At 45.5% G+C, this 121,896-nt stretch overlaps 2 protein-coding genes across 3 annotated transcripts; one reads left to right on the top strand and one right to left on the bottom strand.

The window, feature by feature from the left end:
- Positions 1-361: 361 nt before the first annotated feature.
- Positions 362-14,119, top strand: NIPAL4 (NIPA like domain containing 4). The gene is made up of 6 exons (XM_079145450.1): positions 362-692; positions 4,112-4,351; positions 7,594-7,650; positions 8,852-8,942; positions 11,214-11,374; positions 11,832-14,119. Exons 1-6 carry the CDS (start codon positions 656-658, stop codon positions 12,458-12,460), a joined length of 1,215 nt encoding a protein of 404 aa, XP_079001576.1. The 5' UTR covers positions 362-655; the 3' UTR covers positions 12,461-14,119.
- Positions 14,120-16,832: 2,713 nt separating this feature from the next.
- ADAM19 (ADAM metallopeptidase domain 19) lies at positions 16,833-100,324 on the bottom strand. 2 transcript variants are annotated; one of them, XM_079144730.1, is made up of 23 exons: positions 100,094-100,324; positions 96,005-96,090; positions 91,279-91,349; positions 65,999-66,077; positions 60,237-60,313; positions 50,757-50,949; positions 50,026-50,091; positions 45,203-45,274; positions 41,081-41,247; positions 39,128-39,212; positions 37,665-37,804; positions 35,515-35,692; positions 34,209-34,298; positions 32,431-32,626; positions 30,421-30,529; positions 28,913-29,117; positions 27,832-27,909; positions 27,628-27,736; positions 26,449-26,593; positions 25,542-25,626; positions 25,008-25,232; positions 20,443-20,595; positions 16,833-19,775 (listed from the first exon to the last, which is right to left on the bottom strand). In XM_079144730.1, exons 1-23 carry the CDS (start codon positions 100,188-100,190, stop codon positions 19,722-19,724), a joined length of 2,760 nt encoding a protein of 919 aa, XP_079000856.1. In that variant the 5' UTR covers positions 100,191-100,324; the 3' UTR covers positions 16,833-19,721. The 2 variants fall into 2 exon arrangements, with proteins under 2 accessions (XP_079000856.1, XP_079000857.1); XM_079144731.1 differs by lacking the exons at positions 91,279-91,349; positions 96,005-96,090; positions 100,094-100,324 and adding an exon at positions 82,805-84,375.
- Positions 100,325-121,896: the final 21,572 nt, after the last annotated feature.

Genomic DNA, 121,896 nt, shown 5'->3' with positions numbered 1-121,896 from the left:
TTTCCGCCTTTGTTTCCATTTACCAATCTCCTCTCATTCATTCACTCAACATACATATTTGAACATTTAGTGGGCACTTACTGTGTTCCTGCTACCTACTAGTGCCCAACATAGATCAGATCTCTTTGTTGAATGAATGAATAAGTCAGGGGAGGAAGAAAGAAGAGGAGGAGGAAAGGAACCAGGTTCTCGGACTCCTTTGGCCCTTCCAACTCTCACGTTGTCAATTCCCGTCTGCAAAACGGTGCCACCTCTCCCGCCATCCTGGAGCGCATCTACTCTGTCACTGGGGGAGGTAGATGCCCGCGTAGTCGTCCCAGAGGGGCGGGCCCCGCGGACACGCCCCCTCGCCTCCTGCCGCCGGCACTGGGCGGTGACTGAGCCGGGCGCCCGGCACCGTCCGCACCCCAGGAGGGCATGCGCCCCTCTTCGGGCGGCGGGAGTGCTGGGCCCCCAGCACCCGGAGTTGCCCAAGGCTCTGAGTGACTCCTCCTCGGGGACCCTCCCTTCTGGGGCACGTCATTCTCTCCACCCCTGGGTCCCGACCCCGGCGGCTTCTCCGGAGCTACGCCGGGACCAGTCGCGGCCACCTGCTCCGGAGCCGGGAAGCCTGGGGCGCCGTCGCCCACGCGTGGGTCCGTGAGCCCAGGGCCCCATGGAGCTGCGGGTCGGCAACGCCAGCTGCGAGAACGGTGCGTGCTGCAGGGCTGGGGACTGGGCGGGCTCCGCGCTTTGCATCCTAGCTCTTGCCACCCCTGCCCTCATCTCCTGCCGCTGGAACCAAAGGAGGGAAAGGGGAGGGTCTGTACCAGCTCATCCCCACCCAGTTCTCGGACTCGCCTTGATGATCAGGGCCGGCTGACTGAGACTCGACGTCCACCGTTGCAGTTGGGGTAGCCAGAACAAGAAACGGAGGAGACTGATCTCCTCGGGGTGTGAGTGTGTGTGAGAGGTGGGTGCATTATTGACAGGATCAGGCAGCCTGTGGGGAGCCAGGGTCGGGGCGATGCGGCTCAGGGTTAGTGTGTGGTTATTGCAGACTTCAGTATTTGCCAAGATCTGGTTGTCAATCTCCCAAGACAGGGGAGAGGAACACAAAGACTCTCCAGCCCCAAACCCACAGACACCTTTCAGAAAAGATAGGAGAAGAACCTCTGGCAAGGCTAAGGAAAGATGCTTGGCTTCATGTCAAGTTCTTACCACGAATCAGGTAGTGGACGAGGCCCTTCCCTGAACTATCTCATTTAATCCCTGAAACAACTCCAGCAGGTAGGTAGTGTTACTCTTTTTACTCTCCCTATTCTAGAGATGTAGAAATTGAGGCCCTAAAAAGGTGTTTGCTCAAGGTACTACAGTTGGAAAATGGAATATAAGATAGGGACTCTTGGATTCCAAAGTTTATACCTGTACTACTAGTCTCAGCTCCTTTCTTGTTCAGTCTCCACTGTCCCACCTTATCTTGGAACATCAGGTGGTGGGGTGCCTCCATTTCTCTAACTTCTGCCCTTCTCCATTGAAGCTTTCAAAGCCAGCCTGTTGAGTTTTGGCTGACTTTGGTTTCTTGAGCCACCAGGCAGCTATTTTCAACCTTACCCCTTATCCTAGGGAATAATGTGTTCCCCAGTCCTAGCACATTCTGGAAGAAGAGACCAGAATCATCTATCCCAACACCCATTTTTCAGATGAGCACTTGTCCAGAATTGGATTTCCTTTGGCTGTCAGCCTTCTCTTTATTTTCACCGAAATGGGAAAATTTGACTCAACAGAGGGAACTGAGCCCATGGGTGCTTCAGGCCTGGTAGTGACAGCCAGGTCCACAGAGTCCTTTGGCTCCACCACTAGAGATGCACCTTCAGGGAGCAGGGGAAGGAGGGAAATGGACTTGGCCTTGCTCGCAGGAGTTGCCTTCCTTGGCCCACCTCCTCTCAAGCTCTGGCTCATTTCCGGGACTCAGGAACTCCCCAGATTTGGCTGTTGGGCAAGGAGGACTGAGCTGGAGGAACAGGAGTGAGCAATGCAGAACCAGTCTGATCAGGGACTGCGATGATGGCTTTCTGCCTCATCTTCCCTCAGTTGTGACACAGGTGTTGGAAAGATAGGTCTCCTATTACAAAAGACATGTGGATATCTTCTCGTGGGTTCCAAACCCAACTCTACCACCAGGTGTTTGTGTGACTCAAGTAAATCCCTGACCTGGGTGGGCCTCAGTTTCCCCAGCTGAAAGTAACAGGGTGGGACTGGCTGTATTTGAAAGATTCTTCTAGCTCGGTTGTCAGTGCTTCTGTGTCATGGAAGAAAGGTCAACACTGCTCTCATTTTGTTCCAAAAGGTGCCACTCTGCTTCAGATGTGCCAAAGCAGGAGATTCCTGGCCTTGGACTTTGGGGCTCTTCTAGAGAGTGGCTGGGTATTCTAGTTTGGTCTGAAAAGTGCCTTGTCCAGTCTTACATCCTTGGCATTGGGACCTGGGCTTCTGTGACACATCTTGAGAAGGCCCTTCTGCCTCTAGAGGTCACCAACTCAAATGCCTAAGAGGTTATAACAAAAGTGACTGAAGGGAGACAGGTAGACTATGAGGAACTGCAGGCAGCATGTCCTAAGGTCAACTGCTGCCAAGGGGCAGCCATATGGGATGTTATGCCCAGTGAGGTAAGCAGATCTTTTGATTTTCAAGTGTAGCACCAAATATGATCATCTTCGTGGGAGAGTTCCTTTTTTTTTTTTTTTTTCTTATACTGCATATTGAACTCAGGATTGCTTTATCCCTGAGCTAAATCACCATCACTAACTCTTTTTTTTTTTTTTTTTTTTTTTTTTGAGGCAGGGTCTCACTAAGTTGCTGAGGTCTTCCTAAGTTGCCCAGGCTGGCCTAGAACTTGCATCCTCCTGCCTCAGCCTCCAGAGTAGCTGGGATTACAGCCATGTGCCACATGCCAGTTTACAGATTCATATTTTAAAATAACTCTTAGGAAAGCAGATGGGGTCTACTGCCCCGCTTGCACCCTGCTTTACTGGGGTGACATGGGATGTGGTTGTGATCATGGGCTTTGGCATCAGATGCACTTGTATTTTAATTTTGGCTTCACCATTTACTACCTGTGTAGCTTTAGAAAGAATACCAAAATTAGTTTCTTCAACTAAAAACCTAGAAATGATCATCATGCCTGTTTACTGGTTGTAAGGAATCCTTTTGGAAAACTCAACAGAGGACCTTCTAGATGGTGCCCCCGAGGAATGTTGAATGTTTCTCATTCTGCTTTACTGAACTTCTGTAGCTCAGTTTTCACTAAGCGTCTGGCCCTTGTTCCCTGGCCTGTCCTTGCTGTCGTTGGTGTCTGAGTCAGATGGGAGGCCAGGTTGGGCTGGCTCTAGGCCATGAGGGCAAATTCAGACACTCAGGGACTCTGGGATTTGGAGAGCAAACTAAAGACAGCATCTTCATGGGGTGGCAGGGACATCAATCCTTTGGTGGACCAAAGGAGGCCCCAGCCACAGAGGTGTCACAAGCAAGATCCAAGAATGGTCAGTTCCCACAGACAGGAAGTTTGTCATCGTAGGCTGGAAGGGGCTCATGGACTGTCTAGCCTCACTCCCCCGTGCTGTCTATGACCAGTCCCTCATTGCAGCTAGAGCTTAGGGGCATGAAAATAGAGAGGCTCCTGTGTGGGATCACAGGCCATTGGAGACCCACATGTGCAAAGGCTGAGAGGGGATTCTGGTGGAGGGCAGGGGGTTGAACTTAATGATGCCTGAGAGCTTGGGGGACGCTGCCTGGTGTTTGTGACATCAGCACTACATGTTGGAGTTCTGTAGTCTCGGTGTGTCCTTAAGCAAGTGATCTGATCTCTCATTACCTCCATTTCTATGTCTATGAAAAGGGAACTAAAGGCATCATTCATTTGACAGATAGCTGTAAAATTGATATGTTCATGCAAATAAAGCCCTTAGCCAGGGTGACCTTTTAATGCACAATCATTATTATTTTTAGCTGGGGCCCAGTTTGTGGGTGGAACCCTGGAGCGAAGCATGAGCTCGGAAGCAGTGACCAGTTCCAAGAATTTTCAGGTGTGCACATGTCCCCAGCATGACTGTCACCACGGTCTTCTATCTAGGTTCCGTGATCAGTCTCTACTGCTCCTCCCAAGAAGTTCTGTGTCAGATCGTCGGTGGCCTCAGCCATGAGGTGCCCAACAGTACCACCTTTGACAGCTGGCAGGAGAGGATCAGGAAGAACTATGGCTTCTACATCGGCCTGGGCCTGGCCTTGGTGTCCAGCTTCCTCATCGGCAGCAGCGTCATCCTCAAGAAGAAAGGCCTCCTGCGACTTGTGGCCACAGGGGCCACTCGGGCTGGTAGGATCATTGGGGTGGAGAGGGTGGGTGGGGCACAGGGCAACTGAGCCCACAGCTGACTTCCCCTCACAGAGATCAGGGCTTAAGTCGGAGAATATGGCTGAAGATGGGCACTAAATTCTCAACCCTATTGAGAATCTCAGCCACCAACAGGAGATCTTCCTTTACAATCCAGCAATTCCCAAGAAACTTGTGACATGTGCATTGATGTAAAAATAGAGAAAGCCTCAGTATCAAGATTCAGATACTCCAGGCTTAGTTAGTCCTGCTTTTGCTTCTTACCAGCCATGTCATCCCAGACGAGCCACATCTTCTCCCATCAAATGGCAGTACCAATGTCCTGGCCCACCACAACATCAGACCCTGGTGTGCCTTCACTTACTGTCCAGTTGAGCTCCCTCTGGTCCATAACACAATTACTGAGTCTCTTTTCACAAGGGACTTGAATTTTTTGGAAAATGGACTGTGTATCCATGAAATGATTATTGAGAAAATATCTACTGCTCCTCCCAAGAAGTCTTGTGTCAGATCATCAGTGAAGCCCAGATCTGGGGGGTGGGCATAGGGAAGGTTTTCTAGAAAAGTCAGTCTTCAAGCTGAGACCCAGATGATAAGGAGACAGCAAGGAAAAAGAGGAGGAAGACTTGATGTTCCAGGTAGAAGGAACAGCATGTGCAAAAGCTCAGAGGTCAGAGAATTAGAGTGATTCTAGAAACTGAAAGTAGTTCAGGTTGGCTGGAGCTTTCAAGGGTGAAAGCCAGCTCGTGGATGCTCCTGCAAGGTGGGCTGCAGAGTATGAATGCTATTGTTAAGTGGATGAGAGGTTTTAGGCAGAGGAGTGATGCGGTCTGATTTATGTTGGAAGGTCCCTGGCAGCTGGGTAGAGAATGGATTAGGGCACAAGACTGGAGGTGGGAAGACCAGTTAGGTGAGCAAGAGGATTGCACTGGGGCCTGGAAAATGGCACGGGGGATGGAGACAAGTGGTGGATCCTGGAGATGGTTTTGGGAGGCAGAACTCACTAGCTTTGCTGTTGACTGGTTGCAGGAGTGGGTAAAAAGAAGTCAGATGACTCAGTCTTCTGACTTGAGCAGGGGGGAGCTGATGGTGCTATTTTCTAACGTGAAAAGTGCAGGTGGAGGAATGAGTTTGGGGGAAGATGATGTGTTCAAGTTTGGACGTGGTCAATGAATGTTTCTGCAGGACATCGTACTGTGGAAGTAGACCATTAGGGTTCCGGTTCTGGCTCCTGCATCCCTGGTGATGGACTCCTGGGCAAGGAACATATTTCTTTCTGCATCTCAATGGCATTATCTAGACAATGGGTATAAGAATAATGGCAGCCTAAAGGGCTACTCAGAAGACGTGTATGGGTTTATTATCTCTTATCTGAAATGCTTGGGACCAGAAGTACTAGGAACTCCAGGCCTTTTTTTTTTTTTTAGATTTGGAATATTTGCATTTGCATAATAAAATATCTTAGGGATGAGATCCAAGTATGAACACAAAATCCATTATGTTTCATGCACACCTTGTATGCAGAGCTGGAAGGCAAGTTTATACATTGTGTTTAATAATTTCATGCATCAAAAAGTTTTATTGTGTTGTATTTCTCACTTGTGGCATCATGTCAGCACCCAAAATGTTTTGGATTTGGGGAGCATTTGGGATTTTGGATTTTAGGATTAGGGATGCTCCACATGTTAAGAAAGATGCTTGACACAGAGTAGGCAGTGGTATTGACCTTGCTGTTGTCTAAGGGGGGCTAACAGATCCCCTGTGTCCTCCAAGGTGAAGAGCTGTGACTTGCAGGGTGGACATTGGAAGCAGTGGCCATGACTACTCTATTTTTCACTTCTGAGCAAGTGTTTTGAAGACCAGCGACCTCCCAAAGCACTAGGGAAATGTCTGCTTCTGCTCAGGGCAGAGCAGGGGAAATACGACTGACCACTCAGAAAGACACCTTTCCTGGAATCCCTTGTTCCCTCCAATCTGTTACTCCAGTATCTTCTGAAATTTCAACATTTAGAGGTAAAATGTTCTCAGAGTTTTTAACATTTGGAGGAGGTCCTGACCACTTCTGGAAATGGATGGAAGCAAAGGATGTCCTCTTATTTAAAAAGTATGGGCATTCAAAAAAAGCAGCTTATGATTTTTAGGTTTTCACAGAAAACTGGCTCAGGCCCATCCATTATCATCAATCATCATCGTCATCGTCACTGATATTTTTGAGCATTGGCCATGTGCCAGGCCCTTAACCAAGCAGACACAATTCCTGACTTTGTAGAGCTTCCATTTTAGGGGAGGGGGAATCCACAGAAAATACACAGATCAATGAATTTATACATGGTATGTACTGTGAGGGAGAAGAACTGGTGTTATGAAAGAGAATCCTAAGGGGAATTTATAAGGGGATTCGGGACATCCACACTCACAGATCTGCAGCGTGAGTGTAGATTTAGGCAAACACCGGCAGCAAGTGCATTCTGGATACAGGGAAAAATATGTGCAAAGATCTTGAGACAGGAAAGAGCTAATGGTTTTTGAAAAACTGAAAGAAAGGAGAAGAGTGACAGGAGGCATGTTTGGTAGGGTGAGCAGGGCCACCTATGCATGGTCTTTTAAGGATTCTGGACTTCATCCTAAAAGTAATTGGAAACCATTGGCCAGCTATAAATAGACATTTACATTTTTTCAAAGACCACTGGCTGCTGTTATTAAAAGGACAAATGTAGAACCAGAGCTATCACTTGCCATTGCCTCAGCCTGGACCAGAGATGGTGGTGCCTTTGAATAGGGGGAAGGGAGTAGAGTAGTCATGTGTGAGACAGAGTCAAAAGGATGGAGTGGATGCAGAAGGAGGGGGAGAGAGAAGGGTCAGGACCAATTCCCTGGCTTCTGGCTTAAGCCACTAAGTACATGGAGGTGCCATTTATCCCATGGATTTCATTTGACAGGTGGGTGGGAAGCATTTAAAATCAACCATTTAGGACAGAGATTGAGATGCCTGTGAGATGTCAGGGAAAGAGTTGGATATGCATCTGGGCCAGGAAGAAAGGTCCAGGCCACAAATAGGAAGTGGGCACCATGTATAGATGGTATTTAAAGCTTTGGGATTGGATGAACCCACCCAAGAGAGGTCCTAGAACCAAACCCCAGGGGCCACAGAGCAAAGGCAGCATTAGGTAAAGAGCCTGAGAAAGTGTGGCCAAGTTTAACTTGGTGTCTGTTTCCTTCTACAGTGGACGGAGGCTACGGCTACCTGAAGGACTCAATGTGGTGGGCTGGATTTCTCACCAGTAAGTGGGTTCTTTTGCTACTAATGATAGTGGTCGATTGATACCAGGGATGGAGATGAAGGGAGGGGTGTATGCGGGCATTGCTGTTTCTATTATAGAAAGTATGAACCCAAGGCCAGATTCCTAGAGGGAAATCATGAAAACTTTGATATCTTACTCTCATCTCAGATGGTTTTCTCTACTCAACATCAGTTTCCATCCATGAAGCATCAACCCCCAGAGAGGTCTGTACAGAGCTGATAAGGATAAAGGTTTATTTCCTCAACTTTCCTTGAAATACAAGGTGATAGGTTCACTGCTTCTTAACAGCGGACTCTTAGATTTCTACATGGTAGAAGCCAGGATCCCAAGGCCACTTCCCCACTCTGGACAATTCATCTGTTGGCCCACTTAGACCATGCGTGTCTGACACTTCCGGTGTGCACACTCTCACATTCCCCTCTTTTCCATCACCCTCTTTCCTATTAAACCCTAATTCTTTTGAGTTTCCACTAATACCTTTTATTTACTATCCCCTAAGTCAGTTTTGATCTTTGCCCTAGTCAGAGCTATTGCAGTGACCATCTGCTTTCAAAGGGGAGACCCAGGTAGCAAAGAGTTGGAAAAAAAATTACTTACGGGCATTTGCAATTTGGGAACTTAGATGGGGAGAATTTAAGTTCTTTGGGATCTCAAGCTTTTCTAAAAACCTGCCTGTTGGTTTAGACTGTCCCATGGATCTCCTAGGAAAGAGGGCTCTATGGACTACTGGTACCCAGAGAATCAATAAATGTAGCTGTTGCTTTGTTTAATAATTAATGCTGTCTAGATGTTACCTTAAAGATATAGACCAAAACGTGGGCAGTCCCTGAGACAGGCTTAACCATGTGAACTAGAAACCGAGACGTTGAGGAGGAGGAGGAGGAGGAGCAGCAGCAGCAGCAGCAGCAACTACAACAGCAGAAGGGGAAGAAGAAGGAGGAGGAGGAGACTTCTATTCACAAGTCCTGCAGGTGGCTGGACCTCAGCCTTGCATCTTTAAAATGGAAAGATTTGGTCAGGATAGTCAGGGAGAAGGCAGAAGGATCAGGATTTTAAGGAATGCTGATCTGGGATTCTAGAGATGATTGGACACCGAAAGAAGCAGCCTCCACCCAGATTCATCTGGAATGGAGACGAGTCCTTGAAGTCACCCTGTGTCTTTTCTCCCTTAATTTCCTAGTGGCTGCTGGAGAAGTTGCCAACTTTGGGGCCTATGCTTTTGCACCTGCAACCGTTGTCACACCGCTGGGAGCGCTGAGCGTCCTCATCAGGTTATTGTCACCTCTCTGACCATCTCCAGCTCTTTTCTGTTTTCAGTTTCTTGAGGCCTGGAATTACCAAGTGGGACTAGTTTCATTCAGGGGTCTGGGTTGGCCCCGGCCCCTAGAAAGAGGCAGTGTGCTGTTCAGAGCTCCGAGCTTTTGAATTGTTGGCTGCCACTGGCCTCAGCATCTCCTCAGCTGATGGGTAAAAAAAAGGCAGGTCAAGCCCAAACCAGTTGTTGGGGCTCCCATGCCAGTAGGCTGAACGTCTCCTGTGAATATCTGGTGCCCTGATAGAAGAAGCACGTGAAGTAAGAGCATGAGCCCCAGATGAACACCATCTGAGTTCTAATCCTCACTGGAACGCTCAGTAGTTCTGTTACCATGGGCAAATCACTCCATCCCTCTCAGCCTGTTTCCCATTTTCAAAACCACGATGCTGGCAGTACCTACCTGGAGGCTCTGTTCTGAGGACTGCTCATGATGCTGCCCAGGAGACGTTTAGGACAGAACTGGTGCCAGAGAACCACCACAGCCATCTGTACTGAGGACATCTGTGCTAAATGTTCTACGTGTGTTCCTTATCCTAACTCATTTAACCCTCACAGCATCCCCACCTGAGGTCAACAGAGGTGAAGCAACATAGGCAAGGTAACCAGGTTCCAAGTGGCCAGCCAGGCTTCCACCCAGGCTGCCTCCAGAGTTGGGGTGCTTAGGTGCTATGCCACGTTGCCTCTCAATAAACCCTCAAAGAATGATTGATGGCTTCTGAAATAACTGAGGCTAAGTCTGGGGATGTGGCTCAGAGACAGAGCACTTGCCTAGCATGCCCAGGGCCCTAGGTTTGATCCCCAACCCCACAAAAATGAGCTAATTACTAAAATAAAATAGTTGATACTAAATGGTGTGTTTCTCACTACCCCCTCTCCTCCTGAGCTATACACAGAGCCAGTCCCTCTGTGAGGAAGGCGGCTTTGATTTGGGGGCTAACCTTGGAAACCTGGTAAATCCCAGCCTACCACACCCAGTGCCCATAGTTTCCTCTGTTTAGTTTTGTCATCTTGATGACAATTTTGCAACATCTACACAGTCAGAAAACAAATAGGACCATGACTCAGACTGTAGGACTGGCCCCGCTGATTTCAGCTGACGAAGCAGGGGTACCTCCCTATTGCATATCTGATAAGTTTACAAATCCCCACTCCCAGGAAGTTGGAAGAGGCATGAAATCCTGCATCGTGTGACCTGCCTGTGCCATCAGGCTGTTTTGAACAAAACGTTGTAGGTAAATGTTTGAGGCATTTTTAGAGGAGAGATAGGAGACAGACAAGGGAATTTAGACATCAGTGTCCTCTCTCCTGACACTTAGAACCAAAATTTTTTGAGGCTAACAGGATCCAAGTACAGCCAACAGATTTCATCCTACAGTAATACCACCTTCATTTTAAAAAAAAAAAAAAAAAAGAAGCATGCTCCAGTCATCAGACCCAGCTTGACTGATTTCCCTATTCCTTCACCTCTGCTGTCTCATCTAGAGGATGAGAGAGAATAGAAATCATGTCACCAAGGAAGAGCAAGGAACTGGAAGTGTTTTATTCAGGAAAGTGAAGACTCAGGGAATTCACAAGGATCTTCTTCACTGAGGTGTAGAGGTAATGAGATAGTTGAGCTCAAATCCTGGCTCCATTGACTTACCAATTTTACTTCTATGAGGTTCACTTTTTTCTCCTCTATAATGTGGGGACAGTATATTTTACTTCACAAAGAATGGTGAGATGTTAGTGAGATAATAAATGGAAAGTTCCTGAAACAGTACAGTAGGGAAAATATGATCAAGACACAGTGTCTAGTACTGTCATTGTGGTTGTTCATATTGACATATACACATGATTTTTTCTGTCTGACCCGAGGAACAGAAATGATACAAGGAGTAGAAATTTCTGGAACATCTGTTTGTGGTGGTTAACTAGGATGGACCTACACATAGCCATACTACAAGGGATATGACCACTGGGTAGAAATACAAAATCTTTCCTAACCCTTCAGTTTGCAAATGATTTCTGTCTCAAAAATAAAGAAATCCACTTTCCCTTCTTTTCCTCCAACATGCACTATAACCCTCCCAGAAATGAGTTTCTGTTCTGAACATTTGGGGGAAGTCTAGCAAAGCTTCCACATCAGAGAATGGTGAGCTCTGATCTGCTGCACTCTGAGAGTGCTGGCTCAGCCCCACTGTCTCTTCGGGCTGTCCTGACCCCTCTCTCCCACTTTCACGTGCAGTGCCATCCTCTCCTCGTATTTCCTGGGAGAGCGTCTGAATCTGCTGGGGAAGCTGGGCTGTGTGATCTGCGTGGCTGGCAGCACGGTGATGGTGATACACGCCCCTGAGGAAGAGAAGATCAATACCGTGGTGGAGATGGCTTCCAAGTTGAAAGACACAGGTAGGCTTCCAGCACGGGGGAGCAGAAGGCACCAGGGGCTGAGCCCTGGGGAAGGTCTCATCGACTTCCGACCATCTCCGGTCCACCCATGCAGGAGAAGGCGAACTAAAGGAGGCAGGTGGCGGGTTCCTGTTAGCAAGGCGAGCTTGTGGGCTTCCTAGACCCATGTGTGCGGATACCACTTACTGTTTATTATTTAGCAGACACTGTCCTAAATTCTTTATATGCATTCTCACACTGAATCTCACAAAACCCTACGAGGAAGATCCTATTGTTGGTCCATTCTACAAATGAGGAAACTGGGGTCTTCAGGGTTTAATAACTAACCCAAATTATTGAAAGGTTTGAAGCTGGGACTGGAGCTCATGTTTGTCTGACTCAGGAGCCACCTCCCTGGGGCCCTAGATGCTGTGTGCATCCTTCACAGCTGGGGTGACCTAATACCTCCTTCCTGCAGGCTTCATCGTGTTTGCTGTGCTTCTGCTGGTGTCCTGCCTTATCCTCATCTTCATCGTCGCCCCACGTTACGGGCAAAGGAACATCCTCATCTACATCACCATCTGCTCCGTGATCGGGGCCTTCTCGGTGACTGCAGTCAAGGGTCTGGGCATCACCATTAAGAACTTCTTCCAGGGGTTGCCAGTGGTGCGGCACCCTCTGCCCTACATCCTGTCCCTCATCCTGGCACTGTCCCTCAGCACTCAGGTCAACTTCCTCAACAGGGCGCTGGACATTTTCAACACCTCCCTCGTGTTCCCCATCTACTACGTGTTCTTCACCATGGTGGTCGTGACCTCCTCCGCCATCCTCTTCAAGGAGTGGTATAGCATGTCTGCCGTGGACATCGTGGGCACCCTCTCCGGCTTTGCCACCATCATCTTGGGCGTGTTCATGCTCCATGCTTTCAAAGACTTGGAAGTCAGCTGGGCCAACTTGCCCCACACGCACAGAAACCCAACGCCATCTCCCGCCCCAGAGCCCACTGTTATTAGACTGGAAGATAAGAATGTCCTTGTGGACAATATAGAGCTTTCTAGCACTCCATCACCAGTGGAGAAGCCCAGAGTATTTATAATCCGTTCTTAAAGCTCGGAATACGTGCAGGTACAACCTGACCTCTTGATTTTCAAAAGAGGGTTACTTTCAGCACAACTGTTGCCCATGGACTGATTTTTCTTGAGATGTTAACTTATACCTCATCACTGTTTCTAGGAGAAAAATAGCCACCCAAGGAGGGGTGGTGGCAGAAATTCCTGGAAACAGCCTCAGTGACCAAATATCCTAGTTTACGTTGGAGCCAGCAGGTCCCTTGGGCCTCCCTTCCCACTGGCTCCCTTGGCGCCATCTCTGTGTTGGGAAGAAGACGGAATGTGACCTGTTGAATGTAGCACAGTCTAAGAACTTTCCTGAGATATTAGTCATCAGGAAATCCTTTGCCCCAATTCCCCTTCTGAGACTGAATCGCCATTCCTTAGCCCAAGAATGAAATAGAGCTGGCTCCTGGAGGCTCTGAGACCAATGTGTCAGCCTCCCATCCAGAGGCTGACAACCAGTGTTGCTTTTGCCATTTCCTCTTGGAGACAGAAGCAGGACTTCAGTTGACCTTACTGTGAAAGCCACCTGATGTCTCAGGAAAAAATTTCAACTAGCCAGTTCTCTAAGCACTCTAGCCTGGTGGTCAGCATGTTGGTGTCCATCTAGTCCCCTCCACTGCCACCCTTTCCCTCTCTGTGACTGTCCCAAGGAGTCAGTCACTAAGACAGACAGGCAGTAATTTTAGAACTCCAAACAACAACCAAAGATGCGCCACAGACAAACTCTGCTGACCAAATCTGATGTCCTGTTTGGCTCTACTCTGGACAGAGACAGCAATTGCACTGCTCTTACAAGTGATCTGGCTGGAATTGTGCTGGAATTCAGCAGAATTCCTTTTGTTCTTTCTTTCAAGGAGTCAACCCACAATATGATTTGGAGAGGTGGGAAGAGGCATGAAGAGAAAAGTTGAGGGTTGGCAGAAGGCTCTGGAAAGCTCTCTGGAAACCAGGGGCTCATTTTGGGGTTTACTCGTGTGCCCAACCAGGTAAAAAGGGTTCTGGGTCATTTCTGGGCTGCAGCCTTAAAGGCTTGACCAGTGGAATCAGCTTTGAATCTCAGTGACCGTGTTGGGGTACAGGCTTGGCCTGGTGTGCTTTCTGGAGATGCCTAGTTTGCCACAGAGTCCCTGGTTTCACTGATAAGTTAGCTGCCCACCCCAGGAAGCAGCATGCTGTGGCTGCTCCAGCACCACCAGCTAAGGGGGCTGTCTTCAGTCCCCCTACATTTAGCCAGAAGCATCGATATTCCTCCCTGTCTCCTCTTCCTCTTGCTTCAAGAATATGGGAGTTAGTGCAAGAACCATTAGAAAGGGAAGTTAGGAGCCAGTTTTCTAGAAGATTTAAACCTCAGCCCCCAGGTGGGTGCAGAGCCTCCCTTATGAACCCCCTACTTGTGTGCTGTGTTTACATCTTACGCCTTATGTGAAGCTAAGCCCAGGCCGAACTCTTGCTGGCCTTGGCACTCCAAAGGCTCAGTGGACGGACAGACTGGCTCTCTGCATCTGCAGCCCTGCACCTCCAGGTTTTAATGAATGTGTTCTGTCTGTAGCTAAAATCAAGACAACACATTGGATCTTGAAAATGGGAGTGAGCTGAGGGCCCTGGGGGTGGGGACGACAAAGTCAAGAATAAAGTCTTTAAAGTGTGTCTACTTGATACTTGCATCTTGACCTTCCTGGATTGTGGAGGAGTTCAGTCAGTTCCTTTAGTCTCCATCTCTAAAAGAACATGGCTGCCAGGAAAAGCCCTCCAGAGTCTGCCATGGATGCCCTCCCTGGGGCGGGAAAGGTCGTTTTGGGCAGAGTTCATGCCTGGGCCCTCAGCAGGCACCAGGCAAAGCAGACATTCCATATGAATTCTCTCTTCAACTCCTCACAAAGCCCCAGGGTAGATATATTTTTCATCCACAATGTATATGTGAGGAAAGGGACTTAGAGAAGATAATTGCCCAAGTTCACACAGCCAGAGAGATTTGAAGTTAACATCTGGTTCTAAGCCCATGGTCTTAACCACCAGGCAGTGTGTCTCCCCAAAAGACTAACCTTACACTTTCCTGCATAGTCTGATACTACTTTATTTTCTTGAGATCTGTGATATCTCTCCATCTGATATAAGACTAGCTCCTTAACTGTTTATCCTTTGTACCTAGCATACAGTTGGAATTTTTTTCTTAAAAATCAACTGAGGGCTGGGGATATAGCTCACAAGGCCCTAGGTTCAATCCCCAGCACTGAAAAAAAAAAAAAAAAAAAAATCAACTGAATTTGACTAGGGACCAGTTTCCAATCCTTGGCACATCCTGTTATAATACTAGCTTGGTAAGCAGAAGGACTCTAAAAGTGACATAGTGAGCACCTTCTGAGCACACAGCTAGCTGACTGTGGACACTGTTGTGTGCTTTCATACAAAGCAATTTTCAGGCAGGTGTTTAGACAATCAACTTATAAGGAGAAACTCAGAAGGCTCACAGTTTGGGAGGTTCCAATCCGTGACTGGAAGGGCCTGTGGCTTTGGACCTGTGTCGAGGCAGCGCAATGGTAAGAGTGCGTAAAGCAGACCACTCATAACTGGGAAGCCAAAGAGAGAACAAGGAAGAGGCTGGAGTCCCATTTCCCTTTGGGACACCCTTGATGGCCTTCCCAATAGGCCCCATCTCATAAAAGTTTTACCACTGCCCAACAGCATCTCCCTGGGGAATAAACCTCCAACACAGAGGGCTTTCGGGGACATTTGAGATCCAAACTACAGCCATAGTCTTCCTATTTCCAAAAGGAGACTCAGAATTCTGACATTTATCTTGGCTCACACATCTTGTAAGTGGCAGAGCCAGGATTTGAACCCAGATGAGTCCATCCAAGTATTATTGTTAACCAACAGATGACTATCAACCCAGAGGGCTGGGTCGATAGGGCTGGCCAAAAGAATGGACAGTGTCCTGTAAAACAGGCAGAGGTGTTTGGGTGGGGACTCATTTCATGAGCCTGAATGTTAGTCATGAGAGCATTTGTGTTTAGATGCCTTTAATGTCCTTAGGTGACCTCACAACCAGGAGAGCTTAGAGAAGTATCATCAGATATCAAAGATCCTCTCCCATGATTTCTGAGAGATGTGAAGATTAAATGAGATAAAGAATGTGTTTAGTGTCTTGCGGGTGTTAAGTCCTCACTGAACACTGCCCCACTTACTGCCATCATTAATCCACCTGTTAGAGAGCGTCAAGATTGAGTTAGGGATCAAGCGAGAGCAGGAGGGCAGATCCCTTTGTGAACTGGGAAGAATTGATTGCGAGCTGGTTTATTCTGCAGGGCTCTGGAATGAGCACATGCAACCTGGCCCTGGCTGCACCTATCTACCCAACCAGGAGACCTTGGGCAAGTGTCTCTCTAAAGTATCATCCCTAGCAGTGAGATGAGGGTCTCAGGCATCTTCTAAAGTGTAGGAGGAGAAGAAGTGTAACAGAAAATCCAAGGTCCTTCAGGCCTTTAATGACCCAAGACCCAGTTAAACTAGACCAGTTTCTATCTGGGTGCAAAGAAAAACAGTCCCCTCTCCTGGTCGTGGAAACCCCCACTTTGCTGTGACTTGAGGTCAACCATAATGGCCTTGTAGGCTGGACTGATGGTCTTTGTGGGAACTCTTTCTGAGGAGAGCGCATGTCATGGATCCTACCTGGTCCAAGGAGTGAGACATTAAAACAATCACACAAAAGAGTTGCCAAACCAGATAACATTCCAAATGACAGTTTGTTTTAATTAAATACAAAGGAAAAAAAAAAAAAAGGCACATGGCCCATTCAAGTATTTTGCATAGATGTACAAATATTGTAAACAATTAATAGGTGGATAAGAGAGAAGAGGATCTGTTTCCCATTAAGCATCTCCCAAATAAAAAGAGAATTCACATTGCCCTGGATCCCTAATGCATACGTACACACAGTGGGTGGTGCGAGGGGACGTTCAGAGGGTGGCTTTGGGGGAGGTGGGCTTGGATTCTGCAGAACTTCTCCTTAGCAGGCTTCCTTAGGGATGGGGGCCCCTTTCCAGTTGGCATTCCCGTGGCTGGCCTGGGTGCCCAGCAGAGCTGTTATACACATATTTAACACACGTACTGGCTTTAGAACTGGTCCCCAATTTTTATGAAATGCAAGTCTTCCATACCCTCTGTCAACTAAGAAGAAATTAGGCCATACCTAAGGGGAGGCTTTATTGCAAAGGATTATTGAAGGGTGACGAGGGGTTATTGCGATGGGGGGGGGGGGGTGCAATGCAGAGAACACTCAGACCTTGAGATCTGTGAGAATCTTAGAGTTGAGGCAGGAAAGAGCTTTGCTCTTCCCCCCCCCCCCCCCACCGCGGTGCTGGGGATCGAACCGGGCTTCACTCTTATAGACAGACGTCAACATGGAGGAAAGGAACCGACGGCAAGCAGGTAGTGCCACTTGAGTACACTCCCACAGAGGTGGAATGGGGGCGTCTTCCTGAGGTTTACATTCAGAGATGGCTCCAAGGCCCACAAGAAAAACATCCCAGGGTCGTAAACCTGGCAGGAGACTCGTTTAACTTCTAAGAAGACTTACATCCTTCTCTGTCTGAACAACCAGCATGTTGACCGATAGAACAAACTGGAGTGAAGCCTCCCCACTCCCCATCAGACCCTGAACCGCACCTACTCTCAGCCCGAGCCAGAACACAGCCTATCACAGTCCTTCCCCAAAAAGACGGGGACAGAGACTCCCTTGAACACAGTTCTTCCCACGTAGCCATGTCCACTCCTCCTAATAAAAGAAAAGGCCTGTTCTGTCTGGGCCATGGGATGCTTGTGGATTTGGGGTCCGTCGGTCTGAGCATGCTCCCTGCGGCAATGGTACCCCCTTCCGTATGGCAATATTCTCATCTCTTGTGATAATCCTTTGGATAAAGCCCTCCTTTCCTAAATCCAGATGTATTTGTACTGGAAACCTCCCGGCAGTGCTTTGGGCAGAGGAGTGACCCAGGGATGCTGACCGGCCCTCTTCTCCCTGGCAGCCTCTCTGGCCTGCTGAAAAATGACTCCCAGCTCCCTGGCCAGAGCCAGGAGTGACATGGTAAGTAGAACTGGCTGCCAAAGTTTCTATCAAATTAAAACAATTCCACCATCTTCCAGTTCACAGTATAATTTTATGGGATGGAGATGGTATTAAAAAAAAAAAAAAAGAAAGAAAACAAAAGGGAAGGGAACAAGAACCAGGGCCTTTCCACTATGGTTCCAAAGACAGTGGATTTGGGGTTCAAAAGGCTCATGCCATTACCACGGCCGTGGCATGGTCACTTCAGAGCGGCCTACCCCCCGATGTGGGGGAGAAGGGCTGCACCAGCCACTGGAGCATCCAGGCGACGTGGGTTTGGTTGTTGATTTGCGAGGGATGGGGGTCCCTTTCCTGGGACCCAGCCTGGAGGCACGGGCATTGGGTATAGCATGCTTAAATGGAGGGCTGTGTCCTGCCTGAATCTGGCAGTAAGAAGGCGGGGAATGGACATGGGGGACGGAGGGCCCAAATACTGTAGCCACCCTGAGGGAAGAGAAATGCTTTTTCCTGAGATCTTTCTAAGCCCACCCCATGTGTGTCCCCGGGTGTGCATTCCACACGCCTACCTGTCTGCAAACCCAAGAACATCAGCTCAGCACCTACTACCTGCAGAGAACTGTAAGGAGGCCCTCAGATGGTGGGTGGGGAGTCCAAAGCTTAGCCCCCTACTTTCGTTGTGGTTTTCAAGAGCAAGAAGGTGGGAGGTCCCTGGAAAACCCTCTAAGGAGGGAACAGTAGGCCAGCTCCTCTCTGGAGAGCCGCCCAGCACCTTTCTTGGGGTGGGAGACAATCTCTCAGAGACCACTCCAGCTATGCTGTAAAAATTGGCTTACTAGCAGAGCACCCCCCAGCCCTCCTCCTGGGCTCCAGACAGGATGAGGTCCTTGGAGCTCAGTCCCCCATCTGCTCAGAGCTCTTTCTGTGAGGGTCAGGTATGGGCAGTGACCAAAGGAGAGCACAAAGGAAGTAGACCCCAAAAGCCTGGCTGGAGGAAGGGGAGGCTGCCCCTGCTCAGACTGTTCCACGGCAGTGATTGACAGCGGCCTTCTCCAAGGGTCTCTGATGCCCCTCCCTTCACTACTACCGCTGCCACCCCGGGGGGACCTCACCTAGATGTAGGTGAGGGAGGATGGAGGAAGACCCTCACCCTGTTGAGGTCACAAACACAAGGAAAAACGAAGCTAGGCCCCCGTAGCCAGGCCCCAAGTCCACTTGGGTCAACACTCTTGAGATCCAGTGCAGGAAATCCAGTGGCCACCCCATGAGGCAGGACCCTGACTCATAAGTCACAAGCACCTGGTCGCTAGAAAGTCAGGACTTCTGGGGTTCCACTCACCAAAGCACCATGTGAGAGAGTGGGTCTGAGGCGGGAAGGAGAAGGTAGAAGCGTGGAGTGCAGAACAGGACATGAGGGCAACCAAGAATCACCAAGAGTCCAGTGGCAACCTTTGGCATCACGGCTCAGAGGAGGCCCAGGTCTGGTGCTCCCCCTGCTGTCTACATTGCCTACAAATAGTACCTGTCGGAGTCAGTGTGACCCGTGTGAATCAGGGGACTCAGGCTTGGGAGATAGGGGGCAGAGGACTTGGCTTGTCACATGCAGCCATATAGCCAGGAGCTGTCACTGACTAAGCCCTGGGTAGGGCCACAGCAATGGCTGGTTGGACCCTTCCTCAATCCCTAAAAGCTAAAAGGGATGGGTAAGGGCCCAGCCTCTGTCCAGCCTAGGATCACCCAGGAGGCAGAAGCAGTGAAAAGCTCTCACACGTACCCTCGTCTTGGGCCTGGATGGACAGCTTCTTCAAGCTAAGCCCTGGCCAGAGGGGCTGAGCAGGACTTTTCCCAGTTGGCTCACCAGCTCAGATGGTGGCGTCCTTCTCCATGGGCACCTCTGAACTGGGAGAACGGAGGGCGAAGCTGCCACTCGCCCTCCGCCATGCTCTCCCCTCCCTACCCAGGGTTGTATATTGCACAAAACAACATTTAGAAGCCATTGGATAGTAGTCCTCTGGGCCTCCGAGGAAGCCGAGGAGGCGGAAGTCAAGAAGGAGAATTTCAGAGATGTGGTGGTTCCAGGAGGAGGCCAGGAGCTGCTGAGAGGCGGCTAGACATGCTTCTTCCAGATCCCGTGGTCCTGGATCCTGTGGTGTCCAGAGTCCCCAGGAAAGCAAGAACCCTCTAGGTGGGTCTAGATTTTGGAGCTGGTCACCCCAAAAGCTCTCTGTGATCGGTATTCAGGAAACTGTGGAAAGAAGAGAGAGGCAGGGAGAAAGAAATCGACTCAATGCCTCTGTGGGGGATTCATGGGGAGCTGTGCTCTTGCTTTTAACAGATGGGAAGGGCAGATACATCATCCGCTAAGAAGAAAGTCTTCTGGCAGAAGTCCCAGACCACCAGCCTGTGCAGGAGGTGTGCTGGGGCTTCCCTGGCAAGAGGAGGGGCCCACTTCCTCAGCTCGTGCCTTTCACATTCCCAGGACTCGCAAGCTGAGAACATCAGCCCCAGAGAAGAGGTAAGGGGAGAGGCCAGTGGCACCAGCCCACCACAGACCTGGTGGTTTATACACACTAGCTGCCCGATCTTCACAGTCTCCTTGGGGGCCGGTCGCTGCTGCTTGTTTCTGCCCTTTTATAGATGAGCGAAGGGAGACTTGGGAAAGGGCCATGCAACAGGTCTGGTGCAGACACAGGTAGAAGTCACCATAGCTCAGGCTCCTAACCACCCCCTTTTACGTGAACCTCAAGCCCCATCACTAACTTCAGGAACAGTCAAGCAGGTGCCAAGAAATTCTAAGCTTTTGTCCCTGGCTTTCACTGTGGAAGTTCCATCCCGACAAGAAGGAGGCACTGATTTGTTTCCTTGACCACACACTTGTCCCCCAGTGGCCTCTGGGACTTGTGTGGACTCACCTTCGAGGCAGGTACTGCCAGAGGCCGGGACTGCTGAGGGCCAGCAGCAGAGGGCCTAAGCTCTGAGGCACCTCCTGGTCTGGGGAGGGTCCTGCGGCCAGGCACAGGGTTCGCAGGGAGCGCCTTCTGGGGTGGCCGAGGCCTAGAGAAATCCTGGAAAGAAAGAAGTAAGCCTCACTTGAAAGGCAGAGGGAGCCATTTGAAAGAAAATGTCCCTGATATCTTACAGATCAAAATCAGATTTAAAAAAGGCATAAACTGTATGGTCCCATTTTAAAAGTGATCACGAGTATGTGTATGCATAACGCGTTTATATGCTCAGGAAAAAGCCTTTTGGAGAGCAAGTTGGCAGTAGCTATCAAAATTAGAAATGATCCTTCTTTGATCTGATGATTCCATTTCCTAGTATCCATGTCAGAGAACTATGTGGGCACAGGGCATAAAAAAGAAATTGTAACCAGCTGGACACGGTGGTCCATGACTGTAATCCCAGCGGCTAGGGAGGCTGAGGCAGGAGGATCACAAGTTCAAGGCCAGCTTCAGCCACTTAGCAAGTCCTTAAGCAACTTAGTAAAACCCTGTCTCAAAATAAAAAATAAAAAAGGCTGGGGATGTAGCTCATCAATTAAGCGCCACTGGGTTCATCCCCCAATACCGAAAAAGGAAAAAGAAAGAAAAAAATTATAAAGATGCTTCTTGTTGTGCAGCAAAGGAACCATAAATAACCAGCACTCCCACCAACTGAGAAATCACTAAAATTATGAAGTAAATTATATGATGCAGCACCCAAAAGTAGGTTGAGCTGAGCGCAGTGGCACATGCCTGTAATCCCAGTAGCTCAGGAGGCCGAGGCAGGAGGATCACAAGTTCAAGGCCAGCCTCAGGAACTTAGCGAGGCCCTAAGCAACTTAGTGAGAACTTGTCTCTAAATAAAAAATAAAATGGACTGGACTTAGTGGCTGAGCACCCCTGGGTTCAATCCCTGGTACACAAAAATTTTGAAAGGTTGATATGGGCTGATGTGGAGAGATTATTTAAGAATCACTGTTAAGTAGAAGAGTCTCAAGTACAAGCTGCAGTGGATCTTTTATATAAAACAGATCACCATGACCCCCACCTAATAGAGAAACAAATAGGGCACAGACCACACTGATAACAGGTTACACCAGGATGGGGTATCGGTGGGGGCAGGGGTCAAGGAGGACATTCAATTGTTTTACCAAGATCAGAGGTATACTGCTAGGAAACTAAAAATAAAAATTTTAAAAAGAAGAAACAAGATTTTTTTTTTCACATGGGCTGTTTATAGGTGGCAGAATGAATGAGGATTCTTTCTTTTATGTGTTAACATCACCTTTACCCTTTGCCACCTTCTCAAGACTTTTTCCCCTGATTACCTTATTTAAATTCAAAACATATCCTAATCTACTTATTTCTTTCTTTTCATGCCATTTACCCCCTCCAACATATATACAATTTATTTATTAAGTAGTTCTATTTTCTGTCTCTCCACCCTCTGCTAGAATGGAATCAGGGCCAGGGGTCCTTGTCCATTAGGTTCACTGATACATCTCAGGCTTTTGGACAGTGCCTGGTATACAGGAAGAACTCAACATAAATTAGATGAATAAGTGCACTAAATTTCTTGCAAGTAATATGTATTTCTGCACTAGTTAAGTTTTTTGAAATAGATATGTATTTCTTATGTAGCTGGAAAAAAAAATGTAAAGGGACAAAGAATGGACCACCCCAAAGCTGGCAGCGTTTAAGAGAAGCCAGTTCCTTGATTTGCTTCCTTCGCTGAGAAGGTCACTAACGGGCATAAAAATGGGCTGAAGTCAAGCATGCAGAGAGGCCAGGAACAATGCAGAGGACCAGGATGTTCTGCATGAAGCTGGAAGAGAACTGAGAGCAGAAATAAGCTCAGAGAACAGGAAAAACCATGTTCTCCTGCCCTGGGGACAGGAACCCTCCCTTCCCAAACTGCAGTAGCTGCTGGAGGCCAGGAGAGACCTTCTAGGGAGAGTGACAGTGGTTCAGATGTTGACTGAGGTTGGGAAAATGCAAAATGAGCCACTAAGGGGTTGCTCTCTGGGCAAGGAGCCTTACCAGAATGTCTGCACCAGGCCTCCGAGGCAGTGACCTGCCACAGGCCACAGCTGACAGGACCCAGCTTGGCTCTGCCAGGGTCTCACAGCACTGCTTCCTGAAGCAGCCCCAGACTCAGGGTCCCCCTCCTTACAGCAGTCAGGCTGCACAAGCAGACACCAGGTGTCATCCCAGGCCAACCCCCCCTCTGCAGTGGGTCCTCAAGTTCTGCTTCCCTTTTCTTCTCTCAATCTCTCATCCTTTCCACTCTTCCACTCCCACCTCAGTGCAGGCTACCACCATCTTTATGAGGACAGCCTTGAACCCTTCTGAATAGTGTGCTCATCTGCCATCAGAATGGCCCTCTCAGTTCCTGCAACTCTTTTTTTTAACTGAAGTGCAATACACACCTTAGGGCCATCTGCCATCACAGTCCCCCTACAAGGATCCTGGACCAGGAAACCCTTTTCCTCCCGGCCTCACAGTCTAGCTACCCTCTGCTCTTCCTTCATGCCCAAGCTCAAGTGCTACCTCCCCATGGAGGCCTTTCTTTTTTGGGGTACCAGGAATTGAACCCAGGGGAGACCTGACCACTGAGCCACATCCCTAGCCCATTTTTGTATTTTATTTAGAGACAGGTTCTCACTGAGTCACTTAGTGCCTCACTTTTGCTGAGGCTAATTCTGAACATGTGATCCTCCTGTCACAGCCTCCCAAGCCGTTGGGGTTAGAGGCATGTGCCACTCTGCCTGGCCCAGGGAGGCCTTTTGGAGCACCCTGCACCCCTCCTTCACAGCACTCACCACTGTCACAGCTACTTGCACCCCAGAGCCTCCTCCCCAGCGGAAGGGCAACTGCTGGCTCACGATGGCCCATACCTGGGCAGAAGCACAAGAGTGGGAAGCACAGAAGAGGTCCTGAGTGTTCAGCCCCTCCCTGCCTCTCCAGGGGGCCCACGCAGCCCAGAGAGGAGGGTGCAGCTCATGTCTGGCCTGAGACTAGACAGGGTAAGTGCCCCCAGGATGGGGAGTGGGAGACCTGGTTCAAGTCCTGGCTCCTGCACTCACAGGCCCTGTGAGGCTTAGCAACCGGGTGAGAAAGGAGGGTAGAAATAACTCACTTCTTGGAATGGCTCTGAAGCGGGAGACAGCTGGCCACATTTTATCCCCATAGCTTCCCCTCAGAGCATCTGCCCCCACTGCTTCCCTTGGAGAAACCCCCAGCTGGGCCTCACATCCAGGAGAGGCCAAGCTTGGGATCTGAGTGTTGGGACACCTGTCACTGGCTGGGTCACTTCCTTCTGGCTACAGCAAGGGGGCCAGAGCAGGGCACCCACCCAGCTGGAGTCCTGCTGTCCCTGACACCTCCTGACCTAGACACCTCCTGACCCTCAGTGCCTTGGGGTGGCACAGGGTGACGCAGGCCTGCATTCCTGGAACAAGCCTCCAGTGCGGGTTTGTAGGAACAACGTTCTAAACAGCCTACTGCTCCCTCTTTCTCTTCCCCCTTAATCTCTACCGGGTTGCTTCCTCTCCCTCACGCCTTTCTCTTTCCACTGCATGTTGAATTGTTCATTACTCCCTTCAAAAAAAAAAAAAAAAAATTCAAATGTTGAATTCCTAACCCCCAGTACCTCAGAATGTGACCAAATTTGGAGCTGAGGTCTTTAAAGAGGTGATTAAATTAAAACAAGGCCATTAGGATGGGCTCTCATCCAATCTGGTGTCCTTGTAAGAGGAAATAAAGATACAAAGATACCAGGGATACAGAGGAAAGGCCCGGTGTAGACACCGTGGGAGGGTGGCTGTCTGCAAGTCAAGGAGAGAGGTCTCAAGAGAAGACAACCCTGCCACAATCTTCATCTTGGACTTCAGTCTCTGGAACTTTGAGAAAATAAATGTCCATCCTTCCAGCCACCCATTCTGTGGTGTTTTGTTATAGCAGTCCTAGTAACCTAATACTCTCCCATCTCTTGTGACATGAGCAAGGCACTGGGGGTACGCAGACTCTCCAACAAGGGGGTGATAGTGACAGATACAATTTGGGGTGTCAGGTACTATGAAGTAAGTACAAAAGCACCAAGCTCAGATCTAGGGGTCAGGGGAAAACTGGGCAGAGTGGCATCTAAAAGAACACCCAAGGGCCAAAGGGAGCTGGCCGGACAGAGGACAGAAGGAGTGGATCAGGCAGAGAGGAGAAGTGCACCAGGGACCAACAGGAGTTAATTCTGGGTGGAAGGTAGGTAGTGGCTTGTCATAAAATAGGCCAAGCAAGGAGGAAATGCCCTGGTTGAGGGGCTGTCTAGGGAGTATATTTCTCTGTGCTCACTGTTCTAACCCTCTCCGAGCCCCCTGGATTCACCAGATTGCTGGAAGGGCAATTAATTCCAAGTCCATCTTCCCAGATCCAACACTGCATATCTCCAGTGGCCTTCTATGGGCCATGCCCTAGACCAGAGCTACTAAGAATCCACTTACCTGGGAGAGAATGCAATTTGGTGCAGGGGGCACAGGCCGGCTTGGGGGAGGCCTCCTGGTTGATTCTTTTCTCTCTACTTGAAACCCAGTCCCTGGGGAGTTTCTGGTAGCCCTGTTCAGGTGTACTGGCAATGGTGCAGGTGGGGACCCGCCATGCAGATAGTCTGGAGGGGGCCGGGGAGGAGGCTGGGAGGGCTTTCTCAAGGTTTCAGGGGTGTTGGTCACCTGTAGGCACAAGACGAGGATCCTCAATGCATTTAAAAACTCAGGGGTACCCTGTGTGGGCATCTCATTGAGACGATCAGAGCCCAGAGATAGACAGATATGCTGACTTGTTACAACCCTAGGTTTCTAGGGGTCAGGCACAAACTTGAAAGCCATTAGTGGACATCAAAACCAATTGCTTTGTCTCTCAAGTCTTTAAGATGGCTTTTATTACCAGTCCCATGGGCCTACAGAGACACTTAGGAAAATCCAACAGGGTCCCCACGGATAAAGGAGAAGTAGCAAAACTCAACAGCTCCAAGCTCTTACCTTTCGCTTGCCCTGGGGTGTCTGCAACTTGAAAGTTGGGTTGGCATGACCAGTTCCACTGTTCTGAGACACCCTGAAGGGACAGCTAGAAACAAGGAATAGAGGAGGAGAAGAGGGGATGTTCAGTAAGGGCCAGAGACAGAGTCCCTCTCACCCAAGCATGGCCAGCCCACTGCTAAATCTTCCCAAGTCTGCTGTGAGGAAGTGGGACTGGTCCACTCTCAAATTCTGTCTCCCTAGGTAAGGACATTTGGCATGGCCAATGGAGAACTCCTAAGCAAAGAAAGTTGGCCTTTCACAAAACAGAGCTTTCTAAGCGCCTTATCTTCACCTTCTGAAGATCTTTCCTCCCTAAGGAGACACAGGAATGTCAATCAATTCCCCTCTGGCATGGGTGTAGAAAGATCTGGGATTAAAAATTCCCTCCAGGACAAGTGTGATTTAATAGGGGACTCAGAATGTACATTACAGTATTCCAAGGAAGGCGTCACTTAAAAAAAAAATTCTTCCTAGGGTCGATGTCTAGCCACCCCTTTAATGACTTGGGCTTGGGCTAGTCATTTCTCCTCTGACACCTCAGTTTCCCGCTCTTTAGAATGGGGGACAAATCAATTAGATACAGGATGGCAAATGATTTTATTTCATCTTCCAACTTCAATTTCTGGAGGCATTCCACAGAGGATTTGGATGTGATGACCAGGCTCAGTGGGGACTATTACAGTGAGAGCATCTAGTAATGTCTGGCATGGTCACAGCGCATGACACAAGGGAGACGGCAGCACAAGCTCTACATTCATCTTCCCTGAATCAGACCCACCAGTACCACCACCCTTCCAACGCACATTGCTTACAGAGAACTTTGTGATCCAGAAGGGAACCCCAAGTCACTGGTGGCACCCTGCCCTACCTGAACTGCTGCCTCAGCTTGAAGGGGAGGGTGGAGGGCTTGAGCTGGCCCAGCTTGTTGTTCTGTTTGCAGCAGTAGTACATTAGCATGAGGACCGCCAGCAGGAAGAGGGCGGAAAACACTCCCGCTATCACAGGACCAGCACCTTCCAGAAAGAGAGCCCGCGAGAGAGTGAGAAGCTGCTTGAGCTACTGCAAAACAATGTCTTCCTGATTCTTCTTCAGATATGATTGGCATTTCATTGGCATTGCTCATTTTAGCTTATAAATCTCCTGGGACACCATTAATATTAGCTTAAATAGCCAATCAACTTGCTTCATGCAGACCTTATAATATAAATCTATATATATAATAGATTTATATTATATATTTATAATATAAATACATTATATTTTTATAATTATTTTTATTTTTTTATAATAATATAAAGTGCCAGGGGCACTTTGGTTTAATTGAAGAGATTCTCTTTTGAGGCAAGCAGATCAAGACCTATTTGCCACTAGTTTCCAGCCTGAACCATGATTTTCCTGGACAACCAGCATAAAACACTGACAGACTGATTTAAGACTAGAATGCCTACCCTTCATTCTCAATTTCACCTTAGGTTTCATCAAAACTGTCTCAACTTTCTCACGAATTAGAAATTTTAAATGTACAAAGTATATTTCCACCAATGAAACACTACTTTGGAATCAGATTATATACTGGAGTTTCTTCCTTGAAAGATTTTATTCTTGAAAACAGCACCTTGCTACTATGAAAGGAAAATATTTGTAAGCCACAGGGTATAGTCCCTGAGATTTTCTACTGAAGAAACTATGAGTTCTGAGTGTCCAGTTTCCCACTTTAACCTTTGTTTATCCAAAGAAGTCTAAACCACCAGAATGTACCCCACGGTAATGTTTATTTTAAGTACCCAAAATAGGATTAGTCACCACCCCATCCCACCAAAAAAGGGTGTGACTATTCAATGACCTATCGTCTCTCTTTATCTCATTCTACTAAACAGGATTAACGCCTCAGTAAAAGAGAGTGACAGCCCAGTCCTCAAAACAGTTGCTGGCCTCAGTCTCCCCTGCTGCACCTCTCAGGAGTATGAATCAGACTCAATGCAGACACTGCAACATGCTGCCCGTCCCCAGGGTGCCCACCCCTGTCACGAGCATTCAGGGGACTCACTCTCGGGGGGCATGGGCCCACTGTCGATGCTGCCCCCTTGGCCTGGAGTGTTGCAGAAGGGCGGTGCCCAGCCCCGGAAGCAGTGGCAGTTCTGGTTGTTGTTGCAGACCTGGGGTGAGGGGCGGGCAGAGGTGTCAGCTCCCCAGGGAACCCCAACCTCCCACAAGGCTGATCCCCACAAATCCAGCCCCGAAAAGGACGCACCCCATGACCATTGCACTTCTTCCCACAGCCCTCGGTCTCAAAGAAGGAGGTGTTCCTGCACTGCCCCTCGAAGCAGATCTGCAGGGAGAGGAAGCACAGTCGTCAGCACAGCAGAGGGGACACTTATCCAGGATTAGGAGATGGGACGTGGGTCTTGCACTTAGAACATACGGGAACCCAAAAAGGCAGCCCGCTTCAGGTTACTACTGTAAGAAATCAACAGAGCCTAAAAAGCCCAGGGTAGAACAGGAGTTAACTAAATTCTGCCACTACCTTTGTGATTAGGGAGGAGAACGCACATATTATGCTGTTAAAAAACTACATTTGACAATTATATTATTCCACATTAGTACTTTTTTTAATATTTTTTTTTAGCTGTAGATGGACACAAAGGCTTTATTTTATTTATTTATTTTTATGTGGTGCTGAGGATCCAACCCAGTGCCTCACGTGTGCTAGGCAAGCACTCTACCACTGAGCCACAAACCCAGCCCCTTCTTCCATATTACTATTATATTGATATATGTATATTATATTAATTATTTGTCTATTAATAGGTACTAGTTTTAATATTATGTGTAACAATTCTGACAGCAGCCTAGGAACTCTGCCCTGTGCTTCAAAGTGTTTTATGGGGCTGGGGATATAGCTCAGTTGGTAGAGTGCCTGCCTCGCAAGCACAAGGCCCTGGGTTCAATCCCCAGCACCGCAAGAAAAAAGAAAAAAAAAGTGTTTTATGAATTCCTTATCATAATTAATTCTGTGAGACCCCCAGGCTTCCCTGACTTAGTCCATTTTTAATTCACATAAGAACAATGATAAGGATAAAAATGATAATAGCTGGTCCACCTCAGTGTGTTCGAGACACTCTCACTTAATCCTTAGACTACGAGAGACAGTCTAGTGCTATTGCTGTGCAGGACTTATCACTATACCAGGCCCGTGACAGTCTGGTGTTATTGCCACATGAACTTTTATAAGCCACTGAGACTGAGGAGCTGGGAGGCTCTCCCTTCAGAGCCCGCACTTCTCAACCTCTCTGCAGCCTGGGTCCTGGGTGAGACTGGGGAGAGGGACTCACATGATTGTAGCCGCACTTGGTCCCAGTCATCACCAGGCCTGGGTCCAGCATGTCACCCTCTTCCTCAGGACCTCTGTAGACGTGGGTGCCCCGACATCGGATGTGCCTTCCGTTCATGATGATGGTGGTGTCGATAGGCACTGCGTTGGACTCCAGGGGCCGGGCCTCAGAGCTCTGACACTGGATCTTCCCACACTTGGCATCCCTGGGCCCCAGAGAGAGGGAGGGAGGAAAGGAGATGGAATCAGGCTGGGAAAGAGCCAGGGTATCGCAGCGCTTCAGTCTTCCTTGGCCAGGATAGCAGGCTTGGGTGAGGTGGGGCAAAGACTCGGGCAGTGAGGTGCTCTAAGTCCCCACCAGCGGACAGCCACCAGGGCAAGGGAGCAGGCTCTTCATCCCTGAGCAGATCTAGGCCAGGGAAGATGCCTAGGAAATCCTAACTCCAAGGACAACTGCCTGACCTGAGCAATCTGCTCCCTCCTGCTCTTTAGGCCACCATCCACCTAGTGCTCCAGTCAGAAGCCTGGGGACATTTCTGACTCCCCACTCTTCCCTGCTCCTGGGCTCAAGCAGTTTCCGAGCCCTGCCAACCCCCGCTCTTACCCACCCACCCTGCACACAGCACCTCCCTTCCTCCCCGTCCTGCAGTCTCGCCTCGTAGGAGCTTACCTTCTCTCTGCTTTCAGGCCAAAGCCTGAGCTTTTCACGATCTAGTTCCTGCTTAACTGTATAAGCTCGCTTCTCCTCTCATTCACACCTCTAAATTATACCTCAGTGTACCAAACTGCTGTCCATTCTAGAGTGCTCTTCTACACACCAGCACACCCCTCACCCTGTTGGTTTAGATAATCACTCTGTAACTCTGCCTGGGTATGATTTCTTTGGAAAACCACTCAGGGACACTGAGGCGGGTGGGTGTCTGTCTCCATATTCTCATCATCAGGCTGTATTGCTAATTAAAAGCTCCACACACTCAGCACAGTATCTTGTGCATGGTAAACTTCCAGTAGATAATGGCTGGGTATGTGGGTGGGTGGATGGATGGATGGATGGATGGATGGATGGATGGATCCAGGTGGCTGGATGGATGAATGGATGGGTGGATGAATGGATGGATGGATGGGTATATGGGTGGATGGGTAGATGGGTTGGTAGATGGGTGAGTGAGTGAATGTTCAGTTGGAATAAATGAATGATGATGAGTCACTCAAATAAGGATAGAATTGCACTCAGCAAAAATGATCTAAGAAAGCCACTTCCCTCCTATGATAAGACAGGCTCAAGAGGAAGCCTGATCAGCTTTCCACCAAGCTTTGCCACCCAGCCCTCCCTCTGACTTCCATAGGGCTGACTGGCACATTGTCAAACAGCAAGCCAAGAATAGAGATGCGAGTGGCATAGAGAGAGGCCCAGCTCTGGGGTCAGGGCTCTGCTGAGCTGGGTGGAGCAAGTCGACAGGGCAGGCGTGACTGCGGCTCTTCACATCAGGGGTCTGCGCTGCTCATCACCTCATGTTGCACTTCTTATGTTCACCGTTCATGTCCTTCCCGCAGTTTCCAAAGGTATCTCCTGCCACATTCACCTTCTCAAAGCACAGGTCAGGGGCAGGCCGGGCTCCTGGGTGTGCAGGAAACAACATCTGTCAATACGCTAGCTGCCGGAAGCCTCCGGGGCACGGCTAGCCTTTGGCGAAATCATGAGGTTAAGGATGTTTTGGGGAAGGGAATCTCAGCCTCTTCCTGTGCTCTCCATTCCCATTTCACATCAAGACCGATTCATAGAAAATGTCTGATAGCCACTTTCATGCTCCACTGAGGATTTACATCTGTGGGGGTCTGTGTGCTAGGACTGTCTCTAATGAAGAAGTACTGCTATATTTTAGGATCAAAAAAAAATAATATATGCACAAATGTATAAAGATACAGCATGGCTTTGGAATTTTCCCATCCACCCAGTATCCTGGAAAAGCAATAATTATTAACAGTTTATTTTCAGAGGTCATTTTATCTCTGTCTTACGTGTCTCCTAGGTACAATTCCACATAGATCTTCTAGAGAAAATCCATCCAATAAAGAATGGAAGTTTGTTGTACCCAGTGTTCTGTATCTAGCATTTTTAGTTCATTTATTGTGGAAGATGATTTTATTCACCAGGCAGAGCGGTATAGCTTTCCATTGTATGAACTTATCAGAATTAGTTTAATATAATCCTCTTAAAGGACATCAAAGTTGTTAATGCTGTAACTAACAGCAGTGCCATAAACATCTTTGTAAATTTATCTTCATATAGATAAGCAAGTACAAGGGTAGGCCCTAGGCTGTTTCCCAGCAGTGGAACTGATGGATCCAATAAGTGCATTTAAAATGTTGAATGTGGGGAAAAAGGCACACTCAACACATTGCTGGTGGAGGTGCAAATTGGTGCAGCCACTCTGGAAAGCAGTGAGGAGAATCCTCAGAAAACTTGGAATGGACCCACCTTTTGACCCACTTATCCCACTCCTCGGTTTATACTCAAAGGACTTAAAATTAAAATTAGCCACATCAATGTTCATAGCAGCTCAATTCAAAATAACTAGATTGTGGAACTAACCCAGATGCCCTTCAACAGATGAATGGATAAAGAAACTGTGGTATGAATACACAATGGAATATTATTCAGCCATAAAGAAGAACAATATTATTGCATTTGCATATAAATGGACGGAATTGGAGAATATCATGCTAAGTGAAATAAGCCAATCCCCCAAAACCAAAGGCCGAATGTTTTCTCTGATATGTGGATGATGATATATAATGGGGGTGAGAGAAGAATGGAGAAACTTTAGATTACGTAGAGGGAAATGAAAGGGAGTAGGTACGAAAGATGGTGGAATGAGACAGACATCATTATCCTATATACATGTTGATTTCATGAATGGTATGAATCTAAATGGTGCACAACCATAGAAACAAAAAGATGTATCCCATTTGTGTGCAATGAATCAAAATGCAGTCTGTAAAAATAAAAAATAATAAAAAATTGCATCTGTACTGAAAAAAAAAATGTTGATATCTCCAAATTGCTTTCCATGGGGATTTACCTATCTGCTTCCTTCACATCCTCCGTAACACTCTATTGCAACCACTGTTGTTATATTATCATTGTCATCATTCTATTACACTAACTCCGTCTTCACAATCTGATACATGAGCAATTCCATCTGGTAACAGTTCTAATTTGTTTTCCTTTAATGTGACTGGGGTTAAAAACTTTCCATAGATTAGGGGCTGTTTTGCTTTTCTATCTCCATCATCTGTTCCTTTTTTCTTTTGGATTATGGACACCCACTTGCCCCCTCTGAGAACTAGAAGCAAGGAGGGTCTGGGAAGAAGGCTGTCCACTCATTCTTCCTGAACTCCACCCAGAGACCAGGCCATGAGACAGGGAGCATCCAGAAGCCACCCGAGTGACGGGCGGGGGAGCTGGTTCTGAGGTTCTGCTGGAGAGGAGGGCCGAGCCCTCCGGAGAGCCCTTACCAGGCCCCCAGAGCTGCTGGCACTGCTCCTGGTAGGTGAGGCACATGCCGTTGTAGCAGTAAGCCTGGCCGTCCTCGCAGGGGGTGCCGTCCATCTGGTAGAAGTTGGTGGGGCAGTGGGGGGACTTGCCCGTGCAGTACTCCGGGAGGTCGCACTGTTGCTCCTGCTCCCGGCACAGGGTGCCAGGCGCCAGGAGCTGAATGTGAACGAGAGGGGAGAAACGGTCATTGTCTTGCTTGCCGTCCGCCCGACAGCCAGGGCTTGTGAGCATCGCTCTTGCGGAACAGTCTGTTCCCGCCCTGCCATCCTATCGCAGGCTTTTTCCAGGACCCTGTGAACTCCAGCCCTCCCCAGCCTTCTGACGTGAACAGTGACTTCAGAGTTTCAAGGTGCTCACTCACTTCCTCTCTGCAGCCTTCTTAAGGAGAAAGAGGTACCATTTTACAGCTTACTATGTGATTCATTAACAACAGCAAACTTCATGCGGCTCCCACCCAAGTGCCCACTGCCAGTATTAGCTCACTTTGTTTCCCTGATAGTCCTATAAGACACTTTATCCCTGTTTTACAGATGATGAAACCTGAGGTTTAAAGAGATGAAACTATTTATCCAGTATCTCACAGTTAGTCAAGGTAGAGACGCCAGGCCCCCTAATACACAGACACACACAAACATACACACATATACGCACACGCGTACACAGCATTCACATAACATCTTTGAATTTATGAAACATTCCAGCAATAATACCTTCCCAGAATGGAGCCAGGAACTGGGCTACGTATGTTACATACACTTAGCTCATCTGATCTGTGTGCTAATCCATAAGCTAGGTTCTGCTATTTACCCCACGCTGCAGATCAAATAACTTGGTAGTAATAGCACATGTCATGAAGACAGTAAAACCTGAGCTTCCACTTGAGTTGTTTTTTTTATTTTTATTTTTGGCACTGGGTATTAAATTCAGGGGTGCTTAACCACTGAGCAACATTCCCAGCCCTTTTTATTTTCTATTTTGAGACAGGGTTTCACTAAGTTGCTTAAGGTCTTGCTAAGTTGTTGAGGCTAGCCTCAAACTTGTGATCCTCCTGCCTCAGCCTCCTGACTTACTGGGATCACAGGCATGCACCACCATGCCTGGTTCAACTTGAGTCTAACAGCCTCCTGGGTGATCAGTGTTATTAATACTGATGAAGAACCAAGACTCGGTTAATAAGTTTCCCCAAATCACACATCCAGGGCTTGAAGTCAAGACCTCAGACACCAGGAATGCTTTGTGAGTTTCAGACTGAAATCCTGGGACTGAATGAAATGGTCACACTTCATGCTTATTCTTAGGCCTAGATCCAAGGCTGGAATGACAAGATCCAGCACAGCCTCCCTGGGGGACACCAGGTCACACCAGAAGGCTGGCAAATTACTCCTAAGACAGGCAAGAAAACTTAAGACTGAGGATAAAGCCCTCCCTTGCTCCAGAGTGACACCACACCACCCACGAGGTCCTCCCAGGAGAGAAGGCAGTCAGGCTCCTTTGCAGGCCACTCTCAGGCCTCGCTACTCGCTGGAAGACAGCGGCCCCACACTGCGGGGGGCGGTGTGTGGAGGGGAAGCCGCAGGGCACACACACCTCTACCAACCAGGAGCAGGGTGGATGCAAAGAGGAGCCTCCCAGAAGCCAGTTTGCCTGGTTCAAATCCCAGTTCCTGAACAATGATACCACACTCCCCCGGGTCACCTGCCCCAGCAGAGCTGCCACCTGTCGGGTCAGGTGTGCTTACCTTGCACTGGTGGCAGCAGGAGCCATGGGCGCACTCGGCGCCTTCCCTCAGGGTGCAGTTGGAGGCGTTGCAGCAGGGGTTGTTACATTCCTAGGGAGGCCATGAGCGCAGGGGCGTGAGTCTCTGGGTGGCAGGGGACCCTTTGCCACCTGCCCCAGCCCCAGCCCTGCCCCGTGAGCCCCGGAGCCCCTGCTCCCTAGAATTCCTTACCAAAACATCACTCGACTGCTTTATCATCCAGATAATGTGCACCTATCACAGAATGTACACCTACCCACAATCCTCAGCGACACCACTGAGACGCCCAATATTTTGAGTGCGAATATTTTCCCAGGCATTTCCCTACACATGTATGTGTGCGGTTACAGTTTATTTTACAAAATCGTAGTATTTGCACTGCTTTTAATACAACTCCCTCCTTTCTGAAGTGTCTGGGCTCATCTCTCTGAGCTCATGGTAGTGAGGGGTGACCCCCATCTTTAATTTCCGAGAGTTACACGCTCATATTTTAAAAAGAATAGCCCACCGCCGAGGAGGTTATAGAATCAGATTCTTCCACATACACAGACCCTCACCCTGACCTCTATCATGTACTGTTACTCGTGTGTTCTTCTCTAGTGATTGAATGTTAGCTGACATATTTCTATCTTTCTAAAAAATAGAAATGAAACAACCCAGTTCTGCTTTTTTGCAGAACAACATGCTTCTGTTAAAAATGACAGGGCTGGGCTGTGTGCCTTCCACCCTCACTTTGAAGATGAGAAGGAAGGAAGGAGCTTATACACAAAGCCTGCTGCCCCTTCTTCCTCTTCGCGGCCCTTCCCAGCCTGGCCGGCACTTCCTACATCCCCTTTCAATCATCTCTTCTCCAGGCTAAACAGCACGAGCCTGTTATTTTAAGCATCCTCCTAAAGCTCATGTTCAAGTTCATGTACCCAGCTGTGCAGCCTCCAGAATAAATTCAGTGCAGCTGGAGGGCCACAGAGGCCTCTGGGGAAGAGAAAGACCACATACCACAGGATCGTGGTTTCTGGTTTGACCAGATGCTCACAAAGGCAGCGCCACCCTGATCTTGGACCCAAATAGTTCAACGGCCAACAGAGAGGCTGCAGAAGCAGTCCACCTGGGAAGCTTCTGTCCACGCCTTACATGTCTTTGATAGTCATGTGCAGGAAGTGCCCATGCAGCAGAAATTCTTCACTGCATTCTCTTCTGACCTTGAGCTTTGAAGCCAAGGTGAATTCTGACCTTGAGCTTTGAAGCCAAGGTGAATGCTTCCCTCCCCCTTGCACCATTGGACGTGTACCTCTTCCTCTCCACAGTCGCACTCTTCTCCGTCTTCCAGGTACCCGTTCCCACACCTCCGGCCTCCGTACAGTGTCTTCGTGTCCGGCATGTTGGAAAGACACATTCCACCGCCTGATTGCAGATACCTGTCCAGCTCCCTCCTGTTGCATCCATTGAACACTCGGGGGAAGGGGTGTCTGGTGGAGGACAAAGCTGGAATTGGCTGGGAGTCTGCTCCCCAAGAGGCTGATTCCACCAGGACCCAGACCCGCACACATGCATTTTGCCCCCTTAGAACGTTCAGACACATTGACTGAGAATTCTTTCATCCTTAATCATGAAATACTAACCACACCGTAATGTTTTATTTTTCTTATTCTGTATGAAAAAGGTATTTGAGAATCAGAACAGATATTTCTGCCCTCGTATGAGAGAGCTGCAATAAGTAAAGGGTAATGCCCACCTTACACAGGCTTTAAAGCTGACAAAATATCACCCAACCCGAAATTTTACTGAAGCTGATATCAGATGGGTATTCTCTGTGACAGAGGAACAGGCCAAAAAAGGTCAAGATCCCAGGTTAATTGTTTTCATGGGCTAGTAATATGGATGCAAAGCAAACTTCATATTAAACTAGCCAACTCACAAATGTGCTCTTTATCTTACAAGAGCATGGAAGTTCCTGGGTTCCCTGCTTGTAGGGAAAAAAAATCAAAATATAGCAGTTCTCCCTCCTCTGAAATTTTGCTTTTCATGATTTCAGTTACCTGAAACTAATTGTGGTCTGGAAATATTAAATGGAAAATTCCAGAAATAAATACTTTATAAGTTTTAAATGAATTTTATTAGATAACATTGTTATCATTGTTCTACTTTATTATTAGTTATTGTTTTTGACCTTTCTGTACCTACTTTATAAATTAAACTTTATCATAGGGATGTATATGCAGGAAAAAACACAAGATATATAATGTTTGGTATGATATGTGATTTCAGGCATCTGGAAAGTCTTGGATGTGTCCCTGCAGACAAGGGAAAGCTACTGTGCCACAATTTAGGTCCACAAAGGGATGGTTACCTGCTCCCAATTCTCTTAGCCAATTAAAGGTGAAGCACAGAAGGGTTTCCTTCAGTAGTAAGGAATGTTACTAATTGTTAAACTATCAAAACTTGCACAAATGGGGTAAAACCAAATTGGAGTAGTAATGAATATCAACAAATTGGATAAAAAGAATTGGAGTAGTAATGAATATAACTCTCAACCATCTGTCTACAGATACTACTTTGAGATTGGAAGAGAAAGGGGTGAATTTCCCTTTGAGTTCATGGGAGCTGAGCATGATCTGTGGTGTCATAGCCTCTATTCATTATCATCCCTCTGTGACACGGCTGAGAAGGGACAAACAAACATCAGACACCAGAGCGCCAAGAAAACAGCATTTCCTCTCGGAGACACTGAACATTTTAGACATTCTCTAAAAAGCATAGTAGACTAACAGTTTATGGGGAGGAACATAAGATCCACCATGATGCCTTCCAATGAGTGACTTTGGTCCTGGAAGAACCCAAACATATAACTCCATGTCTAGACGCTTGAACAGAAGTCCTCTTTCAAAGGTTCTGGTTTAGAAAATCCCTCCCAACTTCAGGGAGATACAGCTGCTTTGTCTTTATTCCTCATGGGTCACAACTTGTGAATTCCCTGAAGAATCACTGTGGGGTATGTAGATGATCCCCTTCCTTCTATTTGTTCTGGAAGCTACCTCAGAGCTTTGAAGCAAAGTCTGGAATGTAATACACTGAATTCCTTTGGGATGGAAGGACCAGAGGCTAAGGCTGTGATCACAATGGGTCCTCATCAAAACTTCAGAAGGGATAAATGACATGTGTGGTCAGGTCAATTTTGTAGTTGAAGACCCTAAAACAGAAATTAAGTGTATCTAGGGTTCCACCAACACTGGACCTCCTACTAGGAACCTAGTGCTCCTTCTAAACACTGGCCTTTTTGGTCCTCTTCCAAATTCTTTGTGGTAAAAACCACATTCTCTGCTAAGGCCCCACCAGAGGTTTAACAGAGGTTCTCTGGGACCAGCTGGGAGGGAAACTTGGGTCGCCCTGGCTGTGCACACATGGCCCTCCTCACCACCCTCACCCTTCCTGTTGACTCACCCAGTGGCGGCTGCCATGATGCACCCACCATCAGCTGCGCTGGCTGAGCAGCAATCTGCAGAATCATGGCTCATACCAAAGTTGTGGCCCATCTCATGGGCCATGGTGGCAGCCACACCAATGGCATTTTCAGAGTGGTCCTGTTCAGGGAGAGTGTTCAGGTCAAGGCCAAGGTCAAGGGGACAGCTCCTACTGGCCCCATCTCTGTCTTTCCCTTGCCAAAGCCTTGCGACTCCCTATGGATTCCCCAACAACTGAGCATAAGGCTCTCCATACCTGCTTTCATCAGCAAATCTAGAGCCACTGTCATTATTAGGAAATCAAATGCTTAAAAGTCCCTGTTTCCTGAGTTCTTAAAAGTTGCAGACCATGTCTGACCCATTAATGAATTCTCAGACCAAAATCCCCAGTGTTTTCTGAATAAATGGAAGGGAAGGATTTCCTCCCATTCTTCCTCTTAACCTATGTACCTCTTCAGGATGTAGGGCAATTGACCTGGAAACCCTGCCTTGGGCCAATCGTAGGGTGCACTTGGCTCAGTGTCTTCTGAGAGCACCCCATGAGAGAGACACATCCCAGACACAGCTCCTGGTGCAGCATGTGCCACTTAATCCTCAAAAGCAAAAGCTAAAGAAATAGGAGGAAAACAAACAGCTGGCACAGTTGTGGGCACCTGAAGCCCCAGCTACTCAGAAGGCTGAGGCGGGAGGATGGCTTGAGCCCAGGAGTTGGAGGCCAGACTAGGCGACAGAGTGAACCCTATCTCAAAACAAACAAAACAGAAGCAGCAAAAAGATTTATTAAACACATATGTGTTTGTTACATCTAATTTCCATTCTTATCCAAATATTATAAACCATAGTTATCTTTATTTTTACAACTGAGGACACCTATTAACTCATCCCAAGTCACATGGCTGCTGTTTGAAACTAATCACTTCTGACTCTAGATCAAGGATTTTTAACTTTTATGTCAATAAATAAATACAGGATGGGTGGAGGGATGGATAAACAGATGGACAGCAGGCTTCCTGATATCCACTCGCAGGTTAGAAATGAGTAGTCAGAACTCTCTCCCAATGTCAGAGAGAATTTCAACAGAATTTTCCTAATCATGACTTTGAGACAGGCTCTTGTTTCATAATGACAAACCTAACAATGCAAGATGTGAGATAAAAACACTTTAATATCTATCTTCCTACTGTCCCCCCGGCCCCTGAGGATGGACTCATGCAATCTCTCCAGGCCTCTCCTGAGCTTGAAAATCAAAAATAAACTAACAGGAAATGCAAATTCACCCCTGAGAATTAAACGACTTCATTTAAAAAACAATCGCCCTTCTTGGTGTCAAAGCTTTCCACTTTTGCAACAGAAAATATAAGATTGTTTCTTAAAAGATGACCTCCTGTCTTTGGAGGAAGTTTTATTAATGTCTGTGGCATCAGTGTATTGGCTGAGACTCACCATGTTGACCCCACCAGACTGGTACACGGAGCACATGGCCATGAGCGGGGCCAGGCCAATGGTGGTGCCGTGGAAGGACATGCCTCTGTAGGAAGGAAAGAGAGGAGACTCAGGTGGGGGCTGGCAGGGCAGTTCCTATGTGCGCAGGGGCAGGTGGCCTCGCTGACATTCCCAGCTCATTCCCAAGGGGAGGGGCCCTGGTATCCTGGCCATCTGGACAACTTCAGGTCACCACACCTCTCGCTTCCTCTCACCTACTCACTCAATGCTTCAGAGAAACAGATTGAGCGAAAGGTCACTTTCCCCACAATGTGCCCACGGTCAATTCCCAGGAAGGAAACAGGCAGGGCTTAGAACTCCATTCCATTCCCGCTGCACAGGAAAAGGTCAGAGGAGGAGCGGATGGGAAGGTGGTGCAGGGCCTGATGCTGAAGTGAATCATGCCCACTTCCCCCAGCTGCCTGGGTCCCAGGCCCTGCCCCTGCTCTGTGGCACACGCATTGGGGGGCCTAGGGGAGGGAAGATTGGGCAGCAGCTGTGGGCTGCTGCTTTATTCTATAGGGCTCTGGGGCCAAGGAAACAGCTGTGTCCCATCAGGAACCCAGAAAGCACAGCTGGGTGCAAAGATGAGCTGTTTCCGCCTTTGTTTTGCAATTATGATCCTAATCTGCCCACAGCCAGCTCTGTGCCCAGTTTTAATATCTTCCTCTCTTAGCTGTATACATCTGGGTAGGCAGGAAGGAATACAAGAAACACCAGTGTTTTTGTGCAAGCCACAAAAATGTAATCTACTTGTAATCTCTATGGAAATGCATTATGGTACTTATCTCTATGTTTGTCTTCTTATCTAGACGTTGGAATCTTTGAGAGTGAGACTATCTGGTTTATTTTGGAACCACTAGAACTGAGCGCAGAATCTCGCACATGGTGGGTGCTTAACAAACGTTTGTTGAATTCAAGGCAGACTTACATTCAGGGAGACAATCTGCAAAGGAATATGCTAAATATATGCAATCTATATGAAGGAAGCCCTACTTGGTATTTTAAAAACTTGGACATGGTTCTGAGGAAGTCCAACTGGAGACCTAGATTTTAAGTCTTCCCCAAAATAGGACTGTGCTTCCAAAGCTCAGGCAAAAGTTTTGGTAACCAAAGACTCTTCCCAGATGTATGTTCTGTTGTGAAGTCACCTCTCATAGCCCAGGTCTTTGGGACCATTACTTTCTGGTTTCTTCTAAAAGGAAAATCAAGGTTTAAATGATTATTGATTCAGAGTTACATTTCGGGAACTGAAGAAAAAGGGCTTTATTATCTACGTATCCTTTGTTGTAACTGCCTCAAAATATCTTTGGAAGCCAACACTAATAAATGATCACCCTCAGGGGACAGTCACATACCACCACAACTCCAGCAGTGTCTGCCCTTCTTTCTGTAGGACTGATGAAACCCAACACAGTCCCTCCCCAGTGTCTTGCTCCCACCAAAGCACAAGGTGTTCACACCCTCTGCCACCTTGACCATCTCAGGCACTCTGAGCCCCTCGGGAAAGCCAGAGAAGGATGACCCAGAAAGCCCCTCTCCTACACCTGTGGTGAGAGAAGAGCTCATATCCTAGACCAAAGTGTGTCTCAAGGTGGCCATGACCAACTGTCTGTCTCTCCCAACAGCCAGTAGGTTCAGCCGCCCAACTGGTTGTGCACAAGGCTAATTTTCTCAGGTAGGCAGTAACCACTTCACAGAACCATTATGGCTCTTAGGTTTTTTAATATATTCTGAGGTGTGATAAGTACAACAGAGTGTAGAAATGCCCGATGATCTGGACCTGGGAGCCAGCAGGATCCCTGTCCAACCAACACTCACCGCTGGGGAGAGAAAGGGAGGATCTGAACACGCACTGTGGGCAGAGGCGTCACAGCCAAAGCCCAGGCCGCACACGGGGGAAAAGCTACCTACGTGATCAGCTGAGCATTGTCATGCTTCTTCTGGGTGAGCAGCTTGCGCCTCCAACTAAGAAAGGACCAGAGGGTCGAGTACGGATTCTCTGAGACTTCACACAAGTTCCCGTGAGTCCACACCTCCAAGCCCACGAGAGCAATCCGAATGTTCAAGGATCGGTAAAACTGAAAAGACCCAGGAAAGACACTGTCAGTGCCACGCGGGATTCATCAGCCTCTGTATGGCCTCAGAGTTTAGAACACAGATCTCTTGTCTGCCCAGGGCTCCAGGGGAGCAGGGACAGGTATTCTCTCCACAGTCCAAAAGGGGAAAGAGATTCTGAGAGAGATGCATAATATTCTGGTGGCAGAACTGGGGAGTCTTTGCATAGGGAAGAGGAGACTTAAGTTGGATGTGCCATTGTTTCAACTATGTGCAGGGTGATCATGGGTGAAAAGAATCAGTGTTTCTACGCTTGATCCTCCAGAAGGGCTGGGGTCTCTGGGCAGCACAGGCAGGAAGACAAATTTCATACTAAAACCGGAGAAAAGTCTTCCAAACAAAGCTGGTCATGAGTAAGCTCGGAGCTGAGCTCTGCTGGCTTCTGCAATATCCACCCTCGTCCTGGCTATGTGCACAATTTTCTCTTCCCTTTATCTTTTTTTATATGTATCTAAAAGAATTCTCGTGTATGAACTTAAAAAACAAAACCAAACCAAACCAAACCAAAAAACAACTTTACTGTCTGGGTCGGGTGGTGCATGTCTATAATCCCAGCACTTGGGAGGCCTAGGCAGAAGGATTGCAAGTTCGAGGTCAACCTCAGCAACTTAGAGAGGCTCTGTTTCTAAATAAAAAATAAAAAAGCGTGGGGATGTGGCTCAGTGCTTAAGTGTCCCTTGGATTCAATCCCTGAATCCCTGGTGCAAAAAAAAAAAAAAAGAACTTTGCTGAGGGATAATTTACATGCCATAAAACACACCTATTTCAAGAATATAACTCGATAGTTTTTATTAAGCTCTACCAAGTTATAAAGCTATCATCATATTCCAGTTTTAGAATATTTTCTTCATGCCAGCAAAGTCCCTCATGTCCATTTATAGTCATGCCCCAATCTAATCTCCAGTTCCAGATAACCATTAATCTACTTTCTGTCTCCACAGATTGACCTGTTCTGAAACTTTTCTTTCTTTCTTTTTTTTTTTTTAAATAAACAGAATCATACAATACAGGTTTTGTGCCTGGCTTCTTTCACTTAGCATAATGTTTTTGAGATTCATTCATGTTATAGCCTGTATCATTTCTCATTCCTTGTTATCACTGAATAATATTCCTTATGTAGAAATATGAAATTATATATGGATTTTTTTATTGTAAGAAGTCTGCTTGATGTTTGGAAGTGAATGAATATATATGATAAACAAAGAGATGGGAATAATTTTTTATTATTAGAAATAAAAAAAAATAACACATAAGAGAACCTACATGCTTACTCCAACAGATTTCTCTACAAATGCTCAGGTTTTGTCAAGGATTCCATAAACAGATGGTGAGCACAAGACTGCAAAGCTCCCAGGTGATCTTCAGGGTTCTGTCCAACCCAGAGATCCTGAACTTAGGAAAATGAGACCTCTCAGTTTCCTTAAGATTAGAACTACACCTAACTTCTATGCCATGGGCTCTCTCATCTCATGTGCACATAAGTAGGAGGAGGTTTTTCTTTACAGTGAAGCCACTGGAAGGTGTGGGTTCACAGGGGTTCTTTGATGCATCTATTTTAGAGGCTACTGAGCCAGAGGCTTAAAAAAAAAAAACACCATGCACTATTCACAACGGCTAAGGATGCAATCAGCCTAAGTGCCTGTGAAAGGATAAAGACAGTGTGGCATATGTACCCAACGGATTATTATTTAATCATAAAGAAGAAGGAAACCATGTCATGCAAGAGGTCACATGAGCCACATGAACGGGTGAGACTATTTTAATCCAAAATTGGCAGATACCACCCCAGCTAAAAATAATAACCCAGGTGCCAATGTTTGTTAAGCACTTTCTATGTTCTGAGCCCCAAGGCTCAGATAAACAAAGGAAGCCAGGATGAGGGCCCGCATCATCACCCCAGAGTCCACTCAAGACCCTAGGTTGCTAAAGTGCTGGAGTAGATACAGACCATCCACTTGTCCCCAAGAAACTGTGGTTTAAGATGAGCTCCAGATTCCGCAAAGCACCAGTTTATTTCTATGGGAATTCTGATTATTCTGTTTTATACCATATCACTCACCCCAGAAAATAAAGGGCTCAGAGTCTCATTTGACTTTGCTTCACTAGGGAGCTTTGAAAGGAAATAGACTTGGCCTTCTCAGGGTGAGGGGAAAATATTTTTGATTGGGCTCATGATTCAGCAAATGAGTGCAGTTCATCTCAGTTTTCGTTCAACAATCCTTCAGTTCAAGTAGCTGGGTCAGCAAACATCAGAGAAGTGAGTGTGTTTACACACACTCACATGCACACACTCAGGGAATGACTAACCTCAGCTGCTGGGGAGAGAAGCAAGCGGCTTTGCAGAGTGGACTAGCCAGCAAGGCGTGGTGTTCCAACTACGGTCAGGGGGTTGTGGCTGTTGCTCTTTTACCTTCTTCTTTTTTTCTTTTCTTTTTCAAGTTTTTGGACTGATACACTCCTTTCATTCTTCATTAGTGCCCCTGGTTTTATCACCTAGGCCAGCTGTAGTGCTCACAAAGGCAAGACCCAGCCAAGTCAAGTCCCCCACCTGCCAAGTCCCTAGGACAACAGATGTCATGTGGGTGACATCAGGGTTGCCTCCTGTATACTCCCCAGGGAAACAAGCTTTCCTTGTTTCCCCAGATGTCGAGCGTTTGGGTTGCAGGATCATTTAACTGGTGCTGTTGAGTGAACAGGGAGCTGGAGAGAGCACTCCGCCGAGGTCTTCCTTCCAGGAAATGTCAGTGTTTGACTTCCGCTCGCCACTGGCCTGTCTTTCCAAAGCCTTTGAGGTCATCCCATCTGATGACTTCAGAACACTACCAAATTTGCTTGTTAGTGCGTAAAAAAATTTTTAGATTTTCTTCATCTTCCAGTTTTAGGTGAAAAAAAAAAAAAAATCCCCTTAAGGCCTGGGATCCAAGAATCCCTAAGCAGGCCCAGAGTTCAAGTTTCTAAATTTTATGAGTGTTGTGAAATTGTACAGGGCATGCTATAAGATCTTCAAAGGATGGGTGACCCCAAACATACCAAAACCTGCATTTAAACCATATACTGTCAGCCTGTGGAGAGGCTGCTATCATACCTTGTCTGCACTCTGTACTATAACAAGTACCCTCTTTCACACATACGAAGTATTTCCAAATCCCAGGACAGTGTGCTTTAGTAAAATGTATAAATGCATTCTACTGTTGTGTACAACTAATTAGAACAAATTAAATTTAAAAATTAAAAAAAATGTTTTTTCGAGTAGTTCTTAAAAGTAAGTTGTACAAAGTCTTGACCTAGGAAAGTTAACCATTTTGCAGTCTTCCTAAGAGATGAGAAATTATGTTAGGGCAGTTTTTACAGAAGGAGACTTTGCAGAGTGGTTCCAAATAAACTATTCCTCAATTTTTGAGGCCATAACCTGTCCCATCCTGACCTACCTTAATTCCCCTCTAAGTCAAAGAATTGCTGGGCTTTATTCCTGAGAGGAGCCTTCAAAAACCTTAAGGTATTCTTCAACTGGGCTACTCCAGGGTGAAGGACGGGCTCAGAAGGACAGTGTTCACCCTGCCTCATCTCAGAGCAGGCTGTTTCCACAGGACTTTTACATACACATGGACATAAAATTCCACCAGGGAAACAAAAATAACAAAAGTCATTGATTTAGGCCAAGACTCTACCTTAAAAATTAAAACAAAGCAAAACAGAAACCAAAAAACCCTGCAACCTGATAATGAATTACTGTGTAAGGTCACATAATCCAGGGCTTCGTTGTGACCACCCTGAGCCTTGAGGGCACTTCTCGGCCCTTTTCAGAAATCGGCTGGAGTGGCCAATGCAGCAGATGGCACTCAGGTGCACGTGATCCCTGGTCCTGAGGCCCCTCAGTCGTGTTGGCACCTGTCCCTCCAAGTACACACCTGGTCTCACCTTATCAACATAGTTGGCGATCTCGATGAGCTTATGTTTGGTGGCATCCTGGTCTTGTCGATTCTTCTGAAACTACATGAAACAAACAGAACCAGGTGAGACCCCAGAGCCTCTCTCGGGGGCCCTTTCTGTGCTCATGACTTGTCTTTGAATTTTTTAAGTTTATTCTGTCTTTTGTGAGAAGTCATTTTCATCTAACTCTCTTCTCCACCAGAGGAACAGCTCATGATGTACAGGACTTGGATTATATCCATCTTGGTATCTCCATCTACCAGCTAAATGCAGGGCACATAGCAGGCATGCAGTAATTGTGTAGTGAATTGAATTACCTTCTAACCCTTGCAGTAAATCTTATTTTCCTGCCCTTCACATTATAAGGCTTCTGGCAAACTTCCATTGAGGCTTAGAATAGGGATCAACCTGACTCTTGCCTTTGTCATCACCCCAACATGAATCTACCATCACGCAGATCTCATGAGGCTTCCCTATGAGTGGTCAATCAACATTGATCAAACCATTGCTGAACAATTGCTGTGGGCAAGATACTGTTCTTAGCACTAGGCAGGACACAAAGAAGTGTGAGGTTATGGTCCTAGACTATAGGAGCTTCAATTAAAATGGTAAAAGGACCAGAAATAGCTAGTATAATATATCCTATATTTAAAGAATAGACCAATAAAATAGGCTAAGAAAACTTGCTGAGAAAATATGCACACGAATTACTGCAATGGAGAGCATATGAATGGGTGCTACCAACAGGACCATCAGACAGTAGCAAACAGACTTCAGACTGCTCCTCTCAGATCAACTGGCACTGCCTTCTATAGAGAACTCAGACTGCGTTAAGATTAAAACCAGACATTTCTAATCAAGCACAGCACTCTTTCCTCTACTTGATTAGAAATGTCTGCCATTGGTACCAGGAGGATGATGTATCAGTATGAATGGACCGTTACTGACTGCCTCAAAAGGATAGATTTCTTTCAGCTACAATAATGGAGAAAAGCTTAACAATGTAAAGAAAAGATTTTTCTAAAATTGCAACTTGAATTCGCCAATTATGGTCAACTCCTGAGTGCTGCCATCGTTACAAAGAATCTGGGTACCTATTTGATTTACCACAGGTATGACCCACCCACGTATGTTACTTCAAACCTAAACCTTCACATCCTTCCTTCATCCCACTCCACAGGAATATTCAAGCAAAAAAAAAAAAAAAAAAAAATGAACCACCAAATAAAATACCCTGGGATATTGTTGGGCCAGGATTGTGTGTCAGCCTGATGCAGGGAAGAAATCGACAATTTCCTTTCTTCCACTGATTATGGATATTCCTGGGTTTCCTTGGAACTGTCACTCATCAGAAGGGGATCTCACTATCCTCCTTGCTTCCTATAGAGTTAAATTCTGAGACCCTGTGACATAGACCTTTTCAAAGTGTTAATCCAGAAGTTTCCATCCTGAAGGCCTCCTGATTTCTAAACTGGCCTCATGGCACAGAAAGTATTGTATTCATTTAGTAAACACTTATTAGAACAGCAGGGTCAGGTTTCACTGTCTTTCAAATATATTCTCCCGTCCTCAAACAATAAGGCCCAATAAGGCCACCATAGTTGGGAGAATATCATGTCCAGTATAGTCTGAAGCAAGAGTCAGTAAACTTCCTGTAAAGGGCCAGAGAGGAAATATTTCAGTCTTTTGGGGCCCTACTGTCTCAGTCACAATTTCTTAGCTCTTCCTTGATAACTTGGAAGCAGCCACGGACAGTAGGTAAACCAATGGGCATGGCTCTGTTCCAGCAAAACTGTTTATAAAAATCCCCAGAGGGGTGGGTTGGATTTGGCCACAGGCTAGATTTGCAATGCCTTGGGCTAAAGAAAAAATATTTCAACTTTCCATTTCCTAGGGTGACATGGAAAGTACAGCACGGTGTACCCATCCTTCCTCAGCTACCCCACATTCTGGGGTATCAGAAAAGTCCTCTGCAGACCTGCGTTTACAGCTGCCCTGCCCCTCCAGAATGCCACACCCTCAGCTGCTCCCCTGAACTTCCACCTCACCTAAGGAGCAAACATGCTGAGATCCACCCCAGGAGCTAACACCTGGGCCCAGGGAGCAGGAAGCCACTGGCTCATTTCCACTAGTGACAACTATCCCTTGAGGCAGCAGTGCCATGCCTCCCTGTCCCTATCCAATAGTCTGTACTCACTGCCCTGATGCAGAGCCCATGAGGCTGCCTTGTCTCAGCACCCTTGCTTCTATGGCTGCTGGACATTCCTGCCTAGTGGGTGTACAAGCCTGCACCTCCCTGGGGGTGTAGCTTCGTAGCAGTGCGCTTGCCTAGCATGCACGAAGGCCTCAGTTCCATCCCAGCACCAGGAAATAAATACATTCAAAATTCTGCTCCAAGTTTCCACTGAGGAGACTGCAAGGCTGCAAAGGAGAACCAGCCCTCCCTCCGACTGGAGCAGCTGGGTTTTATATACTGCACTGTTGGGCTTTTGCTTGACAAAGGATGCTGTGGCTGGAAAAAAAAAAAAGGCTCAAGACCTCTTTATTAGATGATCTTAGATACAAGGCTTAAATGGAAATGTGTCCTGGAGTCCCAAGGATTCAGCCCTCTTCCAGCAACCCTCCTGCAGGGCAGGGGCTAGAGCGTGGAGCCTCGGCTGGCTTTGAAATTGGCTTTTGATTTTGTTCCCCACACCACTCCCCATCCTTTATACACACTTGCCTTTGGGAGGAAGCAAAAGACCTAGAGAAAATGAAAACACACACACACACACACACACACACACACGCTGCTGGAAAAACCAATACTGATGTTACTAAAAAGCTAAACTCTTCTCAAAGTGGAATTCAATGTTCCTTCCCTGGAATGCCCTTCACCTCCACTCCTCTGCCAGGTTCACTCCTCCTGTCCCTTAACACAGTTCAAAGGCGGCCTCTTCCTGCCATTAACACCAGAAGGCCACTCTCCAGGCCTGAAGTTCAGTCTCTCTACCCACCTGCTTCTGCTTCAGGATCTGGGCTTTGGGATTGTGCACTAGTAGAGCCACCTTAGAGGAGACCTTTTGGGGAGCTGGTAACCCCATTTGGATGGGGTGCAAGACAGACGGGAGTTGTAATGAGCCCTGCCTGCAGGGGAGCCCAGGCGAGCACACCACGTGAGAACAGGGCACCCGGCCATGGCGGTCCAGCAGGCAGAAGCTGGGCTGGGTTACATGGCTGAGTTCACAGAAGTGAGAACTGGAAGTAGCATCTGGTTAATTTAGACAAATGGGGCTGAATGCAGTCTTCAGGTGTCATGGTCAACATTGCCACCTCAGAAAAGCCTCCCCAAGTCCTCAACCATGTGGGATCCTCCACTCCTTGCACTTGAAGCCTCCCTAAGGGATTATCTCCGTGGCTGCCACACTAGGGAACTACAGAGCTTCTGTGCTGCAAACTCCATGATACCAGAGGAACATCTGACTTCTCGAAAGCTGTATCCTGAGTACCTGGCACATCACAGAAAATCAGGGAATCGTTAATGAATAAAGGAAATGAATGAGTAAGCCAGGTGGTTTTCATCAAATTCCAGAGCCTGTCCCACTAAGGAATATAAGTTAAAGTCTACCCTGCTGATAAAGTTTGGATATGAGGTGTCCCCCAAAAGCTCCTGTTAATGCAGAAATAATCAGGGAAAATATGATGAGCAGCTCAGGAGGCTGAGGCAGGAGTATCATGAGTTCAGAGCCAGCCTCAGCAACTTAGCAAGGCCCTAAGCAACTCAGACCATGAGAGACATAATCTAATCAGTTAATCCTTGGTTGAATGGTCTAGGTGGTAACTGTAGATAGGTGGGATGTGGCTAAAGGAGGTGGGTCACTGGGGGCATGCCCTGAAAGTGCATCTTCTCTGAGGCCCCTGCCTATCGTCTCTCTCTCTCTCTCTCTCTCTCTCTCTCTCTCTCTCTCTCTCTCTCTCTCTCTCTCTCTGCTTTCTTACCCCACCATCAGTTTTCCTTCACTGGCCTCTTTCTCCATAATGTGCTGTGTTACCTTGGACCCAGAACAATGAAGTCAACCACCTATGGACTGAGACCTCTGAAACTGAGCCCCAAATAAACTTTACCTCCTCTAACTTGTTCTTGTTGGGTATTTTCGTCACAGTAACACAAAAACCTGACCAAACACCTGCTATTTCTTTACATAACTCTCCTGTACACAGAAATCACCGAGTTATTTAAATAGACTACAGGACCCCAAACTGGCAGTTTACAATTCAGTAGGTCTGGGGAAGGGCTCAAGAATCTGAATTTACCACAAGTTCCTATGTGCTACAGATTCTGCTGATCTGGGAACCACATTTTGGGAATCGTGGCTTTATGTTCTCATTTGATAGCAACGTAGTTATAAAAACGAACCCACACCTGGGCAAGAAAATGGTATTCAGTCAGATGACAGAGAGTACATTTATTATCTCTATATAAAATGAGTTTTAAAAATTCTAGAGGATTCATGGACCCCCCAAAGAATAAACATCAGACCCTAAAGGACTTCAGACCCACTTGAGAAATGTCACTCCAGATAATGGCCCCAATTTTCTTTCTGATTGGTGTATCAAGCTAGGATAGATTTTCTTCTTTTATTGAGTCCCCACCCACCCCCAGCAACTATATTGAAAATGGCAAAAATATAAAAATTTTTAAAAAGTTGGTTAGATTTAAGGTAAAAATCATATGCTACACCAGAGAAAGATAGATATGCCAGCATTTCCCCAGAGCAGCTGGAAGCCTGGCAAGAGAGCAGATTCTATGCTGAAACCCATCGCCCCCTTACCTCTGCATAGTCAGCCACAAGGTAAAGCTCCACATACTTCATGGAGTGTAAATCTTCCCTTTTCATCTAAGGAAGAGATATCAGCAGATCAGAGCTATAGAAACCATGAATTTGGCCTCATTTCAAAACCTGCTGAGAGACAGAGCTGGTGAATTGGCGGTGAGCCCTCCTGCTCATTGTGCACTTGAACACCACAGACAGCCTGGGCCGTGGCCGCCATCAGCCTCACCGAGCTACACCTCCCATCTGCCATTTGGCTTTTGCTGGAGGCTGCTCTGGGATGTGGGATCCAGGCCTTTATTCTCAAAAAAATAATGAGCTGACCTGTCTAGCACAGGTAGAAGAGAGGGCAACACACTGTGAGGGAACATGCTGACAGCCAAGTTTCCAAATAACCTTTAAACCACATACTAGTTTCAGTATAAATAACATTTTGTGTTCAGAATGAAGTGGTTACTTCAAAAGGGGAAGCGTACTTTTTTTTTCCTTATAGTTTCTGAAATCAACATCTCAGAGTATTTTTAAAATAGTAGTATTTCCCCCCCAAAGCAGTTATTCTCTTATGAGAGTGTCTCACACTCAATAGTGACTTCGAATAAAAAGAAAGTTCTTCCCTTCTTCTCAGCCATTCTCCTTCAAGTTACAAATACTCCTGGATGCAAAGTAAGGGTGCTCAGAGGGGACAAGCCTAGCCCCGAGTTGACTACTGCACAGAGAGTCTTGAAACTCACCCTGCGAGGTCGTTTCTTGGTCTGGTGTGTAAACTGAAGGGCCCAGTCCCTGGTGGTGAGCTTGGCATGCTCGAACCCACAGTTCCCCGGGGGCAGCTTGAGATGTTCGGATCTGTAAATAAGGTGTTGGCCCTCACCGGCAGGAAGGGGCTCGATGATGTAGCTGAGGTTACTGCTCACCATGATCAGTCCTCTGTTGATAGGAGAAATAGAATCACTGGTCAAAGATTTTTCCAGGATCCTGGATAAGTCCCTTACATAGATCCATATGCACATGGCACAGTTGGTTTTGATCATTGGTTCTTCACCTGATTATGGGGCCGTTTACCCCTTTGTGAGGGCCCTTGGACCCCCAAAATTCACCACAGGGCTCCCGGTTAAGACTCTCTGAACTAGTAAAGTCAGAGGTGTTTAAAAAGCTGGGCATGGTGGCATACTCCTATAATCTTAGTTTCCCAGGAAGCTGAGGCAACAGCATCACAAGTTCAAGGCCAGCCTGGGAAACTCAGCAAGACCCCTGTCTCACAAAAAAAATAAAGGCTGGGCATGTAGCTCAGTGGTTGAGCACCCCTTGGATCCCTCCCCAGCATAGCAAAAGAAAAAAAATTTAAAAATTGCACCCAGGACAGTTAAAATTGATAAAGGACTGTAGGACCAAGATCCTAAAAGGCCTCCCAAACCAAACATGGCTGATGATAATCACAGGTCAAAACTTTATAGACTCAGAAAAGGCAGTGGCCAGAGAAAGCACACCGGCCTGCAATGAGGAGACCTGGGCCTCCTTGCTCCTCAGAAAACATCCTAAATTACCCTGAGCCTCAGTTTTCTCATCCCTACAATGAAAATGGTAATTTACTAACTTATGAGGACTCCTGAAATAAATGAAAGACAGGTGTCCCGATGCTTGGAAGCAAAGCTAGAAATTCAGTACTGATGATGTCCCTGCTAGACCCCAAGGCTCCCTGCCAGCGAGGCAGCTGTTCGGTGAAGTGACACTCACAACCAAGCATGTGTGGCAATTTTGTCCCCTTAATCATAGATTTTAGCCTAGAATTCAGAATAAAATGTGTTCATTTATTTTATTCTTCCACTCACTCAGCTGCAACTGTGTTCCTGTTGTAACGTAGACATGATCCTTGTCCTTAAGTACAGTCACCCCTCAGTAGCCATGGAGATTAGTTCCAGATTCCCCAAGGATACCAAAATCACAGACCCACAAATCCTCCACAGAAAATGGCATAGAATTTTTATAACCTACAAACACTCAGTTTAAATCAATGCTAGATTACTTATAGTACCAAAACAATGCAAATAGGATGTAAATAGTTGATATGCTGTATTTTATGTGGGGGGGTGGGTATCAGGGGTTTAACTCAGGGACACTCAACCACTGAGCTACATCCCCAGTCCTATTTTGTATTTTATTTAGAGACATAGTCTCACTGACTTGCTCAGCGCCTCACTGTTGCTGAGGCTGGTTTTGAACTCACGATCCTCCTGTCTCAGTCTCCCAAGCCACTGGGATTACAGGCATGAGCCACTGTGCCCAGCTGTTATACTGTATAATTTAAGGAAAAATGACAAGAGAAAAACGTATATGTGTTCAATAGAGATGCAAATTTTTTTCAAAAATTTTTATCCCTGATTGATTGAAAATATAGACGTGAACCCCACAGATACGGAGGGCCATCCATCACTCAAGGCCCATAGGAGGAAAGCCACTCAGGCCACAAACATTCATCAGGCTCCTGCTATCTGCTGAGGATGAAGTGGTGAACAAGATGGGCAATGCTCCTGACCTCGTGAAGCAGTCTTACCGTGGGGACAGTCATGGCAATGGAAATGGGGAGGGCAAAGAGGACTCCCCAACCCTGACACTGATGGACTGCATGCAGATGCTCTGAGGCTACCAACGAGGCCTCTGAGGCCTGAGCCAGACTCTGTGAGGAAGAGCTCCCCTTTCTCATCTGCTGCTCTCACAAATGGGCCAGCAGGTGTTTGCCGTCTTCCCTACAGTGAGATGCACACCACAGCAAGAGAATGCACTCAAGGCTCCGGGCAGAAGGAAACCCACGAGTTAGTCCCCAGGGCCCTGGCAGCGCTTCCTGCACTTCAAAACCCTTACTCAGACTCCTGTCCATCCAGAGAGCTCCAAACCTAAAGTGTCTCCAACTCTGAGTCCGTGCCACTACGATCTGGAAGAACTTCTTTCTCAGGTCACCTTGGTCCCACCCACCCCCACTGCCACCCCATTGGGATGTCTGTCCAGGTTTTGTCCTTCGGGAAGAGTTTGTGATGCTCTTGGGATAAACAATGCCAGCCTTTGATCTGCAGTAACCCTGCCCAGGTCCCATCCCAGAGTGACCTCATTGCTGTGCCAGGAGCCGCCGACTTCCCAGCTGCCTCACCCAGGCGGATGCAGCAGTGTCTGCCCAGCCCCTTGGCAGGACACCTAAGGTGCTCCTGCAGCAGTTGGGGGTGAAGTAGGGAGAGCAAGGGTCACATCCACTCCCTGATTCAGACAGGAAAGGGCAGAGGCAAGAGTGGCTGAGGGCATCCTGTTCCCAAGCTATCTTCTCAGCTGACCAGTATTGTCTTCTGCCATCTTGGTTTCCCCCATTGGCTACAAAGGCTGGAAACACAGAGGGCTGGACCACAAACCAGCAGATGCTCCTGTGTGCACCAGGGTGTGGCTGCTGTAATCACACCAGAGAGTGGAAGTTTCCACATAAGAATTGGTAAAGATTCCAGTGTAGGGCCACAGGTATAGTTGGCCCCATGTCACATGAACAAGCCTCTGGAGCAAAGAGAGAAGAGACCAAGAAAATGTCTGGAGTGTAGTAAATAACCATCATCATAGTGGCAATAGGTTAAGCCTTTGCTATAGACCAGGCAGGGATCATGGTATTATTCGTGCCAACTTTTATGATCCTTACACTATTACCCCCATGGTATAAATGGGAAAAGTAAGGCTCAGCAAGAGCAATTAACTAACCGAAAGTCACACAGGTAGTAAAAGTAAGGGCTGGAGCCTCAGTCTTCTGGTTCTGAATCCCACAGCCTTCACCCTGACCTGACACTGCCTCTGTCACAATAGCTCTGTAGCATGGATCAGAAAAGTATCCCAGTTTACAGTCACCTGCAAAAGAAGGTGCTAGCAACTCTCTTCTGAAATGTGATTGGCCATTACCCAAATGGCCTGTCTAAGACTCCAGTTTCTTGAGTGATGAAAGACAGAGGCATTCAGTTTTCATTCTGTCCTGAGAGAACACGTACCCAGAGCTCACTGATGTGTCAGGCACTGGGTTTACAAACATCACTCTTTTTTCATTCCCACATCACATTATAAGGTGGGGAGCATCGTGGGTCTCATTATACAGATGAGAAAACTGAGGCTCAGAGAGATTACATAAGTTCTCACAGATAATCTGGAGCTAAAGATTTAAAGATTTACAGACTCTGGACCCCATGCCCTTAACCTCTATGCCATCAGTTAGTTCCAAATCTGTGGGTCGGAGATCCCTACGACCAGAGCTTCCAGAGTTACAAGCATATTCTAAGTGTTTTGAACCCAGATGTCCAGGCCACCCTAGGAGACTCAGATTCTGCAGGCCTGTGCATCTGTATTGTCAGTCCCCTCATGATTCCCTGCATAGCCACACTCGGGAACTCCGGCCAGGAGCCCACACTCTGCAGCAGGCACCTGTCTTTCCACCACAAATAAACAAATCTGTCTCAGGAGGTATGCAGATTAGTTTGAGAAACAGCAGCTTGGAAGGTCACTGACGGTCCTCCGAGCAACAGGATTCTATGGTCACTCCCCACTTCCCCCAATGCAGCCCCTGGTGACTCCACCCGCCCGTGTCTCAGTTACAATCCTCCCAGACAGCCTGGGCATGGAAGAGAGGCTGGCACAAGCCCCAGCACTTTACCGTTAACCCCATCCACAAGGATGGCGGAATTTCTGAGAATGTGGTTCTGGGGCCCTCCCCAGCCATCACCCCCAAGTCCTCTAGCCACCCTCCCCTGAGTACTCACCAGTCATTTAGCCTTCTAAGAGCCGGGGTTGATCTAATTTGCTAAACGCTAGCACTGGCAGAAGTAGAGGTCAGCCAGGAGGCAGGGGTGGGGGGCCCAGGAGGCCGGGGGCAGGACCTCACAGGCCATTCTCCATTCTGTTCTCCATCCTGCTCCTCATCGTTAAGAGCATGATAAATATGAAATTGTCTAGAGGAACCGGGCGGGCCCAGCCAGGCCAGCAGCAGGCAGTTCGTGTTTAACCCACGAGTGCCTGAAAGGTTCAACCAAATGCATCCTTCAAGGAACTGGATCAGAACTGCCTCCTGAAAATTCACCCATCTGGCGCTAAACCCACAGGGACATAACTAACATCCCTGCATGACCTAAGATACAACCTAGGACCTAGGATCTTAGGACCAGTCCTAAGACAAAACCCTTCTGCTGTTTCTTCCCTGCCTCCCCACCCCGCCCAATCCGCATCCACGCGAAAGGGATTACAGAGAACTCCAAAGGCGGTACCGAGGGAGAAGAGAAGGTGTACAGGTGTTGTGCTCTCTTGGGACAGGGTGGCAGGGCACAGTTAGAGAGCATAGACTCTGGAGTGAGATACACCTGGATTCAAATTCTGGCTCCACTGTCTTCAAGCTGCGTGGTCAGTTATTTGATAATACTGTCCATCTCCTGGGATCACTCTGATAAAGGACTGAAGCAAAGGGCGATGTTACCAATATAAAAGATATTAAAAGAATAGCAGACAGTCACTGGGCACAGTGCTGGCACATCAGGCAAGGCATACATGCTTTATTCAGTAGCCACTCAACACATTCGCCCTGGTCATCTGCTCTGGGTCAGGAAGAACTCTAGCCACTGGTGTTAACAGGGGTTCACTTGATGCTTTGATTATATCCCTTGTTGCTCTGAAATTTACACGGTTTTCTTTTTCCCAACCTTTCCCTGATCTTATTTTCCCTAACCTTCTCCTTCCTGATCTTCTTTTCCCTGACCTTCTCCTCCCTTATCTTTTCCCTGATCTTCTCCTTCCTGATTTCTCCTGCCTAATCTCATTTTCTCTGAATCACCTCTAAAAAAGCCCCCTGTTTCTGCTGATGGGCACGATCATGGCCTTTGTGACAGGAGTCCCCTGTGTTTCTCCTCTGCTAGCAAAGCAATAAATCTTCCTTTTCCTTTTTCTCAAAACCGTGTCCTCGTTGTTGAATTGGCATCGGGGACAAGGACCGAGCTTTTGGCAACACTGGGGTACAGCATAATTAAAACAAAGTCCCTGCTCTCAAGGAGATGGAGCCCACCACCTAATATAAATCCACCAGTGACATCAATACTGATATTCCTATCTCACAGATGAGAAAATAGAGGCTGGAGAACTGCAGCAGCCTGTCCCAGGAATTGTCTGACGCCAGAATCTAAGCTTGCACATCCTAGGGGCCCTTCTTAGGGGCTAGCTGCATATACCTGAGCCACCTCCTTCTGCTCCAGCCCCCACCTCCGTGAGATTCTGCCCCTTCTCTCTGCAGCGCAGAGCTTCCCATGCTAAAGGGTACTTTTAATGATATGGTCTTCTCTGGTTTGATAGATGAGAGGAAACCCCAGAAAAAAAGTAACTTGCCCAAGGTGACCTAGTAAGTTAATGCAGAGCTGGGACAGATCCCAGATCTCCTAATGCATAGGCTCATTCTTACAGGATGGAGTCCACATACCAATGCTCACTGTCCAAAGCCACTCCAGGACTAAGCCATCTGCAGGACTAAGGGCAGGGCAGGAGAGAGAGCTTTCACTGTTTTTAGTTTATACGCTCCTGTGCTGTTTGAATGTTTAACACTAAACCTGTATTAGTTATAGAATGACAATTTTCAATAAGTATTGCTTTTAAAAATAAACAACTCACCAATCAGGCACCCCTCCTGCTGATAGACCATGAGCTAGGGATGCACACACTCACACACACAGTTTCCCAGAAAGCACAGGCTCAAAGACACTTCATCTCAGAACTGGCTCCATTTCTTCACAAACACTAATCACTCCTGCCTGACGTTTATACATGTGCCAGTTGCAAGGATGTTGTGCACGTGAGAAGTTGTGGTAACATTTAGAGGTTGGTCCTTAATCTGACACAGAATTGGGGGTAGGGACACTTGGCATCCCCAACAAAATGGTCTGCCACATCTTTTTATCATGTGTGTATAAGTATCCATAGCTTCCACCCAAAGCCCAAAGGGGTCAGAGGCCCACGTAATCATAAGATTACAAACCCTACGTTACATGTCCAGGTTTCTTTCTTGCAAGGAATACTTCTAAAAGTACGCACAAGAAACTCTAACAATAGTGGAGGCGGGGACTTAATCCAGAAATCTGGGGTGAGAAAGAGACTGACCTTCCATTGTGTATTTTTTTATACCATGTGAATTTATTTTTCCTATGATCAGGGATTACTTCGTCAGTCGTAGTCTCCCACAGAGCTGCTTTGGAGAGAGGACCCAACAACTATTTGGAAGCTCCACTGAATTCCTCCGTCTTTGTCTCATCAGCCTGATGATCCCACTTGGTATAAATCCTGCCCATTTTTCCCAGTCACAGGAGCAGGTTTCTAGGAGAGAGCGATCACTATGGAGATTTTCCACGGCAGCCTGGTTTTATAAGCCTTAGGGAAGACTCAAACCACGGGTTTGAACGCTGCTGCTGTGGCAGCTGCTCCCCCTCCAGGGTCCAAATGGCGCCATCTGGCAGGAGTCTCCAGCCCTTAAATCGGGCTGTCTACAACCTTGGATTCTCAAGGTGCGCAGCGACAGGCTGGGAAACACCCTGGCAGGCCCCACAGACGGAAGCACGCTAAGCAGAAACACGTGGGCAGCTCACCCGGTTTCCCCCTGTCAGCGCGGCTGCTGGAATGATTTACAAGAGGCCAGGCCAAGTTCCCACTGCTCCAGACGGAGAGGACAGAGGATGAGGCAGAGAGAAGCAGGTCACACCTGCATGTTCTCTTTCCTCTTTCTTGGGAAGGACTTTGTTTACTTGCAGCCCGCAGGTGGCGGTGGCTGGGCCTGTAAACACCACTGAGACCAGTTGGTTTGGCTCAACCAAGTCGCTTGAGTTGGGGATTTGAGGCCACTCTGTTATCGCTTCCCAGCCAAAACCTATTTCCTGCCTAATTCCCTCTGGCGACTCACCACATGGCCTTCCAGAGGAGACCTGGCCCAGTTCATAAACAGACATGTGGGGCCTGCGGGGAGAGGAGCCTTCGATTTTTATGGGAGCGTGGCTGTCTTAGCATGGTTTCACTGTTATGGGATGATATGTATCCCACATGCTTGTAAAATCCTGTAGACGTAACGAAGCACTTAAACTTAATCTCTACCATAGCCATCACTGATGGTCATTTTGCAGATAAGAAAACAGAGGACTCTGGAAATTACAATGGCTGTCCTTCCTCTACTTGTTCAGGACACAGCATATAATAGACACCCAATGTTAAATTTGTTGAGCCAAAGAAGTAGTCACTGAACGAATGAATTGCTATGAGGGGAAGGGTGATCAGGGCATGGTGGTGCGTGCCTCTGATCCCAGAGGCATGGGAAGCTGAGATAGGAGGATCCAAAGTTCAAAGCCAGACTCAGTAACTTAGCAAGTCCCTATGCAAGGAAGACCTTGCCTCTAAAAAAAAAAAAAAAAAAAAAAAAAAAAAAAAGGCCAGGGATGTGGCTCAGTGGTAAAGCACCCCTGAGTTCAATCCTTGGCACCAAAAAAAAAAAAAAAAACAAGAGAGGAAGGGTATACATAAATGGAGCCAACTCCCACCAGCTCCTAAGAGCTAGTGGTGGGCATATTTCCAATTCTGCCTTCAATAACATCACACTGATAACTCGAAATTGGCTGTGATAGGAAGCAACTTTACCAGTATACAGGTGGATGCTACAGATCATAACTTTTACAGATCATAACTTTTTTCCTTTTCCCTTTCCTTTTTAATTTTTTTTTTTAATAGAGCCAGTTTCTAGCACCAGTATAGGCAATCAGAATCCTGGCAATTAGGACAAGCAATTAGAATCCTGGTTTTTCATCATCTTTTTTCAAGAAAATAGAGAAGGGTGAGTAGGAGGAGTCTAAATAAGTGATATTTATCACTTCTATATGCATAGATCCTGCTATAGTTAAGGGACTAGTTCAGGCTGGTGGAGACAAAAAAAAAAAAAAATGCTTGAAATATAATCCACATGCTAAAGGAACACATTCTCAGGTTCAAACTGTAATGTGCACACAGATCACCTGGGGTCTTGGTAAAATGCAGACTATAAACCCGTAGGAGTGGTTGGGACCTGAGATACTACATTTTGAGCAAGCTCCCAGGGAAAGCAGATGCCGTCCATCTGCAGACCATACGCAGAAAAGCCAGGCCTTGGAAATGACTGAGTGCTACATCAGATGTCTACTAATGTTAAATAACCCTCGCATCATGTGTATATTCTTTTGATCTACCTTTTACAAATGAGATCATGGAGACCCAAGGTCACCCAGCTGGTAGGATCCCAGCAGGCAGTCCAGATTGGACAAAGAAGGGTCATTCTCTTACAGCACCATCTAGACAGAACTTCTTAGTTGACTTTCCATATTGAATGTTATCCTTGCCTCCTGCTTCTCCTCCCATCTTCTCTTCTCCCTAACTTTCCCATTTCACTGCCCATCAATCCTTCTACCATAGAAGAACTAAGAAGTGGGAAAGAATGCTCAAACTCAATTTCAGGTTCATTCACCACGTCACTTATTTCCTGTCTTCTGTTGCTTTGACTTTTAGGACTTGCTGACCCTGGAGGGACTGGCCTTCCCACAGTTAGCCAACTCCCTGAAACAATAAACAGTTGCCAGCTACTAAGACTTTCTCCTGCAGGCCAGTCAGTCAAAGCCCATACCCCACCATCTACTTTACTGAGCTCTCACCTTCTGGGTAACTATTCACCTGCCCTATCACCCCAGACCCAGGCACCAGACAGCCCCTGAAACTGTCCAAAGGAGAGAATTCTAAACCTGCTTGCCCTGCCTCACAGATTCCTCCCTGCAGAAACCACAATAAAGCACCTGCCCACATTTCTTCCTGCTCCTCTGTCTCTCCACAACTGCAAGTGCATGACCATGTGGCCCGCATAGCAGAGTATACTCCTTCTTTTTCTGGTCAAATTTCCTGATTTGTTGGCATTAAAATTCTTAAATAATAATAAAACCTTTATTTCAAAACATCAAGTTCCTTGGTGAAGGTAAGCCCAATACCAGTTAATAAGTGAATGATCTACATTTCCCTGGTACCTCCCAAATTTGGCCCTTCTCAGAGTTACCCATATACACTCTCAGCGGGCTCCTTCCCAAGGTCCTTGCCTTTAGTTAGTCCCGCTTGTCTTGAAAATCCCCCTCCTTGGGAGAGTGTCAGATACCCTCTGAAGCTTCAGGATCTCTTACCTAAATCCCCGGCAGGAGCTGAGTGTGACGCTGGACTCTTCTGCCTTCCTCACCATGCCATGGTAAAAGCAGTGATCCTAGCAAAGAGAAAGGCACTGGTCAGGCAGTAACACTGATAAGGATGGCAATGTTAATGTCTCATGAAGGTGACAGATGGTGGACAGCTTATCCTCTGTCTACCCTCACTTTACAGCACCTTTACAACATGCAAAGAGCTCTTTAAGCCCCCATTTTGTTTGATCCCCATAATAATCCTGGGAAGTGGGCAGGGTAGAGGTCATTATGCCCTCTGAACAGAGGAAGAAGCTGAACTCACAGAAGCAGAGATTTTCAAAGGTCTCCCTGCTAACTGGAGAACAGGGATTCTGGAGATCTGGTTCAGAGATATTGCCATGGTGTGATGTCAGCCGCAGAACCCTGAATCCCACTTCCCACCAATGTCACCTTTGTAAACCCCTGCAATGGGTTTAACTATGTCCTCCTCAAATTCATGTCCACTTGGAACTTCAGAATATGACTATATTTGGAAATAAGATCTCTGTTCATGTAATTAAATTGGCATGAGGTCATACTGGATTAGTGTGGGTCCTAAATCTAACAACTTATGTCCTTATAAGAAGAAGAGAAGAGGAGAGGAGACAAAGAGACGTACACAGAAAGAGAAGAAGCTGTGTGAAGACAGAAGCACACTGGAGTGAGAAGCTCCCGGGAACATGAAGGAGCCACCAGAAGCTCTGAGTCAAAGGAGGAGGATTTTTCCCTAGAGGCTTTGGAGGGAGCATGGTTCTGCCAACACTTGGATTTTGGACTTTTAGCCTCCAAAACTTTGAGAAATTTTCTGTTGTTTTAACCTCCAAGTTCATGGTGCTCTGTTAGAGCAGCCTTTGGAAATGACCATGCACCATCCCCTCCAGAGCTCAGGATACTTGTTCTCCCCTGAATCCCTCCACACCTGAAGCCTTCTACACCTGGATCCCTCCGCACCTGGAGCACTCCAGACTGGGCACGCAGGTCCATGAGACCTGGTGCTGTTCACCACTCATTATACCTCACCGCATCTGGTCTCCCAACCCCAGCCGATTCCTCCATCACTACAAATAGCTGTTGAGCGCCACTGGGTGCCAGGTCCTGGGTAGGCTTCGGAGATATGATAATAAGCAAAGAGAAACACACAGCTCCAGTCTTTGAGGGGCTTGTGGTCTTATTATAGCTCCTCATTCATGAAGAAGCTTTAAAAAGATAATTACAAATAAAAGTTTGAGGTGCTAGCAGAATGTTTGATAAGTAGGGGAGCCATAGTATTTATGAGGCAATTGTGTGCTAAGGCAGACACACAGGGACAAAACAAGACAGAGGGAAACAGGGGATACGTTCCTATGAGCCTGTTCCCAAGTAGGTCCTCAGATATGAGCTGTCCAGGATGGAAAGGAGGTTCTGCCAAGGTCCGAAGGAGCTATAAACCACGCAGCTGCAGATGTGGGGGCATCTCTTCTCCCCGACTCCCCCAGCCTCAGCAGGGTCTTCACCTACGTGACAGTGACAGTTCAAGGGCCCCATCTCCAAGACCATGCTGCCTGCCATTTCCTTATCCACCTCAGACAGAGACGTGTGTTTTCTCTGACTCCACCTCCCTCCCAGCACGGGGCATGAGTGTAGTCTAACAACAAAACTCAAACATGTCGGCACAGCCAGGCCAGGTTTCCATCCAGCCTCCCACATGCGCCAGCCAGGTAAGCAGTTCCACAGCCTCTCTCTGGCCTTCAATGTCCACAGACTCTCCTCACAGATTGGTGGGAGGGCCGCGTACAAAGAGCAAGCTTCAGGATTGACAGAGGGCTTTCGACGTACCTGGCCCAGAGTGACCATGGTGTCATTAAATTCTCCTTCACTCAAAGCAGAATGAGGCTTCAAGGGATGGGGAAGCCCACCAAGGGGCCCAATCCACGGCCTTGGCTGTGCCAATTCTACATCCTATCCAGCTGAGCCGTGCAGCCAGATCAGAAGATGCAGGCCAAGCTGACACTTAGCTCAGGCCCAGTCTCTGGATCACGGGTGTCCTTTCATCTGCTGATAATCTGCAGGCCAGCGGTGGCTCCTCTGGCCATTCGCATACACACAGCTGGGAGGAGGAACAGGGCCAGCCCCCTCTTTGCATCAGACTCTCCTGGACTTTTAACAAGTCAGACTCTGACCTTCAGAGGAAGGCAAAGGAAATTCACTGAGGTGGGGGGACATCCCACAGCACCTGTGAAAGAAGGTAAGGCAGACAAAACCCTCCTTCTGGCCAGGAGTCCATCTGTCTTCAAATGCCAGTCTGTCACACGGCACCTCTACCTTCCCCTGGGCTCTGGGACCTGGAGGTGGATCATCAAATGATCCAGTTCTGAACCTGGTCCTTAGAACTCAAGAGTGAGGCCACACACTCCACAGCACCGGAGCATTCGCCAGGGGAAAGGGGGCCGAGTGCTCCCAGGGAGGGGGGGGGGCAGGTCTGTATGGGGTAAACGGGGCTCATAAATTGTACTGCTGGAGAGTCAAGGAGTTCAGAAATATAGGTCAGCCACAAGCTGCACAATGCTGGTACCTTCACAAGCAAAGAGACCTCAAATCCAGAGGTGGTTCTGAAGAAGCCCTGTACCACTTCCTGTCTTTGGACTGATGTGAACGGTACCAGCCCAGACACTCTCTGAAGTAGAAAAACAACTGACTCTTACAACAGGCTCTGCAATTGACAGAGGGCTTTCACCTGCACTGTCACATGTCATCCTCACACCTCCCACTTATGTAAGTAACAGTAAGTGCTACCAGCTATCCAGCTCTTAACTGCCTGACAGACGACTTTGGTAGATTTCTTTTTTTACTTTAATTTTGGCCATAGCCTTATGAGGCAGATATCATTACTCCCATGTTTTAAGTCACTAAAGGTGAGAGAGGTCTTAAGTCACTCACAAAGTGACACAGCAAAGTGGAGATTTGAACCCCAGCAGCCCAACTCCACCCTCGGCCTCTCCCAGCTATGGCAGCGTCAGTAATGACAAAAGACCCAATGTGTCAAAGCTCTGTCATCCTCCAGCATCTCAAGCAACAGAGGAGACACGTTCCAGTCTAAGCCTTGCCACTTCTGAGCAAGTTACTCTTCCTCTTCTCCTCTTAATTCCCTCATCTGTAAACTGTGGGGCTGTGAGACATGTTTATAAGTTCCCATAAAAATCAGTGATTCATCTTACCCTTCCAATAGTCCCAAGGGTCAGATATCATCATATCCAATTTTTGAGATGAAACAAACAACCATGGTATGATCCAAAGGGTTGATTAAGGCCACACAGCTAGTTACAGCCAAGACTCCAATGCTGGCTGGAGACCCCAAGCCCTGTAACTCTCTTTGTTGGAACACATTCACAGACCCATTCCCCCAATGAGCTGACCCAGATTAGGGCTACAGTCTTGATAAGGTTCCCAGAACTTCCACCTCTCCAGCCAACTGTGGTCACAGAGTGTAGACCTCACCATTGGAGTCAAGAGCCCCTAAGTGGTTTATTCCATTGCTATTGCTCCTGGATTTCTGTTTCCAGATGAGCTGACCGGGAGCCCCATGGGCCTGGGTAGGGACTCCAGTAGCAAAGAAAGTAAGAAAAGAGCGAGTGGTGCCAGGATTCAGCTCGGATGTGCTTCAGTCAATATGACCTTCAGGAAGGAGGATTCTGGGGCTGAGGGGGGGTTCTCTTCCACTCCTCTGTTTCTGAAAGGCCTTTACAGCATCTCTGCCTAATGCACAAGCTGAGAGCACAAAGGACAAGTCAAGGATCAGCCATGAAGTCATTGCACTCTGCAACTTCTCCGTCTGATGGGGCTACCCCGGGGGGTCTTTCACAGCAGGAAGCATGAGCTCATGGGGAACTTGTGGACTGAGACCCATTCTTGAGCTGTGGGCACAGAAGTGGGAGGAGCTCGGAGGAGGGTGCTTTTGTGAGGGTGTAATCACTAGGGGCTTTCTATGCCTGGCTGTTACCCAGCCCCTGCTGCTGCTCCCGGAGGCAAAGAACAGAGGTCTCAAGAAGGGAAGAGAAGTTCTACCAAAGGGCACTGCAGAGATGAGCAGTTGGAGCTGGACACCCTCCTCGAAGATGGGAAGACACAGTCCAACATGTCTGCTGCTGGCTCTGGCCGCTCTCCCAACTCCTTCCCTATCCAGGAAGGTCTTGGTGGAAAAGGTGCATGAACTATTGACTTTCATGACCTGAAATACAACAGTGTCCCTCAACTATCTAGATACCACACTCTAGATCTCTTAGATCTACCAAAACTTACCTGTGCTGTATCCTTTGACCCATTCATGAGTAATCTGTTAAACTGCTCCAAACTGTTAATGACTGATAGTGGTTGCTGCTGTCTTGTTAGATATTTATACTCTAGCCGGGATATCTCAAAGCATAGGCCCGGTGGGAACCTCAGGTTCCAGGGAAGCTGCTGGAATAGTACTGAGACAGAAGGATGTCCCTGCCCACTTCCATACCACAACTCAGATCCACATGCCCCAGGAGTCCATTTCGCTCTGCTCCAAAGGCAGAAGGCCCTCCCCTCCTGCTTGGCCTTTCCTTACTCCACCCCATCAGCCTAGACTCTGAGAAGGGTGTCACTCTATCCCAGGGTTTCTCAATTTGGGCACTGTTGACATTGAGGATGGACAAGTCTCAGCTATATAGGACCTGTCCTATGCATTGGAGGGTGTTTGGCAGCATTACTGGCCCCTGACCCCTAAATGCTAGAGTATCTCCCACCCCTCCATCATAGTAATAATCAAAACTACCTCTGAATATCGCCAAGTGTCTCCTGAAGGGGGAAATAGCTCCTGGTTGAGAACTACCACCCTGAGCCTATAAATTCTCATAGGCATCTCTGTGGAAAGAGCTAGCAAACCATGATCTGCAAATGCAAATGATTCACTACCCTAAATGCCCACCACTGGGATATGATGAAACAAACCCATGTGTCCATCTAAAAGACCATTTTCTAAATGATAAATCTGTGGCTTTGTGCATATATCCTGGCTCAAAAACAACTTGAAGGGAGAAATGTCCAGTATAAAGACAGATGCAAAACAAGAAAACCTTCCTAACATAAAGTCACATCAAAAAGGTAGACTATAAAATTTGCATGTACAGTGATGACAACTCTGTAAACCCTAAATATCTATTTAAAAACCGGGGGGTGGGGTACTGATCAAAATCTAATGGGTGAGATGACAGAAGTATGAGCAGATTATTTTACTTAAATTTCTGTTAATATGTGAACAATTAATACCCAGAAAATGCATCTTCATGATGCTCTACAACAATTTTTTCTTTCTTTCTGCAGGGTACCAGGGATTGAACTCAGGGGCACTTGACCCACACCCCCAGCCCTATTTTGTATTTTATTTAGAGACAGGGTCTCACTGAGTTGCTTAGGGTCTCACTTTTGCTAAGTCGGCTTTGAACTCACGATCCTCCTGCCTCAGCCTCCTGAGCTGCTGGGATTACAAGTGTGTGCCACCACACCCTTACACCAATTTTAATCCATGCAATTACCCTAAAATATTCTATTTGTTAGCCAGCAAAGGACAGTGAGACATGTCTTGTGTCTCCTGTTTGCTCCTTTGGTCTTTAGTCAGGGGGAGCAATTCCTTTAGGGAAGGCACCATGTCCATCACACCTCTCCTCAGTCCCTAGGAGTGGTGCCAGACAGGGTGGCTTTGGGAAAGATATTTGTTGACCTGAACTTACCTCAGGTTTCAACATGGAGGTCTGAGGATTTCCATCTGGAGTGTAGTGGGTTTCTGTGTAGGCCGGAGCAAAAAGTTGCCTGCAAAGAAGAAAAACAAACATTTAAACCTATAGTTAATAGACTCCACCTCCTGGTAACAGCAGTCAGTCATTTTAATCAAAGCAGAAAGGGCGACCCCAAGCATCTCCATGCAGAAGACACTGGGCAGCCATAGGCATTACAGAATATAGAGAAAATGTGGGAATATGCCACTAATTTTATATTCATTGTGAACAGCACTCCAACAGGATGAAGCTGACAGAACTAAAGCAATAATCTTTTTTTTTTTTCTTTCTAGTTCCCGAGAATATACACATTTGAACACATACACAGCATTTTCTAGGTTCTATGGACCCCATTGTGAACTTTGGTTGATTTTCCAACATTACATGCTCCAATTTTTAGCATCAGCACTTCAACTTTTCTTTAAGGAAATATTGTTCTCCATGATGCATACTGTAGTGGGATTATCAAGCAACGGGTCCTACCTGGCCCTGGTCAAGGGCTTGGTCCACGTTTTAAACAAAGCCTATAGAGTAGTGTTGCAAGGTCTAAATAGACTCTTGTTGCCTGTGCCTGAAGTTTTTGAGACCTAGAGCTTCAGATTTCCTGAGACCTGGTAATTCCGTATGTCACTCATCCAATACTTTTTTTTCTTTCCCTTTCAAAACTGGGGCATTGGTTTCTCTTTTGTCCAGACCTCTGAAACTGAGATTGAGAAATCCTCACCAAAGGCCAGAAGACACTCAACAAGGTTCCTAGAATTTCTTCAGAAGTCAAAAGAAAAGTAAAGGAGCCAAGTGGATGTTTCAACTAGCTCAGCAACATTAAAGGCACAATTATTCTATAGAAAGTCAAGGTCAGGTGTAAAAAAGGATTCTCATGGAAGACACTACTAGAATTGGATTCTGACCCCCAAACAACATAAAAGTGATACAGCTCTCTATACACAGATAAGCAAAGATGGCTAAAATGGAGTTAGATAGAGTAAATTTCAGAAAAGTATGAATTTTACAATTCCACTTCAATGAAAAACTAATAATCATATATGCTTGTGCATGCATTAAAAACAACTGGAGAAGCAGATCCCTGTTGTTCATGGTGATTATCTCAGGACTGCCAATGTCCGCGACATAAGTTACATGCTTCTGAAATCTATTTTTAAAATAATTATCAGATGTTGATTGCGAAACTGAAAACATAATTCAGACCTGCTTTTGAAAAGAAGAAAATGTAGGCTGAGGCCAGGACAGACAGCCAAAGGAATCTGAAGGGCTAACCTGGGTGGTGGAAAAGGTGACATTCCCCAGTGAGAGAAGGTCATAAGTACAGTTGCTCTAGAGCTGCTTCCAGCTCCAAGTTCTCTGACTCCTGACTCGGATTCCCTCATCCCCAGTGTGCAATCGGAAAGCCAATGCTAACATCCAGACTTGACAAGAAGAAAAGAAACCCAACAGGGATATGTAAAAGAAGCAAAACACGAAACCCAGCTGGTGCAGAGAAACTCCTTCTCATGGAAACATTGGGTCAGCAAAGAACTTGCCAGAATCTGTCTCCCAGCCCTTCCCTCTTCCTCCTTGGCTTCTAAGCAGCCCAGGAGCTAGGGGAGGAGTCACTCCTTGGTCTGAAGGAAACAAACTGTAAACTCCATGAGGACAGAGGCCATCTAGTTTTGTTCATTGGTATATATCAATGCTTCCCATTTGTTGAAGGAAACAACTACTGACTAATGACTGAAGGAATGAGTGACAGGTTCAGCATACCCAGAGCTTGGAGCATGGTCTGGACTCTAGAAGACTGAGGTTTTGGTTCCAGCTCTGGCTCAGGCCATGAGCTATCTACAGTTACTTGACCTCTCCAGACCTTTGTTTCTTCTTCCACAAAAAAAAAAAAAAAAAAAAAAAAAAAAAAAAAAAAGGAGGATAATAAACCACTTGATAAGGGTGTCTTAAGAATCAAGCAACACAATAATACATGTAGCAGGCTGACCCAAGGCCTGGCACAGAACAGAGTGTGGTAAAATTTAATGATTACCATTATTGCTTTCAACAGGGATTATGATGGAATAAGCCAGAAAAACTGATGAAATTTATGTTTCCTAACTCTCCGCAGCCCTTCACTCCCTACTTAAGAAGGTGATAAAAAATAGTTAGCTCACATCTGCAGTCCATTTCCTGGGCCTGCCTTCACAGGCTGCATAATGCATGGCTGGTCAGCGGTTCACGGTTTTATGATCTATCCTTGGGTGCCAGTGGGGAGATGCGAATTTTCCCACAGGAAAAGCATTTGTAGCACATACATTCTCAGCCTTTTCTGAGTATGAGCAGAGGGAGAAATCATTTATCCAGTGACATTAAGATGTTCCAAAGAGAGTGATCCAAAGTGAGTCTTGGCGACATCCACATTCTCATCAGCTGTCAGACACACCTCCTCAAAAGATAAGGCTCTTTCTGCAGCTTCTTATTCTGAGGGTCTCCCCTGGTCATCATAGGACTCTTGGAGTCACAGTATTGAAAGAATTCTATGGTGAAATTCACTTCACTCTGGCTGCCTAAAGGCAAGCTCCAATACTCTTAAGGTCTCTCCCCAGGTCCCAGCTCCTATCAGGCAGACCCCTATTTATTCTAAATAAGTGGAAGAATGAATAAACGAACGAATGAAGCGTCCAGCTAGTACAGGAATCTGCAAGGTATCCATTCAGCACTGGAAGTTTCCAGAGGCAGGGAGCTCATGAGACTACCCTTTCCAGTTCTGACCACATGTCCTCGTTACCTGTTCTTACACTGAATTGAAAACTACCTCTCTGTAGGCATCCACCAGTCTTCATTCTGTCTTCTGAACCTACAGAGAACAATCTGCTTTCTCTTCCACCTAACCACCTCTCCAAATCAACTTTTATTTGAAAATGCAAATTGTCTGGTCCCACCCCAGACCAAATGAAACTGACAGAAACTCTGGCTGGGACCACGCCTTCTGTTCTAGCAACTGTCCAGATGTTTCTTGAGGCAGACTCAGACCACAAGTTCTCAAACCAACTTTAGAAATGTCTAAACATGTCTCGCTGTCCAAGCCCCCCCTCACCTTCCTGCCTCCACCACATCCTGGATTGTTCTGAGTTTGGGAAACCCAGAGAGTTTGCAGTCATAACTGTTCGCAGGTGTCTAAGTGCTCGGTCCTGGCCTGGTTCATTTTTCATCACGGTGCACCTGTCAGTAAGGTCCTCGTTCATTCCCAGTTTTGTACTTGAGGACATGGAAGCTCCAAGTGCCCACGGCATGGTGTCAGAGTCAGATTCCAGCCACATGTCTGTTGGTCCCACTCTTTAATCACTTTGAGGCTCTATTTCTCTTGGGTAGAAGCATAAAACTCAACCATTGCCCAGAACCTATAGACCAAACTGCAATTTGATGGTGATGAGAAGTGACCTTGAGATCATATATGATATCACACACAAAAGGAGACTAGGAGCTCTTGCATGTGAAAGTCTGATGAGAAGAAAAAGTGAATAAACAAGAACTTCAGGGCTAATTCTCTTGAAATAACCCTTTCCTCAAATGGACCTGCAGATTCAGTCAGGTCCTTCCTTCTAGAAGCAAAAGGAAAAGTCATGCTTTATCACTATCAGCATGATTTTACCAAGAGAGGACAAAGTATTGCTTTCAAATGCTCCCCACTGCCCTGAGACAGAGCTATCCATGCCCCTGTGCCCAGGTAGGTCCCTGATGCTTTTTCAAGACAAAAGACACTGCTATCCCCACAGAGAGGATACAGCATGGACACTGAGTGGCCGGGTCTGGCCCAGCTGTCCCTTCTCTGACCACATCTTGTTCTCATCTCCTCCCTGACAAGGGGCTGGCTCAGCACATCGGCAGGAAGCTGTCTTTCACCGCTGGATTACATTAGGATTTTCAGGAAACAAGTCGCGAGTGATGTACATCCAGAAGAGAGGACGGCTGTCCAAGATTTCCCACCCCACCCCCTTCTGCTGGCTTTGATAGAAAAGCCACTCCGTTGTAGCCTATTCCCTCCAGCCCTATCTCCTTTGTGCTCAGGAGCCCGGAGGCAGGCAGCGATCAGCAGCACATTCTCCACCTGATCACAGCATCTTCTCAATAAAGGCCGTTGGCACTGGAGTGCTGTCTTTGGGTGAAAACATGATTGCTCAGAGTCCTTGGGCAAAGCTGTATCCTCTGAATTCCACCTAAGAAAAGAAGTTGTCCCCCAAATACCAGTCATAAAATATAAGATCACACTCCAGGGACGAACAGAATTGTCCCTGGCAATCTGAAAACTTTCTGTTCGAGCATCCAGGACCCCCCAAACATGCTGCAATCTGAAAACAGCTCTGATCTGCCTTTCCTAAGGCATGGCGTCTTCAAACCCCGGACTATCTCTTTAAGTGGGATTTACTGTCAGACAAATTGCAAAAGCCTCTCTAAGCTAAAACTCCCTCTTGGGAGGGAGGAGCAGAGAGACTAAAATAAATCAGCAAAACATCTTCTGGGAGCTCGACCCGCCTTCCTCCATCATCAGATAAGCAAACTGGGGGAAATACAATGATAACAATGTCCAAACCACCTTGAGAAACAGCCCTCGCCAAGGGCTCACAGGCTCAGCATCAGCTCATTCCAGGTGCTCTGCTCATTCCAGGGTCCACCCTGACCGCCTCCTCCATGGCGGTCTTTCTCGGCGGGCGATGCCTAGGGAGGTGCAGCCTTGCTGTTCCCTCTCATTTGGCCTGGAAGAGCCTCGGCCTGCCAGAGTTAGTGACAGCAAGGCCCACATTCGTAACACCATTATGGTGACTCAGCCTGGTAACCACACAACACCCAGAAAGGCTCTGAAAAACCGTAAGATCCCAACCTCTCTCCCAGTCCTGCTGAGGATGACGTTCTCTGAGTACCGACCAAGCGATCTACATTCTTAGTCTTTCCAGGTGATGCTTTTTTGATCAACTCCAATTCTCTTCCCCACTCCCAGCCTCCTAACTCACCTTCCAAACTTGACTGACACATATGTACCATTTTTACATATCAACTTTTTAAAAAAAATCTGAGGTTGATACTAGCACAGCATTAAGGGAAAGTCTAAATTCAGAATGCCTTGGTTTGAGTGCCAGCTACACTTTGTGACTGTCCTTCCAAGCCCTGAAATAAGGCCAGAAATGACTGTAGTTCCTCTCAGGGTCACATCAGAGCGCTGTCAGGTCTTGATTCTAAAAGAACCAAGGCCTGGCTAAGGCTCTCGAGTCTCCACTGGGGAAGCAGAGTTTTGCCTTTATTTTTACTTTTCCAGTCCAGTACTGGAGACTGAACTCAGGAGCATTCTACCACCAAGCTACATCCCAGTCCTTTTTATGTATTAATTTTTTTGAGACAGGGTCTTGCTGAGTTACCCAGGCTGTCCTCAAACCTGTGATCCTCCTGTCTCAGCCAGAGTTCCTGGGATTGTGACATGCATTCCCATCCCTGGCTTTACACCAGTTTTAGCATCTTGCTGATTACTCCATTAATTCAATAAAAAAAAAAAAAATAGGTAAGTGCTGGCTGTTTATCTGTATGAGAATTATTTCCACCTGAGCCACCTAAACACCTTCATTTCCTAGACTGCACAATGAACAGGGTAATAATTACTATCTCATAGCAATGAAGGACGATCAAATGGGAAAATGCATTCAAATTCTAGCTCTGACACTTAAAAGTTCTGCGACTTTGGGCAAGTCAGTAACATGTCTGTACCTTAGTTTTCTCATCTATATGAAGGGGAAAATGATAGAATCTCCTTCTCAGGGTTGCTGTGAAGTTGTGCCTGGCACACAGAGAAACTGTATGACTACTTGTTAAATATAATGAACAAATGTGAAAAAAAATTCTTTATGAAGTATAAAGTCTTTGCAATCTACCAACATCAATTGTTACTATTTTCTCCAAGACTAGCTATGAACACATATGGAAAAATCTGCATAATTGTTGACTCCAGCTAACAGGCATCTGGGTGTTCATAATACTAGTCTCTCTCTTTTTTAGGTATGTTTATAAGTTTTATACTAATATTTTAAATGAACTAGGACATACTGGGCAAGTCCTAGGCTACTCAGCTTCAGAGTTCCTTCCCATCAAACAGAAAGAGAGGTGTTTAGGACAGACATGCACTGGGAAGCCTTTTTGAAAAGCAGGGAGTGTTATTCTAATGTTATGGTCTATGCCGGTCCATATTTGAGACAAAAATAACAAATTCAGTATTATTTTATTTGTATGTTTATTTATCTTGTGGTACTAGGGGAACTCTACTACTCAGTTACATCCCTGGCTCTTCTAATTTCAGATTTTATTTTGAGATAGACTCTCATTAGGTTTCCCAGGCTGGTCTCAAACTTGTGATTCTCCTGCCTGAGTATCCCAAGTAGCTGGGATTTCAGGTGTGCCTGACTGCACCTGATCTTATTTTGGTTTTTGTAGAGAGTGAAAGAAAAAGGGAGATGTGAACTGGAGCTGTTTCCGAACCAAGATTTCCAAGCCAGTGCTCATTCCTCCTCTGACTCCAAAGGAATGGAGACAGACATGCCAGAGGCATGGCCCCAAATCCAAATAAGGCATTGATAAGTCCAGGGGCCTACATGCAGAGACATTCTTTTTGAAGAGAGCAGAAAGGCCAAGGAAGGGGCAACCTTAAAGGTTGTTCCTACAGTAAAGAGCCCAGACTTCCTCCTATCCCAAGGACTCAATTGCACAAGCAGCATCATTGCCAAAGGACCAGTTTTCAGCACTGTAAAGGCAACATGGCGCCACCCACGAGTCCGGCAAAAAGCCAAAGCATCTCTGTATGTTGTCTTTAGCCTCCTATTAAGGAAGTTCCCAAACAATGCATTAAATCAACACTCCTGTTTCACTAACTGCTTCCCATTATATCTTTTCCAAGCCCTCACAAGACCTGGCACCCTTACAACCAGCTTCTGGTCCTGTGATTTGCTTCTCCATTATACCAGTGGATGTTTGGATGAGTAGTGCTAACTCCTTTGGCCAGTGGGATCTTTATTTAATCTTCTTCTTCTCCCCCTCTTGGCTGCCTCCATGAAGATGAGTAACCTATCTGCACAAAGAGGTCGACTTCTTGGGATGGAGTTGCTTAACCTGCAGGGACCTGAGTGGCCCTCAAAATGGCTCACCAAGGAGGGTTTACAATTTTGTTTGAAAGTATCCTAAATAGCCCATTATGGATACTGATTGGAAGTGACTAAAAACAGCTCAGAGAAATGAAAATTTCCTCAGAAATACAAAAATTTAAAAGCAAAAATATTGCCTGACAGTAGCCTCTTTTGGTAACTAACCGCAGTGTTCCTATATCAGATTAGCTGATGTCACTGATAACCTGGAAGGAAGTGCTAGGGCAAGAGGTGTGAGAAACTGCCATTTGTAAAGATAAACTTCGTGGATAAGGCACAAGGGAGGTGAAGAAAGGGCCCTCTTTGATCACTGAACCTTTGAGTAGGAAGGAGGAAATGAGGTGGATCACACCCTAAAGACCACAAACTAACCTGCCCTAAATGTTGGTGCTTAGCTTCTGATTAAATCTTACAATAACTTTTCTAGATGTGCCCAATGTTCCCAAACGACTTAAAGCACAAATTACAACCAGAGTCAAGAACATCAGAACTTGAAAGGCCCTCATAGATCATAGGGGCATCTGCTCTTCCAGTCGGCTCAGCATCCATCCCACCTTCTAGGGACAACAGTGGCCTGGTCTGTAGTTAGAGAAACACACCCCTCTCATTGCACTGCTGACTCAGGCACCCAGAATTGGTCAAGGTTCCTGCCTCTGCCTGGCCAAGTGCATGGTACAGGACAAGCCTGGACAGTCAGATCTCATCTCTGAATTTCAAGAAGAATGATATGGATATGTGCATGGAAGTCACTTTTCTCAGTGGTAGCAGCTGAAGGGATGATAAATTCCTTTATCCCATCCTTTCCAAACCCCACTTCTTCAGCTTTTCCTTCATTCTATGTGTAGCCTCAGATCACTTCCAAAAAGTGCCCCCCACCACCAGGGGCAGAGGTAGTGCGTAGGTTATGGAGTTTACTGCAGCAAAACAATCTTGATATATTACTGGCCTTGCCCATCCTTCCTTTTATAGATAAAGAATTTGAAAAAGTAAAAGCAACAAGCTCAACATCACACAGCTGTATTTTGTTTCTAAAGCAATCAGTCTCAATAAACTCGAATAAGTTAAATGTTTGTACTAGCTAATCCAAAAGTTAGGCCATCCAGACATCCCCAGAAGACAGAGAGAAAGAATTGTTCATGCAATCTTATCAATAATCGCTTACTGGTGGTAATGGGGGGTGGTGTAAAACAGTACAAATTGCAGGTCATGTGGCATTGGGAAGCCCCCATTCCCCATGGCTGGCTTTAACTGCGTGTTTGCTCTCAGTGCTTGGCCAAGCTGTGGTACCTCCACAGAGCCATGAGCCCTACATCTGCAAGCCCACTCACCGCACAAATATTTATGGAGGCCTGTCACGTGACAGATGGGAAGATAACAGGCAAGAGGCAGGCTTGCTTTTCCTGCCCTCCCCCCTGGCACCTGCATCTCCCATAAGATCAGAGGAGGTCATTCTTGAAAGCACACTGTGAACATTCACAGACCGTGCAGGGGGCAGGCATTACTGTCTGGTCCCCAAAAGGCAAGTTACTATTTCACAGTCCAAAAGGCAATTACTTCTTTCTTCCCAGAACAGCTGCAAACTGGTGTGGTGACCATCTTCCAGTCTCCCCTAACAAGCTGCTTACATGATTGTGGAGGAGTGAGTTCATGTGTGCAAGTGAGCGTGGGTGTGTGCTTGGAGGGGAGAGAACAAGGCTGGTCTCGGCATCAAGAGCTAAGCACACTCACTCAACACTGCCGATCTCCTTTTCCCCAGCCATGCTTCTATCAGCACTATCTGAGTGGCCAGACTGACCTTTGCTTTCTTCTGGAAGTCCAAAATCTAGGATCTTCTAGAATACAAGGAACCCAAAGACATGCCTGCCAAGTTAGATCACCCTTTCCCCAGCACTTCGGTCTCTCTCCAAAGGAATCCTTTTTCAGGATTTGCCCTGCCCCTCCCCAGAAGCGGGGTGCCTTGGACAAAGAAACCATGCTTGATATAATGCAGTCATTATAGCTCCTTGGCCCATCTGGACCTCTCTCCAGGGAGACTGATGCAAGAGGAGAACATGTGGAGACTGCCAGTTTTCTGCAAACCCACAACCTCAGTGGGGAAAAGGAGGAGGAAGGGGAGCGATGGGTCACTTGGGAGCTATGGGAGAGGCTGGAAAAGAGCCACAAGTACAGAAGTCATAAAGACCCCACTTTTGCAAATGGCTGAGGGAAGCCTGGCCCAGCTCCACCTACTCAATGATATCATTGTTTTCAACAAAAGTGGGTTTGAGATCTCCAGAGAGGCCCCCAGTGAAGCCCCAGCTGCTCCACCAGCTGAGTTCCTGGGAGAACAAGTACTTAGAATTTTAGATAAGGAGGAAAGACAGAGATAACTAAGGCAAGGACAGATTTATGTTTCTGCTGGGTCCTTTAGTGTTATGGGGAGTACAAGACGCTATTTTTCATGTAGATTTCATCAGAGGACAGTGGATCCATACCATGATTCTGTGAAGGTGATGACTAGGATTATTACCCTCATCTCGTGAGAAAACTCAAGATCCAAGAACAGAAGTGGCCTGTCTGAGCTCTCGCTGCAAGCTAAGGACAAGCTTGAGATGGGCACGACTGTTCTGCTACTGACTCAAGCCTGGGACTTCAGAATAACGCTGGAATCCACCCTCTCCCTCTGCCCATATTCCCCCGCCTCCCAGTCTCCATGGTTCCATCTTATAAATATCTCTGGAATCCATCCTCTTCTCCCGTGTCAGCTACCTCATCCCTAAATTAGTCCTTCTAAAATGCACTCGGATGCTGTCACTATCTGGCTGCAATTTTTTTTTTCCCCCAGTGGTGTCTGGATGGAACCCGTGACCTTATTCATGCTAGGCAACTATCTGGCTTTTAAAATACCCATCGTCACTTCCCATTGTCCTTGAGAGGACATGTTTTTCTTTTTTTTTTTTTTTTTTTGGTGGGGTGGGTACTAGGATTGAACCCAGGGGTGCTTAAAAACTTAGCTACATGTCCGGCTCTTCTTTTCATTTTTTATTTTGAGACAGGATCTCACTAAGATGCACAGGGCCTTGCTAAGTTGCTGAGACTGGCCTCAAGCCTGCAGTCCTCCTATCTCAGCCTCCTGAGCTGCTGGGATTACAGGGATGCACCACCACACTCAGCTGCAAGGAAACTCTTTAAGGAGCCTGCAAGGACCTTCAAGGACTCACCCTAGCTGCTTCTGCAACCTCTCACTTCCTTCCTCCTGTTCTCTTCTAACCCTGGAGAAGCCGAGACACCTTCACATGTCACTATTGCCTTAGGGCCTGTGTTCTCGCTGCCTCTGCTGCTTGGCATGCATTCCCCATGGAATGAGCCAGCTCTGTCACACCCTCTAGCACCACCACATGCCTTCCGTTCTTTACTTCTTCCTAGAAACCATCCCTGTCACCAGTCCAGGGGCAGTTCCTCTTCCTCACCCTCCTACAGCATCCTCGACTTCCTCCACCCTGGCCTGTCCCACGATGTTCTGTAACCGTTCAGCCATCTCTACCACTAAGCCCTATCTACCCCATGATGGCGGAGACTATGTATGGCTCATCCTTGCTTCTTCCAGAAACACCCATGGCTACCCCAGTGCCTGCTACACAGTTGGCTCTCATGTTATCTGTGGAATCAAGGAAGAGAAAGAAGACAGAAGTGAAGGATTCTCAGTAAGCAGTCCAGAGCTCAAGTTCAAACATTGGAGATTTTCATCAAAAATGCCAGAGATTCTATGACCCACACCTGCCCCCAGCTGAGTGTAAGCAAGACCTGCCCCCAACTTGCCCAGAAATCTATTCATTGAGCATTCGAGAGTCAGCCAAAGGTTTGTGTATGTCACTGAGTTCTAAATAGAGATAAAGCTTACTTTCTAAAAGTCCAAGTATCTCCCCGGTGAGATATACATGTGGTTTCATTTTTAGGACAGAATCAGTCCAGAAGCCCCAATACTGGCATTGCCTCAGATTTTTCCCGAGGAGAGCCATGCACTACTGTCCAAACAGAAAGTTTAGAGGGTAGGAAACATCCTCTGATTTCCAGAGAGTTAAGGTGAAGAGTTCAGTTACATCCTCAGAGCTGAGAGAAATAAGAGGACTAGAAGATGGTCACTTCCAGCACATCTTCCAATTAGAAATGTACATCGATCCATCCATCCATCCTCCCCACCACCCACCATACCCTACTTCTTAGGAGATCCCCACTCTAGCCAAGTTGTGAAGAGACCTTTTTTTGTTTGTTTCTTTTGGGGTTTTTGTTTTTGGTACGGGGGATTGAACTCAGGGGTGCTCTACCACTGAGCTACATTCCAGTTCTTTTTTTGTTTATCTTTTGAGACAGGAACTCACTAAGTTGCCTAGGACCTTGCTGAGGCCACCCTCAAACTTGTGATCCTCCTGCCTCAGACTCCTAAGTCACTGGGATTACAGGAGTGCTCCACCAGACCCAGTGGGAAGAAGCCATCTTTGCCTTGTGCTCAGCCCCCTGAAGTCAAGGGCTCCCTCAGGTGTACCTCCAAAAGTGGCTCAGTCCAGATTTCTCTTTAGTGGGGATGGGTGGAGGGAGGAAGCTGCTTCTCATTCAAGGTGCAGAAAATACAGCCTAGATTTAAAGTATTCTTCAAGCATCTTTCCTAGATGTGGTCCACCTAGTTCCCTGACCATGTGGTTTTACCTAAGGCAAGAGAGAACCCAACTCAATGTCCAAAATGGGAGAACAAAAAAATTGAGCTTCCCACTACTCAAATCCCCTGGTAGCCCAGCTGCGGAAGGAAAAGCACTCCTTCCCCACCTTAACACATCACCCTTCTGAATACAGATGATTTGGCTAGTTAGGAATACTGAATTTCTAAGAGATTGCCAGCACAAGAGCTTTGAGTTTCTCTTGAGCCACACCAAATATTTCTATATTATTTTCTCAGTCTGAATTCCTTTCTCATTCTCCCACTCATCTCTTCTCCCTCATCGAAGTCTCCCCACCCTGAAGAACAGAGCTAGCTCCAAATGACCCTCTTTGACGAAGCTTGCTCCCTCTCAGAGTCACAAATTTTCTCTTCCCTGTTGCCTCTGCAGCACTTGACATTCACCTCTACTGTGTAAATTTGTCATCTGCCTTGGACCATGCTGTTTGAACATTGTTTCCTCTCCTACAGGGGACAAAGATAGCTCTGTTTTCATCCCTACCTCCTACAGCACCAAGCACAGGACTCTATATGCAAGTGCTCAATGGATAGCCCTGAAATCAACCTGGTAGCATAGAGGAAGGTTGGCTCAGGTTTAAAAGGCAGATCTAGCAACTGAAGAAATGAATTAATAAAATGTGGTCTATCCACACAGGGGGATACTAAATGGCAGCAAAAAGAAATACTGCAGTTGGCTGCGGTGGTGCACGCGTGTAATCCCAGCAGCTCAGGAGGCTGAGGCAGGAGGATCACAAGGCCAAAGCCAGCCTCAGCAACTTAGTGAGATCCAAAAGCAACTGAGTGAGACTCTGTCTCTAAATAAAATACAAAACAGAGCTAGGGATGTGGCTCAGTGGTCAGGTGTCCCTGAGTTCAATCCCTAATACCAACCCCCAGAGAAAAAGAGCTATAGTAACGGCATAGTATTGCCACCAAAACAGACATGAAGACCAATGGTACAGAAGAGAAGACACAGAAACAAACCCACATAATTACAGTTATCTCGGGCTGGGGTTGTGGCTCGGTGGTAGAGCACTTGCCTAGCATGTGTGAGGCACTGGGTTCAATCCTCAGCACCACATACAAATAAATAAAATAAAGGTCCATTGACAACTAAGAAATATTTTTTAAAAAGTAAATAAATACCAAACAAATCTCATACTACACAAAGGTGCTATAAATATTCATTGGATAAAGGGTGGCCTCTTCAACAATGTTCCTGGGAAAACTGGAAATCCATATGTAACAAAATGAAATTAGAACCCTATCTTGCCCCCTGCACAAAACTCAACTCAAAATGGATCAAGGACTAGGCATTAGACCAGAGACCCTGTGCCTAGTAGAAGAAAAAGCAGGACCAAATCTCCATTATATCAGCTTAGGAACCAAATTCCTCAACAAGATTCCAAAGCACAAGAAGTAAAATCAAGAATCAATAAATGGAATGAATTCAAATTTAAAAAACCTTCTTCTCAGCAAAGGAAACAATCAAGACTGTGAAGAGAGAGTCTGCGGAATGAGAGAAAATCTTTGCCACCTGCACCTCAGATAAAGCATTAATCTCCAGGATAGATAAAGAACTCAAAAAACAACACCAAAAAAACAAATAACCCAATCAATAAATGGGCAAAGGATCTGAACAGACACTTCAGAGAAGAAGAAATACAGTCAACAAATATATGAAAAAATGTTCAACATCTCTAGCAGTTAGAGAAATGCAAATTAAAACTGCTCTGAGATTCCATATCTCTCCAGTCAGATTGCAATTATCAAAAATGCAAGTAACAATAAATGTTGGTGAGGATGTGGGGGGAAAGGTTTCACTCACCCATTGCTGGTGGGATTGCAAATTGGTGCAATCACACTGGAAGGCAGTATGGAGATTCTTCAGAAAACTAGGAATGGAACCACCATTTGACCCAGTTATCCCACTCCTTCGTGTATACCCAAAGGACTTAAAACCAGCATACTTCAGTAATGCCACCACATCAATGTTTATAGCAGTTCAATTCACAATGGCTAAACTACAGAACCAACCTAGGTACCCTTCAACAGATGAATGGATAAAGAAATGTGGTACATATACACAATGGAATATTACTCAGCCATAAAGAAGATGAAATTATGGCATTTGCCAGTAAATGGATGGAAAGGGAGGCTATAATGCTAAATGAAATAAGCCAACCCCACCCCAAAACAAAGGCAAAATGTTCTCTCTGATATGCAGATGCTGACTCACAATAGGCAGGGGTGGGCATGGAAGTGGTTTCCACTAGATTGGACAGGGGTGGGTGGGAGAAGAAGGGGGAATGGGAATAGGAAACACAGTAGAATGAACTGGACATAACTTTGCTATGTTTATATGTGGATACATGACCAGTGTAACTCCACACCATATACAATCATAAAAATGGGAATCATACTGCATGTACATATGATATGTCAAAATACAACCTACTATCACATATAACTAAAAAGAACAAATTAAAAAAAGAGTCTGCCCAAGTCAACCATTAACCCATTGGTGGGAATTTATGAAAATATAATCTTTCAACAAGAATGGTGGGATATGAACATGTAGAGACACCAAAGACAATCTGCCTTTATATAGTCATACACTCGATAAATCCTCATTGACCTATCGATTCATATCTATCAGGTAACCCTTTAAAAGTAACATCCAAAGAGTACAAGTGCATCATCCCAGCACTGTTTGTAAAGTTTTTTTTAAAAAAAGGAAAATCTTGAATGTCCATTGATAATGTGTGATTAAATATATCATGGCATCTAGGTTATTGCTGAGTCTTAATGATGTGCACACAGGGATTCACTGTTTATTCTCTCTCTACTCTGTGTTTAATAATTTGATAGTTTTTTAATCAAAATTTTGATAAATTTTCATTATAAGAATTCTTAGCAGTGGTATACATATACAATGTAATATCATACAGCCATTAAAAATGATACGATCAACTGGGCATGGTAGTACACACCTATAATCCCAGCTACTCAGGAGGCTGAGGCAAAAAGATTGCAAGTTCTAGGCCAGCCTGGGCAAGTGAGAACTTGGTGCAAAATTAAAAAAGAAAAAAAAAAATGAATGAGCTAGGATGTAGCTCACCAGCAGAACACTTTCTTTTTTTTTTTTTTTTTTTTTTTTTTTTTTGCGGTACTGGGGATCGAACCCAGGGCCCTGTGCTTGTAAGGCAAGCACTTTACCAACTGAGCTATCTCCCCAGCCCTAGCAGAACACTTTCTTAGCATGCATGAGGTCTTGGCTTCCATCCCAAAGGAAAAAATGGTACAATAAATGTACATGGAAATATATCCATAATATAATCTCACACCCAGTCATAGAAATGTAAAATGTTCCACCCTTTGAGGAGATACCTGTGGAGTGAGGGGTGCAGTTTGTCATGATTTAAAAACATTTTAAACCAATTGTGCAACTCTGCTTCTAAGTGCCAATCCTAGAGAAATATTGGAAATGTATTTAAAGATGCTACACAAACCTAGTACTACAACATTATCCATAATAATAAGAAACCCAAAACCTAACTGTCCATAGAGAAATCAATACATTTTGCTCCATCCATTCAGAGTAATCCTATGTCACCGTGAAAAAGATTGAAACTAGACTACCAATGTACCAACTTGGGAAGACACTGAAGACAAATAATGAAAAGGTAAAGTATAAAATAGCATAGAAAGTATGATCTCATTTATTTAAAAACTGTAACTCTAGTTCTTTTCTAGAGTTTTATTCTGAAAAATACCAAAAGTTCCAGAAAGTTCTAATAATCAATCTTTTAAAGTGCTTTAGTACTATCCATGCTATAATTCCAAGTGAAAAAAAAAAATTGGTTATAAAACTGAGTATGACACCATTTGGTTAAATATAGATAGGGTTAAAAAAAAAAAATCTAGGCAAAACCTGAAGTTCAAGGCCAATGCCCAGTCACTGGATGTTAGCTATTGTTATCCTAAGGTAAACAGCCTGATGATGAAGGGATTCTCAAACTCAAGAACCACTAGCTTCTTCCAAGTCCCCAGCTTCCCTTCGCTCTGACCAGGGTCCATCCGAGGCCAACAGGGCAGTTGACAGCTTCCTCCCATTCATTTTACCCTGCGCTCCCGCTGAAGGGCAGCCAAAGAAATGAGCTGGAGACAAAAGAAAACCATGCACATCCTTCCTGGCTACATAGGCGGCCCAGGCTGCAGGACCCTGGAAGGAGATAGAGCCAGAACTGGAGAAGAAATCCCAACCTCCTTATCAGACAGCTCAGGGCCTGGCCCAGGGAGGAGCCAGGTGCTGATTCTGCCAGGGGCAGAAAAGAGGTCCAGTTTGGCTGGCTGACTGGAGAATGCTGCGAAGCTGCTTTCTTGAGATACAGTTAGGTCAAACTGGGCATTGCTGGAGAGCAGAGGCAAGTTTCCTCCCAGGGGCAATGGGTTTTAAAGTCGGCTCTTCTTAACTACATCTGGAAACCAACTCAGGGGAATTCCCTCTTACATCATTCTTAAATGTTTTTCAGACCCTGCAAAATACAACTAAGGGTGGCTATAGATTGCACTTGCAAGGTGCACCAGGCACCGTGGGAGTCCTTTAAGAGCATCACATCGCTGAATTCACAGAACGTCCCATGAGGTGGCCACTGATATCCCCAGCAGGGGGGTGAAGAATCTAGACTCCGGAAAGCCAAGCGACTTGGCAAAGCTCACACCTCCAGAAACTGCGAAGAGCCAGGCTGTGGGCACACCTGGATTATGCCACCACTTCGCATTGACATGCACACTCCAACCAGAGCAGTAAAGGAAAGTGAGACTGTAGAACAAAGAAGTAAGGCTGATTCTAACCCAGGAAGGACTCAAAGCACCCAGAGCCAGGGCGGACATCTAGAGAAACACCCTTACCTGGGGTTGAGGGTCTTGTACTTTGGAGTCAAACAGACCTGGCTTCACCTCCCGGCTCTACCCTTCCCACCAGGTGACCCTGAGCAAGTCACACTACTCTACCCTTCAGGGTCCCCATCTGCCCAATAGGGGTACCTTCACCTCACAGGGTGGTCATGATGATTAAATCAGAAAGCCACATGAAGACTGTGCTTAGTACCTGTCACACAGGCATGGTTACATCTTGACTCTGCCACCATTACTAGTATCTGCCTATCAATCCTGATTACTCTCAGCCAGAAGTTCCCTAGGGGGACTGAGCATCAAAGAACATGACCCGAACTTGGGAAATGTAGATGAGCAATAACCACACAGATTATTTCTCAATATGTTTTTCTCTTGTTACTTGCATGCCTGAAGAAAGCGGCAAGGGTCACACCTGATTCCTCGCGTCACCAAGAGACTTCAGGAAACATTTGTCCTTGACTCAGTATTAATGAAAGTTGGCATGTACTGAAAAACTACTTGCTAGTGCCAGACAGTAGACTAAGCACATTATAATACATCATCTCTAAACCACAAAGCCTGTGTGCTTTGTTTCCTGAGTTTGCTGTGTAACGAAGTGCCAGGAACGTGGTGGATGAAAACAATAGAAAAATGTTTTTGCACAGCTTTGAAGGCAGAAGAATAAAATCAGTATTCCTGGGCGAAATCGAGGTGTCATTAGGGCTGTACTCCCTCTGGGACAGTCCACTCCTGCCTCTTCCTGCTTCTGGTGGCTGCCAGCCTTCCTTGGCTTGTGTCTGTCACACTCCATTCTCTGCCACCATCTCTTCCGTTGGTGACCAATTCTCCCTCTGCTTCCCTCATCAATACACTTGTGACTGCAGTTTAGGCTCCACCCAGACGCCCGGGACAATCTTCCCATACCAAGATCTTCGACTCAGCCACTTCTAACCCAGTCTTTCTCTCCATGTCAGGAGCACTCGCACAAACATCATGAACACTCCTAAAACATAGCACAGTTTCTGTAAGAAGTGTGGCAAACCAATCCCACCAAGTGACACAGTCGGAGAAGAGCAAGAATTCTCTGCATGCCCGGGGAAGCAAGGTGGGGATGGGAGGCAAACTAAGCAGATATTCCAGAAAATACTAAAACTACATGGAAGATGGACGGTGTTGGGGCTTGAGTGTGTGATCCCCGACTGCAGCTCTCAGAAAATGCAGGTTATGAAGAGGTGCCAGCTGCAGATAAGAGGAAGAGCCAAGTAATCCAGTTTTAAGTCTGCTCATTTGTTTTACTATGAAGACGATAAAATCTTGAGGCTCTGTTTAAAAAAGTAACATCTTTAATTACACTTACAACCCTCCCCCTTTTTTAAGGCAAGGTTGTCACATGTTCCAAGGATTAGATGTTAAGATCTTTGGAAGGAAAAGATTCACTTCTTTCAACTTACAACATCTGTCATGAAGGTATTAGTGGCATTTTCTAATGCAACGGGTAGAATGTTTTCAGGGGTGGGTGGACTTAAGTTTGAATCCTGGTTTTGCCTGATTTAATTAAACTCCTCACACGTAGGTTTCCTTATTTATAAAATGTAGATAATAATAAAATATCTCTTTCAAAGGGCGCCGTGAGGACTAAATAAGACATTGTGTCCAGAGACTTTGCACAGGGACCAGCTCTCAGTAAATGCTCACCAAATAGCAAGTATATCATCATGAATCAGATAAGGAAGTAAAACTTAGAAGGCAAGTGACTTGCCAAAGACTACCTAGCCAGGAGGCCTCAAGACCTAAAATTGAGTCTGGTTTCTAGTGTCCAACTCGGAGCTTACTCCACCCCACCCACCAGGGTGTTTGGGCTAATGTGCTCATAGCCTTCGGAATCAACACATCTCTGTTATTTCCATCTGAGACGCTCCCTGACGCTTTCCTAGGCAACAGTCCAGTTGCACGCCTTCAGGTCACCACTACCCCTACTGAGACCAGGCTTCAACGACGGGCCCTAGAAAGCATGTTGTATTTCCTGTGACTTAAACAATAATGCTTGGTTCCTTCAGGCTGCTATTACAGAATGCTATAAACCGGGTGGCTTATAGATCATGGTCATTTATTTCTCACAGTTCCAGAGGCTGAGAAGCCCCAGGTCAAGGCCTTAGCAGATTTGGTATCTGATCAGAGCTCACTTTCTGCTTCATACATGCTACTTCTAGCTGACTTTTCCTATGGTAGAAGGGGTGAGCCATCTCCCTGGGGTCTCTTTTTAAGGACTCTGAATCCTATAAATACACTTCATGACCTACTCACTTTCTAAAGTTCCCACATTCTAATACTATCACCCTGGGGTTAAGATTTCAACAGATGGATTTGAAGGAGCTGTGATCATTCAGTCCCTTGCAACTAGAAACCCTGCTTATTAAGAGGTGTGCTTGAAACTCAGCTTGTACAAAGATCTTATCAGACTGTCTCACAATCCATTTGTTCTCTAACTCTGGGAGCTCCGTACAACATGGGAATTATAAAAGAAACAAATCTCAACCTCCAAAGCCACAGTTGGAACTTCACCTCAAAAGGATCGCCAGGTCTCTCTAAGGCAGGGTGTCCATCACAGCACTTGGAATATAAATTCACTCAGATGTTCACTGTCTTTAATGCAGCAGGGTTAATTCCACCCCTGATATTCCCCCCCCCTCCCAAAAAAAAGAGTTGGAAGGAAATTTCAGACACCCACAGGCAACTCCCATCAAATTCTGGTGTCCCCACCCATCCATCCAAGTGTTTCCTTGGCACTGGGCGCCTTGGCTTATACGATCTTGGCCAAGGGAAAGGGGAGCCCAGCTGTGATTGGAGTTTGATCTGCCAAATACTTGGTTAAAGAATGACATCCTTTAATTTCTTAAGCCATGTGTATTTTAGGTGAAATGCAATCCATACATCTGTAAGTCATTTAAGGGCCACTCGGTGAAGCTGGTTTCACCAAGAGCATTGGGACTCCATCTGAGATTTTCTAAGCTTCTCTTTGATCCAGCAAATTGAATTTTGCCTACAACAAATGAAGCTCCTGAGAAGAAAGGGTCAACAAGAGCTGTCCTTTACCCCAGATAAGATGTTGAGGTCTCCTGACCCAAGAGGAAGCTGGGGAGCTGAGGGAGGAGCTCCTTGCCTGGGTGGTATTCAGGGTTCTACTTGAAATCAGCTACATATTTCTACAGACCTCCTCGGAAGAAAAGTACAGGAATAAGAGGTGGTAACTAATCCATCCTGTCTATTGTTGAGAAACTCCCCATCTGCTTATTCTCCTCCTTCTTGGTTCCTCTAACATTATACAATCCAAATAGGGTTGAGGCAGAAGGAAGAAAATAGAGAACTAGATCACTCCAATAACAGTGAGTGACTGTTAATTTTCCAGGCTGTAGTTTGATTTCCAGCACAATAAAAGCAATCTCCTTTCCCATCATGTCTCTGAGATATGAAGAAAGATTAAATCAGAAGTAATGGTGGGTATTAAAACCTCTAACTGCTCAAATTCTACCTTGACAATGACTGTTCCCCATGAGGTTCAGCAAAGAAAAAAACACAAAGGAAAACAAATACTCATTCACATTAGCTAGACTTGTATAAACAGGCCCTCTCTTTAGCTAACTGGACTGGAGCACAATCAATGGAGTGAGACCAAAGGATGCCTCTCCCTTCCTTAAGCCAAAACCTAAGTCTGATCCTCCTCTGGACTCAAAGGAGGACAGTACGCTGAAGAGATGAGAGTCCCAGAATATGCTTAAGAGACTAGCAGAGAAGTACATGGCCAAAGGTCCCCTGGCAAAGTGCCCACTCTTTGAACTGCTCATCAGCTTTTGAAAGTGACCTTGTAATAGAGTGTTCCTGCCATTTGTAGTGTACCCAGTGAGCATCCTGGAAGGGGGCTGAACAGTTCTGTGTGCCCTCCCCTTGGGGAAAAGCCAAGAAATGAGAGAGGAGAGAGCCAGGGCCCATGTCTCCCTGGACATGTCCATCTCCCAGGATGCCAGCAACCAAGGAAAAGAGATTCCATCTGTTTCAGCAAACATGATCTTGTCAGATATAGTCCCCGGGCTGAGAAGGCAGTCTTCAGAACATGGGAAACTGCACAGAGAAAAAATAGTATGGATTTCTGCCTCAAAATTGCGGGTTGTGGAAATAGCAGCCTATCATTTCTGCCCTGTAATTTCTCTCCTGTGTTTTCTCCTGTGTGAACCAAGCGAGTAGTTCATCCCTAACCTCAAGGTCCTGTGGTTTTCGGGTGCTATTTCCCTTCAACCAACTGCCCACTATCTCTCAGGAGGTCATGACAACTAGACCAAACTCTCTGAAGGCAGACTTTTTCTATTTTTCTATATCCACCATGTCTCTTAAATAGTAGTATAGAAAGACCTCTTAGAACCCAACTGGGACGAAAGCCCCATCTTACAGATGAGAAAGTGAGGCTAAGGAAGGCCGACTGGTACGTGGACAAAATTCCAAACCGTCTGCCTCTGAGCTCGGTGCTGTGTCCACTGTACCAGGATGCCCAGTGGCAAATCAGTTCCCCTAAACACAGCGATGCACCAACATTTGCAACACGTGTTCCCGTGTGCAGAAATGTTAATGTAATAACAATGTCCTATATACTTCATAAGAGTGCTACCGTCATGAGTCTAAAAAGAAAGAAGTGGGATTGATCATCTACCATAATTTCTGCTTCCCCTTCCCCAGCCACATCAGCAGCCTTTGTGTGTGCTTCTGCCTGGTTGGGTTTATGTGCAAATGTGTCTACTAGTATTCACATCCATGTTTTCATATGCACAGAAAAGTCCCAGGGTAGCCCACTGGGGAACAGTGAGTCTTGTGGATGGGAAACTTTCATCCTCTTATCCATGTAGCATGGCTCCGTGGTTTACACGAACAAGCATAAATGAGGAGTGAGAAATACTAGCTGTCACTTACAAGCGAGGCACTATGTCGAGACTTTCACATGTACCACCTCTTCTCATCCTCCCCACAGTTCTAACAACTGTTAGACACAGTTCTATGACAAGGGACTATGATTGTGCCCCAGGCGAGGGAACTGAGGCTTTGAAAGAGGACACACAGCTGTGAGGTGGCAGAGCCAGGATCTGAATGCAGGACTGACCACCGTGAAGCCACGCTCCCATTATCCCTGAGAGCGCCTTCCTTTTCACCTGCACTCAGTAGAGGAGTGCATCTTTCCCAGGAATGCCACCCATTTGTCCCCAGTTGCTTCAAAGCCGAGAACAGGCTGCAGCTGCCTGGTGATGGGAGATCTGCGTGTCTGCTGTCTGAGCCGCAGCTCCGTCTGCCACGTCCCCCTCTCCTGGCCCATCCTCCCGGCTCCTCCGGCCTCACCATTCTTGGCAATGATCTCTCCATGTGTGAATTCCATTAAAGGCTCTCTCACTGCTATTTTGGGCCATGCATTAGCACGTGGGCTTTGATTTGATGGGAGAAGGCCAGACACCTCAGGATGATGAAAAAGCAGTTTGTCCTCTCCCTTAACCCCAGAAGCCCCTGCCTGTCGCTCTTGGGATGCCTGAAAATCTTATATGTGGAGAAATATTACATGGATCCTTAGGGGGCGTGGAAAGATTCATCTATAGGACCTCTGGACTTGGCTACCCCCTCCCTGAATCATCTGGCTCACACCCAGGTCTCCTCCAGGTCTCTCTACTCAAGTGTCAATTCAGCAAGGACCTCCCTGACCACCACTCATAAGCAATACCCACAAGAGTCACAGGTTTCTTGGTTTCCTGCCCAGCACCTGTCCTGACAGAGTCTCTAGGGAGTCTTCTAGTCACCTACTTGCTCACAGAACGGTTGTATCCACAGCTTTACCAGGAGTGCCTGTCCTGGGCCTGCGACTTGCATAGTAGATGAAAAGAATGAATGAATGGATCGAGGAGGGTGTGAACCAGAGCCTGGGAAATCACTGTCAGGGGCCTCGTGCCCCCCAGGTGTCACGATGCTAGAGAAACTCTAACACGCCAACTTGAAAACTCAGAAAAGCATCTCCCCCGCTCCAAAGCTGTCTTGAAGCCAGACTCACACGCCCCATGAATGAGAGGGCGTTGGGAAATAAACACACTAGGAAGTCGTGTGCAGTCTGAGTTCCGCTCACCAACACGTGTTCAAAAACAAAAATCCCCATTTGGATGAAAATAGCAGGAAGTTGTCCCCCAGGGACACCTGGTGAGGTCATGCTGCTTGGCTCTGCTGCTTCCATTTTTGTCAACTCTCCTGCTTCTGCCAAATCAAGGAGGCCGGGAACCATCCACATCCAGCCCCGGCAGCTCACTGAGACCCAGGAGAGCAGCTTGGCGGCAGGCAAGAGAATCCCACCTGTGCTCTCCCTGGAACCTCACTGTGGGGCAAAAATCACAGCAGCAGTTGACCCCTCACTCGCCCTGGGCCCTGGAAGCCCCTCTGAGCACCACCTCAGTCCATCCACAAGCCCATCCTGACAGGTTGGCATTGCTACCCTTATTTTGTATCTCAGGACACAGAAGTCCCAAAGAATTTGCCGGGTGTGGCAGTGCATGCCTGTAATCCCAGGGACTCAGGAGGCTAAGACAGGAGAATTGCAGATTCAAAGTCAGCCCCAGCAACTTTGTGCGGCCTAAGCAACTTAGTGACACCCTGTCTCAAAATAAAAATAAAAGGGGCTGGGATGTGGCTCAGTGGTTAAGCACCCCTGAGTTCAAACCCTGGTACAAAAAGAAAAAAAAAAAAAAAAAAAAAGTTCCAAAGGATTTAGCAGTTTGCCCCGGGTCACATTCTATAAATCTAGAATCAAGCCAAGAATGCAAACAACCCACCCAAGTTTTCTTGCTGTGTGACTTTACACAAGTGCCTGTCCCTCTCTGAGTCACAATTTCTATATCTGCGCATGAGACCATTGTAGTCAATGTTTTCTGTGGTGTCTTTGTGTTCTAACTTCCTATTACATCTTGCAAAAATTCCAAAATGGGAGGAAAGAACAGGGTCTTCGGTCCTGAGATCCCTGCTTGGTTGATCCAACTCCTAAGTCTTTGCCCATAAGACCAACACCAGAGGAAGCCCAAGGACATATGCTGTACTGGGGTTAGAAAAGGACAGATTAGACTCTGGTGGCAATAAGGAACATTTAAACCAGAACTAAAGGACTGAAGTACTAAAGCAGGCCCCTGAGAGAAGCTGTCGAGAACAATCCCTCTAAGGGCCTTTCCTTGTAGGATCACAGGAAGACAACCAAAGAGAAGCCCTGGGCAAGGAGGTCCTGGGCCCTCTGGGGATGCAGCCAGCCAGATCAGTTCCAGGAAAATGGGAGAAAAGAAGCATTCCAGTAAGCCAGTAAAAGCCTAGTTATACTCTGGAGGAGAACAGCAAAAGTAATGGCAATGCCCAGGCCTCTGGCTCCCTGAAGGCCACACATCCCAGGGGCAGAGGAGAGATGTGAAGGAAGCCTCATTATCACACCAACTGCTAAGCTGTCCTCAAACCACACTTGGTACCCCCTCGACCTCCTTTGAAAGCGAGAGAGAGCCCAAATTTGGAATAAATTATATTCTCCCTTTGCACCCAAGCCAAGCACCATTCCCATCCTCCGGGATACGCAAGGACCTTCTCCATCCCTTTCTTGGCAATGATGTATTTTATTACTCATCGGCTTCCAGGGCGGGTTGAGGCTGCCAAGAGGAGACAGGCAGCTCTCCAAGCCAAGCATCCTTATCGTCAATATCCATGCGGTGGACGAGAGTGGGGCTGTCGGTGGCGAGATTACGGAGGCCTGCAGAATCCCTCCGCCCAGTAAGGAGAGCTGCTCCGTGGCCAGGCAGACCGTGAAGAGCCAAGGAAGTCCTGCGTTATCATCAGCCCTCAATGATAAAATCAAGATACGACGATGCCTGGCGGCAGATCGATGTGGAAACGGTTCTGAGCCAGGCACTACCTAAGATGAATGAGGTTAGGGAGCTGGAGGAGCCGGGCCGCTGAGGCCAGGAGGCTGCCAACAGTGGCCTTATTGGTCAAATCGCAGATGGGGCTGACCCAGGAGAGATGGACGATCGGGGTTGGAGGCGCCCAGCCGATGCACTCTCTGCCTGGCCTCCCCGTCCCTCTGCTGTCCTCCGATCGCCTATGCTTCCTGCCAAGCCCTAGGCTGGAGCTAGTGAGGCAGCTGCCTCCGGTCAGTTCCCTCCCTTAATCTCACACATACACAAACCCCCGCCTGCAGCGAGCTCCAAGAGGCACCGGAAATACAGCCTAAGGAAGTTCAGGCAAGACTTTAGGAGTCCAGCGACTTCACAGCAAGACAAGAGACTGTGGAAAAGCCCTGTCTTTGCAAGATGCTCCCCCACAGGGACCAAGGATTGAGAGCTTGGGAGTCACTCCTCTAAATGCTTCCTTCCCAAACAGTGACACCTGTGTCCTTGTTGACACAGAAGTTAATTGTTTCATTTCAGACAAAGGAGGAGTCCACTTACTCATTCTTCTCCAGGTCCAGGATCAGTTCTCGCCCCTCGGCCATTACCCTGAGCTCAGCTTTGAGTGGATGCTAAAAGCAACAACAATAACAAAAATGTTAGTTCCTAAAAGCAGGGAACTGGGCTCCCAGGGACACCCAGGGTCGGCAAAGTGCTCACACACGGACCCACAGGAAGCCAGCCGGAAAAGGTCAATTGCATTTCCAGCCCAAACACGATGACTTCAGCCCCAGAATGACCCAAATCCTTCCCCCATCCGCTTTCTCCTGAGAGCTGAGGAAAGAATCTGCAAGCCGAGATGCTGTGGAGGTAAATGCATGTGTTCTGGCAAAAGGAAACAGGAAAGCTAGGTCTTCAACAGCAAATTTCCTGGGGACTCAGCCTTGGACCCGACATCTGGCTCTGACATCTGCACCTATGCAAACCTGGCCGTGTCACCGACCCTCCCTACAACAGATCATTTAAGACACACAAATGGCCAATGCACGTGAAAATATGTTCAACATCATGGGTGAATTATCCCCCCACTCACCCTCCAAAAAGTCATTAAAATACATACCATACCTCACACAAAGTCAAAGTGACAAAGATCATTTAAAACCACCAATAATAATGCAGTGCAGCATACTGTCCCTCCAACAGGGAATTCAAAGTGATATCAACCCTCTGAAATTTGACAATGTGGACCAAGAGTTTAAACCATTTGATTCAGTACTAGAAGCCTGGCTGAAGAGGACAAACAGAAGCACAGGCAAAGGTTTGTCCACAAAGATGCTTAGCACGTAGAATAATAAATAATGAAATATAACCTAAATGTCCAAAAATAGAATACTCAAATAAATTCATTCATATGACAGAACACTAGACAGTAATTGAAAACAGTGATTTTAAATAATTTTTAAATTACTAAGAAAGTTTACACAATAAATGTTAGGCAAAAGGCTTCTAATTTAACACTGCATATTTTATTTAAATACACTTTTATAAGATGGGTATAGTGATGCACGCCTGTGATCCCAGCAACTCAGGAGGCTGAGGCAGGAGGATCACAAGTTCAAGGCCAGCCCCAGTGACTTAGCAAGAGCCTGTCTCAAAATAAAAAATGAAAAGGCTGGGATGTGCCTCAGTGGGAAAACACCTCTGGGTTTAACTGCCAATATCAAAAATAAATAAATATTATTTTTTTTAAAAAGGTGTTGGGGGGGTCATGAAAATAGATGGGAGACCAGGGTAGAAAAGGAAGGGGACCAAGGGGAGGCAGAAGGGAGGGAAAGAGGAGGAACGGGTGAATGAAACTAACCAAGTTATGCGCATGTACAAATATGTCACAAGGTACCCCACTCTTATGTAGAATTATAATGCCCCAATTAAAAACTAGTCAAAAAGCAAAATATGCAAGGAAAAAAACAAATCTTTAGGGTCAAAAATAAATAAATAAATGAATACACTTTTGTAAAGAGAAAAGGTAGAGAGAAATAAACCTAACGGTGACCATAGTTACTCTAAGCAGTGGGATTATGAGTTAATATTATTTTCTTTTGTACTTCTTTCCATATATTTATAATTGCTTTTGTCATTTAAGAAAAGGTCTCTTAATCTCTTTTTTAAACATATTATTGTAGAAAATTTCAAATAAATTTGAAAGCTAAATCATAATAACCCTCCATGCTTCAACATTTCAAGTCAGGGCGGCTGAACTTCTTTTGAAGGATTTTTTCTTTTCTTTTAATTTAAGACACATTTATGTGTTTATAACAGGATATATTCTTGGGGTATTTTTATTTGTTAGTTTGTTTATACTGGGGATTGAACCCAGGGGTCCTTTATCACTGAGCTATATTCCCAGTCCTTTTTTTTTTTCATTTTGAGACAGGGTCTCACTAAGTTGCTGAGGCTGGCCTAGAATTTGTGATCCCCTGCCTCAGGCTCCTGAGTTGCTGGGAATGACACCATGCCCATCGTGGGGTGTTTTAGGTGTGAGCTTTCTAACTTGGAACCAAGGAACTGATAAATTCTTAAGTCCTTCCAATCCTTGTGGAGCTTCTACCCCATTTTTAAGATGACCTCAAACTTAGTTCCAGCATGTCTGAGGAAGCAGGCCACCTCCTCTCTCACCGCTGGTTGGGTGCCTGCCTTTTCCTAGCACATTCCTTCTTCCTTGCTGCAAACCTCACTCACCATTAGGGTCCAGCATCCCTGAGACTTTGGGGCCATCAAAGGCTCTGCGGAACTCTGAATGTTCTGATAAGGACTCTTGGGCAACCTACCCATTGCCTAATTAAGCCTATTACCCCATCTTAAGAAGGGACATTGCAAACCCCAGGCAGGAAGCTGGGGGAGATGTTTGCTCAATCACTTTCACCAAAAGATTCACCTCTCTGCTTCTGCCGCCCTGATCCAGCCCTGCCAGCACCTATCGTGGTTGCAAGGTCCTTTGCCACTTTTATTCCAGGGAGCTCCAGAGCAAGTGGCCTGTCCAACCACATCGAGCAGCAGCAATGCAGCTCCACATGAGCATTTGAGAAGGAGCACACAGCAATGGAGCTGTGGCAATTCCCTTGTCCAAGAGGTAGGCAGCCACGTGAGGCCCATTCACAAAAAGATGGCTGGCACACTCGAAAACTATCACCTCTCCCCCAAAGAGACACAAGCTGCCCCATGAGTACTAAAACTTATTTTTATATGTGGACTCCAAAAATAATTCTCTCTGTTCTGGAAGGTGCTTAGACACTGATACTTAAAATAAGATGTTCCTTGTTTCCAGGGGACACTTCAAGCAAAACAATGAAACTGCATTTTAAGGATCTATGAAGCTTCCCTATCCAGCTCTCCCGATCAGTTCTTCTCTCGAAACTCCAGCTCTGTGCTGGGGAGGAGGAACAGCAGCCCCCCCACCCACCCACCCAGGAACCATAGGGAGCTGACTCTCTGTCATACTTCCCCAAAGGGAGGGGTCAAAGTCCTTTTTATTTGGGGCTAGACTAAATAGATCTTCAGCTCTATAAGTTACTGGAAACCTGTCCTATATGTTTGTATGCCCCTTAAAATCCAGCATAGTATTTAGTATCAGTCAGCGTCCAATTGACATTTAGCAAATGAATGAATTACACAAACGAGAATAAGACCTGAGTGAAATCCAGCTTTGATTTCTTTCTCTTTCTCCACCTGCTTCACTTTCTCCTTCTCTCTGACATTCGTTCAACAAATATTTATGGTGCCAGGCCCTGTGCTGACCATTCCTCAGAATACAATGACCCACGTTCTGGGCAGACAATGGTTGGGAACAAAGACAGGATCTGGTCCTTTGCTTTGTTCCTCAGTCCTTCCTGAGGATGCCCGGCATCTCACATCTGGAGGGAACAAAGAAGCCTCTATAAAAAGTATCAGATCCATGCCTCAGGCAATAATGGTGGGTTGAAATATCCAAGATGTGAATTTTTAAAAATAATCTGCTCTAGGATGGCCATCCATTAATTTGTCTAGACTTTTCCTGAAATTATTTTCAGCCTTTCCTACTTTCTAATGAAATGAGTTTCATGTATTTGTTGCTCCTAGGTCAAAAGGTCCTTGCTTTTATCTGTCCTAAGTTTTTCCAGTTCCCATAATAAATCCAAGTGGAGCATTTGGAGACATGTGTGTACTCTGACCATAACTTAGAAAATTCTGAGCATTTCTCCTCTCCACTCACCTTTCCAGACTCGAAAGCCACAATGTCTGAAGCCTTTCCTCACACATCTCTCTCCTGCTATCATCTTGCTCCTAAGTGCTGCCTGATCAATCATACACCATTTGAACATGGAGATCCTAGTAGCCAATCCCTCTCCCCAACTTTCTTCCTCCTTCTTCAATGATCCATTTTATAAATGAGGAAGCTCAAGTTCTTTAGAAAGTGAAACATCACATGGTAGGCTACTGGTATAGAACAAGAACATCTTCCTTTCTGTTCTTCATGCCTCACTTTCAGCAGTGAAGCCCAGAACCAGAAAGAATATTCTAGAAACACAGGTCTCAATATTTTCAGTTTTGTTCTCAATCACTGTGATAAAGCCTCCACATTTTGCTGGTGTTCTGGACCAAGGAGCCTATAGGATTTTAACATACATTTCTCAGTCCTAGGTCCTACCCTGCTACTTATTAAAAATAGTTTAGAGCCAGGGTAGTGGCAAAAACCTGTAATTCCAGCTACTCAGAGGCTGAAGCAAGAGGATCACAAATCTGAGGCTGGCCTAGGCAACTTACTGAAGACCCATCTCAAAATAATTTTTTTTTTAAAAAGGGCTGTAGGTATATGTCAGTGGTAGAGAACTTGCCCACCATGTGTGAGGCCCTGGTTCAATCACTAGTACCACAGAAAAAAAAGGTTAGAAGTTTAGATTAGCCCTTTTCTATCCAAGCACATAATCCTATTAATAAAATGAAGGAAAAACAATGACAATACTTAATGCATTCCAATCAAGAGTGATCTCCATGACACCACTACGTTTGCACTTAGTTTGTGTCAGCATTAGTGTGAATTTCATTTCCTCAACTAATAGCATTTGGAATTTTCTAGAAGTTTGTCATTCAATGAAGGAAAGTCCCACTGAAGATATCCAAAACCAACCTGGAGAGGATAAAGTGAGTCAGAAGCAGGACCAGTGGCAATGACTGGGCCTCCAAGAAAGCTTAGTAGGTGGCCCCAAGCCTCACAGATTCAAGTTGTCAACTCCTGCTTTTTGAGACTTACCTTTTCTCTCATGGGGCTTTCTGAAGTCTTCCACTGAGGTATTATGAGTTCATGCTGTGGCTGGGGGCTGCCGTCCTCACTTCCTCCTGCCAATACAAGATGCACAACCATGGGAAACCCAATCCCCATACCTTAGTCCAGCCATGCATCCACTTTCTGTGACAACTACTGCCCCCAGAAAGAACTCTGCAGGAGGTCATCAAAGACACCCCCAACCCCTGGTTACAGGTTCCTGATACTCTTCCAGGGTCATGGATTCTTCCAGGTGTTGGTTATACAGTAGTGAACAGACAAACAAGCTCTTTGTATTCACCAAATCTGCCTTACAGAGGTGAAAGACAGAAAATGAACAAGTATTGTCGTGCTAAGTGCCCTGAAGAAAACAAGATAGGGTCATGGAATACAGCCACCTGGCAGGAGGTGCCTATCTTAGACAGAATGATAAGCAAAGATGCCATTTAATTGAGACATGAAGGACCAGAAGAAGACAGTCATTCAAAGATCTGGGCAGGAGGCTGGGGGTCGAAGGGGAGTGCCCAGTTGGAGGAAGCAGCTAGTGCAGTACCTGGGCAGGAGTGGACTTGGCCTAAGGAAGGAGAAGGTAGAGGTAGCTAGTGAGGGAGAGGAAGTCAGTAAGAGATGTACGTGGTCAGCAAGACAGCCGTGTGTCTGATAGATGGAAAGGCCACGGAAAGTGTCTGGATCTTATTATAAATAGACTTGGAAGGCAAAGGATGTTTTAAACACAGAGCAATATGATCTGTATTAGGTTTAAAAAGATCACTCTGCCTGCTGAGTGCAGAATGGGAGTGGGGGGATGGGGAAGCGTGGAGGGTCTGGGAGTAGGAGCAGGAAGGAGAGGAGGCTGGAGACTTGCAGGAGCCCTGGTGAGGGATGACGGTGGCCCAGACTTGAATGACATCAGTGGAGAGGAATGAAGTGGTGGGATTCTGGGTATATGATGGAGGTTAAGCACAAGGGTATCGTTCCCACCGACTGGTTTTCTCCCTGAGGATAATGATACCCACATGCCCATCTCGCAATGTTTTGGGGGAAAGTCAATGTGAAATTGTTTTCCTGCTGGAGAGGAATCTCATGTAATTTGAGCTTCCTAATGGCAAGTTTGCATATGCATTTCACTTCCTACTCTCCAAATCATTCTCAAGCCAACCCTGAGAAGTAGGCAGCAGTATTTCTCTGTTGCAAGAAAGGGAATGGAAATTATAGACTTATTCAAGGCAGTGTAGATATCAAACACCAGTTCCACCATCTTCAGGAAATGAGAATATCTCAAGACCCAAGCAAATGAGTCTCAAGAAGAGGCTAAGCCCAAAGGACTCCTGGGGATGGGAGTGAAGACTCCAAACTAGTCATTCTAAACCAACCACATCAATCACATAGACTGTACTAAGTGATATAAAAGATGGCTGTAGTTCCATTAGAGTGGTAGGGTTATGATTGATTATTAGCTTTCCTTTCAGATTACTGGCATGATATATGTGCAATCAAAATATATCAAAAATAATTCATTAAATGAGCATTAGCTTTCTAAGACAAGTAAAAGATACCAAATATTTTACGAGTTTTTAATTCTTTGCTGAGCGCTTAATATCCATGGGGGAATAAGATGTGCATAGTCCCTATCCTAGTGACTCTAAGTCTAGATTATTTAAACAAAAAGGAATTATGTGTTATTTAATGGAATATTTAAAGGCATTAAATGATATTTATCATCAGGAAAGTAACAGCAGAGGAACATAGTACATTTTGTCCTAACAATCAAAAAGGTGGTACACACTTGGAAATAAGGCAAGGAGCAAGCAGGATTCTTTCCAGTGTCAGATTTGGAGCACTTTCTAACAGGTCCTCCCATGGATTATTGACTTATCTAAGGGAAACTACCTTTGACTTTTTATTTACTATTAACCCTATACTTTATAAAGATACATATGAACTATAATTTTCTGTTAGGAAAAGATGCAAATGATTTCGGTTTCATAGAAAGATAACCAAGAATTCCCGGGCATCTACCACTTCTTCCTAGGGCATTCATCACTTCTGTATCTGTCTTAGCCACAAGATTTCAACACTCTTTCTCCAATATCTGTATCACCCTTTTACTGTAATTCTCCTTTCAACCAACTTTACCCTCCTATTCACCACCTTGTTAATGAAATGAGTATATCTTTGCCACATTTGTGAGAGTTCAGATTCCAACTTTTTGAAAATTATATTTCTGCAATCTCTTGATGGAATTTATGGTCAGTATGGTTTTGTCCAGCAGGACAGAGCACACCTGTAATCCCAGCAAATGGAGAAGCTGCGGCAGGAAGATCACAGGTTCCAAGCCAGCCTCGGTAACTTAGTGAGAGAACCTGTCTCAAAATTTAAATAAAAATAAAAAGTTGTAGGAATGTAGTTCAGTGGTAAAGCACTCCTGGGTTCAATTCCCAGTACCAAAAAAAAAAAAAAAAAAAAAAAAGGGAAGAAAAAAAAAAAAGGGGGGGGAATAGTTGTGGTTTTGGAGAATGTAATGATTTGGGAAATGCTTATAATGTGAAATGAAAAATGCAAGAGACACAAAACTTTATGATCCGATTCCAGTTTTATCAATATATATTTGTACGAACACACGAAGACTACAGGGTAGGAAATATTAATAGCAACTGAGAATTGGGATTACAGATCATTTTCTTTCTTTTTCACTTTTTATTACGTCCCAGGTATTGTGAGGACTCAGAACTCAGCACTGGCTTTCCTGGCCTTTCCGCCTGCTTTTCTCCTGCAAGAAGCACTGACTCAGGTCTCCTACTGGACTGCCCAATCAGAAATGGATAGAACCCGGTTTCTTCTTTCTCCAGAAGACCCTGACTATGGAGAAATGAAGGAATTCCTCGTTTCTCCACTCACCGTGAAGCCCCGGTGCCTCGGTTTCCCTTTCGGTACAAGAGCTTTAAAAGGCGGTTCCGTCCGACCGAGGGTGCACGGGAGGACCTCGGGAGCTCGCCCTGCAAGCTCCGCACTGTCCCGGCCAGCACAGCCTCCTCGCTCTAGGCGGCCGAGAATGCAGCCTGTCCAGGCCCCACCCGGCCTGCCCTCGCTCGATTTGAAAACGCTGACAGTTGGTCCTGCAAGCGTCGGTCTGGAGTCAGCCCAGCCAGTCTGCGGCGGCGGCGGAGCTAAGGCTAAGGTTCCTCGGGTCACAAAGACAACACGGACACCGCCCCCGGGGAGAGCCTCTGAGGAATCGACCCTGAGAAAGAGTGATGTCTGGGAAACTAGCTGTGAGAACAGCAGAGATCACCCAAGATCCAAGCTTTAAGCATTGAGTCCAATCCCTTTGCTTCACAGAAGGGGAAACTGAGGCCGGGTGAGGGCGTGAGTCGGGTAGTATGGAGAGAGAGCCCTAGTTTCCAGGCAGCACAACCTCAATCTGTGGCGAAGCCATGGACAAGTCCTTTCCCTTTTGTGGGCCTCAGTTTCTCATCTGTATAATGGGTGCGTTGGGCTTGAACTTTATTCAGTAGGGTGGTAGGGTTGCTCAATGGGTATCGCCGGTTCCAGGGTCCGCACTGTACGACAGGATACCCAATGAGATACCCTACCAGCGAGTCCCTGGGGCATCTGATTTCCTCCCACCCGCGTGCGCCTGGCACAGAGCATGATGCCAGGGAGCTGCTCAGGCCGCGTGGGCTGATGCTAGAGCGTGCCTGGGTGTTAGGCACAAGAGGTCGAGACAGGCGGCGCGGGGATGAGGGACCGTGAGAAAAGAGGAGAGACCAGGAGAGCAGCGGAAAGAGAAGCCAAAGCAGAAGAAAAACAGAGGAAGGAGAAAGAGACTGGAAGGCCAGCAGAGAGAGGACCGGCTGCTTTCTGCTAGCTCGGGTCTCCCCGACTCCACTGCTCCCGGGGGGACACCAAGTGGGAACAAAGCCTGGAATCCCAGGCTGGGGGCGGCGGAGGGGCAGGCCCCGGGGAGTTGCAAGGAGGCGCAGGAATCGCGGTACCCGCGCTCCAGGGACCAGCGACACCCAAGACCCTGAGCCTCGCAGCCCACCCGCCTCCGTCCCCCCACGCCCTGCCACTTACTTCTCGTCCATCCCGGCTCCCGCGCCGCCCGCGGCCGGAGCGGCTGCAGAGCCAGAGCCAGCAAGCAGAGCCGGGCGGCGCCCGCGCCCCCGGGCATAGCGGCGGCGGCCCCTGGCTCTCCGTGCTCACACGCCCTCTGCCATGCCTGCCCCCGGCCCGGCGGCGGTGGAGGCGCGTCTGCAAGCGACCGCTCGCCTAAAAGCCTGGGCTCGCGGCTCCCAGCCCACAGCCCAGACGCTCCGCCCCCAGCCCCGCGGGGCTCGGCCGCGGATGGAGGAGGGGAGGCGCGGCCGCCAGGGGGCTTTGGGACTGGCCAGGGGCGGAGCCGGCCAAACCCCGGGGAGCCCGGCCGACTCAGGTGAAGGGGACCTCCGGCGAGGATAAGCCGAGCCCACCGAGGGCCGCGATTCACAGCGGATGTGGCCTGGGGAGAGTCGGGGGCTTGGGTTTGTTAAGAGTAAACCCGGACCCCTCGTTGCATAGCGGTCAGTTTTTGCCCTGCACTGTGCTAGTCGCTGTGGGTAACCGAGGCAACTGACCCAGCGCTGTCCCCCACAGGCCGCCACTCTTGGAGGCAGGCTCCTAAAGAGTTAACCCAACCACTAGACACGAAGAACTAAGTGCTAAATGGAGTTGTTTTCTTAGCAAGACACAAATCAAGGAGCCAGCCATTCCTTCTGGCTGGGGGAGGGGGGTGCAGATCAGGAATCCCAGAGGAGAAGACATCCGAGCTCTGGAGGAGGAGAAATGGAACACTAGGCGGAAGCAACAGACTGGACAAACCTCTGGGCCCATAAAGCCCAAGGAGTGTATGGAGTGTGGGGGGGACAGAACTCCCCACGATGAGGGTTCAGGGTTAGGGATGGAAATGGAAGAAGATATGACCCAAAATAATGACTATCACTTACTGACTACTTATCTCTAGAATAAGAAAATCACAGCTATCAGTATCAGACCCTATCCTCAGCACCTTACACATATTAATTTAATATAATAAAGGCCTGTTATTTTTTCTCTTTCCCCATTTTTATTGGTGCATTATAGTCGCACATAATGATGGGATTTGTTGTTACATATTCACACATGCACACAATATAACAATATAGTTTGGCCAACACCACTCCCCAGCACTTCCCCCCACCTCCTCCCATACCCTGGTCCCTTGCCTCTACTGATCTCCCTTTGATTTTTTATTACTTCCCTACTGCCCCCCCAACACTTCTTTTCCTTTTTCCTCTTTAGCTTCCACATATGAGAGAGAAAACATATAACCCTTGACCTTCTGAGTTTGGATTATTTCCCTTAACATAATAGTCTCAAGTTCCATCCATTTTTCTGCATATGATGTAATTTCATTTTTCTTTATGGCTGAATAAAACTCCATTGTGTATATATATCACATTTTCTTTATGCATTCATCTGCTAATGTTTCCATAGTTTGGCTATCGTAAATTGTGCCTCTAAAACATGGGTATGCAGGCAACACTATGGTATACTGACTTTAATTCTTCAGGATAAGTATCAAGGAGTGGTATAGCTGGGTCATATGGTGGTTCCATGTACAGGTCTGTTATTGGCCTTTTATACGTGCTAGTGACACTGCATAGTTTATCTCTTAAATACTTCAGTAATCCTAGAGTGGGTTTCAGTATTATGCCTGTTTGGAAATGAGAAAATCAAATCTGAGAGGCTGTCCCTTGCCCAAGTCAGGACCCAAAGTAACCCACTTTATTTTACCATGGAGAAACTGATAACCAGAGAAAAGTGATTTGTCTGAGATCCTTTAGCAAAGCTCAGTTCTAGAAACTAAGCCTCAGATATCTTATGAATCTGTTCCTTTCACTGAGCCTCATTGATCAAATCCAGATTTGAATAACTGAACAAAATATGTGTTAGGAAGAACAAAGAACTCCTGAAAATGATGATAGGTGTATCAAAACCTACCTATGGGTCCCCAGGAGGAAAATAAAAGATATAGTACTTGCCATTAGTACAGATAGGACTGTATTAGTCTCCTCCAGCTGCCATAACAATATACCACAGGCAGTGACTTAAACAGCAGAAATTTATTGTCTCACAGTTCTGGGTGTTTGAAGTTCCAAGTTCTGGGTACTATCAGAGTTTGCTTTCTGGTGAGGCCTCTCTTCCTGCCTTGTAGATGGCTGACTTCTCACTGTGTCCTCACATGGGCTCTATATGTGCAGAGAGAGCAAAGTTTGGTGTCTCTTCCTCTTCTTTTAAGGACACCCATGCTATCCAAGTAGGACCTCACTCATCTGAACTTAAGTAACCTTATAGACCTTATCTCCAAATATAGTCACATTTGGGGGTTAAGGTCTTGCTAAGTCACCTAGGCTGGCCTCAAACTTGCAAAACTCCTGCCCTCAGCCTCCTGAGTAGAGCACCACCACTCCTGGCGAAAATCCATTATTTTTTAAAGTTCTAGAATCTCTTTGGCTGGATGGTGTGCCCTCGAGGCCCACTGGGACAGCAGTGTCATACCCGTGGTCCTAGGCAGTGAACTCCCTCCCATAGCTCTTTGCCACAGCCCTGCCCCTGAAGTACTAGGCCCCAAGAGGAGAAGGTCCACCTAATAGAACAACCTTGCCCCTTGGGCCTGTGGTGGGAACGCAGCATGGATGATCTCTGAAATGCCCGCGGGGGTACTGGGGATTGAACCCAGGGCACTTCCCCTCTGAGCTATATCCCAACCCGGTTATAGTTTTTATTTTGGGACAGAATGTTATTGAGTTGCTAAGACTGGCCTTAAACTTGCAGTCCTCCTAACTCAGCCTCCTGGGTCACTGGGATTATAGACAGGTGCCATTCTTCCCTTTTCTTGAAGGATAAACCAAGTGCATAGCCTAAAAGCTCTATTGCCCTGTCCTGTGGAATCCCAGAATTCTGAGAGCATCCTGATTCCGTCCCCCTCCATCCAAACGGGTAGTGTCTTTGCTTGTACAATCCCATCCCTAAACCTGACTTCTGCTAAAAATGGGGTTCATCTTATAAGCAATTCTCCAGCCACATTCTTGGTGTTCACTCCACAATATGCTTTCTCATTTTTTTACAATACAAATAGGCTGACATTCCAGATCTTCAAGTTATGGCTCCTTTGTGCCCGGCAATTCCTTCACTGTATCTCCCCCTCTCACGTTGTACACAGCAGCAGAGGGAAATCAGACTACACCTTTAACACTTTGCTTAGGAAGCTCCGAAGCCTAAATTTGTCACTCACAATTTCTACTTTGCACAAAACACTAGAACACAATTCAGTCAAGTTCTTTGGCACTTTATAACAAGGGTCACCTTTTCTCTATTCTAATAACATGTCTCATTGCCACCTGAGATGTTGCTGGAATCACCTTTAACAAGCACATTCCTACTACATTATGTTCATGGTGACAGATGTGTTTCCCAAGACTATAGAAGCTTTCTCTATTACTCTCCTTCCTGAACCCTTGCCAGAATCATCATTAACATCCAAATTTCTCCTGACAGTCCTTCCAAGGTAATCCAGGCTCTTTCTAGCATGGACCTCAGAGCTCATCCAGTCTGTACCCATTACCCAGTTCCAAAGTCACTTCCATATTGTTACAGAAGCACAGAAATCTGTATTAGTCTGCTAAGGCTGCTGTAACAAAATACCACAGTCTAAGTGACCTACACAACAGAAATTTATTTTTTCCTCGTTTTGAAGGCTAATAAGTCCAAGATCAAGGCACCATCAGGGATGGTTTCTGGTGAGGTCTCTTTGGCTTATAGTTGACCACCTTGCAGGTCCTCACACATCTTTTTCTCTATATATGCAGAAAGAGAGCGAGCAAGTTCTTGTGTTTCTTCTTTTCTTATAAGAACAGCAGTTCTCCAGAGCAGTGGCACAGGCTTATAATTCCAGCGACACAGGAAGCTGAGGCAGGGGGATTGCAAATTCAAGGTCAGCTTGGCAACTCAGCAGGACTTTCAGCAACTTAGGGAGGCCCTGTCTCAAAGTGTAAAAAAAAAAAAGAAAGAAAGAAATTAAAGGGACTGGGGATATAGCTCAGTGGTCAAACACCCCCTTGGGTTCGATCTCCAATGCCACAAAAAGAAAGAAAGAGAGGGAGAGAGAGGAAAGAAAGAAGGAAAGAAAGAAAAAAGAAAAAGAAAGAAAGGAAGAAAGAGAGAGAAAGAGGCAAAGAAATAATAACTTCAGTTCTATCAGAGCAGGACCTCACCCTTATGACCTCTTTTAACCTTTTGTGACTTTTTATAGGTTCTATCTCCAAATGCAATCACATTGGGTTTAGGGTTTCAGCATAGGAATTTAGAGTGGGAGACAAATTTAATCTGTATGAGAGGCCATTGTCATAGAGCTTTGAGACTAGTTCTGGTGCCATCTTCAACCAGTTCTATGACCTTGGGTAAGTCACTTCTCTTTTCTGGGTCTGGGCTTTTGACTGGTGACCTGGGAATGGGAATATTTCCCTCCAATCCATCTCAACCAGGAGCTGTGAGGAGGTGTTCAGATAATGACAGTGACCTTGCTGAGTGAAGTAAAAAGTGCCCGAGTGCCATGCCTAACTGATTCTGTGAGCAGATCCTGCAGACATACAAACTTCCTGTGTGAAACTTATTTCCATTAGCTGGCAGTCAGTTGATCTGCATTTAATCAGCATGTGCCCCTAACACTTGGGAGATAGCTCCCAAGAGAAAAAGCCTGATGATCAACGCAGGACAGAGACATCAGAACATCCCAGTTCTCTACCGCCGCCCGCTTCACTCTTATACACGGGAGCAAGTATATACACGGCTTTTGACTTCTGGAAGCCTTTCCATTTATTTGTGAAGAATGCATGCGCTTTTTATAAAGAATACTACATCTCTACATAACCTTTAAAATATTCCTGACATTTAACCTAGTAATTGCATTTCTGGGAAACCTCCTAAAAAAATAATCTGCAATGCACACACAGATTTATGGACTAGAATGTTCATAGTGGGTTATTTATAATAGTGAAACTATTGGAAGCAACCTAAATATGCAACTGTGAAGGAACAGTTCATAAATTATATAATATGCATATGATGGATTATTGTGCAGCCACTTAAAATGATGAGAGTTTAGGCTCTGATGTTAACTGGGAAAAAGGCAGGATCCAAAATTACACTGAAGTATGATCTCAGCTATGTAAACAAAGGACATTTTTAAAAATACTAGAAAGAAATATGCCAAAATGTTAGCAGGGGTAACCTCTGCATGGTAAGACTATGGAGGAAATGTTTTTGTTTTGTTTGGAATTCTCTCTCTCTCTCTTTAATTTTCTATAATAAGTAAGTAATTACTTTAGTAAGGGGTGTAGGTAAATGACAAACATATAAAGAAACACAAAAACAGAAGTCTTATCTGTCTTAAGCAGAGAGTTTTGTGTGCTTGGCCTCTTTATATATACTGACTTTCTTACTCTGATGTTGGGGAAACTGGACCAGGTTTATATCAACTGATGCTAAAATTCAGAAGTTAAGGGGACTGAACCACTGCCTCTCTCTAGCTACAGTATACTATTATGGTTAAGAGCCAGTTGTCCTACCAGGGGTCAAATCCCTTTTCTGTCCTTTATTAGCTCTGTGACCTCAGGCAAAGAAACCAACTTTTCTGGGACTCTGTTGCCTCATTATACAGGATGATCATAATGACAGTTCCTAGCTCATTCAGGCGCTGGGTTTAGAACAGAGCCCTCCACAGTAGACAGCCAGTAAATGCCAGCTAATATTCCTCTCCTTCTCCTGCCAGTTGGTACCAAGGGATGGGTGTTACTCAAGGACCTGGTTCATGCACTCAGTTATGTAATGTGTGACAAGTCTAATTATGTACCATCAAGCACTGCATAGCGACATTTCTCTCAACGGCAGGCTGCATATATGAGAAGGTCCAATGAGGAGGAGCTGGGAAAGTCATGACATCATAACCATAGAAAAGCCAGTTGTTTATGGTGATGCTGTTGTAAACACACCTACTGTGCTGCCAGCTGTATAAAAGCTGGATTGTGTCCAGGACATAGTATGTGATAGTAAACAACTATGTTACTGGGTCAGGTATTTATCACTCTATACTTTTTATCATTATTTTAGGCCACTCTATATCTATTTATAAATAAAAAAGTTTTCTGCAAAATAGTATGCATGTTAATCCAGCTGCAGCCTCAAACATCTGTTTATCTCTCCATTGCATTAAGAGGCCATGTCGTGACTGACCTGTACCATCCAGGTTATGTAAATACACTCTATCATGTTCACACAATGACAAAATCACCTAATGCCACCTTTCTTAGAACATGTCCCCATCATTAAATGACTTATGACTATACTCGTGTGTGTGTGTGTGTGTGTGTGTGTGTGTGTGTGGTGTTGGGAATGAAACCCAGGCCTTTCACACACTAAGCAAGTACTCTTCCACTGAGCTACATCCCCAACCCTGTACTCAGTCCTCAATTAAATGATCATAGCATACTCTCCCTGTCTTTTTTCTTACTCTTTTACTAGAATGTGAGTCCCTTGTGACAAGGAAGTGAATCTTGTTCTTCCCTCCCCCTCCCCCTTACATTTAGAAAGTGCAACAAAAGTTCAATTAAATAAATTATATAATTAATAACAATCAACTCTTTCTGACTCACCTCCAACTTCCAAGCCACCGTGGGATAACTGTCTTCCTTGGCTCCTGATATGGAAATAACGTTACCCTGTGATAACTGGCTTTGTGATTCATTTTCTCAGCAACAAGCTCTTTGTTTTTTTTTAAAGTTCGATTTATTTAGAATGTTGTGTACACTACATTCTCCATTTTTTAGTCTACAGTTCTATGGGTTTTGACAAACAACATACAGTTGAATAATCAATTTCATAAAAATCACCCCCAAAATTTTCCACCTACCTCTTTGCATTAGACCCCTCTGTCCAGTCCCTGGCAATCACTGACTCCTCTGTTCCATGTCTGTTGGTGTGGCCCTTTCCAAGATGTCCTGTGAATGGAACCATACAGGATGTAGACATTTGCATCTGTCCTTTTTCATACAGAACATGCATTTAAGACTCATTCCCATCATGACATGCACGGATGCTTCCTTTCTTTAGATGACTCAGGAATGCTTCATTGTATAGATGTTCCATAGTTAGTTCATCCACTCGCCAGATGAAGGCCATCTGGGTGTTTCTGGTTTTGTGATCGTGACTATTGTGATTATAAATATTCAAGTATTAAATGAATGTAAGTTTCCATTTCTCTAGGGTAAATAGGTGTGGAACTGCTGGATATCATAATTAAGCATATGTTGAACTGTATCAGAAACTGCAAAAAAATGTTTTCCAAAATGGCTATGCAATTTTGCATTCCCATTAGCAGTGTGTGAGAGTTCTGGTCACTCTGCATCTTTGCCAGGGCTTGGTATTAGCAGTTCTTTTGATTTGAGCCATAGGAATAGATGCATGATCATCCAAGAACTCTCTCACTCTACAAATATTCTGTGAGGAAGCCATGTTAGAATAGGATGGATTCAATGGGATCCCATTTTGACGGAAGGAATTAAAACAAAAATAGGGCCATTTACTCAAGTTTCTTGCTTATGTTAAAGACTTTAGTCTTCCATTTGTTTTGTTTGATTGGTTCAATAATCCACAGGAAAAGCAAATCTTCTCAACCCCTTGAAAACCCAAAATGCTCTTCCTTCAAATCATTCATTCAACAGGTATTCATTGAATACCTATTTTATACCTGGAACCTGCTAGAATCCACACAGATGGACAAGAGAAGGTCCACTATAACAATTATGATATAGAGGTGGGGTAAAAGAAGGAATGGGGTAGCAACTGACAAGTAAATTACATGACCAATTACAGAGGGTGATCAAGTTTCTTGATATGTGACTTGGGTCTTTTGATTTTTCAAGATGGGGCAATCTTCCCAAGGTGATACATAGTAGCAATAGTCACTATCGATCATTGCACACTGTGGCTGGTGCTAAGCAGAGTACCTATGTCATCTAATTTAAGGCCCATAACAATCCTATGAAGAGATATTGGGTCAAATCTCATGGATGTGTGATTTAGTAGGTCAGTAACATGGTTTGGATATGAATTATCCTCAAATGCACACATGTTGGAGGCTTAATCCTAGGGGTACATCCTTAGGTCAAATGGGGAGATGCCCCCAAAAGGGAATGTGGGACCCTAGTCTCTGGTTTCCTATCTGCAGATATGATCTCTTGTTCCCATATGCACTCCTATCATGGTATGTCATGTACCAGGAGGTCCACACCAGAGCCAACTGATGCCCATGACCCTCTGAAACTATTAACTACATGGATCTCTTTTCTTTTTAAAGTTATCTAGCCTCAGGCATGTAATTTTAGTCATGAAAAGTGGTCTAATACAGTCACAAACATTGGCAATGCATATGATGTGACTAGTCATGTAGTTACTATGGATCATACAAAGTTTATGATATGCCCAGTCCATTTATTATTCTGTTTTCCCCATAGGAAAACCTTCTGTAGTAGGTACTACTGATATGCCTACTTCAGGGTTGAGGCAACTGAGGCCAGAGGTGGCAGCTGAAGAGTAACTGGAGAGTGTTCTTTTAGCTCCTAGGTTGAAGACAAAGCCTAACTTGAAACCAAAACGTTAATAACACCAAAGCCACTGTCAACAACCACAGTACTAGTCCATTATTACCACACATCCACAGGTGAACTTGCAGAGTTTTCGTTTGTGGCTGTGAGTTCTATCATACTCCAGATTTGCAGGGGTTTCAAACTCCTGCTCAGATTAGCTTTTTTCTTTCCTTCCTTTATTTTTTTCCCTTTTCTTTCATTTCTTTTTCTTTTTTTTTTTTTTTTGGGGGGGGGGGGGCGGGTACTGGGATTCTGGGATTCAAGGGGTACTTTACCATTGCATTATGTCCCCAGCCCTTTTTTCTTTTCTTTTCTTTTCTTTCTTTTTTTTTTTTTTTAATTTGAGAGCCTCACTAAGTTGCTAAGACTGACCTTGAACTTGCAACCCTCCTGCCTCAGCCTCCCTCCTTTTTTGTCTTTTTCAGTGTGTTCTGATGACTCTAGAAATTTGACTGAATTCGGCCTGTCCTCAGATAAGCTTAGTCCCCAGTATTGATCCTTCAATGGCAGAACAGCTAAGCAAATAGCTAATACCTATTTGTTCCCATGGGTCCCCAAAAGAAAATGTTTTAAACTAATAAAGTTTATTTTTAGAACAGTTTCAGGGTCACCTCAATATTAAGAGGTGATCAGCCCCACATTCACATTCACATACCCATGATCTACATCCTATAATACAGAGGTGCATCTGCTGCAGCAGATGAACCTGCTTTAATACACCATTATCCCAAGGAATCCACGTACGCAAGGTGTGTGGACTCTTTCTAAAACCCTCAAACTATGAAGATAAATTATCAACACAGTTTAGCATTTGCTAATTTTTCTACCCTTTTTTTATGTATATGTAGGGAAGTCATAGGGATTATAAATTCAATATGAGTAAAGTTTAAAACCATACATTTTCCGATAAAGGGCCTTTAACTTACAATGACCAATGCAATGGTGTGTATTTGCTGTAAAGAGAAATATAAGAGTTTTATTTTTCTGATATTAACAGTTACTTAATAAAGACTTGTTTCCATTAATTTGGAAAAGAATTCATTGTTATCATCCCAAGTCCTTAATTTGCAGTAGGGTTCACTCTTCGTGTTGTGCATCCTCTGGGTTTTGACAACGTCTATCCTGTATCCACCATGGTAATGACACCAAGAATCGTTTCACTGCCCTAAAACTCCTCTATGCTCTGCCAGTTCATCTCCACCTCCCCTCAGCTCCTGCTGACCACTAATCTTTTTTGGCTTTTGTTTTGTTTTGTTTTGTTTTTTGAGGGGGGGCCTCAGTATGTTGCCCAGACTGATCTTGAACTTAAGATGCTCCTGCCTCAGCCTCCCGAGTCTCTGGGATTATGGGTACCCGTCGCCACACCTGGCATGACCACTAAACTGTTTACTGCCTCAATAGTTTTCCTTTTCCAGAATGATCCAGTTGGAATCACAGAGCATAGAGCCTTTTCAGATGGGCTTCCTTCACCTAGTAATCAGCATTTAAGGTTATTTCCTGTCTTCTGTCTTTTCGTGGTTTGATAGCACATTGATTCCATCTCCTAGATCTACCACAGTTCATTTATCCATTCACCTACTGAAAGACATCTTGGTTGCTATGGTAGTGTCTGATAATTATGAATAAGGCTATAAAACCATTTGTGTGCAGGTTTTCAATTCATCTGGGTAAATACACGGAGCATGATTGCTGGGTGATATAGTAGGAGTTTATTTAGTTTTAAAAAATACTGCCAAACTGTCTTCTGAAGTGTCTGTTCCATTTTGCATCCCTGGCAGCAATGAATGAGAGTTCCTGTTGCTCCACATCCTCATCCAGCATTTTGTGTTGTCAGTGTTCTGGGTTATGTCCAGTCTAATAAATGTGTCACGGTGTCTTGCTATTTTAATTTGCAACTCATTAATGAAATGTGATGTTGAACATCTTTTTATATACTCATTTCCCATCTATGTATCTCCTCTGCTAAGGTGTCTATTCAAGTATGTAGTCCATTTTTTAATTATGTTCATTTTCTAATTGTTGAATTTTCAGAGCTCTTTATGTATTTTGATAATAGTCCTTTATCAGGAATCTCTGGCAAACCTTTACTTCTTTATTGTTGTTGTTGTACTGAAGATAGAACCCAGGGGCACTTTACCCCTGAGCTATACCCCAGCATTTTATTTTTATTCTGACATAGGGTCTCACTAAGTTGACCTGGTGGACCTTGAATTTGTAATCTTCCTGCCTTACCTTCTTGAGTTTCTGGGATTACAGGCATAACATGACCATACCTGGCAGCAAATCTTTACATTCATAAAAAAAAGATGTTTTTTGTTTTTTCTTTTTTCTTTTTTGGTGTGTGCAGTACTAGGCAATAAACCCAGGGCTGCTTTACTACTGAGTTACATCCCTAACCCTTTTGATTTTTTATTTTGAGACAGGGTCTTAGTGACCAAGACTGGTCTTGAACTTGTCATCCTTTTGCCTAAGCCTCTCAAGTCACTGGGATTATAGGCATGTGCTACCATGTCCAGCTATATATTTTTATTTTTAATTTAATAGTAATTGTACATATTTGTGGATGTGTTAGCTTTTTGCCACTGTAACAAATACCTGAGAAAATCAAATTATGAAGAGAAAGGATTTGTTTCAGCACACAGTGTTAGAGGTTTCTTTCAGTTCACGACCAATCGGGCCCCTTGATTTGGGCCTGTGGCGGAGAAAAGTCATTCCTCTCACAACCTGGATGCAAAAGAGAGAGGAAAAGGCAGATTCCCACAATCCCCTTCGAGGGCATGTCCTGAATGACCTCACTTCCCAGCTCTTAAAGGTTCCACCACCATACCTGTAACACATGGACTGTTGGAGGACAGGTGAGGCCCAAACAGTAACAACAGAGCACAGTGTGACATTTCAATACACATTTACAATGTACCACAACCAGACCAGAGTAATCGGCACGTCTATCACTCTAGATAAATATGATTTCTTTGTGTTGGGAACATACAAAATGCTCTATACTAGCTCTTTTGAAATATTTAACAAATGGTGGTCAACTGTAGTTATTCTACTGCACTGTAGGACATTAGAAGTTACTCTTCTTGTCCAGCTGTATCTCTGTACCCGTCAACCAGCCCCTCTCCATCCCCCTCCCCACCTTCCCAGGCTCTGGTAACCATTAATCTACTCTCTACCTCTCTGACATCAACATTTTAGCCTCCACATATGAGAACATACATTATCTGTCCTTTTTATGCCTGACTCACTTCACTTAACAAAACAACTTCCATTTACATTCATGTTGCTGCAAACATCTAGATAAAGGATTGCCAATTTTGTTTATCTTTAAAAAAAAAAAATTCTTTGTTTTACTAGCCTTTTTTGTTTTTTGTTTTTGTTTTTTTTTGTCTCTATGTTGTTTATTTTGGCTCTGCTCTTTCCTATTTCTTTCCTTCTACTCATTTTGGGTTTGATCTGTTCTTGATTTTCTAGTTCCTTAAGTTACACTTTTAAGTCATTTATTTGAAATCTTTCTGCTTTTTAAAAAAATGTATTTTAGTTGTAGATGGACACAATACCTATATTTTACTTACTTATTTATTTGATGTAGTGCTAAAGATCAGACTCAGTGACTCACTCGTGCTAGCCAAGCGCTCTACCACTGAGCCACAACCTGAGCCCTCTTTTTGCTTTTTTGATATAGGCACTTGTCTCTATAAACTTCTGAGCACTGCCTTGGCTGTAATCCATTAACTTTTATATGCTGTGTTTTCGTTTTCATTTATTTCAGGAAATTTTTAAATTTCCCTTTTGATTTTTTTTCATTGACTCACTGATCATTCAAAAGCATGTTTATTTAAAAAGCTTCTTCACAGCAAAGGGAAACAATAACATGAAGAGAGCCTACAGAATGGGAAAAAATCTTTACCACCTGCACCTCAGATTGAGCATTAATCTTCAGGATATATAAAGAACTCAAAAAACTTTACACCAAAAAAGCCAATAACCCAATCAAAAAATAGGCAAAGAAACTGAACAGACACTTCACAGATGAAAAAAAAGTCAACAAATATATGAAAAAATGTTCAACATCCCTAACAATAAGAGAAATGCAAATCAAAACTACACTGAGATTCCATCTCACTCCAGTCAGAATGGCAGTTATCAAGAATATAAGCAACAATAGGTGTTGGCGAGGATGTGGGGAAAAGGTACACTCACCCATTGCTGGTGGGACTGCAAATTGGTGCAACCATTATGGAAAGAAGTATGGAGATTCCTTAGAAAACGTGGAATGGAACAACCATTTGGCCCAGTCATCTCACTGGGTTTAATCCCAAAGGACTTAAAATCAGTATACCACAGTGACACAGTCACATCAATGATTCTAGCAGTTCAATTCACAATAGTTAATATGGAACCAACCTAGATGCACTTCAACATATGAATGGATAAAGAAACTGTGGCATATACACAATGGAACATTATTCAGCCATAAAAAAAAGAATGAAATTATGGTATTTGTTGGTAAATGAATGGAACTGGAGAATATTATGCTAAGTGAAATAAGCCAATCCCAGAGAACCAAAGGCCTAATGTTTTCTCTGATATGCAGATTGTAATTCACAATAAGGGGGAGGAGAATAGAGGTACTTTGAACTAAACAGAGGGGAGTGACTGGAGGGGACGGGGAATGGGGGCAGGACTGATAGTAGAAAGAATCAGACATTATTACCCTGTGTGCATATATGATTACATGACCTGTGTCTACATCATGTACAACCAGACAAATGAGAAGTAACACTCCATCTATGTATGATGTGTCAAAATACATTCTACTGTTATGTATAAATAATTAAAACAAAAACAAAAGCATGTCGCTTAATTTCTTTACATGTTTCTAATATTTCTAAAGTTTCTCTTATCGATTTGTAGTTTAATTTCATTTTGGTCAAAGAAGATACTATGACTCCACTTTTTAAAATTTGTTGGGACTTGTTCTGTGCCTTAACATGTGGTCGATCCTGGACAAGGTTTCACATGCTGATTAGAAGCGTGTACTTTCTGAGGTTGTCCTGTGAAATGTTCTGTAAGTTCTGTTAGGCCCATTTGATCCATAACACTGTTTAATTCCAATGTTTCCTTGTCAATTTTTGGTGTGAATGATCTGCTTATTGATGAAAGTAGGGAATTAAAGTCTTTAACTACTATTATATTAGAGTCTCTCTTTCCTTTTAGATTTAATAATGTTTGCTGTATGTAATGGAGCATTGGGTATATAGATACACACAATATATATTATATATATATATATGCTATTCATATAAGCTGTTATTTCCTCTTGTTGAATTGATCCCTTTATCATTTTAGAGCAATCTTTTCTCTTTCTACGGTTTTTTATTGAAAGTTGATTTTGCCTGTTAATTTCATTTGCATGGGGTATCTTTTTCCATTCCTTCACTTTCAGTCTGTGGGTCTTCATGGATGAAGTGAGTTTCTTGTAGACAGTGTTTTTTTTTTTTTTTTTTTGGTTCTTGATTTTTTGTTGATGCTGTTTTATATATTCAGTCAGTCTACATTTTTTTAATTGGGAAGTTTAATTCATTTATACTCAGAATTATTACTGACAAGACACCCTCATCCTGTTAATGTTTTTCTGGTTGTTTTGTATAACCTTGGTTCCTTTCTTCCTCTGTTGTTCATCTTCATTGGTTTGTGGTTTTCTGTATCAATAGGGTTGATTTTCCCCTCTTTCTCTCCTGTGCATCTGCTCTACTATTGAGTTTTATGTTTTTGTGGGTTTTCATGATGGTAGTTACCATCCTTTTGCTTCTTGCATTGGACTTTCCTAAACATGTGTTGAAGAACAGGTCTGGTGATAATGAATTCCCTAAGGGATTTTGTTTGTTTTATTGTTTGTTTGTATGTTTGTTTTATCTTGAAAAGGCTTATTTCCCTTTCCTTTCTGAAGAATAGCTTTGTTTGGTATAGTACTCTTGCTTGGCAATATTGTCCTTTCTGGTCTTTGAATACATCACCCCATTGTCTCTTAGCCTATAAGGTTTCTGCTGAAAAGTCTTCTGCTAGTAAATGGGAATTCCCTTCCAAGTGATTTGTTACTTCCCTCTTGCTGTTTTTAAAATACTTTGTCTTGGAATTTTGAGAATTTGCCTAAAACTTGCCACATAGAGGGTCTATATTGAGGGTCCTTTGAAGTTCCTAGTTGGATGTCCCTATCTTTCCAAAATTTGGAAATATTTTAGCAATTACTTCATTAAGTTTTTCTATGTCTTTTTCTTTCTCTTCTCCTTCCGGAACACCCATAATGTGAAAGTCTGCTTGCTTAAGGATGTTCCATAAGTCTCAATGACTTTCTTTGGTCTTAAAAACATTTTCTTTTCCAAACTTGACTAGGTTATCTCAAGTCCTATCTTCAAGCTCAAAAAATATTTTATCCTCCCTAATAATTCTGCTATCAAAACTCTCAAATATTTATTTCATTTTCTTTATTGAATTCTTCAGCTCCAGGATTTCTGATTGGTTCTTTTTCTCTCTCCCCTCTTGGTGGGGGTTAAACTTAGGGTCTTGTGTGCTAAGAAAGTACTGTACCATCCAGCTACATCTCCAGTCTTTAAAAATGATCTTTATATCTTTGATGAATTTCTAATTAATATTATACATTATCTTCCTAATTTTATTGAATATTTATCTGTATTCTTTCTGTTTTATTAAGTTTTCTTGGATTCATTCTTTTAAATTCTTTGTCAGGCAATTCATGGATTTCCTTTTCTTTGAGTCTTGCTACAGAGCTATTGTGGTACTTCAGAGGCATCTTGTCACCTTGTATCATGCCACTTGGGTCCCTACATTCCTATTTGTGCATTTGGTACATCAGTTGCATCTACCAATTTTCAAATGTGGCTTTCGTAGTAAAGGCTTTCTGCTGGTGATGTGTCCTAGGGTGTTGACTGAATATGCTGCATTGATTTGGTTCCAGATGAATGCTTTTGTGTGGTGTATCTGTGTAGCTCTTCAACCGTAATCAGTGTCAGTGATATCTGCAAGTATCCAGGCAGCCTAGACGGCAGGAGTTGTTGAACTTCCTCACCAGCTGAGATGCTACTCTCTTGGGCAAGGCACAAGGGCTGGCACCTCTGGATGTGGTCCACCTTCCATGGGTGAAGCACCTGTCAGTTTCAGCATGTCGTGCAAGGGTGGAGTCACACTATGGGGCCAGTTAGATGTGTTATGATGTGTTTTGTGGCTCAGAATGTGCTCTATCTTGCTGACTGTTCCATGTGAGCTTGAGAAGAATGTTGACATAACATAATATATGGGTGTCCTTACAAGCTTGCATATTTAAATACATTGTTGCTATTATTGTTTGTTTGTTTGTTTATTCATCTATTTGGTACTAAGGATTGAATCCAGGGGTGTTTCCCACAGAGCCTCAGCCCTTTTTTATATTTTATTTAGAGACAGGGTCTCATTGAGTTGCTTAGGGCCTGGTTAAGTTGCTGAGGCTGGCTCTGAACTCGAGATCCTCCTGCTTCAGCCTCCTGAGCTGCTGGGATTATAGGCATGTGCCACTGGCCTGGCCACTATTATTATTTTGAACAAACTGTTACCTAGATCAATTAAGAGTAAGAAAACAAGTTTTTATTTTTTAACAAGTTTTGATTTTTTTCACTGGCACATCCTCTGATGCTCCTTGTTATGTAGATCTGAATTTCTGACCTATATCATTTTCCTTCTATACAAAAAAATTATTTTTAACATTTCCTGCAGGGTAGGTCTACTGGCAACAAGTTAACTTAATTTTTGTCTGCCTGGGAAAGCCTTTATTTCTTCAACTCTTTTGAAGGAAAATTTTACAGAGCACAGAACTTTAGGTGGGTGAATCTTTTTCTTTACACTCTAAATATTCTATTCCCATCTTTAACTTTGCATGGCTTCTGGAAAGAAGTGGCTCTAATTCTTTCCTTCTCACTTGGTAAGGTGTTTTTCTTCCTCTGGCTTCTTTCAAGATTTTTTCTTTATTTTTGATTTTCTGAAATTTGCATATTATAAGCCTAGGCAGAGTTTTTGTTTTGTGGGGCTTTGCTTCTTTTTTGTTTTTTCCTGTTTTTATTCTGCTTGGTGCTGTCTAAGCTTCGTGGACCTGTGGTTTGTGTCTGATGTTAATTTGGGGAAATTATTAGCCATTATTGCTTCAAATATTCCTTCTGTTCTTCTCTTCTCCTTCTGGTATTTCTATTTCACATATTTGTATTTTATAGGTTGTCCCACAGTTCTTGGGTATACTGTTCTTTCTGTTCTGTTGCTTATTTTTATTTTTTTTCCAGTCTTTTTTTTCCCCAGGCTTGGAAGTTTCTGTTGTTATACTCTTAAGCTCAGTGAGCTCAGTGATTCTCTCCTCATCTGCTCATCTGTGTCCAGTTTACTGAAGAATTCCTCAAAAATTTCTATTTTTCTTTTCTTTTCTTTTTTTTAGACAGGGTCTTGCTGAGGCTGGCTTTGAACTTGCAATCCTTCTGCCTCAGCCTCCTGAGTTGCTGGGATTACGAGTGTACACCACTGTACCCGGTGACACTCTTCACTTCTGTTAGATTTCTTATCTCTAGCATTTCTTTTTGATTCTTTCTTTGAATTTCTGTCTCTTATCTCTATCATTTCTTTTTGGTTCTTTCTTTGAATTTCCATCTCTCTGCTTACATTTTCAATCTGTTTTTGCATGTTGTCTACTTTTTCCATTAAACTCTCCAGCATAGTATTCATTGTCACAGCTTGAGACTACAAATATCCCCTGAAAAGCTCATGTTTTGAAAGCATGATCCCCAATGCAGAAAGGTTCAGAGTGGGGGCTTTTGGGAAATAGTGGAACTGTAACCACATCAGTGAATTAATCCATTTGATGGGTTAATAATTTGAATGGCCTACTGGATGGTAACTCTAGGCAAGTCAGAATTATATCTTATCCTTGGTTCCTTGTGCTCCCCCCCACCTCTCTCTCTCTCTCTCTCTCTCAATCTCTTCTAGCTGCCATAAGCCGAATGGCTTTCCTTCACCACACACATCAGGCCCAGAGCAATGGAGTCGGCCAATTGTGGATGGAAACTCTGAACCATAAACTGCAAATGTTTCTTCCTCTAAACTGTTCTTGTCAGGTCTTTTGGTCACAGCAACAAAAAACTGACTAACACAATCACATATTTGTGTAATTCCTGGTATGAAAAATTCAACATCCCTTCCATATCTGACTCTAGTTCTGGTGCTTGTTTATTCTCTTCGACCTGTTTTTTTGTCTTTTAGTATGCCTGGTAATTTTTGTTGAAAGTTGGTAATGACATTCCAGGTGAAAAACTGAAGTGAATTAGTCTTTAGTAATGCCAAGGTGTTGGGGAGGGAAGCATTCTGTAGTCCCATGGGTAGGCCTCAGTCTTTAGGAGATCCTGTGTCCTTAAGCTGTGAATTTATTTATTTTTTTATTTTTGGTGGTAGATGGACACAATACCTTCATTTTATTTATTTTTGTGTGGTGCTGAGGATGGAACCCAGTGCCTCACATGTGCTAGGCAAGCACTATACGCTTAGCAACAACCCCATCCCTGGGCTGTGAATTTTAATAGCGCTTCTCATCCTTCCCCACTCCCTCGCTTTTCCCCACCCCCCTCCCCCAATACCCCTAGGTGGGACGAGATGGCCTGAGTTGTGTTTTCCCTTCTGCCATGTGGAAGGCTGAAGGGAAGTGGAGTTAGTACTTCCCTTCCTTCCGGTGGATTAGGCTTTGATAACACCCTGGCAGCTTAGGCCCTGGTACATATTATAGTTTCTCCTCAGGGCAGGCCTTAACAAGAGCGAATGATTTTGGCCCATTTCAAAATGGTACCTTTTGATTTCCTCCACCCAAAGTAGGTTTTTCTCTGATGTTTGCTGTGAGGACAGAGTAGGGCTGCTGGAGGTAAAGCTCACAAGTGTGGAGACCTGCCACCATACACTGGGTCCCCAGTGTTCTCAACTCTCTGAGCTGTCCACCCGGAGCCTCCAGCAGCCCACCAGTTACAGTTTAGGTTTTCTAACCTCAGCCATGGTTCCCGGGAGGTTGCTGCTCTGGCGGCTTGTGATTCTCTGTATCAGATCTCTCTCTCCAATTTGGGGGGCAGGGGTTGGACAATGCAACCCTCCTTCTCTCATGACCCTAAGAAGAGTTGTTGATTCTTCAGTTCGTTAAGCTTTTAACTTGTCATCAGGATAGAGTGGTGACTCCTAAGCTCTTTATATGCCAGACTGGAAGGCGGAAGTCAAGTATTTTTGATTGAGATAATGATGTAAAATGTATCACAGAAGCCAGCTTCCTGCAGCTGTTTCCCTTCCTTCCCTTCTGCAGCTACCGGTTTCCCTCCCCCAGACTTTTTTTTTTTTTTTTTTTTTTTCCCGTCCTGATAAATAAAGCCTTCTGGGATTTGAAGATTACGCCAATTTTTTCCTTATTATTTATTTATTTTGTGCAGTACTAGGGATTGAACTAGGGGTGCTCTGTTTGAAACATTGTCTTGCTCAGTTGCTCAGGCTGGCCTTGAACTTGCAATTTTCCTGCCTCAGCTTCCAGGTGTCTAGGATTGCTGGTGTGCATGAACAAACCCAGCGACACCAACGGTGTCCTGAGACACTTCACTGCATTTTCTTATTTGATCCCATTTGAAAAGACATGTGAGCCAAGTGTGAGTGATCCCATTCAGAGAAGAGGAAATTGGCATTCTACAAGATGAAGGTCTTTCCCAAGGTCACACAGTCAGGACACAATCCTGAGGCAGAAAGGGAAAGAAGATAGAAAGCTCCAAAGAGAGTTTTTATCCATTGGAGGTGAGGTGGAGGCAATAGATCTCAGAGCAGCAATTTTGCATTTATGGTCACACCTAAAGGAACTTCTGAGTTTATGAATTTTTCACTTATCTATATGCAAAGTCCTATGATCTTCTGTGAAATAAAAGTGCCTAGATAAGAGTCTCTGTCCTCCAGAACCTCACAAGAATGTCCACAGACCAGCAGCATCAGAAGCACCTGGGAGTCCGTTTTAAATGCAGAGTGTCAGGCCCCCAGTCCCTTCTGAATCAGAAGCTGCATTCTAAAAGATCCAAAAAGTCAGGGTCATTTGTAGACAAATTAAAATTCGAAAGTCACTGTTAGAAGACAGTCAATAATACTTGACTTTTATATATGACAAGAAAAAACCTTTTCTTCCATCCTGGATTGAGTATAAACTCAGGATTGAGGAAGTGTTGAAAAAGGAGACTAGGTTTGAGCAAAAATTGCAGAAGTCTTCATGAAGGAGATGGTTTCAGTTGAGTCTTGAAGGGGGAGAGTTTATAAGGAGCAAAGGTACAGAGACAGGTAGGGCTCAAGTGCTTGGGGAAAGACAAATATCCCCACGAGACCAGAGAACGGTAGTGAGATGTGGTGGGGGAGGTACGCTGAGAATAAAAGTAAATGATCAAGGATACTTTCTGTACACTTAATGAGGCAGGTGGAATTCTATAGGTCAGAGGTCTTGAGTTAATAATCTATTAGCCAAAACTGACCAACATAGTATTTTTAAAATAATTTTAATTATAGTTGTATCAAAAATAATGTTCCAAATATTATAATTATCATAAAAATACACAGTGAGCATTAATCAAATTATATTTAATTAATTAATAAGAGGACCAGCACTACGACCAAGGTAGTTCAAAAGAGGAAAGGAAAAACTGGAAACAGGGAACTCTAAGATTTTGTGAAATCCAAAACTGATTAATGGCTTACAGGCAGCAAAACCACATTCTTCTCATTTATCTTTCTACCAGACAAAAATTATCTGTATCTCTATCAGGCAGAAAAACATCACTGGCATCTTATTGGTTTTCTACAAGTGAACATCCAGCTTCACAGAGGTATAAAATTCCAGGATCCTGATTGATAAAAAATCGCAAACATAGGCCAAGCAGCCCTATGTTCCCCTGGAGTCAGACAGTGCTCTGAGCAGGAAACAATAGTTCTCAAACTTGAGGCGGAAACCTGGAGGGCTTTTCATCACACGATGGTGATGCTCTCCTGCCCTGGAGCTTCTGATTCGGCAGGTCTGGAGCAGATGCTGATGATTTACTCTCAGGTGATGCTGGTGTTATTGATGGTGCGCCGCTGCTCCTGGATGCCCCCGAAGAACTGCAGTCATCCTTTTGCCTTATTTCCAAGTTTAAGATCATTTTTCTTAACAGTCGCCAACATTCGAAAACTATGCACGTGCACACACACACGTACATATATATGCATACACATATACGTGTATATATGTACACACAAACACACACACACACACACACACACACACACACTTCTTTTCTTCTTAAATCCAGATACTGGCTTCTTTTGAAATATTAGGTCTGGCAATAGTGTGACTTTTCCCACAGTGACCATTGGTTAGAGCTCAGTATTAGCTGCTCCTTTTAGGTGGAACATTTGTTCTGCATTTCGCCACAGATACACTGACCCTTAGCACATATCGTTCATTTCTTTTGTAGGCATTTGATTTTGCTATCCCTGCAAAAGATGGTAGGGACTTAATTCAGACTGTGGAGGAGGAGCATGAACACAGCTGGTTAATGGCTTCCCCTGGGTCCTACAGGATGCGTGCAGTCACCCAGTGTGGCTCTCCAGAAGTGCAGACTACACAGTCGAATAGGGCCCCATGCTCAGAAGAGCCCCCACACTTGGTTTCATCCTTGCCTGTGGTCATCTTGAAATTCATAATAATTTTTGGATAACGGGCCCTGCACTTTCATTTTGTATTGGGATCCACAAATCATGAACCTAATCTTGAAGCCATACCAAAGTTCAGAATCCACATTTGAAGGTGACCTTCTCATCACCAGATTGCTAAGGAGGGGGAAAAGTTAATTCCAGGATCAGAGATCTAAGGAGCACTAGAGAAACTGTCTTGTTTTGCAGACAAGATAATTATTTCATTTTATAGCTAGGGCTAAGAAGGTCCAGAAAGAGGAAATTGACTTCCTCAAGGTCACGGACAAACCCTGAAAAGGAAGCCAAATTAAAAGTCTAATGTGATGAGTCTGCAAAGCACCGAACACTGAGGCTGCCAGTAAGCTTATGTGTCTGAACCACCTCTGCATACCAATGTGA

Source organism: Sciurus vulgaris (genome assembly GCF_902686455.1).
Source record: "Sciurus vulgaris genome assembly, chromosome: 6".
In the NCBI taxonomy this organism is placed as follows: domain Eukaryota; kingdom Metazoa; phylum Chordata; class Mammalia; order Rodentia; family Sciuridae; genus Sciurus; species Sciurus vulgaris.
Note: the sequence above shows the minus strand (reverse complement) of the source record. Positions and strands in the feature narration are given on the sequence as shown.

Bases quoted from the DNA above. Each gene is read 5' to 3' on its own strand.
- NIPAL4 (XM_079145450.1), top strand. From the start codon at position 656: ATGGAGCTGCGGGTCGGCAACGCCAGCTGCGAGAACG. The intron at 4,352-7,593 runs GTAGGATCATTG...TTCCTTCTACAG, and splicing joins CACAGGGGCCACTCGGGCTG to TGGACGGAGGCTACGGCTAC. The intron at 8,943-11,213 runs GTTATTGTCACC...TTTCACGTGCAG, and splicing joins GCGCTGAGCGTCCTCATCAG to TGCCATCCTCTCCTCGTATT.
- ADAM19 (XM_079144730.1), bottom strand. From the start codon at position 100,190: ATGCCCGGGGGCGCGGGCGCCGCCCGGCTCTGCTTGCTGGCTCTGGCT. The intron at 50,092-50,756 runs GTGAGTTTCAAG...TCTCTTCCTTAG, and splicing joins CCAAGAAACGACCTCGCAGG to ATGAAAAGGGAAGATTTACA. The intron at 27,737-27,831 runs GTGCGTCCTTTT...CCCTCACCCCAG, and splicing joins AGAAGTGCAATGGTCATGGG to GTCTGCAACAACAACCAGAA.